We start from the raw sequence: 144,179 nt of genomic DNA on the forward strand, positions 1-144,179 counted from the left end.
TGACATGAAAGCCACAAGAAAACTGTTTCTTGTGGAAAAAATCTCCATAGACAAAAGAAGAGTCTCCTCTTCCAAGTAAATTAGTAAAAGACTATTTTAGAAATAGTAAACTAAGTTGTTTTCTGTACATTTTCAGTGTAAAAGAGAGAAGCATGTAAAGGGAAGAAAAGTAGTCTAAAGTTTTATTCTGAGTTTTTTTTTCTTATAGTTTCTAGTAATAAAGTTTCTCTTTGTACCATTTAAAGTTAAGCCTGTATTACCTTCCTCCTAATCCTATCTCACAGCAAGAAAATTTCAAATTAATAAACCAAAACCACTACATTAATTAATGTTTCTGCCTGGTTTCAAACTGAAACCAAAACAAGTGTGAAGAAGATGGGGATGCAGGAGCTGCTTTTAGGCACATGATTTTAAAACTTCAACATAAAGCTTCAATATTTTAAGGACATTCCTCCTCCAAAAAATAACCTTCCCAATTCTAGGCAGGCAAGAGGAGGCAGGGAAATAGGACACCTGGACAGAGGCCTCACTCTCCTATACAATGAAAATATGGTGAAAGACCTAGTGCTACAGCTGCACTTTCAGTACATAAGGTCTCCCTAAAACCCTTACTCCTAGACCTAACTGTCCACCTATAGGTATCTGTGCTGTACAATATTTCTTAGAAAAAAGACATGGTTAAGAGTAAACTTTTGCCTCAGAACAACTTAGGTACCAGAAGAAGAGAACAGGAAGGAGATGCTTTGAAGAGTGTAGCAGTCCCAACTCTCACATTAGATACATTTACTATAGAAGCAAGGAGTGTTACTGTAGCTATACAGAGAACAGGACTGATGTTTAAGCTATGAAAAACAGGAATAAGTTGAGAACATGCCCTTGGGATATCAACTCACTCACTGGTGAAGGAAAAACAACAGTTTACTTTGTTTCCTTTGAATCAGTCACGTCCACACAGAAGCTGGACTGTTACAAAGAGAAGCCCAACTGCCCTGGATTTACTTGCAGTGGGATAATTACAAAATAAAGGAAACCATCAGCCATGCCAACACACTATACAAATACATTTTATTTAGAGATACACATCATAAGATGCAAAAATACTTTTTGTTCACCAATTTTCAGATTACACAACCTCGAGTAGTAGAAAAAACCAAACTGCAGTTAAATACAATTATCTATGTAACAGGGCAGTAGTAAAAAACCTATATGCCAGACTACAGCATGTTTAATGATACTCAGATGAGAAAGTAAAGATCTAGGCATTTAAAACGCACATGGGGCATTGCCACATACACTAACATGGTTTTTCAAAGAGCAACATCTTTCTGGTATGTGAACACAGTAACTTGGTTAATGCAAGATGGAAAATTAGGCTCTTAATGGATACATAGAATCATAGAATGTTATGGGGTTAGAATGGACCTTAAAAATCATCTTGTCCCACCCCCCTGCCATAGGCAGGGATACCTCCCACTAGACCAGATTGCTTAACGCCTTATCCAACCTGGCTTTGAACACTGCCAGAGTTGGGGCATCCACAACCTCCCTGGGCCACCTGTTCCAGTATCTCACTATCCTCACAGTAAAAAATTTCTTCCTAATATCTAACCTAAATTTCCTAATTTCTTTCAATTTGTACCCATTACTACTTGTCCTGTCACTGCAGTTCCTGATGAGGAGTCCCTCTCAGTCTTCCCTGTTAGCCCCTTCAGATACCGATCTATAAGATCTCCATGCAACCTTCTCTTCTCCAGGCTGAACAGCCCCAACTTTCTTAGCCTGTCTTGGTAGTAGAGGTGCTCCAGTCCTCTTATCAATTTTGTGGCCCTCCTCTGGACTTGCTCCAACAGTTCCATGTCCTTTTCATGTTGGGGACCCCAGAGCTGAACACAGTGCTCCAGGTGGAGTCTCACGAGAGCAAAGCAGAGGGGGAGAATCCCCTCCCTTGACTTGCTAGCCACGCTCCTTTTGATGCAGCCCAGGATTCTGTTGGTTTCTGGGCTGTGAATTCACACTGTCGGCTCATGGTGAGTTTTCCATCAACCATCACCCCCAAGTCTTTCTCCCAGGGCTGCTCTCAATCACTTCTCCGCCCAACCTGTCGGTGTGTCTGGGATTTACATGGCCCAGTAGTAGGACTTTGCACTTTGCTTTCTTGAACTTCATGAGGTTCGCACAGACCCACCTCTCAAGTGTGTCAAGGTGGATGGCATCTCTTCCCTCCAGCATGTTGACTGCACCACGCAGCTCAGTGTCATCAGTAAATTTGCTGAGGGTGCCCTCAATCCCACTGTCCATGTTCACATTTCCCAATCAAATTAACAATTTTCCTCCGCATGGCAAATTAAGACTTATTTGTGGCCGACATGTGAAAAGCAAGCTGTAAAAATCACTGTTATGCTGTCCATGTGGTCAAGCAACACACAGATGACCTAAAATGATCAGTTCTTCAGAAGAGTCCAGAGGACTTAATTGCATTTAGCAAGCTGGCAGAAGAACTGTAATCCAAGATCCAAGCTCTTGCACCCAGAGTTCTTCCACATAAGAAATTTAAATTCTCAAATTTCAAGAACCCCATGTTCCACCTGCAAGCACACAACCAGATCATGTATTGCTGAGTTTACTTTTGAATTCCCATCTAAATGGAGGGAAAGGTAGGAAGTGGTGCTGATCTGAGAGTATAACTGCATTGGTTTTAAGTTGTATTTAATACACATGAAACCTGGACTCGTCTCTCCAGTGTCTCAAACCCAGGAAATTCAGCAGGTTCCACTGCTCAATGCAATCCCTGTTTTGATTTTAAATAGGGATAGTGCTGACCAGTGCTTGGTAAAGACCAGCAAGGACTATTGTGGGACTCTCAAGGCTTCCATTGCTCAAACACTCCATTACCAGCTCATCTCTGAGCATAGTCAGCCTTTAGCATTACTGCTGGCCAAAGCTCATAACTTTTGCCTTTTGAGCACAGAGTTTAGCTCATAGACCTACAACAGCACAGTTTTTTCATAATCCACAAAATATGCAAAAGACAAAAAGGTCTGTGGAGAAAGCCTTTAAATAGGACCAAGTCACCAAAAAGTTACCAATGCACCTTCGATTTTGTCTTCAATTTAGTTATAACACTGAGTAGCAGCCAAAGATGCCAGTTCTCTAGTTGACTAAAGCACCATTGATCAGATTAAAAAACTGGATGCAGATGCAGGCCACATCCACTTCCTGATCTGCTGACATCCACTGTATAATATGGATGCAAGAGAATTTCAGCTTCTGTAGAGTATGCAGGAGTGGAGTCTCCCTTTCCAAGGTAGGCAGCCAGCCACTGAAGTTTATGGTAAAAACACAGTGATTTTTCTACAGTGGGCTACAGGTTTTCTTTTTATGATGACTCAATATTTTTCAGACTAGGCAAGAAGCTTTGAAGTTACTGTTAATGGTGAACTAAGAAGAAATGGGAGGAAAGTGCTAAAGATTAGAAAACAAAGTTAAACCAATCTATTCTACTCTGAAAAGGGACTGTGGTAAAACCAGGACCTTACTGAATTTGAAGAAACTCCAAAGTTAGCAAGAACTAAAAAGAAAACTCCAAATTAAGTCTGCACTGGGGTACAGGGAAAACAGATTCAGTTAGCACAGGAAATACACATACATTAGAGTTCTGTGACCATTTATTAATGTCAATACACTGATGACTAATAATGCTGATTCTAAATACAAAGGTAGTCCCATGGATCAAGAGTGCAGTAATGTACTTCAGTTAATTATGAATATGCATGTCCATTGAAGGCCACAGTAAGTGAAGAAATGTTCCTGTTTCTATGCTCTTATGAACAAATTACCCTTACAGCTGGGAAGGGACATTCTGTACCAATCACACCATCCTCTATCTGCATAAGAGACAGAAACTTAGCCCAAACTCTAGATGTCAGTTTGAGAACAAAGATATCCTTTGCCAATTTAGAAAACAAAGTCAAATGTGCAATGTCTTTGTATGAAAAATAAAAACTAAAAAAACCCACAACTCTTGCTTTTCAGAGAGAAGAAACAATTTACAAGGTAACTGAACACTGAGACCCATGTGCAGAGACTGGTTTCACATATCTGCAAATTCCCACTGTTTCATTTGCAAGTTGCATCAATAATTTTGAACAGTTTTGCCTGACAGTTAAAAATGTGCACTGTAATATTTGAAGAGAGTTGTTACTATTTCACTCACTTGACAGCTTCTATGATAGTTCAGGATCCAGTGCTATTTCTGACACAGCTCATGAAATAAAAAGTAAGCTGAGAAAAGCTCTGTTAGATGGGTGGATTTGCAGGAGTTGTTGACAAACATCAGACCCTGGATTCAGAACAAAAGCCAAGTATCAGAAAGCCCTGATTTTTTTTTTTCCCCAAGGCTTTGGATCTTATTAAATATATTTGGGAGAAAACATTAAAATCAGTTCACTTTAAGACATCATACCCTCAGGCAAGAAGTTGTGACCACTGCACTGCACTTTTTAAAATACCTTGTGTAGTTTGTGCATCATATACATCATAGGCAATGGGAAAGATCCAGTATTTGTGTACACATTAACATACAAGCATTCACTGATAAATGTCACAGGTAAGACTGATACAAAAAAACCCCCAAAAATAGTGTATTGATTTGTGTAAACACCACATCCTAACACAAATGGAACAAACCACAAGTAACAGTACAAACTTGTTGCAATTTCAACACATACATCTTAGAAAAAGGCAGTGCATGTACTCAACCCTAAGATAGTGACGAGTTTGAGATAACTTTACAAAGATCAAGGTACCAGAAGAGGAAGGCACCTTAACCTCTGGTTAGACTGTTTTGGCATTATTTGGATGAATCATAGTGATTTATATACCCTGAGACTGGGAGGCCTTGAAAAGGAAAAGAGACCAGGGAAATGGGCAAATAAAAAGTACAAGTTTAATGAGATTTTAAGATTCAGCACCTGAATTTTCCCTTTTAATAAGGGAATCTAGAAAAGTAGTTCCTAAGAAAACAACATATTGACTCCTACATTTTTGTTCTGAGGCCAAAGAATCAATTTCTAGGACTATAGAGACCTCACACTATGTTGAAAGGGTTTTATACACCCTCTCGGTTTCAGTCCAATTACCGGAATTTGTATACAATCAAGTATTTTACTTGGTGGTTTTTTAGGTACAGAAACGGTCAGGCAGACCGGATTTTCTTAACTCTGCCAACCCTGGCACTCAATTTTAGATCTGTCTATGCTTTCTTAGACCACAACACTCCCAGCAGGATACTAGAGGGAAAGGCCATTAGAAAATGGCACTTAATTTTAATTGTGAATATTCCTTTCTGCCAAGGGCATTCTTCTAATTAGCCAAGTACCACAAGTACCACATTAAGAAACACAGCATCACAAGAAAAAAGATATTTCCCAATTTAAATCCTTCAAAATTAAGAAACAAGAATGACGGGGATATCTACTTGATACCTCTGAAAATGTTTCTGATTAAGCCCTTTCACAGGTACCTTCTAAGCAATGAATAAATATCTCCTCCATATTTTTTAATTTCTCAGGAGTTCTGAGAGCAATACCAAACACTTTTGGACTTTCACCATTTTTATTGTGCCCCTTGCCCATCCTCAACATGCACCAAAGTGCCCACTTGCTGAAGCAAGGGAGAGCATAAACAGGAGATTCCTTCAGACAAGATATGGCTATATTCTCCTTTCCATTCTCCCTTGTCTGCAACACAGACAAATTCCTGGTGTCTGTGCTTCAGAGACTAAGTTACTGAAGGTACTGCAACACTCAGAAATGCATTTTAAGTTGAGGTTCTGGCTGAGGGGTGGCCAGCAAAACACACAGTGATTTTCACTTGGCTTTAAGCTAGAGAGCATATGCCTGGCTAGCACAGGAGTCCAGGGCTCAGCATGGGCTGGCCAGAGGATCAGCTCCACCTGCATCATACATAGTTCTGCAACAGTGTTCCTAGGAACAAGCTCTACCTCAGTTGAGTAATTTAGTCATAACAGCAATTGCAATAGAAACTAAGAACCTCTCAGACACCTTGAAAAAGGGGGTTTATGGAAAATAAGGTTATCAGACCACCACAAATAGATCTCAGAGCTCCCGCCTGGCTGCTGAAAGATGCTGCTGCTTTGCCAAGATGTAGTGACAGCCCATCTGTTCTTAATTTCTTGCAAGCAAAGAAAACAGGTGATCTCCATCAAAGCCTGCTTTATTTCACATCTGCACCAGGTGAGGGATATTAATTCACAAGGTTGGTAAGTGCTTCTCATCTGAGGGGCAGAAATAAAGACACCAAACCACTGCTTGACATAGCTGGATCATAACTTTAATCTGTTAACTCTGCAGCTGTAAGGATATACAAAGCAAGTGCTCAGGTAAAGGAAGAGGATGACATTTTGGAGAAGAATAACTGAACATAAGTATCTTAAGGATTAAGATACAAAAAGCAGCCAAAGACTTAAAACAGAGGCAGCAAATATATCCCCATAATGCAGTTCAGGAGTTCACCTCATTAAGGAAGTCACAAGTCACCCACAATGTGTATGTAACCTTTGTGGACAGACTGAGTCCAGTAAGATCACTAGGTACTCTTCCTATGATCTTAAAAATGGATCTATGTGGAAAATGAACAAATGAGACTAGGAACAAACACCTATTAACTGTTCTTTGGTAATTTATTCACCTTGGACTAACATCAGCAGCACAGATGAGGGCAACCAAACAAATGGACTCACTTTATCACAATCCCAGAAAGCGCCCAAGGAGAGCACTACCAATTCTCCCCACCAGACTTGACTGTAGAAGGGAGAAAACTGGAGGAATTATCAGAAATAAGGTGAAGAAAGTGAACACCACCCTTATTTCTCTACTCAAGTTAACATTGCAAAGTAGCTTCTGCTTCCTTAGGAAGGTCTGTCACATAACACCCAATTGTTACTGAGGCATTGCTACCCAGTAGAATCTATGATTCTACTCTTCACCTCATTCCTGGTAATTCTTCCAGCTTTCTCCCTTGTACAGTCAAGTCAGCCAGGGAGAACTGTATTACTAAATCCATAGTTAAGGCACTGGGTTTGATTACCTGTGATTATGAATACTAAAAATGCAATACACAAAGATACCCAAATTAACATGGTAGTCTACTGAAAAGAGCTGAGTGATAAAATTAACTAGTTACTATACTCACTGGCAGCACAGAAGATCCCACGACTGAAAAATTAACAGCAGGAAGAAAAGTCCAAAGGTCTGTTATAATTAAAGTTCTTTTCCCTGCTTCAAGTGCCTAGTGTGAGATAAACTAGAGTCTGTTCCCCCCAGAAATAGGCTGTTAGCGTGTAATCCTCCCATTAGTGAACTACCTCCCATTAGAGCAACTACCCAGTTCTCCGGTCTGAGCCAGCCTGAAAGGTCTACCTAGTTTTTTAAAAAAAGCAAATTAAAGGTCTCAAGCATGGCTTGACAAAATGCCAGCAAACCCATTTCTGCTTAACAGGTCACTTCTGCAAGTACAATATTGCTACAGTAAAAAACTGGGATGATTTGGGGTGGAGGAGGCAACCCCAAACAGACCATTCAGATGGGCAGGAAAGAACAAGGGAGGGAACTTGTTAAGAAACATTTGAAAAGACAGCCTGAAAATGCAAATACCACTGGGTCTCAGCAAAGTAAAGCGAGACACAGTGAGCACAACTCAGCCACCAGACTGAATTTCATGTATCAGGGGTATATCTGTTATTTGAACACCGGGGTGCACTTAACTTGCCTCCATGAAGAGATGAGAGATACCCTGCTGTACAGTCATTTCTGCACTTCAATGCAAAACCACTTCTTCTCTCACCATGATCCCGGATTTCAACTGATTTCTAAACCAGTAGGAGAATAAAATCAATTCAAGTAAGAAAACCTGTCTTTTTATCTCATTTCTCCTATGACTTATATTTGGACAGTTGGCATATCACCACCTTTCTCTGCCTCTTCTTCTAACCTTGACTGGACCAAAAGTGACATATGACCAACCACAAATTATTCTGAAATTTAACATCTATAATGCTGTATTGCTACAAGTATTTAAAACCACTCAAACAGGCTAGAAATTCTCTTTGGTCCAATTTGTGTTCTTGCAGCATTATATCTAGTTTGTTCCCAATTTTTTGGGGGGCTTTTCATACAGCAACAAGGATGGCTCCCTCCCCATAAGAAGTTATCTTTGCAAGGAAGAACCATGAAAGCAGAATACACAGAAGCATGTGAAACTTGAGAAATTTTACATCATTGCCCAGATTCTTCTGAGAATTGTCCAAAGCTTCCTATGCAGAAAAAAGTGAGTGTCCTGGGGTACAATGCAAAAATGTGTATTCTATCACCATCTGTTGAAATGTGGGAGGGGTGGTGATCCTTATCTCTGTGGGAGATATCCTCTGCTGATGTGCCATCTGATAAGATCAGGGGGATGATCATCGTTATCTTTTCACAACCCATCCTTCCTCCAGAAGATATATTCTGTTAATGGGCCATTAAGTCCTATTGTATGACTGATAAGATTACATCATCCCATTGGGAGATGCTCCAGCCAGGGGCAGGAGCCAAGCCTTTCCTACCTAGATAAAAAACTGAGATTTGGAACACCAAGGCAGCCCTTTCCACTGGATCCCAGAGGAAAGTCGGACCTTTTCCACATCATCACTGGACCTTCGGAGGAAAACTGCACCCTTCTACAGGAGCACTGCTTCAACTGAACCACATCTGTCATGCAGGAGGACTGCAGCCACCATTTATACGGACTGCTACCAACACCCCGACTGACAGGGTGTCAGGTTGTATTCTGACTCTGTCGGTGGTTTTTTCTTTTGTATTATTGCATGTATTTTATTTTTTCTCTTTTTTTCCTATTAAATTGTATTACTGACTTGGAGTCTCTCACTGGTTTTGCTTTCAAACCAATACAGTGAGGAAAAGACACTCACACTAACAGGCTTTAGGACCACACACTGAGGTATTTGTGGAGATCAGTTGGCAGAGAGGGACACTTTCCAGTGGTGCCAAGGTGACTTCTTCAATAACCTAGAGACTGCTGACTGCAGAAAGATCAGCCTCCATGTTTAGAGGCTAAAGCTTAGTCCATAAAAAGACCCTTTGTTCCTCCTCACCCAGACCTGGAATATGTTTCAAATTCTATAGATCAACATCAGGGCTAGGGTTTCCAGATCAGTAGTTTTACTTTGGCAGTATGTGCCTAACGAGTTGTTTCAGCAGAATTAGAGGACACTCAGAGTCAAGTGTCTCATTTCTTTAGAAGAGAGGGGGAAAAAAAGGCACCTCAAACCAAGACAAACAAAATAACTAACCAGAAATTGTTCCCTGTGACTTTGATCTTACATGGTAGCTGGAGGAATAATCCTAGAAATACACATCCTGCCATACTTCACCAATATTTGTTTTTCTCTGTATACTTCCACTTTTCAAACCCTCTAAAATAACCAAAGCAGTAAGTTGCCATCACAAAACAACACAGTCACCATTACATGTTTAAAAACAATGAACTCTAAATAAAATATGAGAGCTCCTTTGCTACTCCATAGTTTAAAATGTCACCATGAACTGATTCAGTTTAAGCAACAAATCCACAAGGAAAGTAGAATTATTAAACATCACAAAATTATTTGTTTGTGAAGTACCCATGTCAGTGCTCAGTATGAGTAAATTATACTTCTGAGACAGGTGTATGTCAGGAGACCTCTTAACAGGATTTTTCACCAGGATGGGAGGGAACTGTATTCCTTGCAGGATTTTCATCCAAGTGTCCACTACCAACCAGAACTTAAGCTCATGTCTCACTGCTTGGCATTCCTGATGAAGATATAGAGTAAAAAGATGAGAGGGACCAAAAAGACACATGCGGACTAGCTCTAGGCAATCTGGCAGGAACTATATATGGGACTAGAGCTACTCTACAGCAGTGGCTGTGATCTCCAGCAGACACAGAAGAACAGAGCATGTCCCAGCTTTGTCATTCTTCTCAGCTTCAGCCAACTACCTATTTAGCACCAAAGCAGTGAGATATGGGCACACTCTGCTCCACTGGTGACAAGGGCATGGGACAGGCATTCATCCCAGCAGAGGACAGAGGTGGCAGTAACAAGCCAAGCTTGGTGCCTGCCAAAAGGCTAGGAGGAGCACCCTTGAGTCCTGCATTTTAGTGAGTATTAGGTAAGACCATCACCCTGGAATGCACATGCTTCATGGCTGGACCTGAAGGGCATTGGACCTATTCTCCCCACCCAGTCCCACACGAAGTTTGTGGGAGTTTGATTGCAGAAGGCAGCAGGGGATTCGAGGAAAACCTGAGCCTTTCCTACAGCAAACAAGATGACAACAGACACTGCTAGCTCAATGTGAGCTAACAGCATGTTATCTTGCTACATGGAAAGCTTCCAGCTTGCATTAGACAAGTCCAAGATGCACTCTTTAACCTCAAAGAAAAAAATCCGAGTTTATTTATTCCATTGGCATATTAGAGGAGATGGCCAACCAGAACAGCTAAAATGGGAAAAGTTTCCACAACCTGGGACAAAAAGAGGTCTTGGTTTTTAGGCAGTTTATGAAGAACACATGAGCTGCCACAGCAGGAATCTTGACTCATCTGGAAAATGGATAGATTTAGTTAATTTTGAAGGACAAGAACACTCATGTCCCTAGCCCCCATTTCCTCTCAGCACCTCTTCAGGCCTTCAATGTAATGTCATCCTGCAATAGCCACACTGCAGAACAGCCTATACAAACTCCAGTTATGCAAGCTGATACCTGGGAGAAGCAGAAAAGGAATAGTGGATAAATTTTCTTTTGGCACTGCTGAAAACTACAATTCAAGTACAAATGCATTTTTAAAAACTCCTGCACTTTGGGCTTGATGGGCAATACCCCAGGGGAATCTGTCCCTGGACTCCAATGAATATATATTAAAATGACCATACTCCTCTATGTATAAACAGTGCCATTAGACTTGTACTTTTAAAAAATAAAATTAACCCAGACTAGGGCCAGGCTCTACAGATAAGCTACTACTTTACATCTTACAAATATTTAAAATATTTTTAATATTTTTAATATTTTAAAATTACAAGTAGTCCTCACTCCAGGTAATGGAACTAACACAAAATATCTGAAGACAGACAGCCCCTAGACTTTCACAGAAAGTCCAGAAGCAACCACTCTATAAGAAAGGAATCCTATGTCACAGCAAAGAGGAGGAGGCACATGGCCAAGACAGCCTAAATGTGGGGGAAGAGTAATTTGGAGTAAATACAATAAAAAAAGGATTTAAAAATCCTTCATATAAAAGATCAAGGAGGTTAAAGCAAAAATAATGGTTCAAAAAGATGTACAAGACCGTTGGAGACCAACAGAAAACTCTGCCGAAAAATAACTTGTATTTAAACCAGAAGTCAATGGCATCACACAATTTTGTTTTAAAAATGGTAAAGTGGAAACCTGTGTCAAGATCAGCATTTATGAAGAGTTATCATTAGCTCCAGAGACCAGCATAATTCCCATGAAGTCCTGATGGAAGAGGGCCTCCTGCCACAAATAGTTTCGTTCCAGATGAGTCGTAGCAGTGGGTATAAACAGCATTTGGGAAGAAATGTATGTCAGAAAAATAATTTCTCCAAGTTTCATCGTGATTCTGTTAAAGGAAAGTTTAGATTATTACTGCAGTCAAACAAACCCCAAACCTTGTTTCACAAAAGCAGAAGGTCGTTTCCAGAGCCTAAAAAGGGATCTTCTCTGTTAATATTCCTGAAGCTTCAGACAGATCAATAACAAAGTTGTCCTGAAGCTTTTTCTGGGGACATTGAGGCCAAACATTGGAGGGGGGAGATGAAGGGTAGGGAAGATAACAAGTTTCATTAGTTTTTAAAGTTACATCACAATGATACAAAGGATAATGGAGAAAAGTTAGACAAAGCCATTAACTGCTTTATGATAACATACAGGAAATTGAACTCAAGTACCTGCCATGACATTACCTCAGGAGGACAGTTTCTAATATTGCACACAAATAAATCTCTCTTGCTTTGAGTACCACATTAGAGTAGCACATTTTTAAATGAAAGACAATGAATTTTGTGTTTGAGGTTCTGAAAACTAGAAGTTAGATTACATTAGAAAATATAATGATATAAAATCTAGTTCATTTATGAATCAATGCATAAGAAAAGTAGTCAGTATGCCTTACACTTGAGCAACCAACCATTCAATACCTTTTCATAAAGCTTTTCTAGAGAGCAATACTGCAGCACTTCTTGCTTTTCAAGATTACAGTTATTAGTTACATGATTATTGTTTGACTAGGACACATTTCATATAATAGCTTCCATTACTACAAAAAGAACCAGTGTAAACTCCTCTGTAAAGGGTTTCCTACAACTACAAGCTACTCACCAGCCAACCTTTCCCAGTAGTCAACTTTAAAATTTCACTTCCTCCTAATTTTTGCTTCTGTCCATAGCAGACATGTGGGGGCTTTTCATCCAGGAACCTCTGGGCTCGGATATCGTAAAACAATAGAGAACCTTGCCCTGTTCCCACTGTGATGATGTGCTCATAGAAGCTCACTGATCTAATACCTGTCAAAAAGAGAAGGGACATACAATGCAGTAAGGAAAATGGATGCTTTGGCTCTGTAGTAATGCTGCTTGATGTCTAAAATTTTCTTTAAGAGGAACTACCTACTAATAGTATTCTCCATAACACACAAGTTTGGACCACACACTGCTATGGATCAGTGCAGACAAATCTCATTGATGCTATTGAAACAACAGCTTCAATTACATATACTACTTCCTCCTCTGATGCCATCAGACACACTGATGATGTGTAATAAGAAGCTTAATTCTCAGCAGGCCCCAGCTCTGACAGATAAACAAAGATCACAAGCCATTTAGGATCAAGAGTAGTTTTGTTTTGTTCACAAGCCTCTAAGTGAACACACCATGAGTATGTGGGCAGAAGACAGAGGAAAGAACATCACATTGGTTCCCTCCACAAGCTCACACCCTATCTAGCTATCTGCCAAGGTGTGATAAGTGACTACGTGAGAAAAATTACTGTCCCAGCTGCCATCAAGTGCATTTTGCTGGTCAAGAGGCTAGCTGTAAGCAAGTATAAGCACTAGTCACTTTGCTGCTAAGACAGATCAGTATTTTAAATAATTTTGAGGCTGTCCCTACTCAAATATTCTCATACCAGCACATCTTAGTTCATAGCTAGTACTTTTAGCACTTCACCCAGCAATAAAAACAGACTAAGAATACTACAAGCAAAGCACTACCATGTTACACCAGCACATGGGAAGCTACAAGTTTCCAATCCAAACAAAATATTCTAACACAATTCAGTTATGCTATTAAACTGAGCAAAAGAATAAATTTTGTTTTCACAAAATCTTAATCTGAAGCCTCATCTTCAGATTAAGCTTCCTTCCCTTGGAAATAGTCTTGAGGAGATTCTGTATGTAGGAATTTGCAATTTGCAAAATTTCCTGTCATCTCTATTTATTGTGCAAAAGGTTTGTTCTGTATAAGTACTCGAACACAAACAACTCTTCTGTGCTGATTAAACCCCACCACATCTATGCTTCTCTTTGCTGTACAACATGAAGGCAGGTTATAAACCCTACAGCTTTTTAAGACCTCTTTAAAGTATCACTGAATTACAGCCTAAACAAGCACTCAAACAGGAAGGGAAAAGAGTGAGTTACGCCAGCTACATCCATGTGTCAACTGCTGTCACTGTATCAAGTGGGGCTGAGCATCACAAAACTTGTGTGACATACTAGAATACATGTAGAGTACATGTGACAACAGACATCCAAGAGGTGTAAATGCAGTTTACCCTTCCCCTCTGTACAGAGTCCTAACTAGAAACACATCCTCATTCTTCCACCTCCACAACCTGATGCTACATCCACAGCCCCCAGGATCTGTTAAACACACTTAGAACAGGCAAGGTCACGTTGTTGTGTTCTAGATATGAGGTGAAGTCTTGGCTGCAGGCTTAATAAGTGGGAAATCACTGTGCAAGTCTCACACCTGCTGAATCTCTACTTTAATTCAGAGAACTACAAATGCATCTGAGCAAGTTGGGAGACATCTCTTCCCCTTCATTGTTGTTCTGAACCAGGTTCTTTCATCTGGTGTGCAAGAATCCGATCCCCACAGAGTATGTATTCGATTTATTTACAGCTCTGAGCAGAAAGAGGTCCTGGGTTGTAGATCCACAAAACCAGCACACTGAGGCACACGAAGGCCTACTTATAAGGTTACAATGTTAGGCTATTAGCACATCTTACTTAAGTCACTACTTGCCTAAGTTTCTATTGGCTTATCTTTTCTCTGATTCCATTTAAAGGCATAGTGTCCCATGAAATCATGGCACATGCTCGATGAGTAGTGGTCTTTTTGTGAGTAGAGGGTGCCTGAGCTAGAGGTGTGTTTTTTATTATTATAATGAGCAAAGTTCATCACTAGGGCAAGTTCTCAGCACAGAACCAGTCAAAACTGGGGGTTTGTTGGCTCATCATTAAACATCCTGTATAAGAAAGGTATTATCTTCTTTGTTTTCCTCCCTCTTCAAGGACTTAGTCCATCAATTTTCTGTCTCCTGTATTCCCATGGTTATTGCTTCTATTGCTTAACTGATTTGGATGGAATATGAAAGAGATGGCATATACTTTTCAATGCAATTAATTAATAAAAAGCTATAAAATACAGAACTGTGAATCTTTCTCTAATAAAAAAAAATGAAGGAAAATTGAAGGAATCCATTATGTACCCACTACAAAGTGGATGTTTAGAACAGGCTTTCAAAAACAGCACTTCAAATTGGCTCCTAAGGGGCTGAAGTACCTCAGATTAATAATTCCCATCAAACTAAAAGCACCACCTGTGCCTAGAACTGATCACTGTAAGCTCTTCTACATTCCCAGCACTCTACCACCTGTAGGCCTGGACTAAATGGGTTAACAAATTGAGTCTTACTCCTGAGAGGCAGGGAGCTCTACAAATCCCAGAAGGAAATGAAGATGCAGTAGCATGTGCTACACAAAGAGTAGACACAGTCTATGCTGTGCAAGCTCTGTCCACTGCATTAACATTGCTGCCTTCAGGATTATAAAGTCAAGGGCACACAACATTGCTCTGCAGGCTAATCAAGAAGAAAGCAATCACTCTCACAGATCAAGAACTACAGTCCAGGGCCTGCACTTTCCCATACAGCTGCTAAGAAAAGCAACTCTTACAAGATGCACTAAAAAGCATTAGCTACCTTCTCACATAGAACAGACAGGGTTACAGTAGGTAAAAAACACCCCCAGTTTCAGTCTTACTAAGTGACATTTCTCTGATCTGCTTTTGTATACAACACTAATGAACTGCAGTTAATATGGACTTACCATGTCCAGCAGTTGCATTTAGAAGCTGAAAGCACATTCAAGTAACACTTCAAAGCACTTAAAAGTTAACCCAGATTTTAGTCTGCAAATCAATAAACAGCCTACTTTCTAGAGATATTGCACCACTCCAAGTCCCAGTGAGATCAACAGAAAGTTGAAACACTCAGTATCTTGGGAATTAATATTACTTAAGTGCCTCTACTGATGCCTTAAGTTTTAGCTTTTATATTTTTCAGATTCTATACTGCCTTAGTATGTGACTCTAAACTTCATATAAAATGTTAGCAAGTTCTCTTCGCAGTTTAGTTAGACAAAACAAACAATCCTTTTCCAGCCTGAAAACCAAAGACACCATTGCAGCTTCAGGCCCAAAAAGTGTAAGCAACGGCAAATTGAAAAGAAAAATCTAAGAAAATGAGACTTCATAACCTGAAGCTGTAATTAGATAATTAACCCTAATATGTAAATAAACCGAAACTTATAAAAGTATAAAAACTCATAATCAGTCATCCACATCTTGCATCCATCTTGAGTAGAACCACAGCCGAGCTCTTGTACTGCCTAAAGTATATCCTTTGAAAGCCTTTTAATAAATACCTACTTCATTCCTTTAACATTGTCTAGCCTCTGTTCCAGGTCAGCCTCTCAAGGCATCACCACCACCACACACACACACACACACACACACACACACACACACACACACACACAAAATCTACTATGCAGAATAGAAAACAGTATTGAACAAAGGTTTTCTCTAGACATGAACTAGCACCCCAGAGATACTTCCTACACATAGGTCATCCCCTCAGCAGGGATGATCACATAATTCAAGATAGAAGTTTTTAGCTACCAGTCACCACTAGGCACCACACTCCAGTGTCCTGGTATTTCTTCCCTATGATACTGATGGGTGTTAGTGTCAGGACCTTCACAGAGCCCTCACTGACAGTGGGTCAAGACAAGGGGTGTTGCTGGCAAGATGTTCAAGTGACAAACACAAGCTGGTAAATTACCTTTTCTCATATTATAGAAACTTCTGTATCTGAAAGAAGCAGACCCTGACATTTATCTAGACAGCACTGTTCAAAGTCCAGTAACCACATAAATAAAAATTTCTTAATCCTTGCTTACATGCATTTTTTTATAAACTTGCCCAATGAAGAGATGATGAAGAGATGAATGCCTAGAGTCAAGTTAAATAAGGACTGCAACTTATTACTCTGGGATTAATATGGTTTCAAATGGGCATCACAGCACAGTGCCTTCTCATGCTTGAAAATAAAGGGTATGGGAAGAAGCTTATGGGACCATGTACCCTGCAAACCCTCAGGCTTGACCCAGATGTAAGGTTCGATTGGACATACTACATTCACATCAGGAAAGGAAAACAGCACTAAAATATGCAAACTTTTTTTTTTAAGAGTAAGCTTTTGTATATCTAAAGCAAATAAATGTACACTGACAATTAAGCGTCTCACTCATGACTTTAAAATTACAAAGCAAGCATTCACTCACAGCACTGACTCCCAATATGATAGGACAGAGCAGACAACATGGGTTTTTTTCTGTCCCCAGAGAAAAATGAGAGAATAGACAGTATTAACAGTGGCACAAAGACTGGATTTGCTTTGAAATGAAGTAAAACAGAATAAGACACAGTAAAAAATAAGCAGAAGGAAAATGCACAGTGAATTTCAGTCATACGTAAAATGCATACTTTTAAAAGTTCAGTAATATTTGGATGGCGTGCAATTTAGTTGATCATAAAAACACTGATGTCCTTCACTAGATTTCAGAGTTGCTTTTACATTTGGTTTGTTGGTTGCTCAAGGAATGTCATAAAAGCAAAACATATATATGCTATTAATAATTTAGTCTATCACATGAAAAAACCTTCGTATTTATTGGAAGCTTATTTACTGCAGTCTTAAAAGCTACTTCTGCAAGCAAACCATTTGAAGCACCCTTTGACAAGTTTCTTACCACTGCCTCGTTCTTTGGAACAGACGGATTTAACATTGTGAGAAGGCTGCCTTGGATCCAGAAAGGAGACATGTGCCTGTGATCCTACTGCATACACTGACCACTCCTGACCATAAGCCAAACACACATTCTCCCTGCAGTATGGCAACTTTGTGGAAAGCAACTAGAAACAAAGGAAAGACAAATCAACACATTATGAAAAGAGAGCAAAACACTAATAGAACAATTCTGTAAACTGTGTTCAAGGAAGTTGCAGTGAAAAAACCCAAAATACAGCTAAAAAATAAGTTCATCACAACAATAGTTTAAGAGAAAAGCAACCTGACCCAGAGAAAAAACAACCCCTGAAGATTAGATGCCTTATCTGAACAAAACTGCGATGATAAAAGCTGAACCATGTATTATGCAAAGAACAGTGAACATTTTGGCATATTGTTTTACATCTTTCTAAGCTGCTATTTCTTCAGCAGGTGTACACAGACATCATCTCAGTTGAAAAAGCTTATTTCATACAGTACTATAAATATTCGTGAGTTTGATCTACAATTACACTTAAATAAGTGCAACTTCCTTTATGAAGGCTACTAATTAAATATCAATTATACTCTCTATGGAACAGTTCAGTTCACTTCATCTCACTCTGAACTGGCAGAAAGTTAAGAGCACCTCTCACCCTTAAAAATAAGGTGAATAGGAAGTTTCTTTCCCCAAATTCTAATTCTTAGGACATTGTATTTTACTTAAAGATTTATGTGTTTGTCGTGGTTTAGGAATGGTATTCTTCAATTTAGTGTTCCCATTAAATCACTCCAGACCACACACTGCTTGCTCACTTCCCCCCCACCTCCCCCTGCAGCGGAATGGAAAGGAGAATTGGAGGCAAGAAAAGGTAAAGGTCATGGGTTGTGATAACAACAATTTACTAAAAACAGCAACGAAATAAGAAAATGAACAGTAACAACAATACTAAAAGCAGAGTGTACAAGACAGGTGAACAATTCACACACGATTGCTCACTACATGGAATCCAGTACCACCCAACTGTACACCCCAGAAAAACCAAAAAAATGCCACCCTCCCTCTGTCCCCTCTGCCCATGGCATGAGGTGGGTCCAGGCTGTGCCACTCCCAGCTGCTGCAAAAATTAACCCTGTCCTGGAGGGAACCAGGACATTATCCAACCCTTATTCTATACCATCTAAATCACACCCAGATCCTACATCTTAAAAAAAAAAAAAAAAAAAGAAAGATACACACACACACACAAGCATGGGTACCATTCCCTTAGTCAATGGCTGTCCATTCAAAATGTCTTCCAAGACAGGAGGGCTGGAGTGCTGTCAACTGGTTGCTGCATCAGGAGCTCATGGCTGGTGTATCTGGAGCAATCAATCCTCATTGTTCATGGTAGTTATGGCACACAGTGGCAGTGGCATTCAGCAACCAATATTAAATAATTCAATATTACAGGCTGTTCTTACCCAAAAATCAAATCCCCTTGAGGGGGATCCCCCATCCCTTTGCATTATGCACCAAATGCACCCAGGTCATTGAGCAAAAACAATCCCGCAGATGGATTTGCCTTTCCTTGAGGCAGGACTGGTCCAAACTGTCTTCCCCAACACATTTCTCATATGCATCACAGGGATTTTATCCCCTTCTATGATATGTGAAGATTTTGATAGGACAGAGCCAGCTTGATTGGTAGAGCCACTGGAGTTAACTAACCAGGTGGACCTCACTAAATGTGTATACCAGTGTTTGAAAAGCCAACTTCTACCTGACCAGCAATGTCTTGCCACAATTCAGCAGACCAGATGAGTTTCCCTCTACACTGCCAATTGGTCTTTTTCCGTTGGTCCAGCCACCCCCACAGAGCATTTGCTACCATCCATGAGTCAGTGTAGAGGCAGAGTGCTGGCCACTTCTCTCATTCAGCAATACCTAAAGCTAGCTGGATGACTTTCAGCTCTGCAACCTGACTTGATCCAACTTGTTCCTTGGTAGCTTCTGCAAGCCGCCATGTAGGACTCCATATGGCTGCTTTCCATGTTTGATGTATCCCTACGATATGTCAGAAACCATCAGTAAAGAGACTGCATTGCTTTTCATTTTCTGATATCTGATTATATGATGGGGACTCCTTAGCATGTCATCTTCTCCTCTTCTGAAATTAGTCTGAAATTTTTGCCTTCAGGCGAGTTTGCGATGACTTCCAAGATCCCTGGGTGATTGCGGTTTCCTATTCGAGGTTATTGTGTGATCAGAGCAATCCACTTGTTCCACACGGCATTAGTGGCATGATATGTGGAAGGGACTTTTCCTTTGAACATCCAGCCCAGCACGGGCAGTCAGGGTGTCAGGAGGAGCTGTGCTTCAGTGCCAATCACTTCTGAAGCAGCTCAAACCCCTTCATAAGCTGCCAGTATCTCTTTTTCAGTTGGGGTGTAACAGGCCTTGGATCCCTGACTCCAGAACTCCAGGGGTCATCCTTGAACCTCCTTGGGTACTTTTTGCCAGAGGCTCCAGGAAGGACCATTCTCCCTGGCTGTGGTGTAGAGCACATTTTTCACATCTCATCCTGTCCTGACTGGCCCAAGGGCTACTGCATGAACACTCTCCTGGTTTAATTTGTTCAAAAGCTTGTTGTTGTTCAGGACCCCACTTGAAATCATTCTTCTTCCAGGTCATGTAATAGAGAGGGTTTACAGTCATTCTGACTGTAATCTGGAATATGCATTCTCCAAAAACCCACAGTGCCTAGGAAAGCCTGTGTTTCCTTTTTGCTGGTTGGTGGGGACATAGCTGCTATTTTGCTTATCATATCTATTGGAATCTGATATTGTCCATCTTGCCATTTTATTCCTAAAAGCTAAATTTCCTGGGGAAGTCCCTTGACCTTACTTTGCTTTATGGCAAAACGTGCTTTCAGGGGGACCCAGATTATCTTCTCCCCTTTCTCAAAAACTTCCTCTGCTGTGTTGCCCCATACGATGACGTCATCAATGTATTGCAAGTGTTCTGGATTCTCACCCTTTTCCAATGCAACCTGGATCAGTCCATGGCAAATAGTGGGACTGTGCTTTCGCCCCTGGGGCAGGTGGTTCCAGGTGTATTGGATGCCCCTCCAGGTAAAAGCAAACTGGGGCCTGCACTCTGCTGCTAAAGGAATGCAGAAAAACACATTGGCAATATCAATGGCAGCACTACTTTGCTGCCTTGGATTCCAGTTTGTACTGAAGTTCCAGCATGCCTGGCACAGCAGCACTCAGTGATGGTGTGACATAGTTGAGAACATGATTATCCACTGTCAGTCTCCATTCTCTCTTGGACTTACGTACTGTACACATGGGGCTATTAAAAGGTGAGTGGGTCTTGCTGACCACTCCCTGCCTCTCCAGTTCACAAATCATCTTGTGGATGGGAGTCACCAAATCCTGGTTGGTGCAGTATTGTCAACAGTGCACTGTTGTGATAGCGATCAGTACCTGTTGTTCTTTGACCCTTAGCAGTCCCATAGCAGAAGGATCCTCTGAGAGACCAGGCAAGGTATTCAGCTGCCTAATTTCCTCTGTCTTCACAGCAGCTATCCCAAAAACCCAGCAATGTCCTTTTGGGTCCTGGAAATACCCTCTCTTGAGGTAATCTATGCCAAGGATACACAGGACTTCTGGGCCAGTCAAAATGGGGTGGTTTTGCCATTCATTCCCAGCCAGGCTCAGTTCAGCTTCCAGTACAGTCAGGTGTTGGGATCCCCCTGTCACCCCAGAAACAGAGATGGATCCTGCCCCTACATATCTCAATGGCATCAGGGTACATTGTGCACCAGTGTAAATTAAAGCATTGTACTCCTGTGGGTCTGATGTGCCAGGCCATTAGATCCATATAGTCCAGTAGATCTGATTATCCCTTTCCTCCACCGGGCTGGAGGCAGGGCCCCTCTAGTTCTGGTCATGGTACTCGTTGCTTACTTCTTATAAATATGATCAACCACAGGTCCCTTCAAGAGGTTTGGAAGTAACATCAGCACCTTTCATTCTGTCTGAGGACACTGCCCACTGGAAACTGGAGCAGAATTTTCCTTGAAGAATTTCCTGTGGTGGTTGTTCTTCCTCTCAACTTACATACCCATGACTCCTAGGGCAGAGGTGGGTTTTCCATCCCACTTCCTCATGTCCTCTCTCTGGTCATGCAGGTAAAACCACAGGTTTTACACCTTGTGGTGTATTCTCCCTCTCTCTTGAACAGGAGCGCGCTTCCTCTTAATAGCAGAGACTCTGGCCTATACTGGCAGGGCACAGGACATTTCCTCTTTAAGCTGCTTTCCAGCTGTCCTTGGACAGCTGAGATGAAGGCCCACAGGGAGGAAGAGAGACTTTCGTCATATTGCCAGAGTTGGGCAACCAAATTATCCAGTTTGTTCTCCTTCTGTCCATGACATCACTGCCAATAAGTTGGCATATGACAATGGTGTGCTCCATAGGAACTTCCGCCACATGGGTTGTGTGCCCTAGACTTCATCTGGATCTACAGGGGACTGCTTGTTATTTGAATCTCTATAGAGTACCTCTAGCTCAGCTGATTCTCTCAGGTACTGGATACCTTGCTCCATGGTGTTCCACTTGTGTTAGTACATTAATAGATCCTCCTTGAAAAGATACCTTTCCCTCACATTTGACAGGAATTGCCTCCAGAGGGTGAGGATTTCTGTCCTTTTCCCAATGCTGTTGTCAATGCCTGCATCCCTGGACAGGGATCCTAGTTGCTTGGCTTCACTACCCTCTAATTTCCAACTGTGGGTTGTGCTATCCCAGCATCGGAGCAGCCAGGTCACTAGAGGCTCACCCTACTGGTGGCTGAAATGTTTTCATATATCTCGCAGCTCATATGGGGATAGGGATTGGGTGATTCTCTCTGTCCCTGCTTCTTCCTCCTGTTCTGAGGGCCCTACTTCCTCTTCATCCCTCACTATGTAAACTGATTTGGTGTTGCATTTCTTTTTCTGTATAGGTATGACTGCTACTGGCACGTGTTGTTCCTCTGGTTCAGCTGCAGTTTGAGTGGCCACAGGTGTCAGTTGCTCTGCTTTCCTCCTCCTCCCCCTGAGGGTGCTGTCTAGTGATGAGCAGTATCTGGAAAAGAGTAGCCAGGGCCCAGCACTTTGCTTTACTTTCTGCCTCTCTGGAATCGCCACAGCATTTTCCTTTCAGATATTCTGCCACTTTATCAGGGTCCTGTTCAGGGGTGAACTTCCAAACCATTGGAGGAGCAAAAGTCCTCTGAAACTGTCCCATTTTCTCCCACATTCCATGCCACTCATGACTATCCACCCTCAGGGAAGATCTCTGAATGACCATCCTAGAAGTCTCTTTCATAATTCTAAACATGGTGTGGATGGCACTGAGTAGACATAGCAACAAGAACATGCACCTTCCTTAACATCCAAAGGAAATTCAAAATTCTCACAAGCTGTTGTAACAAATCTGAAGGAGGAAAAGGGTGTGAAAAGCTGGGGGAAATCATCCTCCCCTATTCTCCCTACAGACTGGGTACAATTATTAATGAATTCCCAGAGGTAGCACCCAAGGCAAACGCAGGAAAGCAGCACTCAAGACATCACAAATAACCCTCATTTCCCTTGATGTTATCATGTCATAAACTGATATCCCACAGTACAGCAATAAAGCAATCGTGATCCATCTCCCTGCTCTGAAAAGAGCACCATGAGGAGCACATAGAACATATACAGGGTTAGGTACCATAACCATGTGAACAGACCAAGCAACGTTGTGCCCAGTGGCTCCGTACCTAATAGAAATGCTTAGATCAAATTTGTTTCCAACCAGCTCTGGTCAGATCTGTTGTTATCTCAATGTTTTGTGCCTCACATTGGGCACCAAATTGACTGTCGTGGTTTAGGAATGGTATTTCCCAATTTAGTGTTCCCATTGAATCACACTAGACCATATACTGCTCACTCACTTCCCCCTTTGGTGGGATGGGGAGGAGAATTGGAGGCAAAAAAAGGTAAAGATCATGGGTTGAGATATGAACAATTTACTAGAAACAGCAACGATATAAAAAAAGTCAAACAAGAACAATACTGATAGCAGCGTGTACAAGACAAGCAAATGATTCACATGTGATTACTCACTATGCAGAACCTGGCGCCACCCAACCATGCACCCCAGCAAAACAGGAAAAATGCCACCCCCCTCCGTCTCCTCTGCACTTGGTGTGAGGTGGTATTTAATAACCCCAGGGCCCAGGCTGTGCCCCTCCTGGCTGCTGCAAAAATTAACCCTGCCTTGGCCAGAACCAGGACACTGTTTTACAAACACTGCTGCTCTTTCTTCAATAATTTATAGGAAATAAAGAATAGTGAACAGCCTTCAATGGAAAGCAATATTTTAAGTTTTACACCAACAGAAAAGCACCTTTGATAGTGTGTGCTCTGCTTTCCAAAGATGAAAATACCCATCCAAGGACACAGCTCCCAGTTCCTAGTATGAAAAAAAAAAAAAAAAGAAAGATAAGAGTTAGTTTCTGTATTATAGATGTCCTTAAAAACTCACACTCCAGGTTCCTTCTCCAGTATATTTGATTTAGATTACTCTTTTTTTTTCAAATACATATGGACAGTTTTAGGACTACTCAACTGTCTTGCTTATCTTACTGACCTTGTTCTTATTGTTGAAAGCCAATGCTCGGACTTTGCAGTTGTCAGGATTGGTGTTCTCCTTAGGAATATCCTTCAGAGCCCTGTGTGTTATGTGGGCATAGACAGGAACTTGAGAGATATTATGCCTGGCATCACTTTTGGACAACACATCCTCTGTGACTTCCCAGAGACCCATTGAACCATCCCGGGAACCTGAATAAGTAGTCCATAACAGCATTTCACATATACATAATTCCCCTTTTTAAAAAATGAACTGCAATAAACAATGAGGTCTTAAAGAAAGAAAGGATACTTTATTTAATCTAACTGAACACACTTTTGATGCCTATATATTAATTATTATTAACAAAATCATGATTTTACTGAGCTGTTAAGTTCATAACATTGTGAACTTATTTTCAACTGGTTTCTCTATGTAGGGACACATATTGAGAAAGCAAGAAAATTACAGCCTGAAAAATATTCCAGGCCGGAGCTTCTCAGTTCTGTTCTCAGCCGATAAGCTGGTCCAGCTGAAAGTTAGGGAGAATTTCTCCCAGGGTGATATCTTGGTCAAAATAAAAAGGAATTAATAACAAAGATAGAACACCTGTTGTGGTGTGTGACCAGACCCTGGGAATGGGGTGTTTTCTCTCTGAACCAATCATCTTTTCTCTACTCTTGGAATTGCAAGTCATGCTATAAAACCAAGTGTGTTCCTGAATAAACTTTTCTCTTTCTTTCCTATCATGAAAGATGACCATGTAGCTGTGCATCTTATTTCCGCTGCACTTAAAGGGATAAAACCCCTTTCAACGGCTACAGTCTACATGGTTTCCAAGCAGCTAGATCACCTAATCTGTTTTCAAACTGATTGGGATGCATCAAAAACCACCATCCTGTACAAAATCACCATTAGAGATTCACATGTAGAATAAACTCAGAGGCAATTGAATAGCCTATGTGTTCAGCCTGAGCCTGGCTTACCAAGGCCAAGATTGACAGTCTTAAATCAATACAAAAACCTACAAGAACACTCAGTTTGGTTTATACCAATTCTAGATAGTTTGATTTCTGACTATGTTTCTGGATATGTACACACACATTAGTGAACTGATCAGAAACATATATTTAAAAACACAATTTGCACCGATTTAAATCAAATCTATTGTTAATTCAACTCATTCAACCTCTTGTTTAAAGAATGCAACACAGGAACCGAGGCCAAACAAGCAAGAACTCATCTTATTTTTCTGCTGAATTAGAAGATAATTATATAAAATATGAATCAATAAGAGCAACAATACTGGATGAAGAAAGCTAAATGTCTTTGGTTCAAAGATCAATACAGGCTTAATCCAAGGTCCTATTGCCATCCCTTCTGGTCTTTAGGCAACTCACTTCCATTTAAGTCAGCTCTGATATATTTGACAAGTACCTCCATTTCTTCCCTACACAATGGGACTTAATGGGGTTTTTAATGCAGATATTTGGGTTAGAGAATTGCAAGGATCAACTCAATGATTAGCTTTTGTTTTTTTAATATTACTGAATTATCAATTGAAGCATTTGATTTTTATATGAGACTGTCAAGATTTTCTGTCACCTGCAGTTTGACACCTCCTTGTATGGAATACTAAACCCTCTCAGCACAAAAAGACAGTAAACTAATACATTAATTCAAGGGCATATTGCTGCCTTTACCCAAGGTAATACTTTATGAAGTTACACTGATTATCCAACTACAGCGACTAAAAAGTCAGTAATTGACCTTTTCTATTACAACCTTCTGCATTAGTTCCCATAGTGTGTGCTTATATATATACATATACACACATACACAACTTTACTGATAGCTTGATATAACAGAGTTTTCATTAATCAATCTTTCATAAGATTTCAGGAAACCAGTACTGTTCAGCTGTATTCAAAGTTATTAACTGACAACCAATACCCCTCTTGAAATTATTCTGGTGTAGAATCTTTTCCTTGAACTTACTGTGTTTAGACACCATCTCATGGCAACGTACTGTAAAGACAGCAGTATTCCCTCTAACACTAGAAAAACAAAAGTACAATCTAGACCAGGGCTCTATAAATTAAAAAAAAAAATTAAAAAGTAAAGCGCTGTACTAAGACCAAGAATGGTTTAAATAGGCAAAGTAGTTCCAAATGGTTTCAAATCCCTTCTAAAGGTGCTTCCCTAAGACCTATCAAGTGCTGTACATCAGTATAAAATTCTGGGAAAAAAATTTTAAAATTAACATTACCAGAAACAGCCATAGTATCACTTATCCATGCAATTGAAAATATCCAGTCCTTATGTCCATCCTAAAAGAAAATAAAAATAAAAGAAAGACATATTTTCTGTGCCATTATATTCTCCAGTGGTCTCAAGGTAGACAAAAAAATATCAAAGTGAAGAATACTTAAGTGCAAACTCAGAAAGACAGACCTATACTAAAAACATATAAATAATATTCAACTATCAAGCTGTAACAGTTTAAGTACCTAACAGTAATTTTAACTTTTATTGATTTTGACATTTATAATTAATAGAGAGCAATTAGGCGATAGAAAAATAGATTTCTGACCAAGGACAAATTAATCTCAATTCTAAGGACTTGGATTTTTTCCATTTTGAAAGCAGTGCTCTTTACTTCTATAAAGTAGCTGCATACTTTTATTTCTTCAAATGCACATCCCCAAAAAGAAACAAAAAAATTGTTTAAAACATATGACCTACAGATTAATTTTTCAAGAATCTTTTACTCAGCAGGTGAGAAGCCTGTGTATTAAAAAAAGACCATAAGGGTCTAGTTCTGTTTGAAAAGCTGCAGAGTCACAGTGGCACATGAATAACAAGTCATGCAAATCTTCAGAGTCGAGCCTTTCTGCAGCTGGTAATCTGCTACTGCAGAAACTCGGATCCAGCTCTGCTGTTGTAGTTAACGTCTATGCAAAGTCCTGAACCAAAAAGGAAAAATAAGACTGAAGTGCTTACAGGACACCATTATACCCATTTCAGCCATTTTCTTTTTAAGATTGGCTGTTTTAAAAAGGCCTCATGATGTTTTGAAAATAAAAACAGTACCAAAGTCTATCAAACTGCCACAAGCCACTGGGTTAGAACTACTCCTCAAAGCCAAGTTCCACCTGTGAAATAATATATATATAAACTGCACCGGAGAAGGGAAATCCTTGAATCATCTTTACAAGCTCTCAAATGAGTTTTTTCACTAAAGCTAAGTTTCATAGATCATCATCACCCCAATTAGACTTTAACAGTTAAGATTTTGTTGCATTTTCAATACTTAAAAGTAATCTGAAGTAGACCTGAATGAGCATAAGAAAGAAGAAATCTGACTTAGAACCCTGAGAATCCTCTCATATATTTATGTACTCATTCATATTTAAGATATTTGTCAAAAAAGACAACTTGATCAGGAATATTTTCAAGCTTTCAGAAATTCACTCTCCATGACAAAACTCCCAAATTCTAAACTTGCTCTGACCTTATGCACTTCAAAGTAGTAATTCTTAGGACAGAATAAACTTTCCCCAAATACTCCCACTTACATCTCCCACACACACAGGATCAAGTGTAGGCAGACGGTAAATTGCAAGACTGTTGGGGTTATCTCCACCTGTGGCCAGAAAGGTCCTTGAGGGGTTGAGCTCAATGGCATGAATACCACATCCTTGCTGGTTCACCATGCCAGGTTCACGATCTTTCAGAATAGGAATCTTGGTAATTTGACCAGTCTGGACATCTATTACAAATAACTGGGGCGAAAAAGCAGATACAAGCCATTATCACACAGATAAGGAAACCAAGATGGTGAAATATCCTCCCTATTTTGAACCAACATTCTTTTAAATGTAGAATCCACAAATGCTGCAAATAGGGTTGAAAAATGCATACATTCCTTCTTAAAACAACTTAATTAAATAACTGTGGCTTTTACTTTAATCATCTATCATTATTTTGGCTAGGATAACGTTAACTTCCTTCTTAGTAGCTGGTACTGGTGTCCAGTTCTGGGCCCCTCAGTTTAGGAAGGATGTTGAGATGCTTGAGTGCGTCTATACAAGGGCAACAAGGACGGTGAGGGGATTGGAATACAACCACTATGAGGAACGACTGAGGGAGCTGGGGTTGTTTAGCCTGGAGAAAAGGAGACTCAGGTGACCTTATCACTCTCTACAACTTCCTGAAAGGTGGTTGTAGTCAGGTGGGGGTTTGTCTCTTTCTCCAAGCAGCAACTGACAGAACAAGAAGACAGTCTTAAGCTGTGCCAAAGGAAATATACGTTGGATATTAGGAAAAAGATTTTATGGAGGGATCAGGTACTGGAATTATCTGCCCAGGGAGGTGGTGGAGTCACTATCCCCGGATGTGTTTAAAAAAGATTGGATGTGGTACTCGGTGCCATAGTTTAGTTGAGTTGTTAGGGCACGGGTTGGGCTCGATGATCTTGAAGGTCTCTTCCAACCTAGTGATTCTGTACAGTCCTGTATTTTGGATTTAGTACGAGAATAATGTTGATAACACACTGATGTTTAGTTATTACTTGATAGTGCTTACTTTAAATCAAGGACTTCTCAGTTTTCCATTCTATATCAGTGAGCAGGTGCACAAGAGGCTGTGAGGGAACATAGCCAGGACAGTTAATCCAAACTGGCCAAAGGGATATTCCATACCATAGAACATCATGCTCAGTATATAAAGCAGGGGGTTGGGATTGGTTGGGAGCTGCCAATCACTGTCGGGGGATGGGTTGGGCATGGGTCAGTGGGTGGTATGCAATTGTATTGTACATCACTTCTGTTTCTTGGATTTTATTTTTTTTTCCTATTATAACAATAATATTTTACTTTATTTCAATTACTAAACTATTCTTATCTTAACCCACAGGTTTTACATTTTTTCCAGATTTTCTCCACATCCATCCAGGGAAGGGGAGCGGGGGGAAATGAGTGAACAGCTGTGTGGTACTTAGCTGCCAGTTGGGGTTAAACCACAACAGCCCATTTTGGCCACCCAAAATGGGGCTCAGAGGGTTGAGACAATGACAGATCTGACAAGAGCATGTTAAAACAAATTTCTTATAAGCATTTATTATATTAGTTTAATAGTCATGGGTCACAATGTTGATTTATTTACTCACAGTTGTTGCACTTGTTCTCAGAGTTGCGTTTTGTGACACTTGTTATAGATGACAATATAATATTGGCTTTTGAATTCATAGATTAGCTTTTTGTATTACAAGTATTTTGATATGGTAAAATTTATACTTACTTTTAACTGCTTTTGTATAGTACAATCTGTCAGTTTATGCATACACTGTATAGTTTATATGAATAGCAGTGTGATAAAGATATTATATTGTAGGCTTTAGTAAAAGACTAAAATACCTCTATGTAACCAACTTAGAGAATGGTGTAAAGCAATTATTTTTCTTACACCTGCATAAGCATCCAGGAAGGATTTACTGACTCCTCACTATCAGGGATGAAACAACAGGATGGAAACACAGGAAGAAATAAAATATATTGACCTAATCTACAGAATGTCCTGCAGACAAGTCAGAGGTTAAAACTGTTATAAGTACATGACATGTTGTTGGCTTTTTGCAAATATTGGGACAAGTGGTATATGTATAATATTGAAATAGCTTTTCTGTACAAATATAGTTTTTTTCTTTTTTTTCTTTCTCTTCTAATAGCCAAAGTTAGACATAAGTTTTTTTGAGACAGTATGCTTAAACTACCTGCTTAGTTAAGATAACAGCCCCTGAACGTGTGATGGGAACCCTGCAGCTGACACGACAATTATCAACACTCACCGGCTGCAAAAGGCCGGGACCACCACCCAAATTAAAAAGTGATAAGAAGAGGATTAAAACCACAAGCCAAGAAACACACATGCTATAAAAAGGCAGACCCAAGGAGTGGCCATGCTAAACGGTTCCCAGAAAAAGTTTGACTATGTATGATGGACTATGAATATGCAACGGGTTGATGTATTGTAAAAGGTATTTAAAGGGGCGTTTCCGAAGCAGCCGCGTGCTCTTGGCAGCATGCCAAGCACCAGGCCGTTTTAACCCTTTGCTTTATGTTTGTCTCCTATCGTCTTTTTATTAAACCTTTTAAATTTTACCAGGACAGTGAAGCGTGTTTTTCACAAAACCAAACAAGAGAGTTCTTGGAAGATCAAAAACTCAAAGGAATGTTTAAATAATGTATAAACTCATGAATATGCATGTACCCTCAGCAGTGTAACAGTATATAGAGAATGGTGTTTTACACTGATGCTGTGTTCTTTGGCTAATCGCCAAAAACACCCCAGCACCGGATATCTTTTTTGTCCCTGGTTTTATCCCTTATTAAACTTTTAAAATTCTAAATCCTGAACTTTGTTTTTCTCATTACTTGCAGTATGTGTTCTTTGTGGTGATGTTTATCATCCTTGAGGCCTGGACCAAGGTTATAATTTTGTTGTACTTCATAATACTGGTCTGTGATATGATAGAACCACTGGTCATGAAACTAACCTGGTATGCGTCCTCAGCATTGCCATCCTATCTGTACCTCAGGAGCCCTCTATTGAGAACTATTAAGTTACATCTTCTGCCTTTTCTCCTCAAATGCATCTTCCAACATCCATCCATCCATCCATCCATCCATCCATCCATCCATCCATCCATCCATCCATCCATCCATCCATCCATCCATCCACCCTGCCTTCCTGCCTTCCTTCTCCTCCAGGATGATTACAGTAGTATTTGAGAATTTGTAAGATTTTTAATATCTTTTCAATACCCTTGCAGCCAACTGGGCCCTTTTGCTAGGAGCCAGCATGTTGCTGCATATAGTTCAGGTCTTCTTTCAGATTAAACAACTATTTAAGAACATCACCCAGAGATTTGCCCTGAGGCTGAATAGTTCTGAGTGATGGGGTGTGTGGGATAGTATGGGGAAGTGCCTAGGACAGTGGGCACCTCCAATGTTTTTGAACCTCACCCCTGGACAAGTGCATGATAGAAAAGATGCGTGCTAATGTTTTTATAAACAATTCTATAGGTGAAGGTGTGGGTGTTACAATTTTAAAATGGGTCTTAATGTCTCTACTGACTTTGAGCAGCAGGTTAGTTACAGGGCCCATGTTGGATCCCAGAAACCTGGGAGTTTTGAGCTTTCTGTGCTGTCTGGCACTGACTCCCTGGAGAACACTGCTTTCGATCTGAGGCCTTGGAGAAAGCTTCCAAATTCGAGTCATAAAGTCATGGGTGTGTAGTTAAATAGAAGTATGTGATTTCATATGGTGAAGGGTTTTGAAATTGGAGTTTTTAGAATATAGTGGTAGGTATGGGACAAGATGGAGGATTTTGGGTGTTGTTTCTGTCTTCTTTCTTCAGTTTTCAGGTAGTAGTTTTTGGTTGGACAGTTAGCGCTGCACTGCGGGTCACAGGAGTTTGGTTATTGGCTCAAAAGTATAAATAATATAGGTGTTAATTCTCTATTGGACTGTTTAGCTTTAAAAGACCTTTTAACTAGCTAGATTCAGGCCTCCATTTTGCTTGCTTTTAGTTGGTAGCTAGAAGTGTTGCAGAACTCTCTGTATTTTAGAAAAGATTTAATAAACAACCAAGCCCGAACATTTGTCTCCTTTGTGTTTTTAATCCTGACTCTGAGTGAAGACAGAAGAAAGTTAAGACAAGCCACTAATTAAGTGGTGCAGATACCACATTTACAGGCCCAGACAGCTTGACTCCTGAAACAGATAAGTGGGGTCTTCACAAGGCTGAACTTCTGAACTTTGGGGTAAAACAGTACGTTCAAGAAGGAATATGTGGTAGGTGGTTCGGGAAGGCTGTACCTTCCTAGTACCTCAGCCACTGGGGAAAGGAAGAGGGCAACATGTGGCCGGAAGTTTAGGATAAAAGGAGGCTGCACCCTCTAAAACCCCAAGAGAGAAAACCCTGCAGGTGTGTGCCCCAGTGGACTCTCTCCCTTTATCCAAATAAAGTTGCAGGACTTCTCTGTCTCCTTTATGGACACTGGCTTTTCATAGCATGATTTTCCATACACAGTCTTGATGAAAGCGGTGGTCCTATGGAAGGTCTGGTCCTCCTGTGGAAGTTTGGGTCCTCATCTGGATCTGTCCTGTGGTGGTGGTGGTGTCCCAAGCCCCCAAACCTCGAGATTATATGCAGTCTGGTCCAGGTGGTACCTCCCCCAGGGCGGGGAGTTTCACAATGGAATGATGTAGTCCTATGAGTCATAGGATATTTTTTGAGTCCCTGAAGGTTGTTCCAGCTGCCTATTCTGCTGTTTCCTGGGCAACCCCCTCCCCTCACAGGGTCCTCCTTTCAGATGGGAAAAAAATTCCCTGAAGAACCCAAACCCATAAGCTCTAGGAATACAATCTCTCTTCCTCTCTCATCTCAGCTGTGGAAAAACCGTCCTGGGAGTTCCAGCAACTCAAAGAGGATATGCCCTACTTTACACCTGTAGGGACCAGCATCTCGGGTATTAACATTTAGCATCCTCTTGCTCAAAAGAAAGGATATATAAGGTACACACCATGGGGTACACTGTGATTTTGCCTGCGGGACCACAGAGAGGGCATGAGGAAGTAGAATGGAAAACTTACCTCAATCCTAGAGGCACGGGTAGAGGAATTGCAGGGAAAAACAATTACAAAAGAGGGTTCTTGCAAGAAAGCTGCTGCTTCAAGCTACAGTTGGCAGTTTCTCAGGCAGAATGGAAGGACTGATCTTACTCCTGATCCTATAGAAGAAAATTCTAATCCATTTCTACAAGAAGTAAGTAGAGAATCCTATGACCAGAACTAGAGGAGCCCTGCTTCCAACCAGGTGGAAGAGGACAACTGGGTTTACTGGACTTGTAGATCCAATGGCCTGGCACATCAGACACACAGGGGTAGAAGGCTCTAGTACATACCAATGCACAGTGTATCCTAATGAAATCAAGCTACTTGGGGGCAGAACCCATTTGCATTTCTGGAGTGACAGAGGAATCATAACATCTGACTGTATTGGAGGCTGAAATCATCCTGACTGGGAATGAATAGCAAAAGCACTCCACTGTGACTGGCCAAGAGGCTCTGTGCATCCTTGGCATAGATTACCTTAGGAGAGGGTATTTCAAGGATCCAAAAGGGAACCAGTGGGCTTTTGGTATAGCTGCCCTGGAAGCAGAGGAAAGTTATCAGCTGTCTACCCTGCCTGGTCTCTCGGAGAACTCTTTAGTTGTGGTGTTACTGAAGGCTGAAGAACAGCAGGTGCAGATCACTACCACAACAGTGAACTAGCAGCAATATTGCAATAACTGACTCCCTGATTCCAATCCATAAGCTGATTCATTAACTGGAGAGCCAAGGAGTGGTCAGCAGGACCCACTCACCCTTTAAGAGCCCCATTTAGCTAGTGCAAAAGTCTAATGGAGAACATAGACTGACAGTAGATAATCGTGGCCTGAATGATGTCACACCATCACTGAGTGCTGCTGTGCTGGATGTGCTGGAAGTTCAATATGAGCTGGAGTCAAAGGCAGCCAAGTGGTGTCACAACTGATATCACCAGTGCATTTTTCTCAATCCCTCTGGCAGCAGAATGCAGGTGACAGTTTGCTTTGACTTGGAAGAGCATCCAGTACACCTGGAACCAACTGCCCAGGGGTGAAAACACAGCCTAACCATCTGCCATGGACTGATCCAGACTGTACTGGAACAGGGTGAAGCTCCAGAACTCCTATAATACATTGATGAAGTCATTGTGTGGGGCAATACAGCAGAAGTTTTTGACATAGGTAAGAAAATAGTCCAAATCCTTATGAAAGGCTGTTCTGCCATAAAACAAAGTAAGGTCAAAGGACCTGCCCAAAAGATCCATGTTTTAGGAATAAAATAGCAAGATGGGCATTGCCACATGCCAGTGGATGTGTTCAACAAAACAACAGTAATGTCTCCACCAATCACAAGAAAGAAACACAACCTTTCTTAGGCATTGCAGGATTTTGGAGAATGTATATTCCAAATTATAATAAGATTTCCCTATCAAGTGACCAGGAAGAAGAATTATTTCCAATGAGGCCCTGAGCAACAAAAAGCCTTTGAGCAAATCAAACAGGAGACAGTTCATGCTGTAGCCCCTCGGGGCAGTCAAGACAGGGCAAGATGTAAAAAACGTGCTCTACACCACAGCTGGGGAGAATGATCCTTCCTGGAGCTGCTGGCAGAAAGCACCAGGGGAGACTCAAAGTTGAGTTGACCCCTGGGGTTTTGAAGTTGGGGATACAGAGGATCTAAAGACCACTGTGTTGGTTTTGCATGACCTGGTTTTTGATAGTGGGAGAGCCATAGAGGTGGCTTCTGTAAGAAGCTGCTTGCTGGAAGCTTCCACCATGTCCAGCAGAGCCAATCCCTAATGGCTCTGAAGATGGATGTGCTGCTGGCCAAAGCTGGGCCAATTAGAGAGGTTGGTAATGTCTCTGTGATAACATATTTAAGAAAATCAAAACAAAGTGGACACAATAGTTTTTTCTTCTAGTCAGAGAAGAGGAGGTGAGAACATGTGAGGGAAAACAACATGGAGACACCAAGATCAGCGGAGAAGGAGGGAGAGGAGGTGCTCCAGGCACCAGAGCCGAGATTCCTCTGCAGGCTGTAGTGAAGACCATGGTGAAGCAACTGTGCCTCTGCAGCCCATGGAGATCCACAGGGGATGCAGAGATCCACCTGCAGCCCATGGGGGAGGTGCTCATGCTGGAGCGGGTGGATGCCTGGAGGAGGCTGTGATCCAGTGGGAGACCTAGTGGAGAGAGGGGGCCCCTACTTCCAGGCTGGAGCAGCCTGTCCTTGGAGGACTGCGCCCCATAGAAAGAGAGACCCACAGCGCAGCAGTTTTGGGAGGACTGCTGCTTGTGAGATTTGGACCCATGCTGGAGAAGTTCATGGAGCACTGTCTCCGGTGGGAGGGACACCAATGGCCTCACAGGGGAAGGACTCCTCTCCCTGAGCACTGGAAGAAAATCCTCGGGTTATGAACTGACCTAAACCCCCATGTCCTGTCTCCCTGCACTGTCGGTGGGAAGGAGAGAGAGGCTGGGGAGAAAAAGGTGTTTTAAGGGCTTATTTTACTTCTCATTATCCTCCTCTGACTCTGTTAGTAATAAATTCACTTTGCAACTTTAAGTTGAGCCTGTTTTTCCCCTTGAATGGTTTTCTCCTGGTCCTTTTTTCAATTCATGAAACCTTTTTTTTTTTGCCCAGCTGTGGCAGGGGAGAGTGAGCAAGTGGCTTTCATGGGTGCCTGGCGTTGGGCCAGTATCAAACCATGACACCCACTATACTCCAGCTGAAAAGGAGATAGTGGCAGCTTATAAAGGGGTCTGAGTCACTTTGGAAGTGATTGGCACTGAAGCACAGCTCCTCCTGGCACCCTGAATGCCAGTGCTGGGCTGGATGTTCAAAGGGGGGATCTCCTCTGCACATCATGCAACTGATGCTACATGGAGTGAGTCGCACTGATCACACAACAAGCTCCAATTGATGCCATGATGATTTTTGCCTTTTCTTTTTTATATACCTTTTATGTATTGTCAATACCCTTAGCATGCATACTTGTAATTCTTTAAGCCTGATGTCTTAACATAGTCCTGGTATTTTACTAGGCCAGAAAACCAAACATCCTAAAGGCCTCACAGTTGAAGGCTGGAAAGCCTTGTGTTATCTTGAAAAACCAAGGCCCCCTCTAGAACATAATCTGTAAACCAAGATTAGGTCCATCTGGGGAGAAATACTTTAAAATAGAGAAATGTTACACCATTCATTTAAACCTCTCATTAAAACATCTTTGTTAGATATACTAATTTACAAAGTCTCTAAAATTATATACGCGATCGACTGTGGGTGTGCATTTCGGCATATTCTACCTTGATTAATTGTTGCACCATAAAGATCTTTATTAAATACCGAGATAAAAATCCTTTTATCCCTTAATGGTGTCTGGCTCTTAATTCTAAGACCAAGGAAAAGGCATCACAATAAGGAATCCCAGTCATCCAGGAATCTTGGAAGTGATCATGAACTGGCCAGAAGGCAAAGGTTTCAGAATGTCACCAGAGGAGGAGATGTCATGTGCTGAAGAGGCCCCACTATATAATAAATTACCAGAAAGTGAGAAGCAATATGCCTTTTTTACTTATGAGTCCTGCTGTCTTGTGGGAAAGCATTGGAGATGGAAAGCAGCTATATGGAATCCCGCATGACAAGTCACAGAAACTGCTGAAGGGGAGGGTGAGTCAAAGTCAGTTTGCAGAGGTGAAAGCCATCCAGTTGGCCTTAGACATTGCTGAACGAGAGAAATGGCCAATACTTTGTCTCTATACTGATTCATGGATGGTGTCAAATGCCCTGTGGGGGTGGTTGGAGCAATGGAAGCAGAAAAACTGGCAGCACAGAGGCAAACCCATCTGGGTTGCTACATTACGGAAAGATATTGCTGCCCAGGTGAAGAACCTGGTTATGAAGGTAAATCTCGTAGATACTCATGTACCCAAGAGTGAGGCCCCTGAAGAACATCAGAACCAGCAGGTGGATCATGCTGCTGGGATTGAAGTGGCTCAGGTAGATCTGGATTGGCAAAATAAGGGTGAATTATTTCTAGCTCAGTGGGCCCATGACACCTCAGGCTATCAAGGAAGAGATGCAATATATAGATGGGCTTGTGATCGAGGGGTGGACTTGACCGTGGACACTATCACACAGGTTATCCAGGTATGTGAAACATGCTGCAATTAAGCAGGTCAAGCAGTTAAAGCCTCTTTGCTATGGAGCATGATGGCTGAAATATAAATATGGGGAGGCCTGGCAAATTGACTTTATCATGCTCCTACAAACCCACCAAGGCAAGCACCATGTGATTCCAATGGTGGAAGCAACCACAATATGGCTGGAAACATACCCTGTGCCCCATGGCACTGCTCAGAACACTATCCTGGGCCTTGGAAAGCAAGTCTTATGGGGACACAGTACTCCAGAAAGAATTGAATCAATGAAACTCATTTCCAAAACAACCTCAGACACCTGGGCCAAAGAACATGGCACTGAGTGGGTGCATCACATTCCCTATCATGCACCAGCCTCTGAAAATATTGAATTATGCAAATGATGGTTAAAGACTATGCTGAGAGCAATGGGTGGTAGAACCTTCAAACACTGGGATACACATTGAGCAAAGACTACCTGGTTAGTCAACACCAAAGGTATCTGAACCCAACTCACTTTTGATTGCCACATTAATGAAGAATGACCTTTGATGAAACCAGACAAGCACAGCAGTGATGGAATCAGAAAAGCTTCAGCATGCAACAGTCCAACAACACACACCATCTTTTCTACCCTGGAAGACTTTTATGACAGATGGAGCCCAAGGTCATGGACTAAACGAATGTAACAAACTTTTATAGGGATGGCTCATAGACTGAGGGAATGATACCTGTGTGTATATATCAAAAGAGAGGAAAGGTGATGGTGTAGTAGAAAGCATGGACCCAGCATGACATAAATGGTATGGAATAAGCAGTGGATACTGTCCTAGTTTTAGCTAGGACACAGTTTAAATATACACAACCATTACAATCTGAACTAGAACAAAGGTTTACATCACCTGCCAAAGTGCACCTTTATTTGTGAGGCTCTTATACTGGATCATTTCACAGATTATGTTCAGAGACCAGCTGTGCTAACAGTCAAATAGGCATAACAGAGTGGAAAAAGCCCTGTGAGGGAATATGAGTGAAGCAAGGAAATGGAGGATCTGAAGCTGACTTGGCACTGAGGAAAGTGATGCAGAATCACAGTCTGGGATAATTAAATCCCATATTCTCTTAAGTTTGTTCCTTGTATAACCAAAGAACATTGTCTCAAAGCCTCTGGAAGTGAACTGAAAACAACAAAAAACCCAAGAGAACTCAATGTAATTTAAAGAATACACACCTCAAGGAAATTGTTCTAAAATCCTTTGTCAGATATTTCTAGAAGGACAGAAGAGAAATCTAAAGGTTCTCAGAGTTTTACATACAAGTTGGTTTTGGTGAACTCTCACAGACTGTAGATCTGTTCTTTAATAAGCATCAAAACCACAAGAAAATTTAGGTGTATCTACTATTCCTGATGTACTGAACTAGCAGAGTATTAATCAAAACCTGCTAACATATGGAATGTTAAATTCATTCTGCAGAGAAAGCTGAAATCTATTCATCACTATTTGTGTGTTATGCATCACCTTCATCCCCCAACTGATCTTCCTCTGTTGGCAGCAGTCTTGCACAAACAGATGTCTGTTCCTACAGGGACTGAATTTTCATATTTAGCTCTTTATTTTGCATTCAGGTGTGGGGTCAGACAACAGCAGAAGGGCAGCTGAATAGGAGGAAGGCACTCCTCACTTCTCCCAAGCCTTATATTATAATGCAGTTCATTTCCCAAGACAGCTGGTAAAAACACAATGCATACAGCAGCCTCTCTGCCCTAACCACATTCCTGAAAATTAACACCTGCACTATAGGATCAGGACTAGTAATTCCCTCTTTTCTCATCCTCCCTTATCCTTCCCCTATGAACATATATTCTCTTTTTTCGCCTCAATATTTCCTTCCAGCAGAAACACCCAATTCCTTCCCCTATCCTCCTTCAATTACCAAAAAAAAAAAAATTCAAAATCAACAGGTAAGTACCTAAGATTAAGGCTTGCAAGTGTCATCTGCAGGTCCTGAAGCTGGCACCAGAAGTACTAATTAGTAAAACACATCCACAACTTAGGATGCCCACAAACTCAGGAAAACCGTGTTTTAGCTGTAAGAGATTGACATTTCAAAGAGCATCTCAACAGGTATGAAGACTGAAATAAAAAAACATTCACATTCTCCAGTCTGATACCACTGTCATAGATTTGTGTTTGATAGGAGGTTAATAAAGGCTTACTATAATGCAAAATTCCTTTAGCTAAACTCTAAACTAATTGGACTGAAAAGGTGAAGACCTTGGAAAGAGAGTGCTGAAGCATCAGACTCACACTTCTACCCTGGATTTTCAACCTCATTTTCTCATAGCAAGCTTCCAAATGAATATGTTCTCAGAAGCAGGAACAGGACATATTTCTTGCTATGCTTTCATCTGCTTGTACCCAACTCTAATCCACTGTCAGCCCTTGAATTGCTTTGTTATTTTCTCACTTTTTCCTCCACTTGTACAGTATTACCATTATCTGAACAGCAACTGCTCTTAAGGCAAGAAACTGCACAGTTAAGGGACAGACTTTGTAGTTTCAGCTGTAAAGGTCTGAGTAGTAACTTCTCCCCTTGCTTGGTAAGGAACTTGGCATGCTGTGGGTAGTTTAAAAACCATCACCTCCCTAGAGTAAAATAAGCAAGCACTGTCTTCGTATGCTAGAACTCTTGCATCACCTGGGGCAACACAGGAAGACACAAGATCACACTTGCAAGCTGCATCACTGACTGCCAAGAAATCTTCCCTGTAAATCCAGTAAACAGAAGCCAAGAGAAGCCAGTTGTTGAGATACTTCTAAAGCCAAAAAAAGGAGAAATATTAAGAAAATAGGCACATAGCTAAGAATGCAGAAAATGTGAATACCATTTTAAGAGTTCTAAAGACACTACAACAAAAGTTTAAAGGTAGTCAGATATTTTGTACAAGTGCAGCCAAAATCACAACATACAATGACATAAATCCAATGAAAATACAGAAATTGGCCTACTTCCAAGCAAACTGATAGCCCCGTCACTCTTGAAATAAGTACATCTGCAAATAACTCCAAAGCAGCCAGGCATCTGAGTCTTGACAAAGTCCTGATAGCTGAACTACACTTTTTTCCCCTTTATCTCAAGCAGGAATAAGAACTTACTTTCCAGCTACTCGTTAAATAGAAACCAAAAAATAGCCATATAACCTTTTTCTGGATGCAATAAACTCCACCAACTCCCAAACAGTGAACTGTGCATATTTATCCCTTGATTTTAAGCTTTGCATATAATTTGGTTCTTCCTGATAGTAAAACATAGCGTGCCAAATAACTTGACATCCTGGATTTTCCAAGTCAGGATTGCTTTGGCCATCTGCCAGAAGTCCAAGGACCACACTTCATCTGTGAGAAACAGAGTAATCTCAGCTATCATGTTCTCTGCAGGACAACCTTATTATAACAAGCAAACGGGCTGGATAATGTGACAGACAGAAATCCATCTCCCCCTCACCCTTTTTTATAAAGTAATTCAGATGTACAGTTTGTAACAGTGCTATCACTCAAGAACCAAGGAAGACAGGCATAGGTAGGTACTACTCAGCCTGTACTGTGACATACTACAGTTGTCATAGTCATGAATCTTCATGATCTGGCTTTACTTTGCACATCCCATGAGATTATTAGCTGTATGCTCATTTTTCTTTTGGTTTGCAGAAGCAGTGAGAAGTAATTTTGGCAAATGGCCCTGTGTTAGGTTTTGCTTGGCCTAGTTTTTGGTAGTGGGGGGAGCACGGAGAAGGTTTCTGTAAGAAGCTGCTGGAAGCTTCCACCATGTCCAGCAGAGCCAACACCTGTTAGGTCTGAAGGTGGATGTGCTGCTGGCCAAGACTGGGCCAATTAGAGAGGTTGATAACACATTTAAGAAGAAAATCAAAACAAAGTGCACAGTTTTTTCCACCCAGAGAAGAGAAGGAGGCGAGAACATGTGAGGGAAAACAACATGGAGACACTAAGGTCAGTGAAGAAGGAGGGAGAGGAGGTGCTCCAGGCACCAGAGCCGAGATTCCTCTGCAGTGAAGACCATGGTGAAGCAACTGTGCCCCTGCAGTCCATGGAGATCCGCAGGGGATGCAGAGATCCACCCACAGCCCATGGGGGGAGGTGCTCATACTGGAGCGAGTGGATGCCTGGAGGAGGCTGTGATCCAGTGGGAGACCCAGTGGAGAGAGAGCCCTTGCTTCCAGGCTGGAGCAGCCTGTCCTTGGAGGACTGCACCCCGTGGAAGAGTGACCCATGCTGCAGCAGTTTTGGGAGGACTGTGTGCTCATGGGGAGAGCTCACACTGCAGCAGGTGTGGTAGGGCTGCTGCTCATGAGAGTGGACCCATGCTGAAGAAGTTCACGGAGAACTGTCTCCCATGGGAGGGACCCCACGATCTCACAGGGGAAGGACTCCTCTCCTGGAGCAGCGGAAGAAAATCCTCAGGTGACAAACTAACAGAACTCCCACCCCATCTTGCTGTGCTGTTGGTGGGAAGGGGAAAGGGGCTGGGTGAAAAAGGTGTTTTAAGGGCTTATTTTACTTCTCATTATCCTCCTCTGACTCTGTTAGTAATAAATTCACTTTACAACTTTAAGTTGAGCCTGTTTTGCCCTTGGACTGTTTTGTCCCGGTCCTTATCTCAATTCATGAACCCTTCATTACATTTTCTCTCCTCTGCCAAGATGTGGCAGGGGAGGGTGAACGAGTGACTTTCATGGGTGCCTGGCGTTTGGCCAGTATCAAAACACAACAGGCCCCCATAAAATTACTCTGCTGATGCCACTTGGGTTTTTTGCCTTTTTTCTATGTTCTCTGTATTCTTTGCACATACATTTGTAGCTTTTAGCCTATTGTATTAGTGACTCGTTTTCCCAGTACTTTTCCATGGCCTTTCCCTAGGGAGAAAGACAAAACAAATTCCAAAGCTCCAAGCCCCAGGGGGCACAAGGTTCCAATGCTATCTTGATTCTTCCTGGGAACCAAGGCAGAGAACAACTCTCAGAGATACATTTCATGGACAAAGTACAGCTAGTGCTGAGGGGGGGACTCCAGAGAAGGGGCTTAACCTGGAGGGAAATTGAATCACCACTTGTCCTCCTAATTGGTGCTTTTTATCAATTATGCTAATTTCCTAAAACCTATAAATATGTACTCATCCCTGGGAAGGGCGGGCTTTTGTGGACATCTGTCCATAACTGCCTCTGAATGCCTTCAAATAAGGATCCTCTTTTATATTACCTCCTTACTAAAATTATCTCGAGTTTCATTTCCAGGTTGGGAAAAAGGCAACACTGCAGCTGTCCCCTTTTCAAACTGCTTACAATCAAGTTAATCAGGAAAATGCCCTGCTTCACTGACTAAGGAACTTCATTAATCAATTTGCCAAAAGTAAAGACTGTGGCAAGGAATCAAGTATCTATGAACCAGAGTCTGAACTGGAAAATCCATCCTTAATTTATATACAATACTGTGATCAGAACAGTTTGCCAGGCTCTTTCATCAAGTATACTTCCATTTTATGACCTGCCTTTCGGAGACAACAGTTTGGGGGAGGGGAGAAACAGGAACCCAACAAAGTTACCAATTAATTAAATATAAGTACCTTCCCCATGCACCTTCAACTGAAAGCATTGACTTTATACAACAAAATTAAACCTCAGGCCTACTAAATGTCATTTCAAAGCAGCACATTAGACTCTTGTGTCCTCTGTTGCTGCCCCTGCACACAGAACAGCAGATGAACAGGCAGTCCTATCTTTTAGTTGATCATACAAATCAACCAAACAAAGGGTGCCACCTTGAGCTACAGCACTTTTTTATTATGCAAGTAGGATGAACCATAGATTTACAAAACATAAAGAACATGCATGAAAGAGTGCCTATTCCTCACACAAGTACTTGACATGCTGTGCCCCAGCTCTTCACATACTGCTCTCAGAAATCACAGGCACGTTCTTGTCATTCATATTAACATTTGAAAGAAACCCAAGATAAACACATTGCCCTGCTAAAAACTGAGTCACTAAGAGAAAATCAACTGTGATGAAGTTTCATAATTGACTTAAGCCAATCTGTGAGAATCCACTTGCTTCTTCCTTATCCACCCAAAGTTTCACAACCCCTATGACAGCAACTAGTCCTCAGGTAGCTGCAAGATCAGCTGCATCATATCTGCCTCAGTAAAACTAAACCTACAAGAAAGCCCATCTGCACACAAAGCAGCAAGCTGATCCGGCTGACTCCCCAGCCACAAACACATCGGTGCCAGCAAGAACGAGCAGGTGGGAACATCCTATTCTGCAAAAGTACAACTTCAGACAAAAATTTCACCCTCAGCCATGCTGGAAAATGATATTATTGTTTTCCTTCAGATTTGCTTTTTGCTAACAATAGAAGCAAGAATGCACTGGTCACACTGAGTAGCACTGTTTGATTTTTTTCCCAGTCTTGACTTTTATTTAGATTATAAACAAAGACCTGTTTTTCTATGTTAATAGAATGCTTGGCTTCTGTTCTGCAGCAATACATATTTACTGATAACATGCCAAGCCCAAAAGAAACATGGACTCTTTAAAGACTAAGATATCAAACTAGTATGCCTGCTTTCTGGTGGAGATCAGAACAGGCACTAATAGCACAAAACCTATTCACAGGTTGTGCTGTACAGGCAACACAAATGGGTAATGGCCTCACATGTCCTACTTGAAAGAGTACAGAGAAACAATCCATGATATAAAGAAACATCTGAGAAGTGAGCAGTGGTAAAAGAAGCCAGTGAGTTTGATACCAAGAAGGTTAATTCAATTTCTACTGTAACTGTGAGCTTTTAGTAGAAAGACACTGTGACTGTGAACTTTTAGCAGAGAAGACACTGTGTCTGTGGACCTTTAGCAGAGAAGCAAGGCATGCAAGGACTTTGGAAGATAAAGAGGAGACATCTGGTTTAGGAATGCAGCTACAGCCAAAACAAGGACTGAGTTTGGGAACTTGGGGAACGTGTGGAGGGTTTTTATGGTAATGGACAAATTATAATATGCATGTAGTGACTGTGTATTAGCAACACGTTTGTAGAAATCAGGGGGCATGTTAGGAAGGAGTGATCCTCCATGCCCTTCCAGGCACATGAATAAATGATGCCCTCTTTAACACAAAAAAAATGGTGTTAAGGAGTCTCATTCTGGTTTTCGGAGATTTGGTAACAAGTTGACTGACTGAACTACATTTCCAGAGAGAAGACCACACAATCAGACAATCCATCTTGATGTGAAACTCTGAAGCACTATCGAATGGGCACACACTTTGATATAATTGAATTTGTTCAGTGCCAAAATCACATTTGTCAGTTTTTGTGTCTTGCCCTCAGCATTTAATTTCAGGAGGTCGGGAGACAGATGTTGACAGATGAAAAAGAATGGAGAAGTAAGAGACTTCACCTGCGAAAGGGCATCTCTACCACCCACACTATACTTGGCACAGGAGCTACCAGACTCTGAAGACAGACATGGGTATCACATGCAGTTCAGAGAAAACCAAATGCTCTTGAGACCGAGGTGATGAACACACATGGAAAATGAAGGCAGAGAGATTCTATTTCAGACTTAATTCCTGTTAAAAGACTGTTTTGTTTATACAGCTAGGCCTTGCTTCTTAAGAGCTACTGCATGAAAGCGTCCTGCCTATGTAACTATGAATAATAACAGAACATCTGAAATGAAAACACAAAACAAAACAAACAAAACCAAAAAACACTGTCCCTTGCAGGTCAGATCATTGAGTGTGGCTTTTGCAAAAAAAAAAAAAAAAAAATCTTGAGGCAAAGAAACAATCACACCTAGTGATATACTTTGAGGTTTTAAAGCTGCTTGATCTATATATTCTCTACAATGCTCAATTCATTTCTGTGGCACTAACCAACCTGCAAAAAACAGGTTTGGGATTTTGCACTAATTCAATTAGAATTTCATATATGACATTGAAACCTCAGCCAATGAAGTTGGGCCACTAACTCCAGCAGAGAGAGCATTACCTAAGAAGCATGATCTCCTCCGTTTATTAATCATATAGGACATTATTTTAATATTTTCCTATAAAGGGATGCTTTGGAAATGTGAAATCTGAAACATGACAGAGTCCGAAGGGATTTCAAATTTTGCTAAAGCATGTAAAGGTACATAAGCAAGGGAAGTTATTTAAACATTGAAAACTGATTTAGAGTGGAAAAAAAGTTACAAACTGGAAAAGCAAAGAATAATCCTGAAGATCTGAAGTTAATTTTTTACAGCTTAGAACATTTCTAGCTACTCTGAAGAATATCTGGAGTTTAACTATAGTTTTTAGTTGTGTAGCAACTTTTTGAAGTCACAGAATCATTAGGGTTGGAAGGAACCTCTGGAGATCATCCAGTCCAAACCCCTGCTAAAGCACAGCCAACCAGACCAGGTGACATAGGAATATGTCCAGGTGGGTCTTGAATGTCTCCAGAGAGGGAGACTCCACGCCCTCCCTGGGCAACCTGTTCCAGTGCTCTGCTACCCTCAACGAAAAGTTCTTCCTCATGTTGAGGTGAAACTTCTTGTGTTTTAGTTTATGGCCATTGCTCCTCATCCTGTCACTGGGCATCACTGAAAAGAGTCTGGCACCATCCTCTTGGCACCTGCCTTTGAGATAATTATATGCATTAATCGAGATCCCCTCTCAGTCTTCTCTATACTAAACAGGCCCAGCTCTCACAGTCTCTCCTCATAAGAGACATGCTCCAGAGCCAAGTCAGCAACACAGAACCATACATAAAACCGAATGGTAAAAGACTGAGCACAATAAAAATAGAGTCTTACTAGCAAGTTTTGCCAGGCATATTAGCTACCATTTAGCAAAGCTAGCATCATTCATTAACTTTACATTTGCAGGACAGGAAGAAAGATCCAACCCTACTGTTGCTTGCCATCCTGCAAATAGATGTAAATCACTCTATGTGGATTAGACAGATGCTGCATGAGGTATAGGCCTCATGGTCAGGTTTTGCACCATACTCATAGTGCCATGTTTTCAGATGAGAATGGGTGATCATTAAGCATTACCTTAAGTCAAAATTAATTGTGCACGAATTAGAATCCACATCTAATTATTTCCTAATATATTCCTTGGCTATCTACATACTTCAATTATGGTAAGCGTAATTTAGGGATAGAATAATTAACAGCGAGAAGCAAAAGATAGGTGGCACTTACTGTATTGCATTTTGTCCCACACACCACTTGCCGGTGGTTCAGCCACTGGGAGGCAAATACTTTATTAAGGATTCCAAGGTGAAATTCTCTCTCCTTTAAGAGGCTGGGAAGCTGCTGGGCTGCATATCCATGCAACAAGCGGTGATAGCTGGACTCATTCTGCATCCTGACCTCTCTACCTTTCAGGTAGTACACCACAGACCTTTTCACCCGGGGGAGTCTTTTCCTTTTGTGAACTGAGTGATCCCACCCATACTGTGGAAAAGAAGCATTAAACTTAGATAAAGCAACTAGAACAAACTTAAGACACAAGCCTTCTAAATTCAAAGATATTCTCAGCAAAATACTGAAGCCTTCCAAACTACCCATATAATACCATACACGAAGATTAACTCAGAAATTGTGATAAAGCCTTCAGCAACATAAAATTAAACATAAATATTTGCTAAAGAAGTAACACTGCCATAATACTGAAAACAATCCACCCCGGCTCGGCACCGCTGGGACACCAAAAGCTTATAGAAACAAGAGGAAGCCAAGAAGCACTTTAAACGGAAAAGCAGCCCCGACAGCCTCCTGGCGTGAGCTCGGCAGGTTTGGAGGTGACACCGCGGGGGCCATCTGATACTGACCGCGCCGTTCATCGGCCTCCTCCGGCCCGGCCTGGGGTCACCTCGCAGTAACGCTCAGCTCTGGGGCGGCGGGGACTCGGCTGTTACGGGCCGAACAGAGAGCTCCCGGGGCCACCGGGGAAGGGAGCAGGGACGAGGGGAAGCTGCCTGCTGTATCGCACCGACAGCCACTGGAGCCGGGACTACTCCTCCCCACCATCTCCCCCCCAGGATACCTTCCCCAGGCACCGAAAGACCTCGTCGTTTTCCCCTACCTCAACCGGGCACCAGGACACGGCAACCCCCAGTCAGGGTCACCCCAGGCACCGGCATGTGGGCTTCTGCCCTCATACACCCGTTCCTGCCCCTCAGCCTACCTGCTCACCCTGGAGCCCCCCGGCGGCAGCCGTCGCCGCTTTCCGCTTTCTGCTAACTGTTTTCCGGGCCATAGGAGAAGGAGGAGAAGGAGGAGAAGGAGGAGAAGGAGGAGAAGGAGGAGAAGGAGGAGAAGGAGGAGAAGGAGGAGAAGGAGGAGAAGCCGAGAGCCCAATCTGGGCCCCACATGGAGCAAGAGGGAGAGGGGGCCACTGGGGTAAGGGGCAAATAAGTGCGGGGAGCTAGGCCTGGTCTCTCTCTTCGTCACAGACCCTACTGACTGCGCTTCACGACATTTTCTCCGAGATATTTTTACGACAGGCCCACCTCGCCCGAGTCTCGTTTCCTAGCAACCGGAGAAGGGAGGGCGGCGAGCTGGCCCACCCTCTGCGGCTGCCAGGCAGCGTGGCCCCGTCGGGGGCGGGGCAGCGCCCCCCGCGGATCTGATTGCGAAGCTTCCCGACGCTCGCTGACGGCCTCCCCGGGCCCCATCAATTTAAGCATAGGAGAGGCCCTGTATTATCAACACAGTTTCCAGCTACTGTGTAGCAGATTAATTCTACCCCAGCCCAAACCAGAATAGTGATCTTTTACTGAGAGACAGCCTGTGAGCATCTTCCTGTTGATTGTAACATGCACAATCTATACTGAAGTTCTACATCTCTCCTGTGGGAAAATCTGACCACAGTGATAGGAAAGATGCGTGCTAATGTCTTTATAAACAATTCTATGGGTGAAGGTGGGGGTGTTAGCATTTTTTAAAATGAGTCTTAATGCCTGTACTGACTTTGGGCAGCAGGTTAGATACAGGGCCAGACAGCTTGGCTCCTGAAACAGATAAGTGGAGTCTGCACAAGGCTGAACTTCTGAACTTTGGGGTAAAACAGTACGTTCAAGAAGGAATATGTGGTAGATGGTTCGGGAAGGCTGTACCTTCCTAGTACCTCAGCCACTGGGGAAAGGAAGAGGGCAACATGTGGCCAGGAGTTAGGATAAAAGGAAGCTGTGCCCTCTAAAACCCCAAGAGAGAGAGAAAAGCCCGCAGGTGTGTGCCCCAGCCTTTATTCGAATAAAGTTGAAGCACTCCTCTATCTCCTTTATGGACACTGGCTTTTCATAGCATGATTTTCCATACAACAAGCATATAACACCTCCTCCTCCCCTTCCACCGCTAAAACAGAATAAATAATGTCTGGCACTGGCTTCACTTTGCAAAACTTCATCCCAGGTTTCCCTTAAAGAGACCCTTTTAACTAGCTCGGCTTTACCACCTGGCTTCTCTGATTGAATATAAGAGCCCACTGCACAATGAAGTGCTTAGTCAAACTTTGAGGTACTCTTCTCCACCAAGAAACTCCCTTATTATAGGGAAAATAAAGGAAATACAAATATTTGTATGATTATGCTGCCTTAAAACTGATGTGGATGGATGTGTCCTTTTCCTTATGTTCACATGGCTTGGAAACTTTTTCCTATGCTTATAGAGGCAAAAGTTAAGAGTAACCCAAACCAAATTACCACCAATGAGTAACATTGTAAAGAAAAAAAAAAAAAAGGAAGACAGGAAAAAAAAGTGTGATATACAGGCAGACTGAAAAGAAAGCCAGCTCCTGACCACTTGAAACAGACAAGGGTGCTGCGAAAAAACAAATTGAAAAAAAACCCAAAAACGTAGAAAAGAACCTATCAGGCTTTCCAGCTTCCCCTGAGGGTAAGACGTCCAAGGGATAATAGTCATTAGCTGTTTTCAGTCGTGATTTACCATTAATAATGCTCCTCCCTACATCCTCCCTCACACGCATGTGAAAAACGAGGTTCGGTTTCTTGGTAGATTTTTTTTTAAGTTTAATAAAAGACAATAAAGCAAAAGGTTACAACGGCTAGGTGCTTGGCATTCCGTCAAGAGCTCACCTCATCTTAGAGAACACTTCGTTAAATGCATCAACCTGTTGCATATTCATAGACCTTCATGCATAATTCAACCGGTAACTCAACATTTTTACTTTTTTTTTTTTCCTTGTGGCTCCTTCTTGTCGGTGCACTCCCCGATAACGGAGATCAAGAAATCCTTTCCCTGGAGTTCTGGTGTTCCTCACCCCCGTCTTCATCCAGATAAGATAATCCAAGAATGTGAAGAATTTCCTGACTGTCTTTTTACCATTCTCTGAGTTAGTTACATGAACAAAAGCTTTTTACATCACCATGTTATAGTACAAAAAATATATTTATCACACTACTATTTCTAAGTTTTGTTAATAGAAGAACTAAAAACAAAAAACTATATTCATTCAGCAAAGTTTTCCAACATTATACATATAGCATTCATTTTAATATTTGCGAAAAGCCAATAATATAATATGTACTTATAACACGCACCTCAATTTTGGACAAAACACCTTAATTTTGTACCAAGACCCTCTCAAAAGACTGAAAGCCTGCTGCCAAAGCTGCTCTTGGGGGAAAGCGCTATGCTCCAGGGCATCCAGCAGGAGTGCCTCCTGAGCTGTGCAGGGCGGGCATGCAGCCCCTCGTGAGAGGACCAAGGGCAGAGACTAAGACGTATGGAGCGAAATACCCTCTTTGGGCCCGGCTCGCCACCTTCATCCATCCCGGAGGAGTCTGTCGCTGTGCCCAGCTAGGAGAGGGGCAGAAAATGCTAGAGGAGCACCCGGGCAGGGCCGGAGCCGGGAACAGGCCCGCAGCCGGGACGGACAGAGACAGACCTAGACACCTCCCCTCTACTCTGGGCAGAAGGAAATTAAAGTATCCTCGCCCCTCCCCTCTTCCGCTGAGGTGATGTCACCGTGAGCACCTCCTGATTGGCTCGGCGGGAGTAGGTGACCTTCGGCGTGACGTTAACGTGTCGTAGGGGAGGCGAGGTGGAGGGTAGGTAGACAACATGGCCTCTCCTGGTTGAGGGGCTGGGGGTGGTGATACGGTGCACGTTTCGTACCGGCGGGTGGTAGGCAGTGACCGTGGGGACAGCTGGAACTGCCCGGTGCCGCGCAGGTAACGAGCGGGTCGGTAGGGAATGGGAGTGCAGATGCTGGTCTGGGTGGGGGGCGCAGCCGGCCGCTCCTAGGGCCCTCCGCCCCGCTGCCGGGTTAAACGTCGCTGCCGCTTCTCCTTGTCCAGGGTGAGGGACCATCCGCCCCTCCACCGTGATTCAGCTGATGTGACGTGCTGGCGGGGCGACTGCAGGGCCGCTGGCCTCTCGGAGCTGGGGTTCGCATGTTTGGGGGCTGCTCCCCTGGCTGTGGAGGGGAGCGAGCCTGTGAGCGCTGCGTTGGTGCATGGCCTTGCTCCGCCTTCACGGCCTCTCGGTATTGCTTTTGAAGGTACCCTTTAATGGAGGTGCTGTACTAGCTATGGGGAAGGGAATGAGACTGAGATGGTATGTGTGGTAACATAAAATTGGACCGATTTCTTCAAGGCCATGTGCCAGGATGGTGTTACGATGTAGTACCACAATTGTACTGACTTCAGATTTTTGTACATGCAGAGCTGTGATTCAAAAGTGTCAGTGATACTTTAGATCACCATTGCAATTGGGTTATTTAAACTTTTTAGACTGTCCTGGTTTCAGCTGGGATAGAGTTAAGTTTCTTCTCAGTAGCTGTTACAGTGCTGTGTTTTGGGTTCAGTATGGGAATAATGCTGATTAAACGCTGATGTTTTGGTTGTTGCTAAGTGGTGCTTACCCTGAGTCAAGGGCTTTTCAGTGTCTCAGACTCTGCCAATGGGCAGGTGCACAAGGAGCTGGGAGGGAACATGGCCGAGACAGCTGACTTGAACTGGCCAAAGGGATATTCCATGCCATAGAATGTCATGCCCAGTATATAAACTGGGGGAGTTGGCTGGGTGCTGCTCAGGGACCAGCTGGACATGGGTCAGTGGGTGGTGAATAACTGAACTGTGCAGCACTTGTTTCTCTTGGGTTTTATTCCCCTTTCTCTTTTTCATCATCATTATTATAATACTTGAAACTTCAAAGGGAAAACTAAGGAAATCTTAGGTAAAAGATATGCAACTGAATAAATGTTAGTTTCTCTTTAGTGAATTAAACTTCAGTTTTCAGACTACTGTAAGAGTACACTGATTAGGTGGGAGACACTGTATAGTTTATGTTGATGGATAAAAAAATAATGATAAAAAAATCATCAAAACCACGTGGAAGAGTTCCATCTTCATTGTTTACATGGTGTTTTACAGTGCCTGGTACTTATCCTAGAGACAAAAATCTCTTAACAGAATAGGAGTCAGGTTTCTGGACCAATCCAGCAGACTACATCTAATTCTGTCACACTGACAGCCAGAGCTGTTTTGGCTGGTGCTTGTGGCAAAAGTGCTATAATGCCACAGAAGTTATCATCTTAGACGTTCTCCTTTTTAATTGTATAAGCTTATGATTTTGTGTTGTTTCCACAAACTTTAGGGATTGATAATTCAGGACATTCAATATTATTGTCAATTTCCACTCTTTATCATAAGTTTTTGACATCATCCTGTTCTCATATTTTACAATTGGTGCTGGGTTGAATATTTTGATAAATTAATCTGTGAGAAATTTAGTTTTACTTATTAGAAAAAACTGCTATCCAGCCTTCTCTGGCATTTTGTTTCTAACATAATATCTCTCAGTCTTTTCAATCATAAATTCCAAAGCTTCAGCTGTCATTTTATAAGGATGCCTAAAGGCATGACTGTCTATTTAAAATTGATTTGTGCAAATCAGATCTATGTCAGTGTAAAGAAGGTCTAATGGAGCTGTAATTGAAAAGCTCTGAAAGAGGTTTTTGAAAACGATTATTTGAAGAAAAGGTAAACAAGGGTGAGCTCACAGTTGTTGTGTGTTAACTATAACTACTTAGGTAGGTAATCCTCTCTGGTATGCAAGTGTATTGCTTCATGCTTTGACCCCATGACTTGTTTTGAATAACCTCATGTTCCATGTCCCTAATGACCTTTTACAGTTAGTATAGTCTTGTATGAGGTCTCCTAAGAGAAACTGAACATTGGGATTTTTCCCTCTCTTAAATGATCAGATTTATTCCAAATCCTTGCTTGCATAGGGAAGGCATTTTCTTTAATGTTAAGAAATACTGTCTTTCCTGTGATTGGGAAATTTTGAAAGAACAGCTTCTATGTCCAGACTTGATAATGGTGGGGGGTTTTTTGTGTTTGTTTTCCCTTCTTTGTAAGGCTACAAGGTCTTTTTAGAATCCTTTAAGCTTGCAATGTACTTGAAACACGGAAGTATTTAAAAGGGGAAGCAGAATGTAATTTGTCTGACTTTGGTTTAAATCTTTTCTGGAAGGGAAAGCAGATTGGTTCAAAATGCCAATGTTGCATTAGTAGTGTTACAGTTTTTAACTAACTGAGTTAAAATGGAAATTCTGAGCTTATGTTTTCTCAAATGCATTTTGTGTCGGAAATTCTTACGCCAGAGTAACATTTTAAGTGGGCATATCAGAAGAACATGAGTCCTATACAAGAAGCAGTCAGTTCTTCACCTGGAAGATTATGTGAATATACTTAAGCTACTTAGCTATTGTTAGATGTTTTCATGGAAGCTCGTAAAGAGTTGTCAGCTCCTGGTTAGTCTGGTTTATGCTGCTGAAGATCAGCATTCATAACTATCTACTAGATTATGTGAAAGATTTAAGCCCTTTCCTAATGTATATGTTTGTGCTTGTACCATTTGGCATCTCTAGGCTACCAGCAGATGAAGTCATGACTGAAATGACTGGTGAAGTTTGTTCCCTGAGTTTGTGAGGTTGGATTTATAAGAGTATGCATATGTTATGCTATGTTAAGTGTTAGCAGCATGCTTAATCTAAACATAGAGATTGTGCTTTTTTGTTTAACTTGATTTGTTTCATCAATTCTGAACTCTAAATTAAAACTAGATTCCTAGTTTATAAACACTCTGTAAATTGTTAAAGCATTGTTAAATATTTGACTCATTCATAGTAGTATGAATTCTTGTGCTAATTAAGTCAAAGTAGCTAAATTTGTTCATAATTACTAGATGCTTTCCATCTGATTATTTTAAGCTCTCAGAACTGGTAGGCATTTGCTATTCAAGACTTAAGATATAGGAAAATAGTAGTTAAAAGCAGTTGCTCTGCTCATCAAATTTAGGACTTGTTTCATTACTGCATTGTGAGATTATTATAGCCCTCAATAGTGGTACAAGTGCTAGATCATATTTTCTTCCTTTTTTTCCCCCTAGAATGTAGGAATTGCACAGCATAATTATATTTTCTGGCATGGTTTATCATGCAAATGTCTGTCTTGCTGCTATTGTATTTCAAGGAGAGGGAAATGGTCTAGTTTACCACCCTGTCCTGGTTTCAGCTGGGATAGAGTTCTTTTTTTCTTAGTATCTAGTACAGTGCTGTGCTTTGGATTCAGTATGAGAATAATGCTGATAACACACTGAGTCAAGGGCTTTTCAGTGTCTCATGCTCTGCCAGGGTGGAGCTGCACAAAGAGCTGGGAGAGAGCACAGCTGGGACAGCTGATCTGAACTGGCCAAAAGGGATATTGCATTCCTTAAAACATCATGCTTGTAACCTTGACTGGCAATGTGCCCGAGACAGAGACACAGCACTCTATGATCCATGTGACAAAAAGCACTTTATTGATCTGACTTCACCTTAAATACCTTTCTTAATGTTCCCAGGCAAGCACTTGTGATTTGTTGAAAGTTCAGGCTGCTCAGCTCTCTGACCAATAGCTCCTGCAGCTTAGGTTGGGATTCATTGTGTCAAATCCTTGTCTATCTCCAATTCTGTCCTATCTCTGTTCCCTGGAGGCCTGTCTTATCAGGTGTGTTGGTTTGAAAGTAAAACCAGTGAGAGACTCCAAGTCAGTAATACAATTTAAAAGGAGAAAAGAGAAAAAATAAAATACATGCAATAATATAAAAGAAACAACCACCGACACAGTCAGAAATACAACCTGACACCCTGTCAGTCAGGGTGTTGGTAGCAGTCCGTATAAATGGTGGCTGCAGTCCTCCTGGATGACAGATGTGGTTCAGTTGAAGCAGTGCTCCTGTAGAAGGTGCAGTTTTCCTCCAAAGGTCCAGCAATGATGTGGAAAAGGTTCAGCTTTCCTCTGGGATCCAGTGGAAAGGGCTGCTTTTGCGTCCCAAACCCCAGTTTTTTATCTAGGTAGGAAAGGCTTGGCTCCTGCCCCTGGCTGGGGCATCTCCCGATGGGATGATGTAATCTTATCAGTCACACAGTAGGACTTAATGGCCCATTAACAGGATATATCTTCTGGAGGAAGGATGGGTTGTGAAAAGATAACGATGATCAGCCCCCTGATTTTATCAGATGGCACATCAGCAGAGGATATCTCCCACAGAGATAAGGATCACCACCCCTCCCACATTTCAACAGATGGTGATAGAATACACATTTTTGCATTGTACCCCAGGACATCAGGCCAGGCTGCTTCTCCCATATATGGCCAAATTAACTGCCCCGTACAAGCCAGCTTGCACTGTGACAATGCTCAGTATATAAACTGTGGAAATTTATTGGGTTTGCATGGCCAAGCTTTGGTAGCTGGGGGGCTGCAGGGGTGGCTTCCGTGAGAAGCTGCCAGAAGCTTCCTCCACGTCTAGCAGAGATAATCCCTTGTGGCTCCAAAGACAGACGTGCTGCTGGCCAAGGCTGGGCCAATTAGAAATTATGGTAACACCTCCATGATAACATATTTAAGAATAAAGGAAAAAAGCGATTGCGCAGTTGTAATTGCAGACAAAGAAGAGTGGGGTGAGAACATGTGAGAGGAACAACTCTGCAGACACCAAGGTCGGTGGAGAAGGAGGGGCAGGAGCTTTTCCAGGTGCCAGAGCTGCGATTCCTCTGCAGCCCATGGTGAAGCAGCTGTCCCCCTGCAGCCCATGGAGATCCATGGGGAGGCAGTTATCTACCTGCAGCCCATGGAAGAGAACCCACATGGGAGCAGGTGGATGCCTGAGAGGAGGCTGTGACCCTGTGGGAGGCCTGTGGAGAGAGGGGCTCATGATGGAGCAGCCTGTCCTTGAAGGATTGCACCCCATGGAAGAGTGACTCATTGCAGCAGTTTGGGGAGGACTGTTGCCCATGGGATGGGCTCATGTTGGAGAAGTTTGTGGAGAACTGTCTCCCATGGGAGGGACCCCACAGTGGAGCAGGGGAAGGACTCGTCTCCCTGAGCAGTGGGAGAAACAACAGGTGATGAACTGACCATAAACCCCATTCCCTGTCTCCCTGTGCTGCTTGGGGAGGAGGTAGAGCTGGGAAGGAGGGAGAGGTGAGGGGGAAGATGCTTTTAAGAGTTTATTTTGCTTCTCATTATCCTGCTCTGATTTTGTTAGCAATAAATTCAATTAATATGTCTGATTAGGGCCTGTTTTGCCCGTGATGGTATTTGGGGACCTTATGGTCCTTATCTCAACTCATGAACAATTCGTTATATTTTCTCTCCCGTTCCAGTGTGGAGGGGAGAGGGAGAGCGGCTTTGGTGGGTGTCTGGCATCCAGCCAGGGTCAACCCACTACAAGAATTTACCCAAAAGGAGGCTGATTAATGTTCGGAGATGGACTGTGTATCAGTCAGTGGGTAGAGAACAATTGTGCATTAGTCATTTTTCTTGGGGTTTATCTTTCACTTTCTTCCTTCTTTTTATTAATATTATTTTGACTTTTAATTATTTTAATTTTAAACTTTACTTTGTTTCAGTTATTAAATTGTTCTTATCTCAACCCATTAGTTTTACTTTTTTTTTTAATTCCCCTCCCTTTCCCACTAGGGTGGGGTGGAATTGAGCAAGTGGCTGTCTGGTACTCTTGTTGCCAGTTGGGGTTAAACCATTGCACTCTTCTTGATATTGATGTAGCTTCTACATTAGTGAAGCTGATCTTGAGGCCAGAACAAGATATAAATTCTTTTTTCTTTTCTGCTTATCTATTTCAATGATCTTTAAATAACTTGGGTAGCAGTCAATAGTAGAAACTACACTAAACCCACATCTGTTCTTGGAGTTGACAGAACCTGTGTTATCTCCTTATATGTTGTGTTTAGAAGTCAGGACAGCCTTAGATATTAGTTGCAGATACTTTTCTCTTGTGACAGGGCTCTCTTTTTGGAAAAGGTCCATTTTAAAAAGGTGTGTTGGTTTGAAAGCAAAACCAGTGAGAGACTCCAAGTCAGTAATACAATTTAATAGGAAAAAAGAGAAAAAATATAATACATGCTATAATACAAAAGAAAAACCACCGACACAGTCAGAATACAACCTGACACCCTGTCAGTCAGGGTGTTGGTAGCAGTCCGTATAAATGGTGGCTGCAGTCCTCCTGGAGTGACAGATGTGGTTCAATTGAAGCAGTGCTCCTGTAGAAGGGTGCAGTTTTCCTCCAAAGGTCCAGCGATGATGTGGAAAATGTCGGACTTTCCTCTGGGATCCAGTGGAAAGGGCTGCTTTTGCGTCCCAAACCCCAGTTTTTTTATCTAGGTAGGAAAGGCTTGGCTCCTGCCCCTGGTTGGGGCATTTCCCAATGGGATGATGTAATCTTATCAGTCACACAGTAGGACTTAATGGCCCATTAACAGGATATATCTTCTGGAGGAAGGATGGGTTGTGAAAAGATAACGATGATCAGCCCCCTGATTTTATCAGATGGCACATCAGCAGAGGATATCTCCCACAGAGATATGGATCATCACCCCTCCCACATTTCAACAGATGGTGATAGAATACACATTTTTGCATTGTACCCCAGGACAAAAGGTCACCCATTTGCTGTAACAGTTAAATGGGAATTTAGAATAAGTGCATCTTCTAGACTTGTTCGACACATCAATCTCTGGCCGAAGAAAAAAGCTTGCACTGATCTGCCTTGACCACCGGGCTGTCTATAAGTAATTTTTGATTTTCTTATGTTCTTTCCTGTGAAACTTGTAGTTCTAGAGGTTTGTGTGGTATAAAAGCTTCAGCTTCATTGGAAACTTATATGGCTCATAAGTCATTCAATGATTGAAAAACTGGTTCATTAGTGTACTGTGTTTTCTCACCCTTGTAGCGTTTTCCCTTATTTTTGGGTGAAATGTATGGCAAATGAACTTATTTCCCAAATATACTGTCATGATCCCGAAGGAGGAATAGAGCTGTCTATTCTGTTAGGTGCCTTAAATCCTTAACCAGCCCAAATAGTGTGCGCTTTTAGCAAGTGCAGTGTCTTTAATCGCAGGATCACAGAATATGCTGAGTTGGAAGGGACCCAAAAGGATCATCGAATCCAACTCCCAGCCCTGCACAGGACCATCCATGAGAGTCACACCCTGTACCTGAGAGTATTGTCCAACCACTTCTTGAAGTCTGTCAGGCTTGGTGCTGTGACCACTTCCCTGGGGAGCCTGTTCTAGTGCCCAACCACCCTCTGGGTCAAGTACATTTTTCTAATATCCAACCTAAACCTTCCCTGACACAACTTCAGGCCATTCCCTTGGGTCCTGTCACTGGGCACCAGAGAGAAGAGATGGCTGTCTGCCCCTCCTCTTCCCCTCACAAGGAAGTTGTAGCCTGCAATGAGGTCTCCCTTCAGCCACTCTTCATACATCTTCCTCTCAAGGCCCTTCACCATCTTCACAACCCTCCTTTGAATGCTCTCTAATAGTTTTAACACCTTTCTTATACTATGGTGGCCAAAATGCTCATGAGATATTCAAGGTGAGGCCTCACCAGTGCAGAGCAGAGAGAGCTGGTGATGCTGTGCCTGATGCACTCCAAGGACATGGTTGGTTCTCCTGGCTGCCAGGGCACTGCTGAATCATATTCAACTTGCCATCAATCAGGACCCCCAGATCCCTTTCCATGGCACTGCTTTCCAGCGTCTCATTCCCCAGTCTGTCCATATGATGCCTTAAGACATCCAGAGTTGTCTCATCCCAGGTGCAGAATCCAGCACTTTCCTTTGTTGATCTTCATATAGTTTGTGATTGCCCAGACCTCTAATTTGTCATGGTCTCTCTGCAGGGCCTCCCTGCCTTTGAGGGAGTCAACAGCTCCCAGTTTTGTATTGTCTGCGAACTTGCTCGGTATCCCTTCCAGTCCTGTGTCCAAGTCATTTATGAAGGCGTTGGAGTGCACACGGCCTAAAATAGAGGCCTGTGGAACCCCACTAGTGACGGGTCACCAGTCTGATGTCATCCCATTCACTAAAACCCTTTGTTCCTTACCTGTGAGCCAGTTGCTCATCCATCATATGGTGTGTTTATCCAGCTGTGTGCTGGACAGTTTGTCCAGAAGGATCCTGAGAGAGATGGTATGATCAAAGTGGGACTTGACATGAAGATAGTTGCATAACTACATGTGTATAACGTTAATGTAATGAATCCATATGGAATAAGAGAGTGAGAGATGCCATGCTTCTCTGAGAGTGCATGGAAGGGCTGCCTTCTGCTTTGACTTCCCATTGACTGATATGTACTGAAGCAGAGGGTCTAGTTCCCCATTATGTCATGCTGAGCAATGGCACAATTTGAAGAATCAATTTCTCCTAATGTTTGTCACTGCTAGGAAGATGTTATCCAACATCTGCATGTCAAGTTCTATATTATTACCATTGCTAGAGTGTTGTCTTGTAATCCAATAATGTGATCTACATGCAGACCTACTCTTCAGTGGCTCTTTTCTCCATGTCTTTCCTACTCATGTATTCTGGAAATGTTTTCAAAAGTGCTGTTTTATTGATTCCTGTCCTTCTGCTCCTCAGTCATTGCACTGAAAATAACTGAATTAGTTTGATGTTATGGACTGTCCTTCAAATTTAGATCTCTTGTTACAGTTGCTTGAATTTTTGATCCATGGAGTGTATATGCCACAGAAGTCTCATCCCTTCCTCCCTCCATTGTTGTCAGTGTAACCCCTACTCTGCATTTGGTTAAATGTAAGGTGACCACTTATATCCCATAAGATGAAGACATGTCATTAAATTTGTTTTAACCAGCAAATACTGAAAATGGAATGGAAACTTCCTACCAGCGTTTGCTTCAAGGAGGGTCTGGTTTGTTCTTGTTGATCTTAAAATAGACCAAGAACCTTAATGTACTTTATTTCCTGGTTTGACGTAGATGTATTTATTTAATTTTTTTTTCTGTTAAGACTGGTCATAGCGATGTTTGCTTTTTTTTTTCTGCAGGAAGTGTAGTTGCAATGTGTCAAATATAGTTGTACAATGACTTTATCCAAAGAACTATTATCAGTGGCTCAATATCACTGTGCTTTACGAAAGGGGAGTATCTCCATTCAGATGACTGCTTGTTTGCAGAATTGTTAGAGGTACAAAGCAACAGCAGTTGCTGCAGATTTTGGGGTGATGTCATCCATTTGGAGACTACAATAAATGAAAACAATCCGTTTTGTACCGTAGTAGACTCTGATCAGCTTTTTACTGTCAGTCTCAGAGACTTCAATTGTGTAGCAATAATGGAATGCTTACATAGGTGGAAAGCTCTGATGGAACCTTGACTTTTTTTTATCTTAGCAACAGGCACTGTCTACCTCTGGTTTTGTTGTATATACAGCAAACAGAATTTTTACAGATTGCACACAGTAACACTAGAACAGACTGCCAGCCATATTTCATCACCTCCTTTCCAAAAAACTTAATTAAAATAATGCTTTTAAACTAATCAGATTTGATAGGCTATTCAGGGACCACTGTTACAAGTATCTTGTTGCTCTGTCCTGCACTATGTACAGAATGCTGGTGTTGGCTTTAGCCTTTCACTTGCACTGAGACAAGTAGTTATAGTAAAAACTTAAATGACTGTCTAAATCTGAAATACCTGTGGTGCATTAATCAATCACTTGAGTCAAACTGCTTTTTCACTGTTTTTCAGTGTACAATCAGTAATAGTTAATGAATGTAATATCGGCAGCAAAAATTAATCTCTTTACAGTTGGGTATTTTTGGGTATTTTTGTAGTTTTCAGAGTGAATGGTGCATCCTCAGTTGTGCGTTCTTAGGCTACATGATGTGTATTAGTAGGCAAAATGGAAATTGCAATATTTTTTCTCTGAAAATCACAGATGTGCTACACTGATTATAGTTGATTACTTTTGGGGCATTTTGATTTCCTCTGACCCATGATAAATACTTTCCTCAGAAGGTAGGAGTTACTTCAGACTACTACTTCATGTAGTCTGGAATCTAGACATACTTGCACCACAAAATGAAGGATATAGCAACAAAAGACCAATTATTCTTGACAAATAGTTAAATTAGCTCGAGTTGTCACTGAGAAAAATGTTTCAGGTACCATTGGCAATAGGATGCTTCCAATTTGACCAGTCAGAGCTCTTTCAGAAGGAAAGGAATGTAGATATAAACTTCAGGGAAAAGACCAGTAGAAGGAACATCAAAATAAAATTATAATTGAAAAATACCCCAACTTCCTAGCAGCTTCTCATGGTAGTAATTTTTTTTCCTCATCTCTTGATGAGACTCTCCCTTTGGTATTGCTTGCCTGCACCAAGTCACACTTCCCTATGTTCTCCTTGTTGTCTGGCAGCACAAGTAAATAGTCATTCAGGTTTAAGTGGTGACATGTCAGGTGAGCTGTCTTGGTTACCTGTGTTGTCCTTTCAAGCCTTTCCAACTTGTCATCTCTCTCTTTGTGCCAGTTGTTTCTGTCATCAGTTTTGTCTTGTCACTTCTCTGTTTCTGGATCTGTATTTTTTTTGTTGTTGTTGTTTGTTATGGTTGTTTCCCTGTATGTGTCCCCCTCCTCCCCTTCTATCATCATAACTCTAAGATCCTCTGGTCTCATCTTGGGCTCTGCTATGCTGTGTTCCTCTGACTGGTTTTAAAAATGTTGCCCTGTTAACTCAGTGTTAAGTGGAAAATGAACATACAGGAAGGGAAGAGGTTGCCTTGGTGACTGCTGACATTAAAGTTGCTTATAACTTAAGGCACTTATAGTCCTAATCTCTTCAGAGAATTATCCAGAACCAAGAATGAGAGAATGAGGCTAAGGATGTCTACATTCATAGAAGTGAGCTTGTAGGTGGCTGTAAGAAAACCTTGTAGTACTATGCAACTAACTTGTTTCCCTAGACCAGGAAAGGCGTTTTATGTTCTTTGTCAACTTGAAGCATGCAGTAAAGCATGAGATCAAAATTTGTTCCCCTATGTGCCATTCCCACAGATGCCCTTCAGCATCCTGTTCTGGACTTCGTTCTCCAAAGGCAGCAATAATAAGGCTGCAGTCTTCTATTAACTCGTTTGGAGTAAGGCTTTGGGAACAAGTCCTTTAAATTTCTAAAAGAGCAGTAATAAATGTAAACAAACCTTTACTGCACCGTGTAGCAGCTTTGACTAAAGCAAATATAGTTCAGACTCAGAAGCATAGTGGCAACATCAGTAACTTTCTAACTGACTGCGAATCTTTTTTTTTTTTTTTTTCCCCCTCCAAGCCAGCAAGACAGAGCAAGAGCAAGTTGCTTGTAATAGTGATCCCTGAATAGCCTATCAAATCTGATTAGTTGCAAGACGCTATTTTAACTAAAAGTTTTTTGGAAAGGTGATGAAATGTGGCTGGCAGCCTGTTCTAGTGTTACTGTGTGCAGTGTTTAACAATTCTGACAGTGCCTTCTGCAGTAACAATATCTTAATAAGTGCACACTCACAGTGCATCAGGAAGCGCTAGTGTGATATAAACTCAAATGCCACCTGAATCTACAGTGTGACTCTCACTCTGGAAATGATGCATTTCATGATTAGTTTGCTATTGATGTGCCTTAACTAGTTCTGTAGTTAAAATAAGGTGTTGCATATGGCAGAGGAATAATTTTTCCCACTGTGCCTTCAACTTAATGCAGGTGCTTGGTCTGCACTAGGATTTTACTACAAGATTGCCAACAAAAGCAAGATACTTATTGTTTATGTGGGATATTTTGACACTGAGGATGCATCCAAGGCTTTATGCAGCTCCAGATTGATATAGTACTGAAAACCACCCTGGATGCTAGATATGCACATCTTTAACTTTGCAGGATTTTTATGCATTGCTACTAGTGTCCCTGGAGTAAATTGATTTTGTCATGGTAACTTAATGTTCTGTTGCCCAAGATCAGTGTGTGAGAGATGGTAAACTTAAAATGTCCTTGCAATGACCTACTGGAGAGGAGTTATAAATTACCATTCTAAAAATTGTCTCTGAATTTTCTTTTCAATATCCTTTATGTAGGTACAGTCTGGAGTAAGCTGCTTCTGGTAAATGAGGTAGACAGCATAAACCCTATTGCCTGTAGATAACTGGTTCTGCATTGAAAAAAACTTCCTTGTCAACTGAGTTGCCAAAGTGAGTAGGTTACTTTCATAAAAAAATTTAAATCCTTTAGAAAAGTAGCACTTGCTTTTCAGTCTGAGGTAATAACTAGAAGAAAGACAAACTTGGAGAAATTAAATAAAGTGTATAGAGGCCTTCTCCCAAGTTCAACTCTGCTATAATAGTAGTGAATGATGGGCAGCCACAGTACATGCTTGCAGACAGTGCCTCACATTCTCCAATGACATACAGAAGACCAGTGAGATAGATGGAGTCTGTATGATTTCACATATGGCCTGGCTTTTTTGATAATAACAAATCAAGTTGACATCTTAATTGTTACTCTCATACAGAGGAACTAGCAATGTAGCAGCTTGTCTGACTGTGTGATCTATGTCTGAAAGGTGCAGTCTATTTCATGTGTAGGTAGTATTCAAGGTATTCAGTACTGTAGTCTGCAGGCTGGTCTCTCCCTCTGTGGCACTGGGACTAATAAAGCCCATTCATCTCTAGTGATTGACATTGCTTATGCTAATTAAATCCACAGTACTTTCTGTCTTAGCTCCCATATGCAACTATACTTGGTGGTCTTGAGGCTTTGCCGTTAACATCCTTCCTGAGGTGGCAGGCTCAGCACTGTTTCACCACCTTTTTCTTCTGCCTTTAAAACTGCAATGTTTTGTTTGCTTCTGAGAAGCAGTTGCTGACTAGTGCTAAAACCAGTTCACTGACTTTAGTGGACTGGTTTTAGACATAATGCCAATGTTGACAAAGATGGTGAATAACACTTTTATGTACAAGGTACACCTGGAGTTGCCAGCATGACTCGCTTGCCTATGGCATCTGCTCACTGTGTTTCACAGTCTGGTTGCACCCAGGTAATCTTCATGCAGCTTTGGCTTTAGCTGTGTGTTGAAATTCCATTAGCCAATATGGTTGCTTCACCTATTGATTTCAACAAAATGTTAAAAGGGAGTTGAGCACAGCAAAAGGGGCTTTCCTAAAGTACTTGAAACTGGCTCTTCCTGCCCCCAGATGTGTCAGCAGCTATCAGGAAGAATAGCTAAGATGTCTGTATAATCCTCACCTTATGACACCCTATAAGGTAACATTTGCAGTTAGAATCAGGAATGGAAACAGTGAGGCTAAGAGTAAGATCTTGATAGGGGAATGATGGGTGTAAATGTTAGATCTGCTCCACATTGTGCTTTGAGTGCTATCTGCTGCTGGTGGGGTGTACCAGTGTAGTGGGTCTAGCACTGGCCAAATGCCAGTGCACCCACTAGAATTATTTACTAATTTTCTGCTGTGAGATAAGGATTAGGAGGATAGCAAAGCAGGCTCAAAACTTCAAAGGGTATAAGGAAAACTTTATTAACAGAACTAAAAGACAAATAATAAGAAAGCAGAATAAACCTTCAGAACACTTCTGTAGCCATGGAAAGGGGTTTTAACCCTTTAAGTGCTGCGGAAATAAGATGCACAGCTACATAATCATCTTTCATGATAGGAAAGAAAGAGACAAGTTTATTCAGAAACACACTTGGTTTTATAGCATGACTCACAACTCCAAGAGTGGAAAAAAGATGATTGGTTCAGAGAGAAGACACCCCATTCCCAGGGCCTGGTCACACACCACAACAGGTGTTCTATCTTTGTTATTAATTCCTTTTTATTTTGACCAAGATATCACCCTGGGAGAAATTCTCCCTAACGTTCAGCTGGACCAGCTTATCGGCTGGGAACAGAGCTGAGAAGCTCTGACCTGGAATATTTTTCAGACTGTAATTTTCTTGCTTTCTCAATATGTGTCCCTACAGAAGGACTTCTCCTCCCCCAACTCCTTTCTTTTCCCACTAACAATGTAAAGAGACAAAATTTGGTATTTTCAGTCAGTTTACCGCTTCCAAAATAATCTTTCTTCAGTTTACTTAGGGAGACGAGTCTCTCCTGCCATGCCATGGAGACTTTTCTACAAGAAACAGTTCTCTCATGGCTTTAATTTTCATTAATAGCAGCCACCAGGAAATCTGCAATCGTGAGGTCCCTCCCACGGTTTGTTAGTCTTCCCACAACTACCACCATGGGTCATTTCAGCTTATTGGGGTGCAATTTTAAGGATGAGCTGTTCTAGTATAGAAACAAAAGTTCTCTTATCTCTGGGAACAGAGGTTTTCTTCTCCCATCTCTGGGACTAGGTTTCGCATCTCTCTTATACCTCTCTGTTCAAGCTTCTCATTAGATCACAGCTACTTCGACATCTGCTTGCTTCAACACGGATGCTTCTGCTCATAGCTGTGGTTAGAACACTACATCCCCCCAGTGCATTCCATAAGTTACAGGGAAAAAATGTCTAGTGTATCAATTATATCTTCCCTATAGCCTTATAAGAGAATTTCAGCCCAAGACAGCTCCTCATTCTCCTCCCATCTGGGATTTTACTCCTTCTTCACTGATCTCGGTGTCTCCCTGTTCTTTTCTTTACATGTCTTGCCCCTTTCCTTTTCTCTCACTCGAGAGAGGATTGATGTCTGCAAGTTTCATCTGTGCACTGAAAGAGTTAATATCTCACCGGGGGCCTGTGGATGGTCATGTGATCTCTGCCGGGCGGCAGCCACTCTGGATGCATGGCTGTTTTCCTGGCCCCTGCCGCGTTCAATTCCAGCCACGAGGCTGCTTTTTGCGTGGGGCTACAGAGCTGACTGTTATTAGCCGCATGATTTTTCCACAGCCCCAGCAGAATGGCTTGGCAGCTCATGACTGGAACGAGGCCTGGCTCGGCTTCGCCTGAAGCCGAGCAGGGCTGGCCTGGCCCGTCGGTTGTGGTTGGAACTTGACGGCAGCAAAATCTCAGCCAAGTCGTCTCGTGGGCTAACCTGGCCGTGCGGTGGAGCGAGCCTGGCCCAGCCAGCGCTGCAGTAGAGCAGGGCCCAGCCAGCGTCCAGTTACCTGTTCAAAGGTCGGAAGCAAGAGTTTTCCCTGGGGTTTGTTTGTTTTTAAATGTGATTTCACAGAGGCATGTTCAGCTTTGTTAAGTGGTTTAACAGAGTGTCGATATTCAAAACTAGCCAGTTGGTTGGTTCTGTCAGGTCCAAAGGAAGTTGCCAACGTCCTTACAGGGAATTACTTCTGTAGCTTGTGGATTTTTTCCTTAACTAACAACTAAACTATGTTAAGCCATGACAACCAACTTCATGTTTTTGAAGAATGGCTGTTGGGCATTTCATATAGCTGGAGGGCTTCAGAAACAAAGGACAACTCTGATTCTTTGTTATGTATAATGCCACAAGGAGGACTTGAAAAATAATTTATTTGAAGAATTATCCTGTGGTGTCTTAAGAATGATATTATGATGTAGTTCTAATCTAGCAAAAGAACCAATTATGTTACTGAACACATCATGAGCATCCTGGATCAGCTCTTTCTCAGGACAGGCTGGTTCTGTTAAAAGCTGGCTAGGCTCTTCTGTATTTGACATCTTGGCCATGTAGGATTTGCATCCAAATTTTATGTTGCTAATAAAATTCCGTGGGCAGTGAATGAGGCCTCTTGTTAGCATTGTTTTCTTGTGTGTGTCCAAAAATATCTTTGTAATGGTACCATTTGTTGTATACCTGTATTGTGCATTATCCAGTGTGTCTTGACAAGTGCCATGCTGGTTGACTGCATACTCAGTATGATAGTATCCCTTTTTAGTGCAGCAAGGATTAAGCTGAAGAGGAAAAGTATGGTATCTCCAGTAGGAAGGGCTAGTCTTAATGCTAGGAGAGGCAGGGTGTACTCTATGGTGCTGGGACAGAGTGGCCTCTGAGCACTGTGATCTGGAAAACTGCCTTTCTGATCAACCTGGCTGCTTCTTGGCTCTGTTTTGTCTTTTCTTCATTTTGCCAGTTAGATTGTCAGATCCTGGGCTAAGTTGTCTGCTTAATCAATTTTCAGAGATATAAAATAATTTTTCTTATCTGTCTTGGGAACAGGATAAACAGCAAGTGTCTGCAACATGTCCCTTAATCTAGAGATAAGACAGTGTAGAACTGCATAGGCTTATGCTGTATTACATGTTGTTAAAGCTGTTTTAAAATGTTTTTCAGGTTCTAAATGGCTTCTAAGAAGTTGGGATCTGAGTCTCATGGTAAGTGAAATTTGGTATCCCTGTCTCTTCAATAGGATGAATCCTACTATTGCTGCTGACTCATGTTCCATCCTAGACAGTCCATAGAGACTAATCTGTTTAGCCTCCAAGTAGTTTTTTTATTTTAGAAATTAAGTACCTTGCCTACCTTCTTGCATAGATACTTGCTGATGCCATGCCTGTTCTCTGGTTAAAGTGAAATTGAGCCTGTGACTGTTTCCTACTTGTTCATGACAGAATAATACCTTCCCCTTCCCCCTTCAAAATCAAAGCTAAACTGCAGTTGTGATACTGATTTGATGTTTGCTGAAATGGACACTAGAATTGTAGCTCCTTTCTATGGAAGTCACATGAACAGCTGGATTGAAAGTGAAGCTTTTAATATATCATAGAACTATGCTTGCTTTTTGCTCAGCAGTAAATTTTTTTCCTAAATTGGACTACTCTGGTTCAGCAGGCAAGTGAAGATAATATCTTCTACATTTGAGATGTATAGTGTCATGTAGATGACTGGTATAATAAAAATTATTTGCCTGTATATGTGCTTATCGCTTAAGGATTAATATTTCGGTGGAACATTAAAGTCCAGTTTATTGTATGTCATGTATCTTCTTCAAATCAGCAATCATTCAATGCAATACTGGGAAGTTCAAGTGAAATTTCTAAGATAATTTTTCATGCCATAAAAACTTCTGCTTTTAGAAACTCAGCATTGATCTTTCTGGATAATCTTTCTGATAAGAGGCTCCTGAGGAATTGTCCCGGTTTGAAAGACAGGTGTCTTCTAGGGAAAGCAGGCGCCCCTTCCTTTTGAAATGGAGAAAGTAAATCCTCTCCCTCTGAATTAGTATAATTTTGAAATTAAGGGGCTCTCAGGCAAAGATATCGGGATAGGAATAACAGTTCTTTACTAGTATATATAACAAGGCAAACCAAACAACAACTGTGGAATTTATAACAAACAAAACAGTAACCCAGTTCCAGTCCTCTCGGCTGCGGGCACTTTTCCCTTTGGTGCAGTTACCGTCACAGCTGGCAAGGAGAGCTGGCAGGCTTCTGGTGGACAGGGCAGGTGCGATGATCCCCAGGCGACTACAGCGGCGCTGGGGTGATGGTGGCTGTGTCCGACATGGGAAGGGATGGAGGAGAGGCTTTGCTCACGAACCCTGGGGCAGTGTCAGTCCCGGTGCTCCAACAGGATGCTTGGAAACAGCAAGCTGAAAGCGGGAGGGCGTCCTAGCAGGCCCGGGGTGCGGAGTCCAACAGCAGAAGAAGAGGCAGCTCCCGGCACTGGGATGGCGGGGGGTAGCGGCGACCTTCTTCCTTTCCTCCTCCGAAGCCAAGAGCAAGAGAGACAGCAACTGCTCCCCACCCTCCTTTTACCTGCTTTTAATCTCACAGTGTCCTCCGCGCCTACCCCCACCCCCTCCCCCGCCCGCCTCCGAGAGAAACTCCCAAAAAAACAGGGAGGTTCCCCCTCCCCCCCTCTCAAGGACCTAGCCATCAGTGCTTCTTAGCATCTCAATGGGAAAAAATTCCACAGGCAAAGAGGAAAGAAAAAAACAATCCCCAAGCGGAATTCCATTTTTCTTTCAGCTTTTTATTCAGTCCTGCGAGTAAAAAGTTGAACTACAGAATAAGACATGCCTCACTTAAATACATGGTGAAGGATTAATAAAAATGACCAATCAAAACTTAATTTTTATATGATCTCCTTTGTGGCCCACTGATCCTGCTGCGAGATAATGAATTTATTTATTTGCTTTTTGCCAACTTTTTACCAGTTGTTCTCTAGTATCTATGAACATTCTGAACTGCTTGTCTTTTGAGTCTATTTTTACTTCTCTCTTTTGCTTCCTTACCCAGAGTAGCAAAGACACTGCTCAGACCTATAATTCAATCTTAAATATTTCTCAAAGCAGTATGGTGTGGTGGAACATGCTCCTGGCTTCAAACTAACAAAATCAAAACAAATGGTGCTGTAAGCTGGCTGCTTAACTTGTCTACTCTTTTGTGTACCTTCTGTTCCTAATGATACCAGTGACACTGTCATGGTATTGTTTCTGAGGAGTAGTAGAGCAACTTCCTTGGCTTATTATGTCTTAAAAAAATTGCCTTGCTAATTTCTTCAGTTTTCTCCAGGGTTGTTAAGAATTAATTCGACCAAGTGAATTTTGTCTTGCTGTAAAGCATCTAGTCCAACAGCTACCTGGTTTTTATCAGTTCAGTGTCTCTGGCAGGCTGATGAAATCAATCAATATAGTTGATGTATCTCTTGTACTTATTATTGAGCTGCTTATTGGAGGTTAGAGGACTGTTGTTGAATCACAGAATGGTTGAGGTTGGAAGGGACCTCTGGAGATGGTCATGTCCAAAACCCTGCTCAAGTAGAGCCACCTAAAGCACCTACTCAGGACTGTGTTCAGATGGAGATGAAGATGGGAACATAAGGTATGGATGGAGAGGAAGGAACACTTTTCCTGTTTTGGAGGGTATTCTTAGCATACACCTATAACTATGCCTAAGCATGTAACTTCAAATGCTCTCATCATTAGAATAATTGGAAGTTCAAGCTTAAGTTGCAGTAATTACTACCATCTAGAAATACAGTTCTCATCTATTGCACAAAAGGTTTGTTATATCAAGTGCACTATGTTAATATTGCTGTTGTATTCTCACTGTCACTATATAACTTGAAAACTTCTAATTCCACTTTTGGAGAATTATGTGTGTTTTGTGACCGCAAAAAGTAAGTTCCACTTGGTTTCAAAACTGTTCCCCATTTGTAACTAGTAACTGGTTTTATCGCAAATATTTCCATTTTGCTACTGTAAGACAACAAAATCGTCTCTTGATGAGACACTTAAAAGGCCTTACATTTTTTTCATGTACTCTGAGTTACATGCATGGGAGAAATACCAACAAGATATTCTCAAGAGGTCAAAACAAGAAGAAAAACTTTACTGGCAACTTCAGAAAATCAGAGAACCTTGCCAAAATGTTTAGAGCAGCATTCAATCAACATTAAATACTTCACAAAACATTAACTTAGCACATTCAACTTAACAAACTCCAAGCCCATCTGTCCAGGTTTAGGGCAAATTTGGGGGAAAACCTCCGGAAGGAGCCCCCAGAAAGCAAACCCCCACGACCGGGTTTGGGAAGAATTTCCTCAGAGAGAAGTGGAAAAAAAACCCCTGTTTATTTAACAAGCGAAACCACTCCCCAGCACAAAAAAAAAATGAACAACACCAGATGACAAAAAACTCTTTCACCGCTCTGAAAGGATGACAAACTCAGAAAGTCTCTCCTGTGAGTGGTCGCCCAGTTATCAGTCTCTGGCGCTGGGGGATGACTGCTGCAGGTCACAGAATGCAGACTCCCGGTGTTTCTTGGTGTTTCCCAGGTCCCCATCCAGAACAGGTTCAGATGGTATTCAGGAAAGGGAGAGGGGAAAAAACAGTCCAGGGAAAAAATTGGACTGCCTAGCTAAACTAACTAATAAGCAAAAGCAAAAAGTAGGAGCGAAAGCAAGCAAGCAAGCCTAGCCTCTCCTAAACACAGACCATGGGGGAGGTGAGCCGGCTGATAACAAGACAAAACAAACCTTCACTTTCAGAGTCAGTCCTGAAAGCTCAGAACATAATACCAAGCACAAACAGAACACACGATTGGGGATACAAGCACCATAACATCACCCTAGGACAAACTCCAAGCCCATCCAATTTTAAGTTACTCAAAATTCCAAGAGGGAATTAGAAGAAGAAAAAGAGAAAGAAAGAGAAAAAAACAAACATTGCTACCACTCCTAGTTCCAGTGGTGTTCAGCTAATAGAAATTCCAAGACGAGGTAGGGTCAAACAAGACATATGATTGCTTTGTGTCTCAGGTTAAATACCCTTTGGCTTTCCTGGGCCATTCCCTCATGTGGGACTTCTGGTTATCTGGCCACTTTGGGGTTAGACTTGGGCTCCCGAGGTGGGGTATGGAGCATTGCCTCTGGCGTGATAGTGATTGACAACCACTGTGGGGTGGGATACAGGTCCAGGGAGGTGTGGGATATACAGGGTAGTGCATTGCCTTACTAAAGGTGAGGCCCAACCTGCCCCTTCCCTCACACACACGCACCCAAAATGTTTCGGGCCAGCAATCTCCTCGTCTCTCATAGCTACCAAACTGGAGGACACTTCTGAGTTGACCAGCATATTATACTGAAGTCTTACTCATGTAGTAGAACCTTGGGCCAGGAATATCATATGATACATGGTGTCATAGATGAAACTGACAGGTACAATTTTGCCAGGGCTATTCTCAGAACTTTCTCAAAATGCTTTTAACTGCTAGAAGGATGTCGTGGTTTGACACTGGCTAAGTGCCAGGCACTCACGAAAAAACTATTCACTCATTCTCCGCTGCTATAGTTGAGCAGAGGAGGGGGAAAGAAAAACTGAAGGGCTCATGAGTTTAGATAAGGATTAGGAGGAAATGCTTTAAGGGCGAAAGAGGTTCAAAACTTAAAAGGTAGAAAGAAAATAATTTATTAACAGAATTAAAATTAACAGAATTAAAAGAGGATAATGAGAACTAAAATAAACCTTTAGAACACCTTTTTCTCCCCTCCAGCCCTTCCTTCCTTCCTTCCTTCCTTCCTTCCTTCCTTCCTTCCTTCCTTCCTTCCTTCCTTCCTTCCTTCCTTCCTTCCTTCCTTCCTTCCTTCCTTCCTTCCTTCCTTCCTTCCTTCCTTCCTTCCTTCCTTCCTTCCTTCCTTCCTTCCTTCCTTCCCACCGACAGTGCAGGGAGATGGTATGAGAGTTTTGGTCAATTTTTCACTCAAAATCTTTCTTCAGTTTGCTTAGGGAGAGGACTCTCTTCTGCTATGCCATGGGATCCTTCCCACAGGAGACAGTTCTCTGTGAACTTCTCCAGCATAGTTCTAATTTTCACGAGTAGTAGTCTCACCTGAACCTGCTGTAACATGAGTCCCTCCCACAGGCAAAAATAGTCTTCCCAAACTACATGGCATGGGTCATTTTACTTCATAGGGTGTATTCTTTTAAGGATAAGCTGCTCTAGTATGAAAGCAAGGGCTCTCTTTTTCTATTTCTGGAAGCAAGGATCTTCTCTTTCTTTTCAATTTCCTACTAGATTACAGCTTTTCAGCATCCAGTCGCTCCAGTGTGAGCACCTTTTCTCATGGGCTGCAAGTGGATCTCTGCATCCCCCCATGCACTTCATGAATTACAGGGAAAATGTTGTATTATAGTCCTCACCACGGCTTGTAGAAGAATCTCAGCACCGACGTTTGGAGCACCTCCTCCCCTTCCTTCCTTTCACTGACCTTAGTGTTGTCATGTTTTTCTATTCATGTGTCTTCACCTTTTCCTTTTCTCTGACTTGGGAGAAAATTGTTGTCTGTAGTTTCATTTATTCTCAAGTTCTATCAATTGAAAAGTTCTTATAGGGTTTTGCAGTGATGAAAGGTTGATCTTGTCTGGGCTCCATATCAGGGAATTGCTCCCCATGCCCCTTGCTGTTGTCCACGTAGTACCCACTGGCACCTCGCGGGTGGCACCAGCACCATTCAGTGCCTCTCTTCATGCGGGACGCTGAAAAAGAGAAGCCGCTGCCTCTGCCCTTCTGCTCGCAGCACAGCTGGCTAAGAGTGGCTAAGCAGATAAAAGTTCACTGTGAGCCATGCCGAGATGGCACCGGCTGCATAGTCACTCCTGGCACCAGGAGGGAAAAAACCAACCCTTGGGGAAAAAAGAAGACTGTGTGCGTTTTTTTCCTTCTTAAATATATCATCACAGAGGCGTTACCAACTTCTCTAATTGGGCATGCAAAATGTCCATTGTCAGAGCCTTCAGGGCTTGGCTCTGCTGGACATAGTAGAAGCTTTGAGCAGCTTCTCTCTCAGAAGCTGCCTCTGTGGCTTCCCCCACCCACCAAAAAAAACTCAGACTGTTTTAAACTAACACAAATTATGAAGTGGCTAACAGCCATATTAAATAACAGTTAAAAAACCCCCTTTCATTGCTCCACTTTAAGATGTGACTATTCAACAGTGGCTTGTATAATACTTCCTCTACATAGATTTTTCTTATTGCCTTAGAATTTGTCATTAAAAACAATTTGCACTCTTACCCATCAGTGTATTCAAGGAGAAGGGTCATCTGTTTACAAAAATAAAAGGATTCTTGGCTCTCTAGATCAGATTTTAACTTCATGTAGTGGGTTGATGCTGGCCAGATGCCAGGCACCCAACAAAGCCGCTCACTCTCCCCTAGACTGTGGCTTTTGGACCCTTTTTTGAGTCTTCACCCTTTTGTCCTGACTAGCTCAGCTGTTAGGGTGAAGCCTCGGGATCTGCCACATGAACGTAAATAAAAGATAACAAAAGAGGCTCTTTCCCCCTGGGGAGGTTGCAGGGTTTATTTCTTGTGGTTCCCCAGGAACGACAGGAGATAGAAAGAGAAAGAGGAAGAGGAAGGGAAAGAGCGGGCGAAAGAGGGCGAGGTCAGGGGGCTTAGGTCTTTTCTAGGGTCTGAAAGGGGGGCGGGAAGAAATTGGATCTCGGACAGCTAGGTATGGCCAGAAGGGGAGAGGGACCAGACCACAGGACATTGCAGGGGGCACGGAATCTACCATTTCCAATACATCTAGGGAGATGCAACACTAGACAGCTGCATAGGGGGAGAGAAAGTTTAACAAAGGGTTTATGGGTTGAGATAAAGACTGGGAGAGATCACTTCCCATATACTGTCACAGGCAAAACAGACTAAAATGAAAGATATTAACTGAATTTATTGCTAACAAAATCAGAGCAAGATAATGAGAATTAAACTAAACCCTTAAAAACATCTTCCCCCCACCTTTCCTCCTTCCCAGCCAGGCAAGGAGACAGAATGGGGGTTATGGTCCATTTATCACCTGTGATTTCTCCCACTGCTCAGGGAGAGGAGTCTTTCACCTGCTGCACTGTGGGGTCCCTCTCATGGGAGACAGTCCTCCACAAACTTGTCCGACATGAGCCCATCCCACAGGCAACAGCTCTCTGTGAACTGCTGCAATGTGAGTCCATCCTACAGGCAACAGTCCTCCTCAACTGCTGCAATGAGTCACTCTTCCATGGGGTGCAATCCTTCAAGGACAGGCTGCTCCATCATGAGCCCCTCTCTCCACAGGCCTCCCACAGGGTCACAGCCTCCTCTCAGGCATCCACCTGCTCCCATGTGGGTTCTCTTCCATGGGCTGCAGGTAGATAACTGCCTCCCCATGGATCTTCATGGGCTGCAGGGGGACAGCTGCTTCACCATGGGCTGCAGAGGAATTGCAGCTCTGGCACCTGGAGCAGCTCCTGCCCCTCCTTCTCCACTGACTTTGGTGTCTGCAGAGTTGTTCCTCTCACATGTTCTCACCCCACTCTTCTTTGTCTGCAATTACAACTGCGCAATCGCTTCTTTTTTCTTTCTTCTTAAACATGTTATCCCAGAGGCCTTACCATCATTTCTAATTGGCCCAGCCTTGGCCAGGGGCACATCCATCTTTGGAGCCACCAGGGATTGGCTCTGCTGAACATGGAGGAAGTTTCTGGCAGCTTCTCACGGAAGCCACCCCTGCAGCCCCCCAGCTACCAAAGCTTGGCCATGAAAACCCAATACACTTCACTAGACTAGTACTGTTATGACTGGGCTAGAACAAAGTGAATACTATGTCCATCAATGTTTTGCTTCAGGAAGACTTAGTTTTCAAATGTCCTAAAATACTTGGTGCATCTCTTAATGTGTGCATGTGGGTTTTGTAGCAAAGTTGTATTCAAGATGAGGTTATATCACTGGTCATTACTTAAAAAAAAAAAAAAAAAAAAAAAGCATAATGGGAAGAAACTAAGTGAGTTTTGTTGGGTTTTTTTTCCTGTACCAAAACAGTGTTGCTATGTAAATACCACAATGTGCGTTTGTATTCTCAGTGGCTAGTATATATATCAGACAAACAAGAAATCTCTACAAGAGGACTTGTCATACAAGGGGAGGTGTTGTTTTGAATAACACCACTTAGTGTGTCAATAGGTCAAATAAGCTGAGTATTTGCAACATTTGAGTAATTTGGGCTGTGAGATTGGTACATAGAGGTAATTCTGCTTCACTTGAATCATCCTGCTTAGAGCATGACTTGTGCCAGTGGGACTAAGCAGGGCATAGTAGCAGCAGTCGCACCAGTCTGAGCAGTTGAGAGATCTGGTGGTCTCTGATGTGGCCATGATTTATCACTCTCAGTGCAAAGGCTGTCACAGTTGCTATTTCTACTTAAGCAATGCTTTGGCATATCCAGGCTCTCAAATTGCCAGTTCAAATACAATTTGCATGCTGTGTTGCAAATAACAGTGTTGGTGGCTGGTGAGGTGCCATCTTGATGCTGTGTTGTGCAATGCTTGAATATGTGCTTCTCACTAAGGATCAGTGAAAATACTATTATATTCTCCCTGGAACACTTTTTCATCCTGATGGTGCAGATAGGATGTAGGTTATTTGGCCTCATGGTTTCAAAGCTGGAAGAAATACCACTTTTGTCCAACAGGACTCTGCGACCAGACACTGGTGTATAGTATGGGAGTTTAAGTGATGATAGCACATAAAGACAGGACCTGGGGGTCCTGATTGACAGAAAGTCGAATATGAGTCAGCACTGCCCTGGCAGCCAGGAGGGCCAACCATTGCCTGGGGGGCACCAGGCAAAGCATCACCAGCCGGTCAAGGAAGAGGACTGTCCCCCTCTGCTCTGCACTGGTGCAGCCTCACCTTGAATATTGTTAGCAGTTTTGGTCACCGCAATAGAATAAAGATAACAAACTATTAGAGAGTGTTACGAATGGAGGCGAGAGCTTTTAGATGAGTCCTGCCTTAGGCTTAGGTTTCTGGCAGTGGCTCTGTTTGAGGCGGCCTGCACCTCAAATTGATCTTGCTCACAAGTTCTTAAGAATGGCCAATTAGGTCTATTATAAAATGAATTATTTATTGAATAGACACAAGATTAGCAGACAGAAGACTTTAAACAGACTTACTACACAGAATAAAACAAAGAACTTCTAGTAGATACAAATACAGTACATGATAAAAGCTACCTATATTGCAGCTAACAAAGAAATAGTATAGATTAGGAGTCAATGTAACTTACCACCAAATTGATGATGGAGTACACATAAAGTCCTTTCTCTCAATTCCCTGAAAAGTTACCACGGAGTTTGCATCCAAACTTTGTGGAGCAGCCCTACATGTTAGTGTGCAGAAGACTTCTGCTTTGTGAAAGTTTGGTGTAGCTTTTGTAAAGTGAAGTGTCTGTCAGTCAGAAATTCGAGCAGCTTATCTTCCTACATCTTTGTACTAGTTTGAAACCAGACCAGCAGGGGATTCCAAGTCAGAACTACAATTTAATAGGAAAATTAAAATAAAGGCAAAGAACACTGGCTTAAATTGACACTCAGGATACAACCTGACACCCTGTTGGTCAGGGTGGTGGTAGCAGTCTGATTAAATGGTGGCTGCAGTCCTGCTGAAGTGATAGATGTGGTTCTGTTGAAGTGGTAATCCTGTAGAAGGGTCAGATCTTCCTCTGAAGGTCCAGTGGTCGTTATGGAGCTCTTGTCCACTGGGAATTCAGTGGATAAGGCTGCTCATGGTGTTCCAAACTCAGATTATATCCAGGTAGGAATACTTGATTCCTCCTCCTGGGCTGAGCATTTCACAATGGGATGATGTAATTTTATGAGTCATGCAGTGAGACTTGATGGCCCATTAACAGAAGATATCCCCTGGAGGGAGTTATCAGGGATGAGTCATAGAAGAGATAAAGAACACTGCCCCATCTGTTTTTAACAGCTTATGAAGATGGTGACAGAATACATTGTCTTGGTTTGAAAGACAGGTATTTGCTAAGGAAAGGCAAGAGCCCCTTTCCTGAGATGCAGAGTGCAACCCCCTCCCTTTTAATTATTTTAGTTTCAAATCAGAGTCCTTCAGGCGGGAGATGTGGGGATAAGAATAACAGTTCTTTACTGATATCTAACAAGGCAGAAAACAACAACAGCTATAAAAATTGACAACAGAACAGAACAATATAACTCAGTTCCAGTCCCTTTTGGCCATAGGCCGTCTCCCTGTGCTCAGTTACCGGTGCTGGGGGCAGGGCAGGTCCCGCGCAGTTGAAGAGGGCTGGGTGATGGCGGCAGCGGCCCAGGGGTGAGAGGGATGGAGGAGCGACTCCCCCCTCATGGTGTCAGTTGTGCTCGGCAGAGTGTCCGGAGATAGCAGGATGAGGTGGGAGAGCAGCAGAGCGATGTCCAAAGGCAGGGAGCGTGGATCTCAGCGCTGGGATGGCAAGGGAGATGACAGATCAGAGCCCGGGCCGTCCTCCCACTCCACGAGCCAAACGAGAGCGAGTTCCAGCCCGCTGTAGACCCCCGTCCCACCTTTCCTTTTCCGGTTCCCCGTCCCCCCCCCCGTCCCCCCCCCGTCCCCCCCCCCCCCCCTCCACCCACCCCCCTACGAGAGAACATTATCTTATTGTTTTAAGGTGTAGCCACAACTACTTAGCATAACAATGGGAGAAATTCCACAGAAAGAAAAGGGAACAATTCAACCCCCAACATACATACTTTTGGTTACATCTTATATTGTAACCTAAGACAATCTTGCTCTCAAGGTGATATGTTTATTGTTTGCTCGAGATCTCACCTCCCTGGATAACTCCAGAGATAACTCGCTACCGGACAAATGTCCAGCCTAGGTTATCTCACCAATTAATGTGAGGGGGAAAATGCCCTGAGTTATGCACCAGCTGATAGGCAGAACATATAAGCTCTTCTGTGGCAGACAAAATTCCTTCTACAGAGAGCATCCAAAGGAGAGCTGTCAAGATGGTGAAGGGCCTTTAGAGGAAACTGTATGAGTGGCCAAGGTCACTTGGGCTGTTCAGCCTGGAGGAGACTGAGGGGAGACCTCATTGCAGGCTACAACTTCCTTGTGAGGGGAAGAGGAGGGGCAGACAGCCATCTCTTCTCTCTGGTGCCCAGTGACAGGACCCAAGGGAATGGCCTGAAGTTGTGTCGGGGAAGGTTTAGGTTGGATATTAGAAAAATGTACTTGACCCAGAGGGTGGTTGGGCACTAGAACAGGCTCCCCAGGGAAGTGGTCACAGCACCAGCCTGACAGACTTCAAGAAGTGGTTGGACAATACTCTCAGGCACATGATGGGATTCTTGGGGCTGTCCTGTGCCAGACCAGGTGTTGAACTTCGATGATCTTTGTGGGTTCCTTCCAACTCAGGGAGTTATTCTATGATTCTATGAATTTCAAATTAACAGGATGTTCCTCGTTTTAACAGATTCTTATCCTGGCTGCCTTGTCAATAGTGAAAGAACACAAATAGTACCTTAACTGTCATCTGAGTATGAAAATGGGTCAGTGTCATGAGTGGAGTGGGAGATTCAAAGTTTATTAAAGAAGCCCTGTCACTGAGTCACGAGGTGCCAAGAAGACCCCCTTGCTTTCAAAACTCCTCAGGGAGAGGAGCCTGAGCATGGCCTCTTAGCCTCAGACTATCAACAGTTTGCATTTTGCAACTTTTTCCTGCAAGTTCTAATGATGGCAAATCAGCTATATTTGTATAAAAAGGAATTATTTATTAAGACAAATGAACAGACAAAAGATAACTGATGAAAGATCTTAATCAGAATTACTACACAGTATAAAACTAAAAGAACTACTAGTAGATTACAGCATAACATAAAGCAGTGCACTATATCAAAGTACCTATATTAAAGCTAGCAAAATAAATAGTATTGATTAGGAGTTGAACGTAACTTACCACTGAAATTACAATAATGTACATAGATTCCTTCACTTAATCCCTTGGAAAGTAACCATGAAATAGGTGTCCCCACTCATGGGAGAAACTCCAAGCATTTCCAGGAAAATGTATAGGACATTTCTGCTTTGTTGAAGTTTGTTGTGGCTTTCACAGTTGTAAAGTGAGTGTCAGAAATTCAGCTTATCTTGTCAAGTCTCCCTTCAAAAGTAAGATACTTATCTGCAGTTGGGAGATGCCAGACCAGTGTTAACCCCATGGTGCCAAAATAACTCACTACAAGACAGCTTGTCTGAGTTATCTGACTGGTTAACAAACAATAGATAAGTTAATGTGGGGAGTGAGACGCCTTGCTGCAGTCAGATAAAAATGATGAGTCACAGCTCACTGAACAAGAGGTTAGTCACTGAACACCATCTTAGTGATGCCAGTCATGTCTCTTTGGATCTGTATCACTCAAAGCAGTTACAAATGAGTGATAGAGGAATGCTTCAGATTGTTATACACAGCTGGAAACATTGCTTGTAATTCTTAAAGCATAGACCAGAGGTCCAAAAAAGTGAGCGCAATTTATATTGTGTGTTTTCTAATACTTTATGGCAACTCAAGGAAAGCAAACCTATAGTCTGTCTGCTTGGAGGTGGTTGAGCTTTAAGTAATTCTGCCTTATGAGTTTACAGGATGCCTGAAGAAAGAGTTTAATCCTAAAATACTTTTTAAATACCACCTGAGTGATAAATATAAAGAACAGATGGAGTACCATGAAATAAGTCTGAGGCTTCTCATTGGAGTGATCACAAATCAGACAGCTAATTAAGTTATATTGCCTTGTTTAAAAAATCAGAATTGCTATGCTAAATAGTCTTGAGCTATTTCACTGTTTTGGTTCAAGTGGAGTATCTAGACTTTAGGCCACTTTGCCCTTGTGACCACTTCTGTATAAATGTGACTTCCCACTTATATGCCAATACTTGGATTTTACTTCAGCTTAGATGCTCTAAAGCTGAGTTATTTTAAAACCTATTTTAAATATGATAAAAAATATGGATCTTTTTAGAGACATAACAGAATACAGTGTTCAGGAGAGAGCTTCAATTTACAATTGTGTAGGGATAGTCTTGTCACAAGGAAAGCTAAAACACTGGGTGTATTGACTTCAAAATCTATTTGGTCGTTGGATTGTTGTGTTGTGTATTTGAGGTTTTTTTTAGTAGTTATGAGCTAAAATATTAAAAACAAACAAAACAAAACACCACCAAAAAAAAAAACCTGAGGCAATGAAGTCCAAACAGATTCAATATGTTTCTGACCAAGCAACTTCCTTTGTATTGAGTCACCTGGTATAGTTTGGGCATCAGAGATAAATAGTTCCCAAATACAGAAATATGAGTCTAAATTGAATGCTTTAAGCTTGTAAGGGTTTTTTATACAATTTCTACTTTTGATCTTAGGTCCTTTCAGTTATCTTGATGATGTCCCATTTAAGATAGGAGACAAATTCAAAATCCCAGCAAAGGTTGGATTGCCCATTGGTTTCAGCCTGCCTGATTCTTCTCAGCTTGTCAGAGAAGCCCAGGTAAGTGATGTGTTCTGCCTTTCTGCTCTCTTCCCTCTGGTGCTGTAAACTGCAAATAGTCACAGTTTGCACGTGTGTTCAAATGTTAATCTTGATGGTCCTGTAGTGTCATTTTGTATTCCAGCCAGTAGTTGCAGAAGATCTGTTAGAATATTTATAAAAATAAAAATATGATAGGCTGTGCAAAAAGCTTCTACTTAAAAAAAAAAGCTTAATAACGTTTATTTTAGCATATCTACTTCAAAAATTACAGCGTTTTTGTTGTGGAGTCCTGGTTTAAAAGACAGGTGTTTGTCAAGGAAGGCAGGAACCTTCCTGGAATGGAAAATATTACTCCCTTCCCTCCAAATTATTATAACTTTAAAATTATATCACTCTCAGGCAAAGATATGGGAAAAGGAATAACAGTTCTTTACTAGAATATATTTACCAAGATAAATAAACAACAACAGCAACAACAAACAAAACCAGAAACCAAATAACAGTCTTCTCTCGCCTGTCAAGCAATTTCCTCTTTGGTGTAGTTAGGACCACAACCGGCAGAAGCGCTGGCGGGCCCTGGCGAGGTGACGGTTCCAGTGACTCTTTTTCAGCCAGCAGAGGTGTTAGGGATTAGGTTTCTTTTCTTTTGTTCCTTCTTACCTATAGAATTTTTCCCATAAGTTGCTAAGAAACACTAACTACTGGGTACTTAAGAAAAGCAAGTGGCCAAGCTCAGGCATCTGGTCGCACCTCTCTCATCTGGGGGGTTTCTCTCCACCTTGAGAATTGGGCAGGTAAAGGGGCGGGGGCAGGAGCTACTCTCACTCGGCTTGGGAGGAGGACGCTAGGAGCTGCTGTTTTGGGGAAAGGAATTCCCTGCTGCCGCCGGAGCCCAGCTCGGTCCTGCTTTCTTCTTCCATGGGGATCTTGAGCTTGCCTCTCTCTGCCCTGCTGGGAGCTGGTCTGCCGCTGTCCCGCTCCCGCCGTTTCTTTGGCATTGCTTTCGCTGCATTGTAGCCCTGCACCCCCTGCCTGCCGAGACATCCCACGGTTCCAGCTACAACTCCGGAGCTTCTGATACATCTCATCTACCACCCCAGAATTTTTTGCTCATTTCTGCCGGCTCAGCTTGCTGTTTCCATAAATCCTGCTGGGGCACCGGGATTGACCGCCCCAGGGGGTTTGTGAAGCAAAGCCTCTCTTTCATCCCTTTCAGTCTCGGATGAGCCGCCATTACCATGTGCTTCCCAAGTTCACACCACAGCACCCCCTTCAGAAACAGGGGAATCATCACACCTACTCTGGCCACTGGGAGCCAGTAGCGCCCCTGCCATCTGTGACCGTAACTACACCAAAGGGGAAATTGCCTGCAACCAAGAAGGCTGTTACTGAATTTCTGATTTTGTTTGTAGTTAATGCCATAGTTGTTATTATTTGTTTACTTTATTATACATACTAGTAAAGAACTATTATTCCTATTCTCATATCTTTGGCTGAGACCCCCCCCCTTAATTTCAAAATTACAATAATTTGGAGGTAGGAGGTTTACATTTTCCATTCCAAGGGAGGCTCCTGCCTTTCTTAGCAGACACCTGTCTTTCAAACCAAAACAAGAGGGCACTAGCGGGCCCTGGTGAGGCAAGGCAGCTGCAATGATTACCCCGTGGCTGCAGGGGGCTCCTCATCGCATTGGCAGCTTGGACAAGGAGGGAGAGGAGAGATGGCTCCCCTTGCAAAACTCATGGGGAGTAGCCAGTCTCAGTACCCCTCTGGATGGTGAGCTGGACTGTAGCAGTAGCCTCGGAGCAGTGGGCTGGAAGAGCAGACCCGGGGCAGCAAATCAAAGTGTAGCAATAACCCCATCATGACAGCAGGAACAGTGGGGGCTGGGCGGATCTGTGGGGGGGCGGCCGAGCTAAAGTGTAGCAAAAATCCTGGAGCAGTGGGGGGCAGGCAGGTCTGATCGGGCAGCAGTTGATGTCGGCAGCCGTTACAAATAGCAAAAAAAAACCCCCAGACTCCAGCAGCAAACCTCAACGCAGCCCCATCTAGGGAAAGAGAGGTGCCTACTCACCACACCACATGAGCCCAGCCTCTGACCCCCAGCCAAGTTTTGGTTAGTCATCTCCTCCCCCCCGCCCCCGACCTCTCGCAGTATCTCTGCACTTCCCAGGAGAAACCCCCCAGCCAGATAGGTCACTCCCCAGCTAAGAGACTGCAACAACTGCACCCTTTCCTCCCTTCTCCACCAGGACCATTTCAGTGTCATTCCAAGATGTCCAGCTATGTCTTTTGTCTCTTAAATACCATCCATTCATCATCTCTGGGGCAACAAATGGGAAGAAAATTTCCCGAGAGAAAGAAAAAAACCAAAAAAATGAAAAAGCCTAACCCCTAACAGTTCTAAATGCTACCCTAACTAAATTTGAATAGCATTTTTAAGAGGCAAATGCTAAGAACTGATACACCCGTCCTATGGTATACTTGCAAAATATTGTTTGAGGGTAAATAGTGTTTATATAACCATATTTTATGTGTTCTCACAATTGTGGGATGAAGAAATAAATTTTCAGTTCTTGTTTTCTGTGCAGTTCTGAGTGGGAATTCTTTTCCAGCTGTAGGGTACACAGGTTACAGCATGGTACACAGATGGCTTCCAGGTCTTTGAGAAGCAGGTCTCTTACCATAAACTCATAGTAGCATAAAATTAATGGCTTTAGCATAAATGTTGAAAATCTAATCTCCAAATGCAGGTTATGACACAAGAAGTCCTATTTGAACTATATTTTCTCATTTTGATTTATGATTTTCCTTGGCAGTCCAAACTGATGGTTATTTTCATTTCAGTTGTGACAGATAGTTCTGCTTCTTTTCTTCCCTTTTTTTTTTTTTTTTTTAATTTGTTTTTTCTGCCCTGCAACTCATCCACTGGAGAGCTGACTACCTCAATTAGCCTACATCATGGCTTTTTCATTATAACCATTAAATGATTACCTGGTTGTCCTAATACACATATTTCCACTCAGTTAAAGTGGTGTGGAAGAGGTAAAGGCAACTAATGTCCTATTGCTGGCTTCATTGTGCTATGCCTCCATTTTCCTGCCATGATGAGGCTCAAGTATAATAAGTCCAATTGGACTGAAGTACCCTGCATAATAGGATGCAACTATGTAGAATACGCCTCTTGCAGAGCAATTTGACTTTTTTTACAGCTGTAGTGAGAGCTGTTAAAAAATAAAAGTGCAATGAAGCAACATTGCCCAAAGCTGTATATTTTTATATAAATACCCCCTTTTTTAATATAAAAATTTTTTGATCAGTTTTGGTCTATGTATATAGCCACACACACACACACACACACACACAAACCCCTCATAACTCTGCTTGGATAGCAAAGAATGTACAATGAGTAGTGCTCAGCACTTCTGCCAGTGACTTGTTTTTCAAAGTTACCTTGCTGATAAATTGCATATCATGCCTCTTGGAGTCTTAGAGCTAAGGGAATGGAAAGCTGTTATGCAGTTGAGACAAGAGGTCTCCAGGATCTCACTGGAGCCTGCTATAAGGATAGGATGTGGTGCAACACATAGCAAGTCCCAGAAAAGCTTAGTAGAGGCCTAGCAAGCCTTGCTGGTTTGTTGCTCTTTAGAGACAGGAATTTGTATGACCTAGCAGTCCCATGGCAAGAGCACTACAGTTATGTGCCATTATCCTGGCAAGGTGCGGTAGTTTTGGTATGCCAATTTGAAATTTCCTGGCCAATGCACCAATTTATGTGGTGGATCTAGCGCTGGCCAAATGGCCAGTGCACCCCCTAGAATTATTTACTCATTTCCTGCTGTGAGATAGGATTAGAAGGAAGGCAAAGCAGGCTCAAACTTTAAAGGGTATAAAGAAAAACTTTATTAACATAAACTAAAAGAAACAAATAATAAGAATCAGAATAAAACTGTCAGAACACTTTTCCTCCCCCCTACACCCTCCTTTCTTTCACACTGACAATGTACAGAAACAAATCAGTCAGTTTACCTTCTCTAAAATAATCTTTCTCCAGTTCACTTAGGGAGAGGAGTCTCTCTCGTCAGGCTATAGAGACTTCTCCACAAGAAAACAGTTCTCTCTTGGCTTTTAATTTCCACGAATAGCAGCCACCTGAGAAATCTGCAATCGTGAAGTCCCTCCCATCTTTCACAGCCTTCCCACAGCTGAGTTCATGGGCCATGTAAACTTATGGGGTACTATTTTAAGGATGAACTGCTCAGAAGCAAAGGTTCTCTTTATCTATCTCTGAGATCATCTCTGGGAACAAAGGTCTTCTTCTTTCTCTGGGGGCAAAGGGTCTTCATCACTCCTCTCTCTGTTCAAATTTCTCATGGAACACAGCTACTTCAACATCTGCTTGCTTCAGCACTGGTACCTCTGCTCATGACTTTGGTTAGAACACTTCATCCCCTCAAAATGCATTCCATGAGTTAGAGGGAAAAAGAGTCCGATGTATCAACTATATCTTTAGCATAGCTTTACAAGAAATTTTCAGCCCAAGGCATCTCCTCATCCCCTCCCATCTGGGACCTGACTCTTTCTTCTTGTCTGACCTTGATGTCTCCATGTTGTTTCTCTGCATGTCTTTGCTCTGTCCTTTTCTTTCACTCGAGAGAGGATGGAAGGTCTTCAAGTCTCATCTGTGCAGTGAAAGAGTTAATATCTCACCCGAGGCCTACAGATGGTCATGTGATCCCTGCCGGGTGGCTTCGGGAGTTGTTTATGGTGGAGAATCCTGCAGTGGCCATGCTGGGAGCCTGGGCCAGGAGAGCAGGGGCCTGGGCCAGAATGGCAGCGGCTGCTCTGGGGGGAGAGGTGGCTAGGATCTCGACAGCCAGGCTAGAACTCAGCGGCAGCACCCGTGGGCCGATGGCTTCCCCTCCCACTTGCCCTGTGGTTTATGGTGTGTGAGGTTTTGAAACCTCCGGGTGCTCTTAGGCACCCACACTGTCGGGTTATGTTCTTCAAAAAGCCGAGCAGATAATAGTTACTACAAAGTTGTTTATTGCAGAAGCACATCAGTCTCAAAGGCAAAAACAAAGCAAAACAATGGCAAAAGCACATGGCGTAAAAGCAAATGGCAAAAGCAATGCCATAAAGCAGTGGCAAAATGCAGGTGGCAAAATGCAATGGCATAAATGCCATGGCATAGAGCACCAGCTCTCCGTGATGCATGTTCTTGTATAGCAACTTCCAACTAGCTAAGATGCAAACTCAGACCACTACTTTGTAACCTATTAGAATTCTGTTTTCTTAGCATGCCAGGCTACGTATAAACTATGTACATGGCCTATCTTGTTCTAACTGAAAAATATAAGCAATATTCTTAACTATAACTCTATTATGTCTGAAGCTAGGTTCTTGGTGCCTCAAAGGAAACACTAGTATGTCTTTCAACCTTCACTAGAACATGTACTACTTCTCAGGCATCTATGACCTTTAACTTACTAAAAGCACTTAAAACTTATTTCATTTACTTACTTACTTACTTGCTCCATCTACTCATTTACTCATTCCATCCAAAGGCTTTAATTCAATTCCTGCACTCTGATTTCTCTCTGAAGGACTCAGAGAGACCCCTGACTTACTGACTCCAACAATGGTGAAACTCAGCAACGGCAGCATTTCAGCTGCACTGTGGGCCTGGATGGCCGCACCGCAGGGGAAACCTGGCCGGGACAGTGCTGCAGCAGAGGCAGGGCCCGGCTCGGCCCAGCCCTGCCATGCCCACGGCCCGTGTGGGGCCTGGCCCAGTCCGGCCAGATTAGTTACCTACTGAGAAGCCATAAGCAAAAGAGATTCCCATGGTTTTTGTCTTTACATGTGTGTTCACAAAGGCACATCTAACTTTTTCATTGGTGTAACAATGTGTCAGTATTAAAAATCAGCCACTGATTGGTTTTTGTGAGGTCTAAAGGAAGCTACCAAGGGCCTTACAGAGAATTATTTCCATAACTGGTTCCTTTCCTTCCTGTCCTGGTTCAGGGCAAATTTGGCAGAAAATCTCCAAAGAGGTTCCTCCAGAAAGCAGACTCTAGCAGCCCCTCCCCCAACTGGTTCAGGAAAAGATTTCCTTGGAGAGAAGTGGAAAAAAAACCTGTTTATTTAACAGGCAAAGCACTCCCCAGCACAAAAATGAACAATACTAAACAACAAAACCTCTTGCCGCTCCAAAGAGATGACTAATTCAGAAAAAGTCCCTTTCGTGGGTTGCAGCCTGGCTCACTCAGTCTGTTATCAGTTCCTCCAGCACTGGAAAATGACGTGGCCCAGGCCAGGCCCCAGTGGGCCACAGGTGTGAGCTCTGGTGCTCTTCTGAGTTTTCAGTCCAGAGCAGTTTCAAACAATTCCAAGAAAAAAAGAAAAAAACCCCACAGTCCAGGGAACTTCTTTGCCTCAGCTAGTCAAAAACTAACTAAAAAGCAAAGAAGAATTCTCTCCTGCTGTCCACTACAGACAACAATACTGTCTGTGAGAAGGATGTGGGGGAGCAAGTAGCAAGTGCAGTCTCTGATAACAAACTCCACTCTTCTTCTCTCCCCCTTCATTCTCAGAACCAGTCTTAAAGCTGCAGAACTTAATATCCAGCATAAACAGAAGAGGCGATTGGGGATACAAGCATCATATAGTCACCCTAGGACATTCCACCCCTTATCCCCATATCATCAGCTTACTACCAAAACTAATATATATTCTAACTCTACACACACATACATTATACATACATATATATATATATATATACACACAGTATACAGCTATGCAAAGATAATCACAGTAACACTCAGCAAACAGTGATATTTGCATATGGTTCTCACCCAAAAATCAGATCTCCCTGAGGTACACATCATATTGTTCCATGTCTCTTCATTATCCACCATGTGCAACCTGGTCCCTGAGCAAAGACAATCCCATGAAGGGGTTTGTCTGTACTTGAGGCAGAATTGATACAAACTGTCTTCCCTAACAAACCTCTGGCATGCACCACTGGGACTTTGTCTCCATCTACTGTATGCAAGGACTCGGGCAGGGCCTGCTCGGCCCTTACCAAAAAAATAAATTAATACAAAACCAGCACACAAGGGTATCTTATAACTTCTTGTGAGTCACAGGTTATATCCTGACTTTACTTGTAGGCTGTGTTTTCTGAGCATTTTTGGGTTATTTAAAGAGCATTTGAGATTGTTCATTCTTACTAAGATATTAAAGCTTTAAGTAAATTTAGTCTGTTCAGAATATTGTCCTTTCAAGCAGGCCACTACTATAACCAATAAACCGATAGTGAGTAGCTTACAAATGCCTTCCTGTGCTAACCTGGCCCTGAAGGAGCTGATGTTAAATGAGAAAAGCTTGTGAGATCTTGTCGTTCCAGTAACTGCATCAAAATTTGCTACTGCAGGTAGTCATCATCAGTGTAGCCAGTATATGCCCTTTGCTGGTGAGCCACTGGCACTGAAGTAATACCAATACCTCTTAAACTAGTTGGCATAAAACTGTAATATCAAGTCCCTTAGAAATATATTAGGGGTAACTGAGTAATACTGTATTGGTCTTTGGATGAAAAAAATACTCCGCTGTACTCTTGAATGACTTGTGTAACTTGTGGATGGGAGGTAGTTCAGTGATGCCAAATCTGGGTATGGCTATCTAGTAGGCTAGCTACATCTGTTGTCTTGGGGGGAGAGGGTGGGAGAGCTGTGAAACTGATCTTGGGATGATGTCCTGGTTTAAAGGACAGATGTCTGCCAAGGAAGGTGGGAACCTCCCTTGGAATGGAAAATGTGACCCCCTCCCCTTCAAATTATAATTTTGAAATTATGGGGCTTTCAGACAAAGATATGGGAAAAGGAATAGGTCTTTACTAGTATAAATATATATATATGTGTGTAATAAGGCAAACAAACAAAACCAGGACCCCAGTAACTAACAGCCTTCTCTCGGCTGCAAGCACTTCCCCGTTGGTACAGCTAAGGTCACAGCCGTCAGGGGCGCTCGTGGCTCTCGCCTGGGCAGGGCAGGGAAGGTGCGATGATTCTCCCACAGCTGCAGGGGTCGCTGTGGCACGAGCTCAGCTGCCTCTCTCCACATGGGTAATGGTGGACGTGCAGACGGGAGAAATAGAAAAGGGGCTTCTTTTACAAACTCACGGGCCCGGTGCCCCTCCAGATAGCGAAAGGAACTGTAGCAGGAACCTCGGAGCAGTGGCTAGAACAGCAGAGGCAGGCAGACCCCGGGGTGGCAAACAAAATGTAATGGAAAACTCCACAGCCTTAGCAGGAGGTGTGGGGGTCGGGTGGACACGGAGTGCTGGGTTAGTGTAGTGAAAAAGCCCGAGGCAGCGGCAGAAAGCAGCGGGGCTGGGCAGCGGTAGCTGGGCTTCTTCATAGCAGCTGCCGCAGGCAGCCAGGAAACGCGCCCTCTGGAAAGGGGGAGGGGATCGGGGTCTCGGGTTTTCCCCTGAGGCACCCGAATATATGGTGAGGGTTCTTTCCAGTCAGATCGGGTGTTACTAAGGTCTCAGTTCACCTTCTGGTCTTACGAGCAGAGACTCACCCACGGTAAAGGAGTAGTGCTGGGCTGGACTCTGTGGTGGCAGCAAATTCTTCCTGCGGTCGCAGCAACTTGACCGTTCCCCTCCAATCCCAAGAGCAGGAGAGAGAGGAGCTGAGCGCAGCCCCTCACCCCCCAGTCAAAATATCCCGGTATCTCTGCCCTTCCAAAAGAAAGTCCCTCAGCTAAGAGGCTGCAGCCAGCTGCACCCCTTCCCCCCACCTTGGCCACTTCTTTTGTCTCTCTTAAGTACCGGTCGTTATTATCTCTTAGGCAACAGATGGGAGAAAATTCCCTGAGAGAAAGGAAAAAAACCCCAAAAAATTCTAACCTCCAACAGATGATCAGTAGCTCTATAGCAAAACTAAGTGTAGGAAGGAGGCAAAATATGATATTTTAATCTAGACTATAGACAGGTTTTAGTGCTAGAGACAAAATGAACTATTTCTGAGGTCATTTAGTTTTGTCACTCTGTAAACCTACAGACAAGATATGCTGGGAAAAATTGATGCCTGTGCATGGTAATTCATGTAGCTCTTATTCTGTTACTTATGTTGCTGTTAGAATTGGTGGCTATGATCCTGATATAATTTATCTTTTTTTCTCCTTTCCTTTCCCCTCCACCCCTGGCCAGTATAACTTCTCACTGGAAAAGAAAACAATTGAATGGGCTGAAGATATCAAAAAAATTGAAGCTGCCCAGAGAGAAGCTGAACACAAGGCAGAAGCACTAGCAAACTCAAAAGCATCTTCAGAGGACGTCACCAAAATGGGATTCTTGGAGGGACCTTGTCCTGAAGTCATGCCTCCTCCTATTAACCCCATCCTCGCTAGCCTGCAGCACAATAATATTCTTACTCCCACACCAGCCAACAGCAGTGCTGTGAAGCCAAAGGTTCTCAGTCCACCTCATCCAAAAGCAGACTTCAACCCAGCTGATTTTGAATGTGAGGAAGACCCTTTTGACAAACTGGAACTAAAAACTATCAATGATAAGGAAGAATTAAAAAATATTCTTGAAATTCATGTTGGTACTACTGGGCCAATTGTTGCCCAGCTATTAGATAATACTTTGCCCAAAGCAGAGTCTGAGTCTGTGTTGCAAGATGAGAAAGTTCTGACATCTATAGAAAGGGCTACGTTGGACTTCAAACCCCTTCATAAACCAAATGGCTTTATCACTTTACCACAGTTGGGAAACTGTGAAAAGACGTCCTTGTCTTCCAAGGTGTCCCTGTCCCCTATCACTTCAGTGAGCAACATCAAATCCTTGTCCTTTCCCAAACTTGACTCTGATGAGAGTGATCAGAAATCATCAAAGCTTATGAGCACTTTCCACAGCACTACCTGTCTCCGCAACGGCACTTTGCTCAGCTCTTTGCAAACCTGTGCTCAGAGTAAAACCAGTGAACTGAATAGACACCATATGGTGAGTCTTTCTGCTCTAAATGAGGACAGTGGCATGGAGACATCAACATTATCCTCTTCATCCAGACTGCCTTCCCTGGCTGCGTCAACGGTTTGTACAGAAGAAGAATCATCTCAAAGCACAGCGATTATGGTAAACACGCAGTGGATTAGAGTTGGGGTTGCTGGGGAGATGTGGAGTTGTGGAGGTGCAGAGACAGATTTTGCTTCTAAAATGTCCTGTGATTTTGGGTTCATTTAATGGGAGAGATGTGTAGATCGTGTGTGGTAGTTCCTCTTCATTTATGTTGCAAATTCATCAATTAAACAGGTCTTCATGCTGGCAGTTCTGAACCTCAGATTATTACTTCACATGTTCCCCTAAATCTGATATTTTTAGACCAGTTCTGGTGACTTTTCTTTCAGCTTTTTGGTACTTGTTCATAGTTGCACACCATTGAGCTAAGCATATGAGATCTTTGTACGGTCCTGTGTTTTGTCTTATCCAACTGAGATATATAAGATTCTGAACTGCTCTTAGGTTTTGAATTAAATATCTTCTAGATTTGTTCCTCAGTTTGCTTATATATTTGCTGGAAATAATGGAAATGCCAGCTTTTCAAGGAATAGAAGCAATCACAGATTAAAAAACACGTGCTTTTTCACACAGGAGAAAAAGTGCTTGCAGTTAACCTGGAGTGAAAGAATTTTTTTTTAACATTTAATTTATTTATTTCCTTTGTGAGATACTTTTAAAAATTCAACCTTTTAAAAGGATGAAAATTATGGTGGTCTGAAACCTGGTATTTACCCTCTTCCTTGTAAAGGAGGGGGCAAGGATTGCTTTTTGGATACTAAAAGCAATCCTGAGGATCATCTTGGATCACTAATGTTACAGTTGGTTGCTGTACAGCTCTGAGACAGGAATTTGATGTTTCATTTCTTCAAACTTGTAGCAAGTTCCAAAATTATTTTGGGGACACTTAACTTCACACCAGTTTTTGTCTTTGTGAATAAGAGCAGAAATTTGAGTAAGTATTGAGGTTAGATCCCAGCCATCAACCAATCTCCAGGCAGCCACTCAATCACTCCCCTGCCAGCAGGATTGGAGAGACAATCAGAAGCAGACAAGCAAAAAAGGCCTTGATGCTGTGTAAATGCTACTCAGCAATAATAAATACATTTCTATGTTATCAACATTGTTTCCTGCACAAATCCAAAACATACTAGTCCATACTAGCTCCTGTAAAGAAAATTAACTCTACCATAGTAAAAACCAGCACATTCCACCACTTATTCCACAGTATTTACATCATGTGCAGGTCCTACACTATCCAATACAACCTCATTAATCGCCCTACTCCTTCCCATTCTTTAATGTAATACACATATCATTCCCTTAGTCTGCAGGTCAGGACTGCTGCTTTTGAGGCTTCTCTCCTCCATTGGTTCATGTGGTTCCTGTTTGTCCTGGTTTCAGCTGCAGTAGAGTTAATTTCCTCTCAGTAGCTGTTATAGTGCTGTGTTTTAGATTCAGAATGAGAATGATGTTGATAACACACCAATGTTTTAGTTTTTTGCTAAGTCGTGTTTATCCTTAGTCAAGGACTTCTTTTTTCCTTGTCTCATGCTTTGCCAGTAAGGAAATTTGAAAAAGAAACTGGGGGGGAGCATAGCTGGGACAGGTGACTCAAAGTGACCAAAGGGATATTCCAAACCTTAGAACGTCATGCCCAGTATATAAATTGCAGGGAGTTACCCAGAAGGGTGGCCAATTTGGGTTCAGGAAGGGAGGAGGGGGTGTCTGGCATCGGTCAGCAGGTGGTGAGTAATTGCATTTTGCATCATTTGTTTTTTTCCTTTTTATTATCATTATCATCATTTACTATTATTGCTGTATTTTACTTTATTTTCAAAAATTAAACTGTTTTTTTCTTAATTTACAAGTTTTACTTTGATTCTTCTCCCCCTTCCACTGGGGTGGAATGGGAGAGAGTGGGGGTTGAGCAAGTGGCTGTATGGTGTTTAATTTCCAGATGGGCTTAAACCATGACACTGTTATAGTAATTCCTGTAACATACAACTCAATGTCTGGTAACAATTTAAAGGTATGTCCATTACAGTCTTCACCTCTGGTCCTTTTGGGTCAGGTTATAGCATTTAACATTGCAATGAACTCCCCTTGTTCCCAGCCTGGCTGCAACAAGGGGTTTCCTGCTAGAGTCCACCATTAGTAGAATCCTCATCATAGTCCTTCATGGCTGCAGGGGGGACAGCTTCCTCACCATGGTCTGCACCACGGACTGTAAGGAATCCTTGTTTCCCCTGCTCCAGCATGGGGTCCCTCCCATGGGAGACAGTCCTCCATGAACTTCTCCAATGTGGGTCCTTCCCATGGGCTGCAGTTCTTCACAAACTGCTCCAGTGTGGGTCCCTCATGGGCTCACAAATCCTGCCAGCAAACCTGCTCCAGTATGGGCTCTTCTCTCCACAGGTCCTGCTGGAGCCTGCTCCAGTGCTGGTTTCTCATGGGATCACAGTCTCCTTTGGGTATCCACACGCTCCTGTGTGAGGCTCTCCCACAGGCTGCAGGTGGATCTCTGCTCCTGTGTGGACTCATCCATAGGTCACAGTCCCTTCAACTCGAGTTCACACTGGAGTTCCAGACTGTCCATTACAGCAGCAGTGCCCTGGCCATCTACCAGCCCAGGCATATCACCATTTCTGTTATCTAAACATTCCCAGGCACAATACAGTGAGGTGATGAGCAGCAAGCAACAGAAGCAAAAAACAGCCACTAGTGAGCACTAGACTAATATAGTCAGGCAAGCAAGCCCATGGCAAATGCAGGAGCCTGCCAATAAATAAACGGCACTAACAGCAATAAATTTGTCCTAGCACATTCCAATCAAATCTGTTCTCTTGAAACCCTTGATCCTCATGTTGAGTGCCAAAAAGGACTGTTGTGGTTTAACCCCAACCAGCAACCAAGCCCCACACAGCCATTTGCTCATTCCCCTGCCAGCAGGATTGTAGAGAGAATTAGAAGGGTAAATGACATGATCACTGGAGTCTTTAGCTAGCTCTTTTAGAACACCAGCAGCCACACCAAGGTGCATGGAACAACTCCAGGATAATTTCACCAGGAGCTGAACTTCAGAGCTGTGGCTCTACAGTGAGATTAGCTTACCAGCATCAGGGAGAAAAAGCAAAAGAGTCGACAGATGCTCTCTGCCTGATATTCCCAAAGGTCTTTTAACCCAGAGATTCAAAGGCAAAAGAGAGCACCTCTGCAGTGGCTTATATACAGGCCAAAACCGGTGGGCGGGTACAAACAGCCAGCCAATGGGATAACCTTAGGGGAGGAGTGAGGGAAGTGGTTTAGAGAGCCAATTCCAATGAGAGTGAAGGGGAGGAGAAAGGGGAGTGGTTTACATCAAGGGTGGATACAATTTGGGGAGAAACCAACTTGGAACAACATAGGGAGGGCTTTGGAAGCAACCATTATCAGAAGCAGACATTACCCAGATTATGAAACTGACAACTGGGGTAACACAAACACTAACCACAACATGTAAAAGCTAGAAAACTCGTGAGTTGAGATAAAGACAGGTTACTAGGGAAAGCAAAGCTGTGTGCACAAGCCAAGCAACACAAGGAATTAATTCACTACTTCCCATGGGCAGGCAGGTGTTCAGCTATTTTACAGCTGTGAAATGAGACATAACAATTACTTGGGAATATAAATGCCATCACTCCAAATGTCTCCCCCTTTTCTCCTTCTTCCCCTGTCTTTATATACTGAGCATGATGTCATAGGGTGTGGAATATCCCTTTTGTCAGTTGGGGTCAGATGTCCTAGCTGTGTCTCCTCACAAGTTCTTGTGCATCCCTATCCTCCTTGCTGGCAGGGCAGTACAAGAAGAAGAAAAGGCCTTGACACTGTGCAAACCCTGCTCAACAATAATAATAAAAAAACCCCTCTATGTTATCAACAGTCTTTCCAGCTCATAACCTCATACTAGGTACTGTGAAGAAAGCTAACAACCCCAGCCAAAAACAGCATATCAGTAAGCTTGTTATTTTTTCCCCAAAGAACCTAAGATCTGGACAACAGTACTCATGAAGCCTAGTGAAAGCTGTATGGTCAAATCCTCTAGATGGCTCTAAAATAATCTGGCTGCTTCTGTCCAATATAAATGATGCTTCAGTGGTTCTGTGGCCTTACTAACATAGTACAGGTTTTTGTGACACCATGTGCTCTGAAACAAGTGACTGCTGCTCTCCTGTTCTCTCATCTCTTTTCAGACTCAGGTAAATGCATTATTAATTGTGAATTGCAGTATTCTGACAACTAGTGTATTTGTCAGCACAGGAGAACAGCTGTTTATTGATCACTAAAACAAATTCAATATAATAAACCTTGGCAGAAGCAGCAGCATGCTGAGCAACTGCTCATTGTTACAGATCACAGGTTTGAGAGGTGACTATCATCGTATATAGCTCAGAGGTGAAAACTTGAAGTATGACACATCTCTAGGGATTAACATGAAAGATCACTTACAAGTAGATGACCACATTTTCACTCTTGATTATTAAAATTGCTATGCCAGATTAAAACTTATTAAAGACTAAGAGGGAAGGTATATTCTCAAGAATGCTGTAAGGAAAGATACAAACTGATAAACAAAAAATAGTTTTATTAGGAGAAGTAATAAAGATCTTAATTTGAAACTGTTTCGACTTTGGAAGTAGCAAACCAAGAAATAGGTATGCCAACAGAACTAAACTTCAGAATGTACTTGTTTCCTATTTCCACAATATGGTTCCGGTGGCTGGTAAAGGACAGCTGAGTTGCAAGAAATTTAATCGCAGAATCATTTAGGTTGGAAAAGACCTTTAAGATCATTGAGTCCAACCTTTCACCAATCACCACCTTGTCAACTAGACCAGAGCACAGAGTGCCATGTCCAGTTCTTCCTTGGACATGATTTGTAAGTGTAACAAAACTTTGAAATTGTAATCGAAGTAAATGTAACAAAAGTCCTCAGAATGTGAAAATGATAGAAGGAAGTCAGTCATCTCTGTGACTGGGAACAGAAGGGGCATGTCTCCCTTCAAGGTTACACAAGAATAAGCCTGTCCTTTTTAGAAAGCCTCAGAACAATTATATATCCCAGTGTATTTCACAGTGGTTTTTATATAGAATTTTTTTCTTGCACGACTAGAAATTGTAGCTTTGGATTTGGAGTCTCCACTGGAGTTTATGCTTTACCACTGAATTTGATCTAGGGTTCTTTGGATGGAAATAAACTTGTGATTTCTCTGAGACTGCATTGATTCTGTTCTGGGTGGTCCCCTCTTCTCAGTGTGTTTATGGTGGGGGTTTTTTTGTCTTGGTTGGTTGGTTTTGTTTGGGTTTTTTTGGTTTTATGAAGCTCACTAGTTTGCTTTTTGCAGCATTGGCAGAGGGGAGAAATGATTAGTGAAGTCAACAGGTTGGAATTAAACAAAGCTGATCATAGACCTGATTAGTATGATGCATTTAAAGAAATCTGGTTGCTGGAGGATGGAGCGCTCCTGGTATACCATACAGAATATATATTGCTGCAGTAGCATGGTGTATGCAGACCTACCAGCTGCAGACAGGGCTCCCGGCCTATAAAGTCCCTAAAAGTAGGCACAGTGTACAAGTACATACTGAAAGCAATGTATGTTTGCTTCTTGAAGGGCACTGAAATGCAAGTTTGAGATGTAAGGGGGCATGACTGCTGAATGACCAGTCCTAGCTTTTTCCCCCAAAATTCCTTTAGCTGTTTCCCTCCTCCACTGGAAATCGCTCACCTCAGACACAGGTCAAGCTCAAGTACATTAAGGAAGAGGAGTTGGTCCTGGACTCTTGAATCTCTAGTCTAAGAAGCAGTTTTGGTTTTCCTGGTGGCAGCACTGATAACCAGCTGATTTCAGAGCTACTCCAGAACCCCAATTCAGTGTATCCCATATTCTAATGCTTTTTGCTTTGGCAAAAGTGCCTGGAGGAAGGGGGTGTGTGAAGAGCTTTGAACCCCTCTACCACCATGAGGAGAGGCTCTTGCATAAATCAGTCCATCAGACCAAACATGATTTCTCGAGCTTTGTGTCCTTGAAGATAAATTCTTGCCCTGGAGATGAAAATGGGTAGAAATGCATAACAAGACGTGTTTTTTCCCTCCCTCTTTTCTTCCCTCCCTCAATAGATGGAATTTGCCAAAATCCTAACATATATTCTCAAAATTGTTTTTCTAGGAATAGATTTTTTTGGTTGTGGTGGTTTTTGGGTTTGTTTGGGTTTTTGTTTGTTTGCTTGATTTTTTTAGTTTGGGCCCATGCCTCGGTTTGAAAGACAGGTATGTTCTAAGGAAAGGCGAGAACCCCATTCCTCAGATGCAGAGTGCAACCCCCTCCCTTTTAATTATTTTAGTTTCAAATCAGAGGCTGTCAGGCAGGAGATATGGGGATAGGAATAACAGTTCTTTACTGATATCTAACAAGGCAAAATAGCAGAAACAACAACAGCTATAAAAATTGACAACAAAACAGAACAGTATAGCTCAGTTCCAGTCCCCTTTGGCCACAGGCTCCCTCTCCCTGTGCTCAGTTACCGGTGCTGTGGGCAGGGCAGGTCCCGTGCAGTTGAAGAGGGCTGGGTGATGGCGGCAGCGGCCCACGGGTGAGAGGGATGGGGGAGTGACTCCCCCTCACAGTGTCAGTCGTGGTGCTCGGCAAAGTGTCCAGAGGTAGTAGGATGAAGTGGGAGAGCAGTAGAGCGATGTCCAACGGCAGGGAGCGTGGATCTCAGCACTGGGATGGCAGGGGAGATGCTAGATCGCAGCGAGAGAGTCTCAGCCCGCTCCAGACCCCCGTCCCACCTTTCCTTTTCCGGTCTCCACCCCCCTCCCCCGGGAGAGAACATTATAGTTATTAAGGTGTAGCCACAAATACTTAGCATAACAATGGGAGAAATTCCACAGAAAGAAAAGGGAACAATTCAACCCCCAACATTATCCACCCCTGAATTTTTCCCATACTAATATGCTATATCAAATTAAACCGTTACAGATATATATATACATACATGCAGTTAGAGATATAGACACAGTACTATAGGTATTTCACCCTAAAACAAGGTCTCCTTGGGGTATGCATTGGGTCTCTCCATTCTTTTGCATCACCCACCAGGTACAGCCTGGTCTCTGAGCGAATATAACTCCCCGGATGGGATTGTCTTTGCTGGAGGCAGGATTCACCCAAACAGTTTTTCCTAGCATACCTCTCATGTGTACCACTGGAACCTTATCTCCATCTGAGATGCCCAAGGGCTCAGATTGGGCAGGGCCTGCTTGGTTAGTGGAACCTCGGGTGTTCACTAACCATGAGGCCTTTGGTAGATTAATCTCCCAGTTCTTGAAAGTTCCCCCACCCAGTGCCTTCAAGGTGGTTTTAAGCAGGCCATTGCACCATTCAACTTTCCCTGCAGCTGGTGCATGGTAGAGGATATGGTACACCCACTCAATGCCGTGTTCTCTAGCCCAGGTGTTTATAAGGCTGTTCTTGAAATGAGTCCCATTGTCTGACTCAATTCTATCAGGGGTACCATGCCTCCAAAGAACTTGTTTTTCCAGGTCCAGGATGGTGTTCTGAGCAGTGGCATGAGATACAGGGTAGGTTTCCAACCATCCCGTGGTGGCTTCGACCATGGTCAGTACATAGCGCTTGCCCTGGCGGGTTTGAGGCAGTGTGATGTAGTCAATCTGCCAGGCCTCTCCATACTTATATTTGGACCATCGCCCCCCATACCAGAGGGGCTTCTCCCGCTAGGCCTGTTTGATGGCACTGCACGTCTCACAGTCATGGATACCTTGAGAAATACTGTCCATGGTTAGATCCACCCCTCAGTCTTGTGCCCACTTATAGGTGGCATCTCTACCCTGGTGGCCTGAGGCATCATGGGCCCATCGAGCCAGGAACAACTCTCCTTTGTGCTGCCAATCTAAATCTGTCTTTGACACCTCTATCTGTGCAGCCTGATCTACCTGCTCATTGTGTTGGTGTTCCTCATTAGCCCGACTCTTGGGGACATGGGCATCTATGTGACGGACTTTCACAGGCAGCTTCTCTACCCGGGTGGCAATGTCTTTCCATTCATCGGCAGCCCAGATTGGTTTTCCCCTACGTTGCCAGTTAGCCTTTTTCCACCTTTCCAGCCAACCCCACAGAGCATTGGCTACCATCCATGAATCAGTGTAAAGGTAGAGTTTTGGCCACTTCTCTCTTTCAGCAATGTTCAGGGCCAGCTGAACAGCTTTTAGTTCAGCAAGTTGACTCGATCCACCTTCTCCTTCGGTAGCTTGTGCAACCTGTCATGTGGGGCTCCATATGGCTGCTTTCCACTTCGGGTTCGTCTCCATGATGCGGCAGGAACCATCAGTGAAAAGAGCATAGCATGTTTGTTACATCTCTTGGCCAGGCCCCTTGACTTTGCTCTTTTTAATGGCGATGCTGGCTCCCAGCAGAATCTGAATGATCTTTTCTCCTTTCTGAAATACCTCCATTTCCGTGTCCCCCCACACAATGATGTCATCAATGTACTGCAGATGTTCTGGAGCTCCACCCTTCTCCAGTGTAGCCCGGATCAGTCCATGACAAATGGTGGGACTGTGTTTCCACCCCTGGGGCTGTCGGTTCCACGTGTATTGCACACCCCTCCAGGTGAAAGCAAACTGAGGCCTGCACTCTACTGCGAGAGGAATGGAGAAAAATGCATTGGCGATGTCAATGGTGGCCTACCACTTGGCTGCCTTGGACTCCAGCTCGTACTGCAGTTCCAGCATGTCCGGCACAGCAGCGCTCAGCGGTGGAGTCACTTTATTCAATGCAAGATAGTCCACAGTCAATCTCCATTCTCCTTCAGATTTACGCACAGGCCAGATGGGGCTGTTGAAGGGTGAGTGGGCCTTACTGACCACCCCTTGGCTCTCCAGCTCACGGATCATCTTGTGGATGGGGATCACGGCATCTCGATTCGTCTGGTACTGCCGGCGGTGCACTGTTGTGGTAGCAATTGGCACCTGTTGCTCTTTCACTCTGAGGAGTCCCACTGCAGATGGGTTTTCTGATAGCCCAGGCAGGGTGTTCAACTGCTTAATGCCCTCTGCTGCCACAGCAGGTATTCCAAAAGCCCACCTGAGTCCCTTTGGGTCTTTGTAATAGCCGTTCCTGAGGAAGTCTATGCCTAGGATACATGGTGCCTCTGGGCCAGTCACAATTGGATGTTTCTGCCACTCTTTCCCAGTCAGGCTCACCTCAGCCTCCAGTAAAGTCAGTTCCTGAGATCCCCCCATAACCCCAGCAATTGAAACAGGTTCCTCCCCTACATGTCCCGATGGTATTAATGTACATTGCAAGGTAGTATTAAACAATGCTCTGTGTTCCTGTGGCTCTGATGTGCCAGGCCATCGGATCCACACCGTCCAAAATACCCGGTTTTCCCGTGCCTCTACCTGGGTAGAGGCAGGGCCCCTCTAGCCCTGGTTATTATTTCTCTCCTGGGCATACATACTGGAGGTTCCTTCAAGGGGATCTGACAGATCATCCTCCCTTCTGTAATTCCCTGCACCTTGGTCATGGGAGGCTGAGGCTACCTTCACTTTAGGGGAGTTCCCTCTGTTGGTGTTCCCCTCCCTGAGTTGGTGCACCCGTGCTGCCAGGACAGGTGTGGGTTTCCCATCCCACCTTCTCATGTCTTCCTCGTGGTCACGCAGAAAGAACCACAGGTCAACTCATGGGGTTTACCCTCTCTCCCTAGCTGGGGGGCGATGGGCTCTACTTTTGGGGTCCATGACTCACACTCGTGCTGCACTGTTCTTCCTCACTATTTCCCTTATCTCCTTCATCTCCTCCTTAAACTCCTCTCTGAGGTCCTTAGCCACAGCAGAGACATGAGCCTGCACTGGGCCAGCCATCATACTCTGATAATTCCTGAGTCTGTTTGCAACAGAACCCACTGTCACTTGGTTGGTATCAGCATTAATCATTGTAATAAAGGGGGTATATTGAGATGGGCCCAGGTTTGCCAGATTCCACAACATCTCCCTTGTGCACCTGACCTTGTCAGGGTCATTGTCATGCTGTCCATCCCTCCCAAAGAGCACCTCTAGTACTGCCACTTCTCTCACCTGTTGGATCCCTTCTTCAAGGGTATTCCAACGTGTTCTCTGGTGGTGCTCCTGCATTCTTTCCCTGTGGACAAATCTCTCTCTCACACTCATTAAAAGTCGCTCCCAGAGGGAAAGGAGACCTGTCTCCCTTACAAATACTTGGTCCACACCTGAGTCCTGGGTCAAGGCTCCCAAATTCCTTGCCTCAGTACCATCCAGTTGCACACCTGTACCCATAAGGTCCCAGACCCGCAGTAACCAGGTTGTAAAAGCCTCACGGCCCCGTCGTACAATGTCTTTTCGCAGGTTACGGAGACTCTCGTATGACAGGGACTAGGTGATGATCTCAACTTCTGGCTCCCCTGCTGGTTGTGAGGGGCCCCCTTCCTGACCCTTATTATCTAGGTGCCTTGTTTTCATCTTAGACTTCCTAGTTTCCACAGGGGCAATTGCTGCTGCTGAGTGCCCTTGCAGTTCAGCTGGAACCTGGACAGATGTAACATCTGTGGGTCCCACTGCTGCACCATCAGAGTCTCCCTCTTTAAGGCAGGGGGAGGGTTTCTCACCAGCTGGGGAGAGGTACTCCTTCAGCATCTGGCCCATCTCACGTATCTCCTTCACTAGCAACCCCCACCCATTCTGGGTGGTTCCTTTCCGAGGTGGGCTGTGGGGCAGGGTCAAACTCTGGGGTAATATCCCTAGTCTCTGGAACAGGATCAGGCTCTGCGGCAGCATCACTATTTCCTGGGGTAGATATCAGGGTTGTTATCCAAGTCAATCTCCCCTTATCTCTGAATGTTAGATAGAACAGGTTTAACAGGGATATCAGCAACACTAGCCACAGCATAATGTCATTAGCATTTAAAGTGGATTGGAACCCCTTGAGGACTGGTGGGGTGAACTTCAAAAACCGTGTAATGGGTTGGGAGAAGATTTCACCTGCTGCCACTTCCTCACAGTAAGTACTATTATTGAAGTAGCCCCAGAAACACACACTTAGAGTGCGACAGCTCTGAATCCATGTGGCCATCTTCCAGAGAAAATTAAAAATCCATTAATTCCTCAACTGATCAACCCACAAAATGAACCGGATAATAGCCACAGTAACCTTGGTTATGAGACTCATGTTTAAAAAAGGGCTCGCAAATGGGAGAGATATAGCAGTGACCACATGGAGGTCTATCCAGGGTAAGCTGGACAGCATGGTGTCACCTACCACAAGCTTGGGTAATTCAAGAACTGTTATCCCCTTTTCTACCCCTCTCTCAATGCCCTCAGGCAATGCCCCACGTTCCGGATGCCAAAATCTATCTTGGTTTGAAAGACATGTATGTTCTAAGGAAAGGCGAGAACCCCTTTCCTGAGATGCAGAGTGCAACCCCCTCCATTTTAGTTATTTTAGTTTCAAATCAGAGGCTGTCAGGCAGGAGATATGGGGATAGGAATAACAGTTCTTTACTGATATCTAACAAGGCAAAATAGCAGAAACAACAACAGCTATAAAAACTGACAACAAAACAGAACAGTATAGCTCAGTTCCAGTCCCCTTTCGCCACAGGCTCCCTCTCCCTGTGCTCAGTTACCAGTGCTGGGGGCAGGGCAGGTCCCGGGCAGTTGAAGAGGGCTGGGTGATGGTGGCAGCGGCCCAGGGGTGAGAGGGATGGAGGAGCGACTCCCCCCTCACAGTGTCGGTCGTGGTGCTCGGCAGAGTGTCCGGAGGTAGTAGGATGAAGTGGGAAAGCAGTAGAGCTCTGTCCAAAGGCAGGGAACGTGGATCTCGGCGCTGGGATTGCAGTGGAGTTGCTAGCTCGGAGCTCGGGCCGTCCTCTCACTCCACGAGCCAAGCTAGAGAGTCCAAGCCCGCTCCAGACCCCCGTCCCATCTTTCCTTTTCCGGTCTCCTCCCCCCTCCCCCTCCCCCCACCCCCGTTTGAGAGAACATTATAGTTATTAAGGTGTAGCCTCAAATACTTAGCATAACAATGGGAGAAATTCCACAGAAAGAAAAGGGAACAATTCTACCCCTAACAGCCCAAAGAAGGCTTTTCTGAAAGATGTAGACAAGCTTTCAAGCAATTTTTGTTGGCTTAAAAAGATATTAATGAAAGGCAATAAACATCGACCCTTGGTCCAAAGTAATTTCTTACAGTCTTTTAAAATTTGTTTTAAAATGCAGGAAGACTTTGAAATGGATTAATTGAAAGGGGCAGAGTTCTGACTTTGCAGTGCTGTTATCTTGGGTAAAGTAATATAAAGTGGGGGGTTGGTTCTACCCTCTGGCAGCTTGTTTCTGCAAAAATGGATCATGTGTACGGCAAGGAACATTATCCAGCCTTGTTAGTGTACTGAGAATGGGACCAAGTGTTAGGCACTCGTAGAAAAATCACACGCTCTTTTTAGCCAGTGTGCCATTTTGCTCGTATATGGTGGTGGTGTGGATAAGTCATTTAGGTCACTTAAAGAATCACCATCAAAAGTATTAGCAAAAGTGGTTTTAATATGAATTTATAAAAGTGTGATTTAACAAAGTTTGATGGCAAGGTTCACTCTATTACTTACTACATGGATGAAACATACAAAAGAAAATCAAGTTAGAATTGATTTAGAATCATTTACACAGAGACCGAAGATGCAAAAGGGTAAGAGAGACTCTCCTGCTGAGTCACAAGGTTCATAGTGGACCCCCTTGGTTTCTAAACTCCTGACAGAGCTTAGGTGCAACTAGGTCCAATTTTAGTATCAGGCTTGGACAATGGTTTATGTCTAATGGAATTAACTACACGTATTTCATTAGTATTAATTCAGCATGCTATCAGGCACTTACCAAGGCTCCATTGTGAAATAAAGGGTATCTCCACCTCAGGTAAGGAATCTCAAAAACTGAGAGACATCCCAGCTCAAGGGAAGAGTCACTGGTGTGCAGTCCAGTTGCAATTTAGAGAGAACTCAAATTGGACTCCTCCAAAGATCTGTTGTTGATAAAAAGTGTCTTTGCCTCCAGGAGCAACCTTGAGAGGCATCCCAGCTCAAGAGGAGATGACTGCCCTGCAGCCACGCTACCTAGCAGGGAGAGCTCAAAGGTGGTTTATTTAGACTGTCATATTTATGGGATAAAGTGGTTGGCTCATTGTCAAATTGCACATGATGGGAAAGGTATGCATGAGACTCCTTAAACCCACAACTTTCTTTGGTCCTTGATAAATGCATCTTGGAGAAATCACACACTATTCATGTGTTAATTGCACAATCATGTTCCAAGCTCATATGCATCGATGCTCTCTGCTCCTTTGTGTTTCATAGAACTACAGCTCAGGCCTTTACCTCCTTTGGAGCCTGTATCAAACTACTGCAGGTTTAGTTAATGGGGTTGAGTGCATCCTTCACAGGTGTATGAAATGAAATGCTTTGAGAGTAGAAAAGAGGTATGTGTTTTTCTTGCTCTTCATGGTCAAAAAATTAAGGGAAGTCCCTAGGCAATGATTTAAAAATTATCACTATCATTGAGCCAGTGTGTTACACTGAGCTTTGTGAACACGTAGAAGTCACAGTAAAAGAATAAACAAGCTTACAATTATTATGAGGGGACACATCCTTCTTGACATATAATCTGTTTTTATAGAGTGCTGAAAGAAGAAATTACCTTTATGATGTCTATTCTATAACTTCACATAACTGTGTAATGTCTGCATCTCACATGTGGAAACCTGATCAGACCAGAAGTCTCCCTAGTATAGTAGACTTATTCCCAGATCTCTCCCATAAAACCCTTCCTCCCCAGCTGTAGCAAATCCTGTTCACTGGTGCATAATGTTTATAGTCATCTTATTTGTGTGTTGTCCAACAGGTGCACCCAGACTACAAGGAAACAAAAATACTTACGGTAAGTTCCCAAATACCTGTCTGCTTGCATTGGATCATGTTTCTGAAAATCTCCAGAAGTAGTGTTCCTTTGAGAAAATCATAGGTGATGAGTAAACTGGAGTAAAGGAAGCAATCTGCATGCTTCTCCTGAGGTACAAGGTTTGACTATATCATATGGTTGGGCACTGAAAGGTTTTCATCCACTGATAGGAGAGGGTATATTGGAAAGAATCTGGGTTGTTGGTTGCTGTTTTGAGGGTTAAAAAAGTATGGTGGGAATCAGACTGTGCACTGCTTGATTTCATACTAACAGTGAGTAACTTCCCAAGGGCAGTCTAGAAAGCGTCTTGGATTAATTACATGGGGTATCCTGGTTCTTCACTAGCCAGAAACAGGATGAGGGGATGCAGAAGATGACCATCACCTCAGGCTCTGGATTTTCCCCTTTAGGTAACACACCAAAATTTCCCAGTGTCTAAAGTGCCCAATAATACCAGCTGTACAAAGCAGTCTGGTGACCCTGCTCCTGAACTACAGCAGACCCTCTCTGCTAGTGAGAGGCAGTGCATAGAGACAGTCGTCAACATGGGATATGCGCCTGAGGACGTCCTGAAAGCCATGAAGAAGAAGGGGCAGAACATAGACCAGGTAAGAGCTTGTGCAGTGGGGAAGAAACCCTTGATTGGATGCTGATTCTGCTGAGAAACAAATCTAGGTTTGCAAAATGTATAGGGGGAATATATTTATTCTAACAAGGGGTTGCAGCCTGCAACTGCTGTGATGTTAACCATTAGAGAAGTTGTCAGCTGGTAATAAAGGCTCCCAAAACCAAAGTGACTACACTTATTTCTGATGAGAGACTGTCAACCACACCTGTGGATGCTGGATAAGAGCTGCACTGAACTTGGGCTGGGCCCTTAGCTCCATGTCAAGCTGGGAGAGGTACTGGGCCTTCCCAGAAGCCACAAAACCATCCAAAGGAAGCTTAGCATGGCTCTATGCCATGCTTAGTGCCATGTGACAAAAAAAACCAACCAACTTTCCTTGTTCTGAGCATGGGTTGCAATGCTGATGTCTCTACTTGTAGACAGGGATTTTACTCCTGCAGGCTTACAACATCCCTGAAAGCCTCTTGCAAGGCACCACTGACCAACTTTCTTTTGTGTGCTGTGTTACTTCCTGTTTTATGTGTTGCCTCAAACACTTGCTAAAATCAGGTCATTGAACATTAAACGCTGCAGGGTGAAGTGTGGCTCTGTGTCTTGGATCCACTTCAAACATTTTAAAGCAGGAAGAATGTGGCCAAACTTTCTGTGTGGGAAACCCTAGGTGGACTGTGTGCAGAGCATTGCCTGGCAGGACTGTGCCTGTTGCTTGGGGAGGAGGAGTGTCCCAGTGACTCCTTGCGGAGATGATCTGCTTGCCCACTACCTACACATCAAGAGTGATTGTGCTGGACTGAACTGCAGTATCAAATGAAAAAAATGTCCTTTAGGATGATGGGTTTAAATTCTGATGTATTTGCAAGCTGTGTTATTTTGTGGACCTAGCATTGCCTATCAGACATTTCCCCCTACCTCTCAAAATTGAGGACAGATAAGAAATTTGGCAGTGGTTTCTGTGCGTGTGAGCTGAGATTTGCAGCTCACTCACTAGTATGCTGAGTTGATCTTTAAAGGCTGAATGCTTTCAGATTGCATTAGCTCCTGTGACTGGCTGAGAGAAAGCTAAAAGCTGAGGTATCTTGACTGTTGAATCTACAGTTTCATCTTAAAAAACTTGTATGAAAAGCACAGTTAAATTTCTAAAGATTGGCTTGTGAGACTGTTTTGACTAGAGCAGATGATGTTCAGAGCTGGTGGGAGAACACAGGAGGACAGAAGGGCTCATCTGCTTTCTCTGAACAAGTTCTTGCATAAAGACCGTCTCAGATCTACTAGGAAGGACTTTATCTGAGTCCCTGGTGAAGCCTGGGGTAAAGTCATGCTGAGCCCCCCTGCATGTACAAAGATGGTATTCAGCCATATGCTGCAAATGCTGCTCTGCAAGCTTAGCTTCTTTTCTTCATTCCCCACAGGTTTTGGATTACCTGTTTGTACATGGACAGCTTTGTGAGAAGGGCTTTGATCCACTTCTTGTTGAAGCAGCTTTGGAAATGCACCAGTGTTCAGAGGAGAAGGTGAGGGCACAATGTGTGCAGGAATAGAGAGAATGTGCAGTTCCTCTGGCTGATGTAATTCTGGCTTTTGTGATAATGCCACCTTGTTTCCAAAACTGACTGCTGAAGGACATTCCTGTGGTGATAAAGTGAATATGTGTTAAAGCATTAGAATTATACTGTGTTCCTTTATCATTTTCACTTGCATGCATTTTTATGGAGACAGGATTTTTTAATGACCCTGCTTATTCTGGTTGCAATGTTTTGAACCCAGAGTTCTCTTGTAGGTGAGGTGCTTGGTACAGAAGCAGTTAATTTCAGAAGCAGCAAATTATCTTTCAAAACCTGTCAGCCTCCCCTGGCTGTGAATTTTCTCCCTTGTACAAATGCATCTGCCTGGCTGCTCAGCAAATTGGGTTAGTGTTCTCCCTGAAAGAAGTTAGAAAATGTTGGGGTTTTTTTTAATCTGGTTCATTGTTTGGCTGTTTTACAAACACCAAAAGTACAGAGACAGGAGCGAGTAGCCAGCTCAGAAGACAGCAGGATCTTTTAAAGTTTGACTGTCTGTTGTGTGCCCAGTTATATGAAATATTTAGAGGTGCAACCCAACCCCCCAGATATAGAATAATAGAATAGTTTGGGTTGGAAGGGACCATAAAGATCATCTAGTTCAAACCCCTCCCCCATAGGCAGGGACACCTGGAAGGTGCTCAAAGCCCCAACTTTTCTTGGCAACCTGTTTCAGTGTCTGACCACCTTCACAGTAAAACATTTCTTCCTAATATCTAACACAAACCTACCCTCTCAGCTTAAAGCCATACCCCCTTGTCCTATCACTCTATTCCCTTGTAAATAATCATTCTCCAGCTCTCTTGTAGCCCCTTTAGGTATCTGAAGGCTGCTACAAGGTCTCCCCAGAGCCTTGTCTTCTCAAGGCTGAGCAATCCCAACTCTCTTAGCCTGTCTTCATAGGAGAGATGCTCCAGCCCTCTGATTATTTTCATGGCCTCCTCTGGACTCGTTCCAACAGGTCCACATCTTTCTTGTGCTTGGGAGTCCAGATCTGGATGCAGTACTCTGGATGGAGTCTCACCAGAGCAGAGGGGGAGAATCACCTCCCTTGACCTGCTTCCCACACTGCTTTTGATGCAACCCAGGATACACTTGGCTTTCTGAGCTGCAAGTGCACATTGCTGGGTTATGTCCAGCCTGTCATATACTAGCACCCCCAAGTCTTTCTCAGCAGAACTGCTCTCAATATATTCCTCCCCCAGCCTGGATTGATCCCAGTGTTTGCTATGATCCAGGTGCAGGACCTTGCACTTGGACTTGTTGAACTTCATGAGGTTTGCACAGGTCCACCTGTCAAGGTCCCTCTGGATGGCATCCCCTCCAGTGTGTCAACTGCACCACACAGCTTGGTCTCATCTGTCACAGCACAGATGGTCTGTAGCTGGGCAAATAATTCGGCCATAAATAAGAAACCCAGTTCATCTAGCCTGGTTCAATAAACTGGTCCCTGAGTGAACAATGATAGGATATATTCAAACCCAAACAGGGACTTCAACCAACCACATTCCACCCTAAGCTGCAAACATCTTACTGGTCAGAGAGCTGGGTGGTCCAAGACACCAACCAATCAGCTGTCTAAGCCTGGAGAATTCAAACCCCCTATAAAAAGGGGCAGCCATAATAAACTCAGTGCTGTTTGTTGAGGACCCTCAGTAATTTCATGTTTCTGTCTCCAGCCAACAACCCCATCATAACATCATCTGCTGAGGGTGCACTCAATCCCCCGTCCATGCCACCTACAAAGGTGTTAAACAGCACTGGTCCCCAATACCAATCCCTGAGGACCACTCATCACTGGTCTCCACTTGGACATTGAGCCCTTGACTGTAACTCTTTGAGTGCGACCATCCAGCCAATTCCTTATGCACTGCATGGTGCACCCTTTAAATCCATGTCTCTCCAGTTTAGAGACAAGGATGTCATGTGGGACGGTGTCAAATGCTTTGCACAAGTCCAAGTAGATTATGTCAGCCGCTACTGACATCATATATATGCCTTCTTGCCTTTCTTGGACTTTGTGATGAGCTTGCAAACAGAGGAACAACAGTGTGAAGATGGGAGCAATGATGTAGTTCAGTAAATGAATTTGCTACCTGCTTAACACCAAAACTGGAAATTGCTAATCTCCTGATTGTCCATCTCAACCAATTTGATTTTGGTTTGATTTTGTCATCATTTGTCATCCCTCCCCCCAAAGTGGAGTAGAGGTCCTGTAAATCACAGAGGGTTCATAAAAGTCTCATCAGTCATTCACTTCTTGTTACTTTTTTTTTTTAATTCGGGGAGGATTTGTGGTTTATGTTGGTAGTATTGTACACAGTGTGTCCAATAGGATTTGTGCTAATCCCACAAGTTTGTCCTAGATCTGAAGAGCCATTTGATATCAAGGGCTACTGTGCTGTTCCCAAAGTCAATATAACTTAAAATTTAGATGCAACAGTAGTTGGTAGATGTGGGGGAGCAGGGTGACATTAATCAGAGTCTGTTAGGCCAGGCTGATAAATTTTCTACTAGGAGAGACACCCCCACAGACCGAGCCTTGGTGCCCTTGCTGAAGACGATTTTGAAAATGCAGGCCTGCGAATACAGGGGACTGAAGGTGAGGCTCCATGGGCTACTGCACCCAGAGCTCTGCTGACTGTGGTGTGAGAAGACTCTCCAACCATTGGAATGGGCTGTACTTGGGGTATAGAAATCCACCCTATGGGGTGCCCAGTCACTGAAGACTGGCTGTGTGCTAAACCTCCACTGAGCACTGACCCTCTTTTCTCTTGCAAATAATGGACTGTCTGTGTCTTTCAGATGACAGAGCTTCTCCAACTAATGAGTCAATTTAAAGAAATGGGCTTTGAACTAAAAGACATTAAGGAGGTCTTATTACTACATAACGATGACCAACAGAAGGCTTTGGAAGATCTGATGGCCCGTGCAGGAGCCAGCTGAAAACACATTCCTGGATTCTAATCATGCAACACAGCAAGACCAGGGTGACAATCTCAGCAAGGAGTTTAGCTTTTTTGCATATAAAGGGAGAGTGTCTGAGCAAGCCTGCCCATGTGCATCACTCCAGCATTTCTCTTTCCACTGAGAGCCAACTTTCTTAAAGTAAATTTTTTAAGTGTCCTTTCCTAAGTTTCCTTTTTTCCAGCTTGGCCACAGAGAGTTTAGACTGTCCAGCCTCTACTGGAATTGTACATAGGTAGAGATGGGGTGTTTTCTCCCACTCATCTTTGCACTGGAGTCGAACAGAAGAACATTGTTGTTTCTGAAACTAGGATACTTTGGTTCTTTGAAGCTGCTTCCATGGTGTCTGCTTGTACTGAATTACTTGATTGTGTCATAGTCCATATTAACTGATTAAATTTGACCTTTAGTGCAATGGAGTTTTATTTTTTGGGGGGAAAGTTAGTCTGCAACTTAGTAAAACACTGTTTCAGAAACTGTTGCTATGCATAAAGAGAGACCCTATTCCTCTTGGGTTTTTTTACCCATGCATCCAACACTTCTACCAGACATGAGCATTCAATGCTGAGTGGTCTGTAAATTTCCTTGAAATGAGTAAGCTGTGAATTCTATCTGGACCTGCAACTTATGTTGGTTTTTGAACCTGAAGGCAGAGAGCTGGAGCTTAGTATTCTTAACCCCTCCAGTTTGTAGGATATTTAAGGCAATGCTCTGCTAGGAAATCGGTTCTCTTTTTGTTTTAAATAATACTCAGTGTGATGCAGGAGGTTCCTTTCAAGCACTTTCTTTAAAAGAGAGACTTACTGCATTAGTTCCATTTCTCACACTGCTATAGAATTGCATAATAACATCTAGTAGTAGAAATCAGCTTTTGGGTTAGTTTTGATAGTTAAAATTCTAAGTACTTAAAATATCAACAGTCTTGAGGAATCTTTAAAGTAATTCACCAAATATTTTTATTCTGCTGAAGAAAAACTAACAGAATCCTCACTATAACTCCCAGTGTCATGGTTCCCATCTCTCATGTTCTTTGGCTTCAACAAATGAACAGCTTGCTGGATCCTGCCTGCCCAGGTGCTGCCTGCTCCTGTAGGCACGTGTGCACATTGTGTGTTGGGCAGAACAACCAGAGGTCTCCAGGCAGACAGCTGCAGTGGTGCAAAAACCAAGCCTAGGAATCCAAACTCATGTTACAGCATGGAGCTGGAAGCATTGAGAACTTAGGCAGGGAAAAATTACTTGGCTCATTTCCTCAGTTTAAGGTTTTCAGTAGGAGGTTTTAGCTCATCAGGACCCTGAAGGAGATGACATTTGTCTCTATTATGTTGTTAACTTTATATGACTAAAACTTGCAATTGGGGCTCGTGTTAACTCCTGGAGTTATCTGTGAGGTTCTCAACTACGTTAATTAACTTTCCTTAAAACAAAATGATGCTGAGAAAATATGTACCTGGTAAGTATCTAGGAGGTGTGGAGATGAATAATGAATAGGACCAGGACAGATTGCCTTGCACGTATCCCATAGTATTGAACTTCACCAGCTTCTATTAGTGGGACTGAAATTAAAACTTATCTAAGAAGGCCATTCAACAGCTGGTGGATCAGCAGCTGCTGCCTCTGTGGGTACAGGTAAAGCAGTTGTCCAGTTTTCTTTCCCAGGTGAGAAATGTGACAGTTTGAAATGAAAAAATTTGGCTCCTGATTATTCAGAAAAGCTGGAAAACAAAACTTGAACTGCTTTACTGTCACTGCTGAGAGCATTCAGTTCTGTTGCTTGTTTCAGTTTTCTCACAATTAATATCTAAACAAATCTATCTGGTACTAGACAATCTTGAAAGGGCAAGAAGTCTTGCCAGCAAAGAAACAACTACTTAGACCAAACCTCTGAATAAAAGAATCTCTTCAGTTGTGTTAATGTGTGTTGTTTTTCTGGTCTCCCCACTACAGTAACCATTCTGCTTATGGAGACTGTTGTAGAGGTGAGAGCAGAGAGGTGAAGATGGAAAGTGATACCTGTAAAGCTGGTGGTCTCCTTCCAAAAAGATGTACCCCTCTCTGTCTTCCCTGGTGACACTGCTCTTGCTCTGTCAGTGAGGTTTCTGTATTTACATCTGTATTAGGTTTGCATGGCCAGGTTTTGGTAGAAGAGGGGCAATGGGTGTGGCTTTTGTGAGAAGATGCCAGAATCTTACTTCATGTCCCATAGAGCTAATGCTAGCTGGTTCCAAGATGTGCCCATTGCTGTCCAAAGCTGAGTCAATTGGGAATGGTGATAACGTCTGTGATAACATATTTGGAAAGGGGAAAACACTGGAATAGCAGCCAAAAAAGAGTTGAGAATATGTGAGAAAACTCTGCAGACACCAAGGTCAGTAAAGAAGGAGGGGGAGGAAGTCCACTTGGGACTGGAGCAGAGATTCTGCTGCAGCCTGTGGTGAAGACCATGGTGAAGCAGATTGTCCTCCTGCAGCCACAGTGAAGGAGATATCCATCCTGCAGCCTGTGGAAGACTCCATGCCAGAGCAGGTGGATGCCCCAAGGAGACTGTGACCCTGTGGGAAGCCCACGCTGGAGCTAGCTCCTGACAGGACCTATGGTCCCTGTGGAGAGGAGTTCACACTGGAGCAGGTTTTGTGGCAGGATTTTGACCCTATGGGGGACTCAGGCTGGAGCAGCCTGTTCCTGAAGGACTACACACCGTGGAAAAGGACCCATGCTAGAGAAGTTTGTGCAGGACTGTCTCCCATGAGTGGGACCCCATGCTGGAGCAGGGGAAAAGTGAGGAGAAAGGAGCAGCAGAGATGACATGTGATGAGCCCCCATCCTTCCTGAGCTGATTGGAGGCGAGGAGGTAGAGAATTTGAGAGTGAAATTGGGCCTGAGAAGAAGGGTAGGGTGTTTTAAGAGTTGTTTTTTATTTCTCACTAGTCTGCTCTGATTTGATTTGCAATAAATTAAATAATCACTTCAAGTCAAGTCTAAGTCTGTTTTGCCTGTGACAGTAATTTCTTAGTGATCTCACTGTCCTTATCTCTTCCCTTGCGACTTTTGTTGTATTTTCTCCTGCCCTGTTGTGCTGGTTTTGTATTAATTTATTTTTTGGTAAGGAAGGAAAGGAACCAGTTATGGAAATAATTCCCTGTAAGGACCTTGGCAGCTCCCTTTAGACCTGATAAAAACCAATCAGCAGCTGATTTTTAATATTGACACATTGTTACACCAATGAAAAAGTTGGATGTGCTTTTGTGAACACACATGTAAAGATGAAAAAAACCCATGAATCTCTCTTTTGGTTCTGGCTTCTAAGCAGGTAACGATTCTGGCCGGGCCAGGCCCCACGCGGCCCACGGGCCTGGCAGGGCCAGGCTGAGCCAGGTCCTGCCTCTGCTGCAGTGCTGCCCGGGCCAGGTCACCCCCCCCAGCGCAGCCAGGCGGGCCTGCAGTGCGGCTGGAATGCTGCCACTTCTAAGTCTCACCAGAAACCGCCGGGTAGGAGGAGGGGGAGCCATCGACCCATGGGTGCTGCCGCTGTGTTCTAGCCTGGCTGCTAAGATCCTAGCTCCCCCTCAGTGTAGCTGCCAAAAAATTCTCCACCATAAACAGCTCCAGCTGCGACCTGACAGCGATCACATGACCATATGTGGCCTTGGGTGAGATATTAACTCTTTCACTGCACAGATGAAACTTGCAGACCTTCCATCTTCTCTCAAGTGAAAGAAAAGGACAGAGTGAAGGCACGCAGAGAAACAACATGGAGACATTGAGGTCAGACAAGAAGGAAGAGTCAGGTCCCAGATGGGATAGGAAGATGAGGATATGCCTTAAGCTGAAATTCTCTTGTAAGCTATGGTGATGGACTATGATATATTGAATATCCCTATAAGTAATATAAGAAGCATAGGACGGAGTGGAGCGTTCACATTGTAGACATGAGCAAAGGCATCCATACTGAACAAGCAGATATTGAAGTAGATGTGATCTCATGAGAAATTTGAACAGAGAGAGAGGGAAGAGTGATGAAGACCCTTTGCCCCCAGGGAAGAACAAGACCTCTGTTCCCAGAGCTGAAGATGATCTCAGAGATAGATTGAAGAGAACCTTTGCTTCTAAACTGCTCATCCTTAAAAGTGTACCCCATTGGCCAAAGAGTGAGCCCTCAAAAACAGTTGTGGGGAAAGCTTTAAGTCGAGGGGAGGGACTTTTACACAGTGATCAGATTTCCATTCTCCTGGGTGGCTGATTGGCTGTGACATTGAAGCCACAAGAGAACTGTTTTCTTGTGGAGAAGTTTCTATAGCATGGTGAGAGAGACTCCTCTCCCTAAGTGAACTGGAGAAAGACTATTTTAGAGATGGTAAACTGACTGATTTGTTTCTGCACATTGTCAGTGTGGGAGAAAAGAGGGTGTAGGGGGGAGGAGAAGTGTTCTGAAGGTTTTATTTTGATTCTTCTTATTATTTTAGTTTATGTTAATAAAGTTTTTCTTTATACCCTTTAAAGTTTAAGCCTGCTTTGCCTTCCTCCTAACCCTAACTCACAGCAAGAAATAAATAGATAATTCTAAGGGATGCACTGGCAATTTGGCCAGCACTAGATCCACTACATAAATTGGTGCATTGGCCAGGAAATTTCAAATTGATGAATCAAAACCCCTACACAAAATTGGTGTTTCTGCCTGGTTTCGAACTGAAACCACCTCCCCTGTTCTGTTGAAAAGGGGGAATGATAGAGCAGCTTGAGGGTGATTAACCTGGTGGCTTAGGGGAGAGGCAGTTCTGAAGAAACATGTAAGAAATGACACAATGTAATGAGACTTGAATGTTGTTTTGGGCACTGTGTATCATTAGTTACTCTGGTACTGTTGTTCTCTCCTGTCAAGTTATGAACAAAATTCAGCCTGGATGTGAGGAGGTCCTGCTGATAACTGGTGTGAGGCTGGGCTCTTCCCTACTGCTAATTTGTGAGATCATGGAATCACAGATGATGACTGCATCCCCACTGACACTTGAGGCCTTAGGGCTTTTCCTTAGGTTCTTGGATCACACTGATTTATGTACCTGGTACCACTTATGTTTTTTCAGTTGCATTTATCTTTTACTACAAAATATGAATGGTTCAATAAGTATAGTAATTTTCTCTATAAAATTAAGCTTCTCTAGTAAGTTCAGAAGTTCAAGTTGAAGGCTAATAACTTTCCAGATTTCTAGTGATTTATATGAAATGGGCTGATGCAGAAGTTTCACACCATACTGCTCAAATTCTAGAAGTCAATATGAAACCTGCATATGAGGATCAGGAAACATTAAGATTCTGCAAAAGAGTAGATGTTAATTATATTCACAGAATATCCTGAGTTGGAAGTGTTATAAATGAGAGACAAAAGTCTCGATATTCAGCAAAATTTAGATTGCTTTATTTGATATAGAAAGAGCAAGCAGCGCACTGGGGAACGTGAGGGGTCACCGCCCACTCCACCCTCCACCGAACCTTGGTTTGCAGCCCCTTCTTATACTGTGGTTTCTCGTTGTAATCAACAATTTTTGGGGTTTTTTGTTGTCATAAGCGGTGGTGGTTGAATAAACATCCTTACACAAATTCACAAAGCCTCCGGGTGATAATCAGTCACAGTCTGGTCCTTGTAGATAACCACCAGAGAAGTTCTGGGAGTCTGGTCCTTGAGATAAGCAGTATTGATCAGACAAAATCAGGAAGGGCTATTGGGAAGTCTGATTTTGCAAGCTGGTAGCCGATACAACTTATTTGGAAAACATAACATAATATAACATAATATAACATAACAAGGTGATTTTAAACAGAATGATTTTATCATATAATTTCCTTTATCTAGTGTCCATGCTTCACTTCAGAGCTTAGTATTCTGATTTATACAAGCCCCAATGCTTTTGTGATTAACACGAATCTTTTATCAATTATCACAGAAGGGACCCACAGGGATCACTGAAGTCCAAGTCCTGGCCCTGCACAGCACCATCCCCAAGAATCACACCACATGCTCGAGAGTATTGTCCAAATGCTTCTTGAACTCTGTCAGGCTTGGTGCTATGACCACTTACCTGGGGAGCCTGTTCCAGTGCCCAACCACCCTTGGGGTGAAGAACGTTTTTCTAATCATAGAATGGTTTGGGTTGGAAGAGACCTTGAAGACCATCTAGTTCCAGCCCCCCTGCCATAGTCAGGGACACCTTCCACTAGACCAGGTTGCTCAAAGCCCTGTCCAACCTGGCCTTCAACACTTCCAGGGATGGGTCAGCCACAGCTTCTCTGGTCAACCTGTGCCAGTATCACATCATCCTCACAGTAAAGAATTTCTTCCTAACATCTAATCTAAACCTACTCTTTCAGTTTGAAGCCATTCCCCCTTGTCCTTTTGTTGCCTATAATCAAAAGAGAAAAACCCCTTGCAACAGTGTTAGAATAGTAAAGTAAAAAGCAGACCTTTATTTGGAAGCTTCCAGGTGTCCCAGTGGTGATGGGGACATCTGGTTCTGGATTTGTAGAATTTTATAAGGTAAATTAATTAGGATATCTAGCAGGTACATGCAATAGGAGATTCAGTTGCTCCAGTAACCCACTCCCAGGTCAACTCCTTTGAGTTGGTCCAAGGGCTTCTTTGCCACACTTCTTGTTGTCTTATTGTAGGTCCCCTACTTGGAATATGACTAAACAATATTTCAGGAATGTATTACAAGGTTAGCTTATTGTTCTAAAATCTAGGGGGAAAGGGTAGGAAAAGTACTGGAGCTGCAGCCATGCATTAGCAATCTAAAACACTACAAATATATGAAATATATATAAAAAGTTTAGGCATCACTGTCACTACAGTTCCTGATGAAGAGTCCCTCTCTGGCTTCCTTGTAGGACCCCTTCAGATACTAGAAGGTTGCCATGAGGTCTTCACACAACCTTCTCTTCTCCAGTCTGAACAGCCCCAACTTTCTCAGCCTGTCTTCATAGGGAAGGTGCTCCAGTCCCATTATCAATTTCATGGCCCTCCTCTGGACTTGCTCCAACAGTTCCATATCCTTCTTATGTTCTTATGTCCCTCAGCCTGCTGGTCACACTGCTTTTGATACAGCCCAGGATGGGTTTCCTCCCATGACACAGCTTCATGTCGTTATCTTATGGTAAGAGGAGAAATTGCTAAATGCTACTTTGGTTTTATTTTCTAGTACCACCTGCTGGTTAATAAAAAGGGATAGCATTTGGTTTCACAGTGAATGGCATATGCATCCTGGCTAAAATGAAAATAAGACTAAAGGACTTTAATGCTGTTATTAGTATTTAACAAAATATTTCTAAGCTTTTGTGTGAAGTGAATTCCAAAGAGTTGTTACTGAATTTCAACCATCTCCTAAACTTCAGGAAATTATACCATCTTGTTCACACTGTTATGGTCCCTACTATTAGTGTCTTATTTCGACAGGAGGTGTGCCATCTTTGAGGAGATGTGCATAATTTGATGGCATCAAAGTACATTTTGCATTAGTATTTACTAGAGTGCTATACTCCTGTGGGTCTGACATGACAAGCCATTGGATCCACACAGTCCAGTAAACCCGTTTGTCTCTTTCCTCCACCTGGCTGGAAGAGCCGGGGCCCCTCTAATACTGATCACAGGATTCTCCACTTCTCCACTTACTTATTGTAGAAATGAATTAAACAGATTAGAACTTATTTCCAAAGGATTGGGAGTAAAATCAGCCCTTCCACTCTGCCTGGAAAAATGTCCACTGGAAACTGGATCAGCAGCAACTTTCCTGGAAGAATCCCCATTGGTGATTGATTTACCCTGTGATTCCTGTACCCATTCCCCTAGGCTTTTCCATCCCACTTCATCATGCCCTCTCCATGGTTCCACATGTAAAAAACCACAGGGTACCCCATGGTGTGTATCTTGTATATCCTCTCTCTTGAGTGAAAGGATGCCTGCTGTCAATTGCTGAAATGCAGGCCCATACAGGTGGGGAGTAGGACATATCCTCTCTGAGTTGGTGAAACTTCCAGGTCAGTTTATTGGGCATTTTTTCCATGGCTGAGATGACCGAGGAAGGGGTACTGTCTTTATATTCCTGGAGTTGACAAACCATGACATCTACTGCTGGTGGCTCATCATCTTTCCAGAAGACTGTTGCCAGGGAGCAAAGTCAAGATGAGGGAGAAGCTCCCTTCTCCTGACCATATGGGGGAGAGACACAACAAAGGAAAAAAAGACAACACAGCAGCTGAACTGCCACGATTACAAAACTCGTTCTTACCTCAAACAACAACCAACAGGGAACAAGGACAAAACAAAATAAACCTGGAGTCTAAAAACAGTGAAATGCCTCTCAAGCTGTTTCTTCCACACCACCTGACAAGGTCTTTCCCAGTGGCAACAGCTCCATCGACAATGGCAGCTGGAACTGGGTCAGCAGCTGGAACTTGTGGAGAGTCTTTGGCTCCTCCTCAGCAAAAGTGGCAGGCACTGGGGCAATGGCTGGAACTGGGCCAGCAGCTGGAACTCATGGAGAGAGGAGGGGTCTCCCTTTTCTTGGCATTGTTGGAAATGATGCAAAATTTAAATTTTTTTAATGCAACTTTAGTCAGGGGTTTATTTGCCTTTGCCCAGGGAAGGGGGAAATTGAAGTTTCTCTTCAAAAGACCCTGTTTCACTGAGCAAGGCCTGATAAATTTAACATCCACAGATTGGGAGTAGCCAGAAGATACAGAGGAGATAAGGGACCATTAACGAACATTATCAACATCAAACCCTGGTGCAGTCAGAGAGACCTGGTCTGGGAAAAGATTGATAAAAGAGCCAAAGAATGAGGACTAAATTAGCATCGAAGGCTGTCAAGATTGTTATGGGTTTAGGTCTTCAAAGAGGCAAGAGCAGTTGTTGGTTGCTGTAAAATTGTTTATTGCAGAAGCACATCAGTCAGAGACAAAGAGTCCCAAGCATTAAAGTCCATGTTAAAAGCTTTTTGGCATAGAGTCCCAATTAGAAGCAAAAGCTGCAGCCTGGAATAAAGTCCCAAGCAGAGGAAGGAGCAGCAGTTCTCTGGTACAGAGTCCTGAGCAGAGGCAGGAGCAACAACTGCCTGGTGTGGAGTCCCCAGCACAGGAAGCAGCAGCAGCTCTCCGGTGTTTCTTCTTCTGTTTTTCTTTCTTCTCTTCTTGTTTTTAATTCTTCTTCTCCCATGTGGTGCTAGTGATGATGATGATGGTGGAAGAAGAGAGAACGAGAGCTCTCACTCCACTACATGGATTTTTATTTGTTAATTAACCAATGAGCTAAAAACACGAACCTAAAACATTCCTTCTAAACCTATTAGAATTCTAGTTCTATAGTACAGAAGTGGTGTTACTTCTTACACATAATTTACGCATATAGCTCTATCTGTTCTCACAAATAGTTCTATCTGTTCTATCTCAGAAATGTAAACAATGTTCCTACTATGTTTTCATTATGTCTAGAGCTAAGTTTCTGAACTTTTACTGGGGCTTACTCTTTGTACTAGATTCTAAGGCTTTTGCTCTTTTAAGGCACTTAAAACATATTGTTACTTACTTAAAAGTTAAACTTCTGCTTTATATCTATGCAACTTAAAATATTTCAACTCACTTTAAAGCTTATACTTCTATTTCATGTCTGTGTGGCTTAATACACTTTAATTTCTCTAAAGGTTTTATTTCAATCCCTGCATTGTGATCTCTCTCTGAGGAACTCAGAGAGGCCCCTGCTCTACACACTCCAACAGAAGGCAAAGGGATCAATAACCAATAGGAGATTGAATACTAAGTATTGTGTAATTTAAGACCAATGAAGGATAATTTCTTTGGGTTTTGTCTGTATAAATACGTGAAAAGACTGGTAAAGAATTATGTGTGATGGAATGATTTTCACTGCACTGAAGCAAAAATCAAAGGGTTAAGAGTTTAGCTGAGAGATAGAAGCTATACATATAATGATTAGAGTAGAAGCAATGTAGAAAGTGGCTGAGCCAGTAGAGCTAAAACAATATATCACTTGCTTGGCTTTATTATGTCAAGATGGGTGGTTGGGATACTGTTAAAGTGAAGAAACCATAACTATATCTGGGCCATGAAACCAACCAGAACTAGGGTGAGAGCTTGAACTACGGCCAAGGGGCCCGAGAGCCTAGCAAAAAGACAAAGGTGAAAACTTGAAGGAAAGGAAGACTCCCTGACTTCATCATTAGAAGACCACTGACCCATTTCAAAGACCCACCGACCCATTTGAAGGAAGGAACTGAGCTAATTTTAATGCGAAGCAGGGGTAGGCGAGCTTAGGTAATGGATATGTATAGGCATATTGGGTAATTATATGAATATATAAGACTTTTGTGGTTAAAAGAAGGCAAGAGTCCTGTGTACTTTGGACATCCCTGTGGGAGATTTCTCCCAGGTGTGCCCATCGTCGTAATAAACATACCACTTTCTAACTAGCTAGAGAGTCTTTGTTTCTGCATCAGCACAACCCAGACATGTGTGGATGAAATTACTTCTATTGCACATCCTGGCCAGAAAAAAGTAAAACCTTGATTCTCTAACACTAAAAAGATGTTGGAAAGTTTCTGTTTTTCCTGCGGGGGAAAAAGGTCCAAAGAAAAAGTCCTCCCTAGCTTCAAAAATAAACCAGTAGTTACCACGTCAACAGCAGTGGAGAATATATTGCCAGCTGCTCCAAAAGTCTGGGAGAAACAAAAGAAAACAAAGGGGATCTTCTGCCCTGTGCTGCCTCAGCTTCCTGGCAAGAATGAAAGAGAAAGAGGGCCCTCCATGAGTGTTCTCTGACTCGTAAAGGGACCTCAGCACTCCTGCACCCCCCTCCCCCCGCGACAACTCGATTCTGCTTCTGGCACCCAGGTCTTAAAGGGACAGTAACAATCTTGGTCAGATTGGCATAACACAGCTATAGAATACTATACACAGCTTTTGGGTTACCCAGGGCCTATTTTTCTCTTAGCTTGTGTGTGTGCAAACATTCACTTTAGCTTTACTAAACTGCCCTATCTCAACTTAATAGTTGTTTTCCATCTTATTTTCTCTCCCCTGTCCAGCTGGGGAGTGATAGAGTGGCTTGGTGGGCATCTGGTGTCCAGCCAAGGTCAACCTACCACAACTACTTAGCAACAGCCAAAACATCAGTGTATCAACAACATTATTCTCACACTAAATCCAAACAAACACAGCACTGTACCAGGTACTAAGAAGAAAAGGAACTCTGTTCCAGCTGAAACCAGGACACTGTCCCAGGCGAAGCAAAAGCAAATGCAAACTTCTAAGTTTGATGTACAGCATGAAAGGGAGCATACCACAGAGCAAGGGAATAAATCAGTGTTGAGAAAAAACAAGTCAACATTACAACTAGCAACAGCAAATAACAACTTGTCACATAACAGTTAAACAGGTATTGAAACTATAAATTCAGTATAGCACACTTTGATCAAATCTGTCATCTTGAACCTCTTGGGCCTTTCTTTTATAATATCTCTACCTGTCTGCAACAGGGGAGAGAATCAGAAGAGCAAAAGCAAGAAAAATGCATGGGTTGAGATAAAAGACAATAAGTTCAGAAAAAAAAGAAAACAAAACAAGTGATGCAAAGGCAATTATTCACCACTTCCCACCAGAAGCAGACTGATGCCTGGCCAGTTCCCAAGGAATAGCTACTTTGGAGAGACCAAACTCCTGGTTTTTATTGCCAAGCATGACATTGTATAGCATGGTATATCTCTTTGGTCAATTCAGGTCAGCTGTCCTGGCTGTGTCCCTTCCTATCCTCTTGTTTCCCCTCCCCAGTCTATTCACTGGGGAAGCAGAATGAGAAACAGAGAAGGCCCTGAAGCTTTACAAGCACTGTTCAGCAATAGCTAAAAAATTGGTGTGCTATCAACACTATTTTACTCACAAATCTAAAACATACCAACATACAGGCTGCTATGATGAAAATTAGCTCCAACCCATTCATTAAGAAGAAAAACTATTTATCATAACACTTCCGTACACAATGTGAATTTTCCCTTATTGCAGAGGACCTGCTGCAGGATTTTTTTCGCCATTAAACTTCAATAAAGCCCTTAAGCCACTTTTAAGCACATATTAAATGAAGCCCAGGCTATATATATCACACTGGCAGATTTTGAATGCTGAAATCTAGGACAATCCTGGTCAGATGAATCATGGATCATCATGATCCATCACGTATGGATTTGCACATGTGCAGTAAATGCAGTGTTAGAATCGTACTTTTACAATAAAGTTACTCTGGTAGTGTGGAATGAAAACAACACAGCTGGAGCTGGACCTACTATTTTTGCTAGATTAGCTAGATGTATTCCACTGTCTTGGTTTGAAAGACAGGTGTCTGCCAAGAAAGGCAGAAGCCTCTTTTTAAAATGGAGAATGTAACCCCTTCCCTTCAAATTATTATAATTTTGAAATTAAGGGGCTCTCAGGCAAAGATATGGGAATAGGAATAACAGTTCTTTACCAGGAAAATTAAACTAGAAATACAGTATTACAGAGAACAAACACAAAAAAACACTGACAGAGTCAGTGACCTGACTCCCTGTCAGTCAGGGTGTTGGTAGCAGTCTGTATAAATGGTGGCTGCAGTCCTCCTGGAGTGACAGATGTGGTTCAATTGAAGCAGTGCTCCTGTAGAAGGGTGCAGTTTTCCTCCAAAGGTCCAGCGATGATGTGGAAAATGTCGGACTTTCCTCTGGGATCCAGTGGAAAGGGCTGCCTTCGCGTTCCAAATCTCAGTTTTTATCTAGGTAGGAAAGGCTTGGCTCCTCCCCCTGGCTGGAGCATCTCTCAATGGGATGATGTAATTTTATCAGTCATTCAGTGGGACTCAATGGCCCATTAACAGACGATATCTTCCTGGAGTAAGGATGGGTTATGGAAAAGATAAAGATGACTGCCCCACCTGGTTTCAACAGATGGTGATAGAATACACCCCTCGAGTCACATCCTGTATTTCAACCTAAGACAACCACCTTTCTACATGTTCAGCAACCTGGGCTATCAGTCATCTGAAAACTGTTCAAGCACCACAAAAACACAGGGAAAGACACTCCATATGCTTTTCTATAGGATGTAGAATCTGACCTCATAACACTGTGTTGGAGGTTGAATTACGCCCTTTTCTTTCAGTGGAATTTTCTCCCATTGTTATGCTAAGTAATTGTGGCTACACCTTAAAACGACAGATAATGTTCTCTCGTAGGCGGGTGGCTGGAGGGGGAGGGGGAGGGGAACCGGAAAAGGAAAGGTGGGACGGGGGGGGGTCTGGAGCTGGGCTCTCTCTCTCTCTCGCTTGGCTCGTGGAGTGGGAAGACAACCTGGGCTCTGCTCTGGCATCTTCCCCTGCCATCCCAGCGCTGAGATCCACGCTCCCTGCCTTTGGACATCACTCTGCTGCTCTCCTAGCTCACCCTACTACCTCCGGACACTCTGCTGAGCACCACGACCGACACCGTGAGGGGGGAGTAACTTTCCCCATCCCCGCTCACCCCTGGGCCGCGGCCGCCATCACCCAGCCCTCTTCAACTGCGCGGGACCTGCCCTGCCCCCACAGCACCGGTAACAGCACAGGGAGACGGCCTGCGGCCAGAAGGGACTGGAGAGGAGCTAGACTGTTTCTGTTGCCAATTTTTATAGCTGTTGTTGTTTTTCTGCTTTGTTAGATACCAGTAAAGAACTGTTATTCTTATCCCCATATCTCCTGCCTGAAGGTGTCTGAATTGGACCTAAAATAATTAAAAGGGAGGGGGGTTGCACTCTGCATCGCAGAAAAGGGGCTCCTGCCTTTCCTTAGACCATACCTGTCTTTCAAACCAAGACAGCTTTTGGCGCCCAACGTGGGGCATTGCCTGAGGGCATTGAGAGAGGGGTAGAAAAGGGGATAACAGTTCTTAAATTACCCAAGCTTGTGTTAGGTGACACCATGCTGTCCAGCTTACCCTGGATTGGCCTCCATGTGGTCACTGCTATATCTCTCCCATTTGCAAGCCCTTTTTTAAACATGAGTTTCATAACCAAGGTTACTGTGGCTATTATCCAGTTTATTATATGGGTTGATCAGTTGAGGAATTTATGGATTTTTAATTTTCTCTGGAAGATGGCCACATGTATTCAGAGCTATCACACTCTAAGTGTGTGTTTCTTGGGCTACTTCAATAATGGTACTTACTGTGAGGAAGTGGCAGCAGGTGAAATTTTTTCTCAACCCATCACAGGGTTTTTGAAGTTCACCCCACCAGTCTTCAAGGGGTTCCAATCCACTATAAATGCTAATGACATTATATTGTGGCTAGTGTTGCTTATATCCCCGTTAAACCTGTTCTATCTAACATTCAGAGATAAGGGGAGATTGACTTGGATAACAACCCTAATACCTACCCCAGGGATTAGTGATGTTACCCCAGAGCCTGATCCTGTCCCAGAGACTAGGAAGGTTACCCCAGAGCCTGATACTGTTCCAGAGACTAGGGAGGTTACCCCAGAGCCTGATCCTATCCCAGAGACTAGGGATATTAACCCAGAGTTTGACCCTGCTCCACAGCCCACCTCGGAAAGGAACCACCCAGAATGGGTGGGGGTGCTAGCAAAGGAGATACGTGAGATGGGCCAGATGCTGAAGGAGTACCTCTCCCCAGCTGGTGAGAAACCCTCCCCCTGCCTTAAAGAGGGAGACTCTGATGGTGCAGCAGTGGGACCCACAGATGTTACATCTGTCCAGGTTCCAGCTGAACTGCAAGGGCACTCAGCAGCAGCAATTGCCCCTGTGGAAACTAGGAAGTCTAAGATGAAAACAAGGCACCTAGATAATAAGGGTCAGGAAGGGGGCCCCTCACAACCAGCAGGGGAGCCAGAAGTTGAGATCATCACCAAGTCCCTGTCATACGAGAGTCTCCGTAACCTGCGAAAAGACATTGTACGACGGGGCCGTGAGGCTTTTACAACCTGGTTACTGCGGGTCTGGGACCTTATGGGTACAGGTGTGCAACTGGATGGTACTGAGGCAAGGAATTTGGGAGCCTTGACCCAGGACTCAGGTGTGGACCAAGTATTTGTAAGGGAGACAGGTCTCCTTTCCCTCTGGGAGCGACTTTTAATGAGTGTGAGAGAGAGATTTGTCCACAGGGAAAGAATGCAGGAGTACCACCAGAGAACACGTTGGAATACCCTTGAGGAAGGGATCCAACAGCTGAGAGAAGTGGCAGTACTGGAGGTGCTCTTTGGGAGGGATGGACAGCATGACAATGACCCTGACAAGGTCAGGTGCACAGTGCAGATGTTGTGGAATCTGGCAAACCTGGGCCCATCTCAATATACCCCCTTTATTGCAATGATTAATGCTGATACCAACCAAGTGACAGTGGGTTCTGTTGCCAACAGGCTCAGGAATTTTGAGAGTATGATGGCTGGCCCAGTGCAGGCTCATGTCTCTGCTGTGGTTAAGGAGCTAAAAGAGGAGTTTAAGGAGGACATGAAAGAGATAAAGGAAGTAGTGAGGAAGAACAGTGCAGCACGAGTGTGAGTCATGGACCCCAAAAGTAGAGCCCATAGCCCCCCAGCTAGGGAGAGAGGGTAAACCCCACGAGTTGACCTGTGGTTCTTTCTGCATGACCACGAGGAAGACATGAGAAGGTGGGATGGGAAACCCACATCTGTCCTGGCAGCACGGGTGCGCCAACTCAGGGAAGGAAACGCTAACTTAGGGAGCTCCACTCAAGTGAAGGTAGCCTCAGCCTCCCATGACCAAGGTGCAAGGTATTACAGAAGGGAGGATGATCTGTCAGATCCCCTTGAAGGAACCTCCAGTATGTATGCCCAGGAGAGAAATAATAACCAGGGCTAGAGGGGCCCTGCCTCTACCCAGGTAGAGGCACGGGAAAAACGGATCTTTTGGACAGTGTGGATCTGATGGCCTGGCACATCAGAGCCACAGGAACACAGAGCATTGGTTGACACTGGTTCACAATGTACATTAATACCATCAGGACATGTCGGGAAGGAACCTGTTTCAATTGCTGGGGTTACACGGGGATCTCAGGAATTGACTCTGCTGGAGGCTGAGGTGAGCCTGACTGGGAAAGAGTGGCAGAAACATCCAATTGTGACTGGCCCAGAGGCACCATGTATCCTAGGCATAGACTTCCTCAGGAATGGCTATTACAAAGACCCAAAGGGACTCAGGTGGGCTTTTGGAATACCTGCTGTGGCAGCAGAGGGCATTAAGCAGTTGAACACCCTGCCTGGGCTATCAGAAAACCCATCTGCAGTGGGACTCCTCAGAGTGAAAGAGCAACAGGTGCCAATTGCTACCTCAACAGTGCACCGCCGGCAGTACCGGACGAATCGAGATGCCGTGATCCCCATCCACAAGATGATCCGTGAGCTGGAGAACCAAGGGGTGGTCAGCAAAACCCACTCACCCTTCAACAGCCCCATCTGGCCTGTGCGTAAATCTGAAGGAGAATGGAGATTGACAGTGGACTATCGTGCATTGAATGAGGTGACTCCACCACTGAGCGCTGCCGTGCCGGACATGCTGGAACTCCAGTACGAGCTGGAGTCCAAGGCAGCAAAGTGGTACGCCACCATTGACATCGCCAATGCATTTTTCTCCATTCCTCTGGCAGCAGAGTGCAGGCCTCAGTTCGCTTTCTCCTGGAGGGGTGTGCAATACATGTGGAACCGACTGCCCCAGGGGTGGAAACACAGCCCCACCATCTGTCATGGGCTGATCCAGGCTACACTGGAGAAGGGTGGAGCTCCAGAACATCTGCAGTACATTGATGACATCATTGTGTGGGGGGATACAGCAATGGAAGTATTTCAGAAAGGAGAGAAGATCATTGAGATTCTGCTGGGAGCCGGCTTCGCCATTAAAAAGAGCAAAGTCAAAGGGCCTGCCCAAGAGATCCAGTTCCTGGGAGTAAAGTGGCAAGATGGACGGCGCCAGATTCCCAGTGAGGTCATCAATAAGATCACTGCAATGTCTCCACCAACCAGCAAGAAGGAAACACAAGCCTTCCTAGGTGCCATAGGCTTTTGGAGAATGCACATTCCTGAGTACAGCCAGATTGTGAGCCCTCTTTACCTGGTGACCCGCAAGAAGAACGATTTCCACTGGGGCCCAGAGCAGCAGCAAGCCTTTGCCCAGATCAAGCAGGAGATCTCTCATGCAGTAGCCCTTGGCCCAATCAGGACGGGACCAGTTGTGAAGAACGTGCTCTACTCTGCAGCCGGGAACCATGGTCTGTCCTGGAGCCTTTGGCAGAAGGTGCCTGGTGAGACGCGAGGCCGACCACTGGGGTTCTGGAGCCGAAGCTACAGAGGGTCCGAGGCCAACTACACTCCAACGGAGAGGGAGATCTTGGACGCCTATGAAGGGGTCCAAGCTGCCTCAGAGGTGGTTGGCACAGAAACACAACTCCTCCTGGCACCCCGACTGCCAGTGCTGGGGTGGATGTTTAAAGGAAAGGTTCCCTCAACCCACCATGCCACTGATGCCACATGGAGTAAATGGATTGCCCTCATCACACAACGTGCCCGTATTGGAAACCTGAATCGCCCTGGGATTTTGGAGATAATTACCAACTGGCCGGAAGGGGAAGACTTTGGTCTTGCCGACGAAGAGGAACAGGAACAGGTGACCCGGGCCGAAGAAGCCCCACCATATAACCAACTGCAAGCAGATGAAACACGCTATGCTCTTTTCACTGATGGTTCCTGCCGCATCGTGGGGATGAACCGGAAGTGGAAAGCAGCCGTATGGAGCCCCACACGACAGGTTGCACAAGCTACCGTAGGAGAAGGTGGATCGAGTCCACTTGCTGAACTCAAAGCTGTTCAGCTGGCCCTGAACATTGCTGAAAGAGAGAAGTGGCCAAAACTCTACCTTTACACTGATTCATGGATGGTAGCCAATGCTCTGTGGGGTTGGCTGGAAAGGTGGAAAAAGGCTAACTGGCAACGTAGGGGAAAAACAATCTGGGCTGCCGATGAATGGAAAGACATTGCCACCCGGGTAGAGAAGCTGCCTCTGAAAGTCCGTCATGTAGATGCCCATGTCCCCAAGAGTCGGGCTAATGAGGAACACTGACACAATGAGCAGGTAGATCAGGCGGCACAGATAGAGGTGTCAAAGATAGATTTAGATTGGCAGCACAAAGGAGAGTTGTTCCTGGCTCGATGGGCCCATGATGCCTCAGGCCACCAGGGTAGAGATGCCACCTATAAGTGGGCACAAGACTGAGGGGTGGATCTAACCATGGACAGTATTTCTCAAGGTATCCATGACTGTGAGACATGCGCTGCCATCAAGCAAGCCAAGCGGGAGAAGCCCCTCTGGTATGGGGGACAATGGTCCAAATATAAGTATGGAGAGGCCTGGCAGATTGACTACATCACACTGCCTCAAACCCGCCAGGGCAAGCGCTATGTACTGACCATGGTGGAAGCCACCACTGGATGGTTGGAGACCTACCCTGTATCTCATGCCACTGCTCGGAACACCATCCTGGGCCTGGAAAAACAAGTTCTTTGGAGGCATGGTACCTCTGAGAGAATTGAGTCAGACAATGGGACTCATTTCAAGAACAGCCTTATAAACACCTGGGCTAGAGAACACGGCATTGAGTGGGTGTACCATATCCCCTACCATGCACCAGCTGCAGGGAAAGTTGAACGGTGCAATGGCCTGCTTAAAACCACCTTGAAGGCACTGGGTGGGGGAACTTTCAAGAACTGGGAGATTAATCTACCAAAGGCCTCATGGTTAGTGAACACCCGAGGTTCCACTAACCGAGCAGGCCCTGCCCAATCTGAGCCCTTGGGAATATCAAATGGAGATAAGGTTCCAGTGGTACACATGAGAGGTATGCTAGGAAAAACTGTTTGGGTGAATCCTGCCTCCAGCAAAGACAATCCCATCCATGGAGTTGTATTCGCTCAAGGACCAGGTTGCACCTGGTGGGTGATGCAAAAGAATGGAGAGACCAGATGCATACCCCAGGGAGACCTTGTTTTAGGGTGAAATACCTATAGTACTGTGCCTATGTCTCTAACTGCATGTATGTATATATAATGTAACAGTTTAATTTGATATAGCATATTAGTATGGGAGAAATTCAGGGGTGGATAATGTTGGAGGTTGAATTACGCCCTTTTCTTTCAGTGGAATTTTCTCCCATTGTTATGCTAAGTAATTGTGGCTACACCTTAAAACGACAGATAATGTTCTCTCGTAGGGGGGTGGCTGGAGGGGGAGGGGGGGGGGGGAACCGGAAAAGGAAAGGTGGGACGGGGGGGGTCTGGAGCTGGGCTCTCTCTCTCTCTCGCTTGGCTCATGGAGTGGGAAGACAACCTGGGCTCTGCTCTGGCATCTTCCCCTGCCATCCCAGCGCTGAGATCCACGCTCCCTGCCTTTGGACATCACTCTGCTGCTCTCCTAGCTCACCCTACTACCTCCGGACACTCTGCTGAGCACCACGACCGACACCGTGAGGGGGGAGTAACTTTCCCCATCCCCGCTCACCCCTGGGCCGCGGCCGCCATCACCCAGCCCTCTTCAACTGCGCGGGACCTGCCCTGCCCCCACAGCACCGGTAACAGCACAGGGAGACGGCCTGCGGCCAGAAGGGACTGGAGCGGAGCTAGACTGTTTCTGTTGCCAATTTTTATAGCTGTTGTTGTTTTTCTGCTTTGTTAGATACCAGTAAAGAACTGTTATTCTTATCCCCATATCTCCTGCCTGAAGGTGTCTGAATTGGACCTAAAATAATTAAAAGGGAGGGGGGTTGCACTCTGCATTGCAGAAAAGGGGCTCCTGCCTTTCCTTAGACCATACCTGTCTTTCAAACCAAGACACACTGGACATTGTCTATACAAAATATCTGCTCACCCTATCTGTGCTAGAATGAAATCCATTCAAGGTTCAAGTGATACCAAAAAAATTATACCATCCTTTGTGCTGAAGCAATATTCACTTGAGCTGAATTCCAGTATACCTGTTTGACAAAGATGTGTTCTGAACACCCCACTCTTTTGTCTGGATCCTCTTTTTCCTGAGATCAGATTGCACACACTTACCTATAAGACCACAGAGACAAAAAACATGCCTTTTGAAATTATGGAGCTACAGAAATTCTACCTTTTAATATAATCAAATTAGGTTGTTTAAAAGTGAAATATGTTTATATTTACATCACAGATTACTGCATTGTGTGAACTGCAATACAAGTTTAGCTTAAAATTTAAAATTTCCTTAAGAGTTCATTTGTTTTTAACAAAAACACATTTACAATTTTGGCATTTAAGCCCCAAACTGAATAAAAGAAATATGTTTACATAGAATTCTAGCTTCAGAATAGGTAATTTCAGTTATTGTCATTTCATTTTATCACTGAAGTATTTTCAAATATAGAAATCTAAAAGAGTGAAGAGTAATTATTTCTTGAATTGCTTAAAAGTGAAACAGATTACTTCACTTGCAGTATACTTTACAAATATTTTTAAACAATAGCACAGTTTAAACTTTAAAAATTCTATTTTCTAACTATATGAGGTCATAATTCCAAAGTTAGGCAAGCACTGCTGCCACAAAAACATAATACATAGATACTGTATGCAAATACACATATCTAAGTAACCTTGATGTAGCATTGTTGAGTGCGACGGTGCAGAGTCTGAGACAGAAGACCTACACGCTGTAATCCATGTGACAAAAAGCCTTTATTGAGTTCTGACCTCGCTTTATATACTCCTTTCAATATTCCCGGGTAACCCCCTGTCATTGGTTCACAGATCAGGCTGCCCAGCCCTCTGACCAATAGCTCTCTGCAGCCAGGGTTGGAACTCATTGGATTAAATCCTTGTCTGTCTCCAATTCTGTCCTATCTCTGTTCTTTGGGGACCTGCCTTTTAAGCCAGGCTGCTTCTCCAATCAGTGGTCAGATTACCTGTCCTGTACAAGCCAGCCTATACTGTGACATAGCATTAGCATTTAGGTTTGTATAGAGCTCTTTCTTGCTTTGTGAAATAATTTATGCCAAGAGAAAATTACAATTTCTGTTGTTATTCACATACAAATGATGGCTTATGCTTAAAGCACCCCAGTGACTATTACACACAGAAATGTAACATCATATTTGTACTTTGCCATTAACTCTTAAATCTGCAAAGTACAGATGTATGAGATGCATAGATCTACACATCAATTAAATCAATAGGTGTAGTATATTCAAAACAATTACTTGCCATAGCAATTTGTCGAACTGAAGCTTTAAAGTGCAAAAATAAATAACAACTTGTCATGTCCTCCTTTGCCTGATAGCACAATGGCTCTTCTTCAAATAATACTGACAGTCTGCTTCAAAATGTGAACTGCAAAGATCACAAATAAAAGTCTTCAAATATATAATTGTACTGGTTTTGCAGTAATTAATTTTTGGTGAAGAGGGAAAAAGTCAGCCACAGAAGTGATTGTGAAGAGCTGCTAGCAGCTTCCTCTGTGCCTGGCAAAACCAATCGATGGCTAGCTCTGCGAGTTGGCACATTGCTAAGCCAATTAGGAAAGCAGGAAACACCTCCCTGAAAACATATTTAAGAATGAAAAAACCGCAGAAAGCTCTCTCGCTCCCTGCTCTCTAAGGAGGAGGTGGGGGGGGGGGGGGCGTGGCTGGGGGACCTTTCCTGGAGTGGGCCGCTGGACTTCGGAACGGCCGCAGCTCTCTCGGCATGGCTAGTAATGGACTTTATTTACTAGGCCGCTTTTAGCCAGCTATGCTGCAGACAGAAAGACAAAAGCGGCAGCAGCTTTTCTTTTTTCGGCGTCCTGCATGAAGAAAAGGTGCAAAGTGGAGCCGGCAGCCGGCGCGGCTTGCGCAGTGCTGGCTGAGATCACGTGACCAACAGAGAGCGAGAGGCACAGTGAACAGTTCCCGATTGCGGAGCATGGGCAAGATCAACTTTTCAGTGCTACAGAGCTCTATAAAAACTGTTTCAATTGATAGAACTTGAGAACAAATGAGCCTAGGAACACCAAATCTCTCCCGAGTCAGAGAAAAGGAAAAAGTGAAAACACATGAGAACAACGTGGCGACACTAAGATCTGTGCAAAGGAGGGAAGAGGCAGAGGAAGTGCTCCTAGGGTCGGAGATGAGATTCTTCTGCAAGCTGTGATAAGGGCTACAATACAGCATACTGTTTCCCTGTGTTATAGATGACAATATAATATTGGCTTTCGAATGAATAGATTAGCTTTTTGCATTACAAGTATTTTGATATGGGATAATTTATACTTAGTTTTAAGTTTATATGAATAGTAGTGTGATAAATATACCGTAGGCTATAGCAAAATGTTAAAATAGAGACTAAAATGCTTCTATGTAACTGTGGTTACTGCGCTAAAAAGAGAAAGGACAGCAACACACACGGACCTCTTTAATGAAAAAAGGCCAACTTTATTGTACGGACAGTCCGTATTTAAAGCATGTTACCTGCAGCTAGGACAGGACAGTAGTTCATTGGACAATTAGGAAAAACATCCTTGGGACAGTACCTCAGGATGTATCCCACGGGAAAGACACCAGGTGTTAATCTTTATTATGAATTACACTCTGTTTTTCACCATATTATCACCTTGGGAGACTTCCTCCCTAACTGAAGCTGTAGTCAGCTTGTCAGCCTGGGAATGGACCTGAGAGTCAGGAGAAATCCAGGCCTGAAAAATAATTTCCAAGCTGTAATTCCCTAGCTCTCTAAATGTGTGTGTTCACATGTAACCAACTCAGAAAATGGTGTAAAGCAATTATTTTTCTTACATCTGCAAACTGGCCTCTCCAAGTGAAAACAGTGACAGAAATCAGAGCATAAGCATCCAGGAAGGATTTATTGACTTCTCGCTATCAGGGAGTATGAAACAACAGGATGGAAACACAGGAAGAAGTAAAATATATTGATATAATCTACAGAATGTCCTGCAGACAAGTCAGAGGTTAAAACCAAACAAGAATTTTCCTAGAACATCAAAAACTCAAAAGAATGTTTGAATCGTGTATAAACTCATGAATATGCATGTACTCCCAGCAATGTAACAGTATATAGAGAACGATGTTTTACATTGACAATGTGTTCTTTGGCTAATCGCCAAAAACACCCCAGCGCTGAATATTTTTGTCCCTTATTTTACCCCTTATTAAATTTTTAAAATTCTAAGTCGTGAACTTTATTTTTCACACCTGTAATTCATGAAGTGCATGGGGGGGATGCAGCATTCACTGGCAGCCCATGAGAAAAATGCACTTGTGCTAGAGCATGTGGATGCTAAAGAGCTGTGATCTGGTGAAAGGCTTAAACAGAGAGAACCCTTGCTTTCAGAGGTAGAGGACCCTTACTTTTATACTAGAACTGCTTATCCTTACAAATGGCACCCCATAAACTAAATTGCCCACAAAAAGCATTTGTGGGAAGACTGCAAGACATGGGAGGGACTTCACATTGCAAGCGAGTTCCGGGCAGACTTATTAGCCGTGAAAATAATAACCAGGTTGGAAAAGTTCACAGAAAACTGTTTCCTCTAAGAAAGACCCCATGGCATAGCAAAAAAAAAAAAAAAAAAAGCAAGCTGAATAAAGAACTTAAAAAGTGGCAAACTTACTAAAAATCCCATATTTTGTTTCTCTGCACTGTTGCTGGGTGAAAGGAATGAGGGACTTGTCTTTAAAAAAAAGTGTCGGTCTGCTGGTAAATAAAATTGGATACTGAGAGATGAAAGAAACAATGGAAAAAACCATAAATTCCATAAAGGATTCCACTGGGTGACACAAGGAAAAGAAAAAGAGGGAGGGTATATATTAGAAGGGGGTCTTAAGTATTAGGCATTTCAGGGAGTCTGTACCTCTCAAGTACCTCAGCCAATGGGGAAAGAGAGAGGGAAATGCAGCCGGGAAATTAGGATAAAAAGGAGACTGTATCCTCCAAAAATTTGAGAGACCCCAGAGGAAATGCCCCATGGCCTCTCCCTTTATTCGAATAAAGTTACAGGACTCCTCTGTCTCCTTTTTGGACATAAACCTTTGGCTTTTCTGGATTAATTTTCCTGACAGTGGGAAAGAAAAAAGGGATGTGAGGGGGGAGAAAGGTGTTGTAAAGTTTTATTTTAATTCTCATTATTCTCTTTCAATTCTGCTAATAATTTTTTTTCCTTTATACCTTTTATAGATTTGAGCCTGTTTTGCCCTTCAAGTGTTTTTTCTTAATCCTTATCTCATCTCATGCATTTTCCCCTCCTCTGCTTAACTATAGCTGAGGAGAGTGAATAAATGATTTTTTGTGGGTGTACTAGCATTTGGCCAGTGTCAACCCATCACAATAATAAAGAAATTTCAACTGGAAAACTGAAAATATTTCAACAAATCCAGACTAATAAACAATCTTTTTTCCTAAGCAGGGAACTCCCTTTGAATCTCCTTAAAAACCTTCAATGTAGAAAGGTTTGCATATTAGCATACATACATTGCACTGTCCTCTCTAAAGCTGTGATGTAATATGAGGCTTTTACTTGACCCAAAATGGGGTTTTTTCACCCTTCCTCCAGTCTAGCTCAGGTGTTAGGGTGAAGTTTCCCTGGGCCCTTGCCTCATGGACGTAAATAAGATATCAAAAGAGGTTCTTTCCCCTGATAAAGTTACAGGGTTTATTTCTCGTGGGTAGCGAGGGAAAGAGGGAGGGGAAAAAGGAGGGGAAAAGAGAGGAAAAGAGCCAGAGGCCAGGGGGTACTGACCTTTTCTAGGGTCTGGAAAGGGGGGCGGGGAGAAATTGGATCCCGACCAGCCCTGTATGGCCAGGAGGGGAGAAGGACCAAGCTACAGGGCATAGCAGGGGTCACGGAATGTACCATTTACAATGTATCTAGGAAACGCAACATCTCCCCGTTTTTTGTTTAACAAAGTTGAAAGAAGGATATTAGTTTCATTCAAATTATGATTTTGCCCACCACTTGCAGTTGGTGGGAGGGTTAGAATGTTCCAAGTTTTTCATTTCTATGTGATTGACTACTGAGGTAGAGGGAATGAGACCATTAATGGCCTTGAAAACTAAGTGACGTAGGATCCTGAACGCCGTTATTACAAGAAAAAGAATAACAAAAATTAACATAATTGTTTTGACTATAGATGTCCACCACCCTGTGAGTCCCCAGCCTTTGAACAGTCCATTGAACCAATCTTCAGATTCTTGCTTCACTTGTCCGATCAAGTTGTTCATGTTTTGGAGGGCAGCATGGATGTTAGGAGCTCTCGAGGTCAGGTCCATACAGCAAAGTCCTTCAAATTCCTGGCACTCATGTCCGTGCAGTAGCAAGAGAAAATCTATAGCAGCACGATTTTGTAGTGTGGCCTGTCTGGTAATTTCCTCGTCTTCTAGGAGGGAGCTGATTGTGGTGGATGTTAAGTTTGCCTGTTTGACTACCCAACACTCTAGGTGGCCCAATTTACCTAGAGCTTTAGCTGCTGCAACCCACGGAAGAAACAGGGACACAGCAATTCTTTTGGACTTGGCCCAATGGAAAATTTCAGAATCACAGTTTGGGTCCATATTGTCTGCACTTCTTTTTTGGATTTTATTACCTGATTTGTTTTTGTGAGTCCAATCGCTAATTAAGGTTTCGTTGGGTGCCAACAGGGACAACCGACCGAAGGTGCATGGCCCTCCTAAGAGCCGAGAAGGAATTCCTGCCCACGCCCGGTCTCCACAAATTAAGAACAATCCCTTTGGGAGGCTTTTGGGGCTTGAATAAGTTGGGGTATCAGCTGCAATATGGCTTATAGTATTGCACCACCTTTTGGCAGTGAATTCCCGACGATGTTGCATTATGTTTTGGAATTCCTTTATGCTAGAAGGTTTTGGGAAGATCCTAAAGTGAATGCAATATTGTGCTGGGTAGGAACCTAACAGTTCTAATTCTTGGGGTTCTTGAGCTGTTTTGGGCAAACTTGGCAGCAACTCTTCTATGGGGTTCTTACTTACTTCAGCTTGCTGCCTATGATTTTTGTGTGATGAAATGGTGTGTGACTCAGGAATTTCATTGGACAAGTGTGTTTCAAAACTGGCTGAATATTCTCCAGCCTTCAATGGGATTCCTACCAGGCAGGTAAACATAGGGTTTGCTGTTGCTGCTGTGGACAGACATATGTTTTTTTGTTGGAGCGTCTGTGCCAGGGTCACCCAGATGTTCTGACGTGGCTGAGGGATGGTCCATGCAGCTGCTAGACTGTTCAGTGTTAACAGGAAGACAGCTTGGATGGGGTTCATCACGGGACTGAGAGAAGAGAAGCTTTTCTCTAGAAGGAAAGACAAACATTATAAAACCTATTAAAAGTCTCTATCTGCCGGAATGCCACCCTCTATGAGGATTTATTTTCCTTTTTTTCCGGCGGTGTCTTCTTTTTGAAGCTACAGCCACCTGCTCCTCGTTCCTTTCAGTTGGAGCAGGATGTTTGGGAACATACGGTTTCACCCACTTTTGGGGAATCCACCGAGAGCCTGAGGGAGTGGATACGCACGCATAGCCACGTCCCCAGGTAACGAGATCATAGGGACCTTTGATTTCCCAGGTTTCTGGGTCCCTAATCAAAACTGGAGGATGTTGGGATAACTTGAACTGTTTACCACTGTTAAAGTGACGTACCACAGGTGGACTCATGTTTTCAAATGAACAATTCAGGAAATTGATAGTAAACATGGCTTTGCAGAGCTTCTGCTGTGGAGACATCCACGCAGTTGAACTGTTCTGTTTAGCCAATACCTGCTTGAGCATCTGATTAGCTCGCTCAACTACACCTTGGCCTGTGGGGGAGTGGGAGGTGCCAGTTTTATGTTCCACTCCCCACTGCTGGACGAATTCCAGGAACTCCTTGGACTTATACGCTGCGCCCTGATCAGTTTTGATTTCCTTAGGGACCCCCAACACTGAAAAGGCTTGCACTAGGTGTTGTTTGGCGTGCATTGCCATTTCTCCTGCATGGGCAGAGGCATAGACTGCGCCTGAATACGTGTCAATGCTAACATGCACATATTTGAGGCGACCAAAACTAGGAATGTGTGTGATGTCTGTTTGCCATACCTCACAACTGCCAAGACCTCAGGGGTTAACCCCCATGCCTACTGATGGCATGGTGTGCAGCTGACAGTTGGGACAGGTGGCCACAATGGCTCGAGCTTGACTCCGTGTTAGCTGGAACTGACACATTAGACCTGGTGTATTCTGGTGATACTGCTGGTGGCTCAGCTTTGCCTGTTGGAAGATGTCAGGAAGGCGTGCTTGTTCTGCTGGGGTTGCTTGTTCTGCTGGGGTTGCAAGGGAGTCTGCCTGACGGTTCCCTTCTGCAATTTCACCTGGCAAATCTGTGTGTGATCTCACATGCATCACATAGAACGGGTGTTCTCTATGAGAAATCAAATAAATTAGTTTGGAAAGCAACCTGAAAAGCTGCTCATTTTCCATGTCTCTGAGCACTGCCTGCTCTGCCCTGGACACTACCCCCGCTACATAGGCTGAGTCTGTCACCAAGTTGATTGGCTCTGAGAACTTCTCAAAGGCTCTCACGACTGCTGCCAGTTCAGCTACCTGGGGTGATCCCTCCACAAACTCAACATCAGCTTCCCAATGCTGAGTCTGAGGATCTCTCCAAGTCATCACTGACTTGTGGGACGCCCCAGATGCATCCGTGAACACTGTGAGAGCTTTGAGTGGTATCCGACTCCTCACGAGGAATGAGGTGGAATTCCTCATTAAACAGCTTGTGAGATGGGGCATGGACTGATATTTGTCCTCCGTAGCTGTCCAGGGCTAATTGGAGACTGGCATTGCTCTGGAGCAAGTGTTCAAACATTTATTTAGTCAACTTTTCAGGAGAGTTCTTTCCCTCCTCAGACAGTTTAACAGGGAGGTGAATACACGTGAAGTCACAACCAGCTAGTTCATGCAGTCTCATCCTTGCTTTCCGAATCAGCTGAGCTATTAACTCTTGTGGCTTAGTGATAGTTTTGGATCTTTGGTGGGAGAGGAAGACCCACTCTATGATTAAGAGTGACTCTCTCTGCTCCTTGATCCATTGGAATATTAACCCGTGTAAGTGTGGCAGTTTTCCTAGGACAATGAATTTGAAGGGCAGCTCGGGCTGGTAACGGTGAGCTTGCCTCTCTCCTAAGGTCTTTTGTACCTTTTCAATTGCAGTCTTTGCCTCTGGGGTCAGTTCCCTGGGAGAAAGCAGCTCTCTCTCCCCTTTGAATAAATTGAAGAGACGTTCTAGGTCCTCATTAGTGAGGCCTAGCCAGGGCCTAACCCAATTCAATGACCCACACAGGGAATGGAGATCTGCTAAGGTTTTTGGATTACAATTAATTTCCAATTTCTGCGGAACAATGGTCCATGCAGTAATTTCCAGGCCCAGGTACTTCCAAGGTGGCATCCTTTGGACTTTGTCCTCCTGCAATTCAAATCCAGCAGAGGTTAAAACTTGAACCACTAGGTCAAGTGTGTCTTGGAGTAGAGAGTTATCGGGTGCACACACTAGCACATCATCCATGTAATGAAGGATGATGGCCTCCCCTCTCTGGGCACGCACCTGGGACAGCAATGAGGCCACATGCCACTGGCAGATGGAGGGACTACATTTTAATCCCTGGGGCAAAACCTTCCAGTGGTAGCGCTTCATTGGGGCTTCTCGATTGATGGTAGGAACTGAGAAGGCAAACCGTGGGGCATCTTCTGGGTGTAGGGGAATGTGGAAGAAACAGTCCTTGATGTCTAGAACAGCCAATTGCCAAACTCTGGGAAGCATTGTTGGAGAAGGCATCCCAGGTTGGGGTGATCTCATGTCCTCAATCACCTTGTTTATTTCCCAGAGGTCGTGGAGCAGCCTCCACTTGTCCTTCCCCGGCTTCTTTATCACAAAAACCGGGAAACTCCATGCACTTGTGGTCTCTTCTATGTGGCCTTTAGCCAATTGCTCCTCCACAAGCTCCTCAAGGGCCCTGAGCTTCTCCTTACTCATCGGCCACTGTGCTACCCACTTTGGGGTATCATCTAGCCATTTCAACTTTTGGGTAGGGCGCCTCACAGTGGCTGCTTCTAAAAATCCCGAGGAGTTTTAGGAATAATCAATTTCACCCCCCACTGGGACATGGTGTCTCTCCCCCATAGAGGGCATTTATAGTCTGTAACAAATGGATGGATGCTAGCCAATTTTCCATCCAGCCCCTCCATTTGTACGATGCTTTTTGATATTTTTGCCAATTTGACTCCTCCTACACCCTGGATTCTGCCTGCCACAGGCTGAAGTTCCCAATGTGACGGCCACATCCTTTCGGGTATGATAGTCACATCAGCACCTGTGTCCAGTACCCCCTCCACATGGAGGTGATCTGATCCACGAGTTAGGTTGCATGCCAGAGAAGGTTTGTCCTCACCCACCACTTCTGCCCAGTAGACTTCAGGTGACTTTCCAGCTACTGGGACCTCCTCTGGAACAGGAATGGCCTGGGCAAGGATTTGTCCCTCAACCAGGTAATATGGTGGTAGAGGACATTGTGCCAGGAGAATGAGGCCGGTTATGCTTCCCTTGATGGTCATGGGAACCACCTCAATCTCTAGGGGTGTGTGTGCTGTGTCACCGACAACAAAGTACTCACTGTTCAGTTTCATGTGGTTTAACGTTACGTCCTGTGTACTGTTAGGTAAGTCCACTGTTATGACTGTCCAATCAGGTGACCTGAAATGAAAACCTCTGGTAGTCACAAGCCTAAAACGGCCTAGTGGCTTCCAAACCTTGTTAAATGAACATTTGATATTTTCATTGCCATACATCCCCACACCCTCTATCCCATCCCTTTTTGTTTAATAAGAGAGACTCTTTTGCGAGTGTGGAGCCCGCCGCATTTATAGACGAGCGCGCTATTGTGTTAATGGCGGGTACGCGCTGTAAAGTTAGTTTTTTTGTTTGTTGGTCTTCTTCTGTTTCTGGTTGTGTGGACAGTCTCTGGCGAAGTGTCCTGGCTGCTTGTACTAGAAGCAGATGATGTGCTGCAGTTGCTCTGGTGACATTGGTTGCTTCTTGGCTTCTGGTGTTACAGCTGCCATGGTTTTTGGGCATGCCAGTCCTGGATTTCTTTCATGTCCACTGAGCAGTTCTGCTTTCCTGGCGCAGGCTTCTATCATCTGTGCTAAGCTAGGTGCTGGCTCGAGGGGAAGGCCAAGGATAACCCTACGGCAGGTTTCATTAGCATTCCTTTGAGCCATTTCTTTAATTAATTCAGCTTGTACTACTGGATCAGACACTTATTTTTCTACTTGCGTACGAAGGCGGTCCACAAACTGTAAGAAATTCTCAGAAGCAAACTGTTTAATGTTAATATAACTGCCTTTAGTATCTACTGTTGTTAATTGATTAAAAGCTTTTTCTGCAACATTGCATATTTTATCTAGGACAGACTTGGATAGTACTCTGGTTTGGCTTTCAGGGCAATGCCAATCTTTTTCCCCACATAGGTGTTCATATGTTATATCATTATTATCAGCATCTTTTGCATTATCTGAGTTTTTAAAAGCTCTTGTAAAAGCACTTTTAAAGATCTTTTCCACAGGCTTTCCCATAGATCATATTCTGAAGGAGTTAACAGACATCGGAAAAGCTCTTTGATATCATATGGAACCAGTTCGTTTGAGTTAAAGGTGGCTCTCATCATGCCTTTAAAGATTTCACTATTTCTACCAAATTCTCTTTGTACTTTACAAATTTCTTTTTTATCTTGATAGGACAAAGGTTGATAACTTCTTTTACTGTTTCTTTTACCAAGATAAAATACAGGAGCAACTGATGGTATATACTCTTTTTCCTGGTGTTGACTTTCAGGGTTGGGAACCCCCCCCCACCCGGCCCGGGAGGCTGCCCACCCCCCCCACCACGGGGGCACCATCCGTCCCCCAGGGGCTGTAAGCTGATCCCTCCCCACCCCCACCGGCACTGAAACTAGCAGGGGCTCCATTGCCCTCCCCCACCCCACTGCAGCTTGGAGGGAAGGAATGTGAAACCGGAGCAGGGGTGTGGTGGTGGGATCCAGGGTTGCAACACGTGTGGGCGGGGTCGCCGGGTGCCGTGCAGGGCGGGATCTTGGAGGGGGGAGGGGTCGGTGGAGCCGAGGGCAGGGATGGGTTATGGGAGGGGACAGGCTTATGGGCAGGGACTGGAGGGTGAAGGGGGTTGAGGGATGAAGGAGGAGACACGTGGCTGCCACCATATGGGACCCCCCCCCCCTCTCCCTGTACCGCATGGCCAGAGCTATCTGGGACCCCGACCCTGACCTGTCCAGATACGGCCACGTCTCCGTGGCCCGGAGGGAAAGGGAACAAGGAAGGAGAGCTGATAATTTTCGAAAAATTGTCAGAACCGGGATACTGGGGAGGACTCAGGGACTTAGAACAGTCACAGCCCTGCTGGGCGCCCTGCACCTCCCAGGGAGACCTGCGGGTCCTTTCCAGGTCCGGGTTATAGGGTTTTTGGGAAAGGGAAGGTGAGTTTGAATCGTTTTGCTGCTGCTGTCTGTTGTTTTCTGTCTGAATTAAAAGTTTCTGAATTTGTAAGAATATCGGGAGGAATACAGAGGCAGTTTTATCTCCATTTTCTACTTTTAAACTTAATAAATCCCCTATTTCATCCCAAAATGAAATCGAATTTATATTTTGCAATTCAAGGTCAGATTTTTCAACAGACAGCCAGCTGGCAAAACGGGCTAATTTTTTATTAGATATTAAAACATTTCCTGAACTTAATATTTCCCTGAGTTGGTTTTTTATACTCTTTTGTAAGGCAGATTGCTTTAAGCCCATGGTGTTTAGCAATTTGCACGATATCCACCCCACTACAGTTAAAACACAGGAAAGGAGTTAGTTGTTAAAATGTGCCAGGTACACTACGGTTTTTAGGCTTTACTGGATGCGGACCCGATGTTAATTTCGCTGTTTTTTGTCGGTAAAACCTACGTGGCGCCAGCGCCGCTGTAGGGACCGATCCTGCCGCAAAAAAACCGTAAAAATCGCAAAAACTGCAAAAAAAACTCTGTGCCGCAGCTTTGAAACTGATCAAAACTGTCTGCCTGCCGCGCTGCGCCTGGGTGACTGTGTCCAGCCCCCCTTCAGCCCGCGCGCCACACCACGTGGCAGTGGGCACACCAAGCCGCGCGCACGCTGCCAACACGCCTGCGCCGCCTCTCCTCCCGGGAACGGCGCCGGGCCGGCAAAATGCCACCGGTGAGACCCCCCCCCGCGGAGCTCCGGGAACCACCCGCCGCGAAAGGACGCTTTCACTCACCTTTTCTTTTGCAGGCAGAGGCGTCTGTGTAACTGTAGTAGGTCTATGTCCAGAACCGACCTGTCTGGGCTCCTGACAGGCTGCCGGTTCGTGCTGAAAAGTCTTTGAACTGCACAAAATGCAGCTTAAAGAAATTTAAGCTAGTTGATCAGCTCCAAGGCTTGTTGAAACCCGAGAAATAGGGGTCACAGCCGAACGTGGGGTGCTCTGTAGAGACCATACACCTTTGGGCGCCAACTGAGGCTTTTACTTGACCCAAAATGGGGTTTTTTCACCCTTCCTCCAGTCTAGCTCAGGTGTTAGGGTGAAGTTTCCCTGGGCCCTTGCCTCATGGACGCAAATAAGATATCAAAAGAGGCTCTTTCCCCTGATAAAGTTACAGGGTTTCTTTCTCATGGGTAGCGAGGGAAAGAGGGAGGGGAAAAAGGAGGGGAAAAGAGAGGAAAAGAGCCAGAGGCCAGGGGGTACTGACCTTTTCTAGGGTCTGGAAAGAGGGCGGGGAGAAATTGGATCCCGGTCAGCCCTGTATGGCCAGGAGGGGAGAGGGACCAAGCTGCAGGGCATAGCAGGGGTCACGGAATGTACCATTTACAATGTATCTAGGAAACGCAACAGTAATACTCTTCAAAACTTTGTGATTCAAGACAAAAATAATATATAATAATGCAATATTTAAATATGTCAAGACATTAGTACCATCTTGCTATGCATTTGCATTAAAAAGATATCTATTGGTTAAAGATGACTTTTCATTATTAAATTTGGTATGTGTTATAGAATTTGTCAGTGTACTGGTTTCAATGCAAAACCAGTGAGACACTCCAAGGCAGAAATACAATTTAATAGGAAAAAAAAAAGAGAAAAAATAAAATACATGCAATAGTACAAAAGAAAACAACGGACAGAGTCAGAATACAACCTGACACCCCGCTAGTTAGGGTGGTGGTAGCAGTCCAGATGAAGCCGTCTGGAAGTAGTGGTCCTTGTAGAAAGGACTGGTAGTTCTTGTCCTCTGGAAACCAGTGGGTAAGGGCTGTCTTGGTGTTCCAAATCTCCATTTTTATCTAGGTAGGAAATATTTGGCTCCTCCCCCTGAGTGGAGCATTTCACAATGGGATGATGTAATTTTATCAGTCATGCAGTGGGACTCAATGGCTCATTAACAGAAGATATCTTCCTGGAGGAAGGACGGGCTGTGGAAAAGATAAAGAACACTGCCCCACCTGGTTTTTAACAGATGGCCCATTAGCAGAGGATATCTCCCACGGAGATAAGGATCACTGCCCTACCTGATTTGTAAGAGATGATGATAGAATACATACTTTTCGACACATCTTTACATTGTAACCTAGGACATAATCCACCCCTTATTCTATTGCCATCTACATCATACCCGAACCAATACTCTCTTACAGATATATAGATATATATATAAAATACAGAATGAAATCTTACACACAGTTCTCACTTAAAATTAGGTCTCCTTGTGGTACACAATGGGTTTCCGCATCTTTCTGCATTGCCCAGCAAGTGTAACCAGGTCCTTGAGCAAAAACAATCCCACGGATTGGTTTGCCTTTGCCTGTGGTGGGATTAATCCAAACAGTCTTTCCTAAAATACCTTTCATGTGTACCACAGAGACTTTGTCTCCATGCACAGTGTACAGGGGTTCAGAGTGGGCAGGACCGGCTCTATTGATGGACCCTCCGGTGTTAACCATCCACGTGGCTTTGGCCAAGTTCATTTCCCAATTTCTGAAGGTTCCCCCACCAAGTGCCTTCAGGGTAGTCTTAAGGAGTCCATTGCACCGTTCAACTTCCCCAGCAGCTGGTGCATGGTAAGGGATATGATATATCCATTCAATACCATGTTCTTTGGCCCAGGTATTTATAAGGCTGTTCTTGAAATGGGTTCCGTTGTCCAACATAATTCTCTCAGAGGTGCCATGTCTCCACAGGGCTTGTTTTTCTAGGCCCAAGATGGTGTTTTGGACAGTGACATGAGGCACAGTGCTGGTTTCCAACCATCCTGTGGTTGCTTCCACCATGGTCAGTATGTAACACTTGCCTTGGTGGGTTTGGGGAAGGGTGATATAGTCAATTTGCCAGGCTTCCCCATACCTGTACTTTGACCATCGTCTACCATACCACAGAGGCTTCACCCGCTTGGCCTGTTTGATTGCAGCACAGGTCTTGCAGTTGTGGATGACCTGTTAGATGTTGTCGATGGTAAGGTCCACCCCTTGGTCACAGGCCCATCGGTATGTTGCATCTCTCCCTTGATGGCCAGAGGCATCATGGGCCCAACAAGCTAGGAATGATTCTCCCTTGTGCTGCCAGTCTAGATCCATCTGTGATACTTTTACCTTGGGAGCTTGGTCCACCTGCTTGTTGTTGTGATGTTCTTCATTAGCCGGACTTTTGGGTACTTGCGCATCCATGTGTCAAACCTTCACAGTCAGCCT

At 43.5% G+C, this 144,179-nt stretch overlaps 2 protein-coding genes across 12 annotated transcripts; one reads left to right on the forward strand and one right to left on the reverse strand.

Annotated features, from left to right (window-relative positions):
- Positions 1-1,048: 1,048 nt before the first annotated feature.
- On the reverse strand, positions 1,049-47,490 carry LOC148220085 (DDB1- and CUL4-associated factor 12-like). 9 transcript variants are annotated; one of them, XR_015799090.1, is made up of 11 exons: positions 47,170-47,490; positions 46,182-46,436; positions 27,701-27,907; positions 26,392-26,452; positions 24,141-24,334; positions 23,898-23,963; positions 17,461-17,623; positions 12,465-12,649; positions 11,514-11,706; positions 10,742-10,826; positions 1,049-10,665 (listed from the first exon to the last, which is right to left on the reverse strand). XR_015799090.1 is itself a non-coding variant. In XM_088155651.1 (10 exons), the coding sequence occupies exons 1-9, from the start codon at positions 47,239-47,241 to the stop codon at positions 11,548-11,550; spliced, it is 1,362 nt and encodes a 453-aa protein (XP_088011777.1). In that variant the 5' UTR covers positions 47,242-47,490; the 3' UTR covers positions 1,049-2,585; positions 11,514-11,547. The 9 variants fall into 9 exon arrangements, 7 of the variants coding, with proteins under 7 accessions (XP_088011777.1, XP_088011776.1, XP_088011775.1 ...); XR_015799089.1 differs by having other exon boundaries at positions 10,742-11,706; positions 47,170-47,489; XM_088155651.1 differs by lacking the exon at positions 10,742-10,826 and having other exon boundaries at positions 1,049-2,585.
- A 2,463-nt stretch (positions 47,491-49,953) lies between these two features.
- LOC148220086 (ubiquitin-associated protein 1-like) lies at positions 49,954-113,802 on the forward strand. 3 transcript variants are annotated; one of them, XM_088155643.1, is made up of 8 exons: positions 49,954-50,053; positions 66,594-66,634; positions 79,948-80,072; positions 89,281-90,207; positions 104,093-104,128; positions 104,560-104,757; positions 106,187-106,288; positions 109,142-113,802. In XM_088155643.1, the coding sequence occupies exons 2-8, from the start codon at positions 66,601-66,603 to the stop codon at positions 109,280-109,282; spliced, it is 1,563 nt and encodes a 520-aa protein (XP_088011769.1). In that variant the 5' UTR covers positions 49,954-50,053; positions 66,594-66,600; the 3' UTR covers positions 109,283-113,802. The 3 variants fall into 3 exon arrangements, with proteins under 3 accessions (XP_088011769.1, XP_088011768.1, XP_088011770.1); XM_088155642.1 differs by having other exon boundaries at positions 50,041-50,176; XM_088155644.1 differs by lacking the exons at positions 49,954-50,053; positions 79,948-80,072 and adding an exon at positions 50,082-50,176.
- The last annotated feature ends 30,377 nt before the right edge of the window (positions 113,803-144,179 follow it).

The sequence above is a fragment of the Sturnus vulgaris genome, chromosome W (genome assembly GCF_052056855.1).
Source record: "Sturnus vulgaris isolate bStuVul1 chromosome W, bStuVul1.hap1, whole genome shotgun sequence".
NCBI classification, from domain to species: domain Eukaryota; kingdom Metazoa; phylum Chordata; class Aves; order Passeriformes; family Sturnidae; genus Sturnus; species Sturnus vulgaris.

Bases quoted from the DNA above. Each gene is read 5' to 3' on its own strand.
- LOC148220085 (XM_088155651.1), bottom strand. From the start codon at position 47,241: ATGGCCCGGAAAACAGTTAGCAGAAAGCGGAAAGCGGCGACGGCTGCC. The intron at 46,437-47,169 runs GTAGGCTGAGGG...TCTTTTCCACAG, and splicing joins GGGGGCTCCAGGGTGAGCAG to TATGGGTGGGATCACTCAGT. The intron at 27,908-46,181 runs GTAAGTGCCACC...TTTTCGCCCCAG, and splicing joins GTGGGACAAAATGCAATACA to TTATTTGTAATAGATGTCCA.
- LOC148220086 (XM_088155643.1), top strand. From the start codon at position 66,601: ATGGCTTCTAAGAAGTTGGGATCTGAGTCTCATG. The intron at 90,208-104,092 runs GTAAACACGCAG...GTTGTCCAACAG, and splicing joins CTCAAAGCACAGCGATTATG to GTGCACCCAGACTACAAGGA. The intron at 104,758-106,186 runs GTAAGAGCTTGT...CATTCCCCACAG, and splicing joins AGGGGCAGAACATAGACCAG to GTTTTGGATTACCTGTTTGT.